The following is a 144,179-nucleotide window of genomic DNA, read 5'->3' as shown; positions in this document are numbered from 1 at the left end:
TGCAGTGCCAAATCTAGGTCAGGAACTTGCAGAGCTTACACCAGAGAGAGACAGCAATCATACTCCATCCTGGAGAAAACCCATGTTGGGAGCACTGAAAGCTTACAAGTCCCAAGCCTGTTCCCAAGATCTTGGAACAATTCAACACTCAATATCCCCCAAGAAAGCAGAAACAGAACCACCCTACACTTTTCCTCCATAAGTGTGACAGAGTCCAGCCCCAACCACAAGTCCAAAGTCAAGAAGCAGGCTGGAAGAATAAGTAAATTAAAAGAACCCCACTATAATGAGCCATAATGGCGGCAGGGATGCTTAAGACATAAATGCAGAGGAAGAAAATTACTCCAAAATATCTACAAACAAAGCCTCAGGGAAAAAACACAGCTTAGGCAAAAAGTTAATTAGAACTCTTGGAAGAGATGAAGCAAGGATTTTTAAAAGAGCTTTAAAATATTTTTTATAAATGCAATGAGAGCACTTGAAAAAAAAAGGAAAAGAAATGAGAGCTATGGAAGAAAAAAAATGGAAGAGGAATTAGCAATTTGGCACAAGAAATATAAAACCTTGTCCAAGCAACAAAATCCTTGAAAACTAGAAAGGACCCCAAATAGGGAAGGACAGTCAGAAAGGAATACAAGTCCTTCTGGTGCAGTGGATAGAGCACCAGTGTAGAAGTCAGGAGGACCTGAGTTCAAATCTCACCTCAGACACTTGACACTCACTAGCTGTGTGACCTTGGGCAAGTCACTGAACCCCAATTGTCTCATCCTGGGTCATCTCTAGTCATCCTGATGAATATCTGATCACTGGATGTAGATGGCTCTGGAGGAGAAGTGAGGCTGGTGACCTGCACAGCCCTCTCTCACTCAAAACAAAGTCAATTGCAAGTTATATCATTATTTCTCTGATGGCTTGGTCTTCTTCAGCAACAAAGGACAAACACACATGTGCTAAGCACTTTACAATATCATCTCATTTAATCCTCACAACAGCCCTGAGAGATGGGTAATATCCCCATTTCACAACTGAAGAAACTGAGCCAAACAGATGTTGTGACTTGCCCAAAATCACACAAATAGGAAGTGTACAAGATGGAATTTGAACTCAAGGTCTTCCTGACTCCAGTTCCGGTGCTCTATCCATTGTACCACCTGGCTACTCCAAAATAGAAGGCAATGATGTCATGAAGCAAGAAAAAATATTAAATAAAGACAAAAGACTGATAAAAATAGAAGATATAGCAAAAGTGGAGTAAAAACAATTGACCTTCAAAACAAATCAAAGACCAAAAAAAAAAAAAAACATTTAAGAATCATTGAACTGCCATGACTAAAACAAGAGCTAACACATTTTTTTCAAGAAATCTTAATTAAAAAAACATACCAGATCTCTAAGAGCCAGAAGACAAAGTGAAAATAGAAAGAATCCTCTGATCACCTCATGAAAGAATCTACAAGATGAAACTTCCCAAGAATAGTATACTCAACCCAGAGCTTTCCAGTCAAAGAAAAATATACTGCAAGCAGCAAGAAAGAATGAGTTCAAATACCAAGGAGCCAGCGTCAGGATCACACATGATTTAGCAGCTTCCACTATGAAGGAGTAGAGAACTTAAGTATATGATATTTCAGAAGGAAACGGATATGGGCTTACAACCAAGAATAACTTACCCAGAAAAAAATGAGTATAATGATACAGGGAGAAAAAAAGGAATTTTAATAAAATAAAGAATTTCTAAGTATTCCTGATGGAAAGACCACAGCTACAGCGAAACTCTGAAGTTCAAACACAGGAGCAAAGAGAAACAAAAAAGGTAAACATGAATGAATAATGATAAAGGACCAAAGATAAAGTGCTTACATTTTAAAATGGGGAGATTTTATATGTCCCCTCCAAATTCTATCATCATCAGGATTCATAGAGAGTCCAGTAAGACAAAGCCTAGGAGAAAATTATGTTGTATTATCAGGGGTACACAAGCTGACATAAAGGGTTGGGGAGAGGAAGACCCTTCAACCTCACTCTCATCTGAACTGAACAAAAGAAGGAATACCCATACACAGGAGGATAAGAAAAACATTTCATTTAACAGGGAGAAAGGAGGGGAAGGGAAGAAAGGGGGGAGGGATTAGGGGAAGGGTAGATTAAGGAAGGGATTAAACCTAAACAAAATAAAGTCTAAAGATATACAAAAACACATATAGCTCTTTTTGAGGTATTGAAGAATGGGAATCTGAAGAGGTGCCCATAAAATTAAGAAACTTGATGAACAAATTGTGGTACATAAATGTGATGGAATATAATGGTGCTCAACTTTTATCAGTATAATGACCAACCACAATTCCAGAGGACTAATGATAAAACATTCCATTCATGTCCTGATAGAGAAGTGAAGGACTCAGAATGTAGAAAGAGACAAATATTGGAGTAGGAAGGGGTGGCCAATGTAGAAATCTGTTTTGATTGAATATACATATTTGTAATGAGTTTTATTTTGTGTTCTCAATTGCGGGGTGGGGTGGGGTATGAGTGGAGAAGGCAGATCTTAGCTGAATAAAACAAAATTAAAAAAAAATTTTTGAACAAAGTGAATGGGTAGTGTAAATTTTGCCAAAAGAAAAAAAAAGGTGGAGTGATGATATAACAAAAAGTTTAATTCAAACCAGAAAGCATTAAGACACAAAAGACATTATATTATGCTGATACAGTCTATAAAATAAGAGTATAACAATTTTAGCTATATATATTCTAATAATTCTGTGGAAAATTTAATAAAGGAAAATCTGGAACAGAGGGAAAATGATTAGATTTGGAGTTAGAGGACCCAGTTTCAAATCCTGGCCTGGACCTGTAGGACAAGGTTCAGCCATTTAACTTCTCTGGGTCTCTGTTCCTCACCTATAAACAGAGAGAGGTCAACTAGGTGACGTCTAAGATCACATATCACTTTAAATCTATGATCCCATGACTCTGCAGTCTTGTAAGAAGCAATAGATTAAAACGACCAAAAAAATAACCATAAAATTGATCATTGGTGACACTCCAGGAAAATGAACACTCTAATATATTGCTGGTGGAATTTTAAATTATGAAAACATTTTGGAGAACAGTATGGTGAAAAACAATGAATAGTAAAACAGATCATACCTTTCAATCCAAAAACTCCTTTGCTACAAAAGGGCCTCTTTCAATTTACTGACCTTGCTTTACATGATGTCTCATACATATATGTGTGTATAATATGTGTGCGTGTGTATATATACACACACACGTATACATACAACAAAAATACATACATATGACAATATTTCTTTGTGTGCTTCATCAATAATTGTAGCCCTTCTCTACGTAACGTGGAAAAAATGGAAAAAACCTATATGTTCAATGATTGGCAAAGAGCTAAATAAATCATAGCATTATTTAATATACTTGAATACTACAGTGCCTTAAAATTATAAATATGAAATAGGACATATAAAAAGATATTCTATGACATTATGCAAAGTGAAATCAGACCAAACTGTATATAGTGCACATTGAGCACAACTGAAAATAAAACCAAGACCACAGCACTTCAGACAGACCTAGAGAAATGGACAGAGAAAAGACAGTCTTTGTTTTTTATTGTTTGCTAATTCGTTTGTTCCTACTTTGCTAAATGCCAAATAGTTTACCTACAAGTTTAGTCACTTTGCATGTTTATTTGATGAATTGTTTTTGTTAACAAACTATTTTATTTCAGATTTTCAAAATCCTTACAAACAGGGTTTGTGTCATGTTTTGTCTTTGCATCCCCAGTATCCAACAAAATGCTTGGCAGAGAATAATCTATAATCTTATTAAATATTTGTTGAATTGTTGAATATCAGACCAGTTTTGACACTTGTTATCTTTGGCAAAACTTCTCGTTCATAGCATCCCCTAGAGCTCCAACCTTCTGCATCATAATAGAGATATTTATGAAAAGACAATTAGTTACTAATGAGATTCTGCCTGTCCCGGTAATTGTCAACCAAACCCTTAAATTTCAACTTAGATTGATGAGTAGCACCTGGACCCAAAAAAGTCCTTGAATTCAGAATCAGCCACATGTGTGTGATGCATCTGATAACACAATATACAGATGTCACTCACCTTCATATTTAAAAAGTCAAAAATTCATTTTAAACCATTGATTTCCCACCGTGCTCTTAAAGGAAAAGTTTATATGTGTGCAAACAGAAATTAAATGTACAGTTTTATGCGACTGAAGAGAAAGTAGACATTAGGGAATGTTCCTCCTGATGTACATAAATAGTGTTTATTTAAGCAAAATTCTTAGTAGAGTCTGATTGATTGTGAGGTCAGCATTCAGACCAAAAAGCATGCATGGGAAATCTCCCTCTTCTTCTCAAGATTATAAAAGCAGGCTCCCTCTACATCTCTGGGATGGCTAGGGTTGACCTCATTTACAAATCCCAAGAAGAATATACTAGACAAGCTGTGAACAGTTTAATTACCAGATGAGTAACTCTAGGAAATGTTTAATGACCAGGCCAGGAGATATTTCAATTAAAGTTTCTTGTTGGGGTGGTTTCCTGTCCTGCACTAGAACACTACTTTAACGACAGTCTTTTTGTTTTGTTTTTTAATGAAAATATTGACTGGATTAAAGTACAGTTGTCAACCATGTTACCAGTCCACAAGGAGCTCACAATATTCCCAAGTGAGGCTAAATCAGATTAAAATATAGTTCCTATCAGATTTTAATGTGTAGTCATATTCATTTTTTTAAGTCAATATGCAGTCCACAGGGATCTTTAGTAAAGTTTGGTCACCTCTGCATCTTTTCTATCTGAGCTTGACATCAATGCTTTAGAGTCAGGTAATGGAAACACAAAACGTTGGTTTGGTCAGTCAAAATCTGCCCTGCAGGTCAGGGGACCAACATGGTAGCCCAAGCTCTGGAACCAATCAAGGACAAGGTTGTATACATCGTTATTTGGAAAACACTTCATCTTGATAAGGTCTCCCATCTCCATAAAGCATGTAGAATCAAACTTCATTTCAAGACCCACTAATTTGTATTTGGGAATTCTTAGCTCTCCTTTCCCCAGACAAACATGCCATAATCCTGGCCCTAGAGTAACCAGTGTAAGCTGGATACTTTCTCAGGTAAGCATTTTGCACAATTCAATTCACATCCAAGTTACATACACACTCTCTCTCTCTTCTCTCTCTCTCTCTCTCTCTCTCTCTCTCTCTCTCTTCTCCTCCTCCTCTGTTTTCTGCATTGTTCTCTTTTTCTCACCTCCCAGTCCAATATAATTCTCCTCCCAGGAATCTTAGGCTCAAATTTCTTAGCAAAGGTACAGTTTTCAGTAGATCTGTGAATATCATTTATCTATGGAAGGAGTTCTCAAAATAGAGTCCATGCACTTTTTTTTTGATAACTGCATTTCAACATAATTGTTTTCCCTTATAATCCTACATATTTCATTTCATGCATTTAAAAACATAACTGAGAAATGGTCTATAGGAATCACCAGACTGCAAAAGATCTCTATGAAACAACAAACTTCAGAACTATTGATCTCCGGGAACAAGCACTGTATCAGTAATTTCATTGGTATTGGGAATTCCAATGTGAGGAAATTCCCTGTTCCAATTCTAGTCAAGATCTCTGCAATTTATAGACTTGGAAAGCTGCCAAGAGCATAAAGAGACAAAATGACTCCCTTGGGTGACAGTGGATATCTGTCTCAGGCAGGACTCAAACCCAAATCTTCTTGGCTTTGAAGACAACCTTCTAGCCATTATGACAGTGCTTCTGTTTACTTAAATGATTTTTGATATTAAGTTTCCCTGCCTACAGGAAGTTCTTAGGCATAGGTTTATAGGTGTAGAGATAGAAGAGACCTAATTGAAACCTCTTAATTTTATAGATGAACCACTTAAATCCCAAAGAGATGAAGGTCATAAAGACAGAATATGAAAATCCCAAGAAAATCCTTTCTACCGTATCATATGGCCTTTGAACTGCAATGTACCCTTTACTGTTAGCATATTTGATAAATATAAATATCCCCATTGAAAACCTTCTGTATTCCCTTGGAAACCTGAGTTCTTAACCCTAATCTTTAATGTAATTTTCTGCCACATTTTATTCAATTTATTCAAATAATAGGTTTTTAAATCCCCCCCACTTCTTTCTGGATCCTTACTTTCCATTATATCCTGAGTAACTACTATTCACTTTGCCAAATCCTCTTTTCTTTAACACCTGCTTCTTTTTCTCCTCCTTCTCCACTCTCCCAGTTACAGGTAAATTCCAAAATGTTGCCATATGTTCTATCTAGCATAAATTGGGAAGGGAAGATGAGGAGAAAAGGCTGTCTTAAATTATCAGGTATATTATCATCCCTTACGTGCTTGGATCTTAGCTGGTTCTTGCCCAAGGCCTATCTCACTCCCTTTAGCCTTCAAAAGAGTTTAACTCTTTAGAGCCAATTTAACAATCCCAAGCCAGTAAGACCCCTGCAGGTTGGATTACCCATGTGAAGCTACTATACCAAGTCTCCACTCACTCAGACCAGACATGTATCTAGGGCATAATTACTACTTCCCTGCCAACCCTCCCCTCCCACCAGCTTTAGGGTTGGTACTGGATGGTAGCTCTTTAGTGCCCATTGGTGCATCAAAAGCTCATTTGTGATAGAAGCCTGGAGATTTCTATGGGTGGGAGTTCCTGCCTCTCTACTCCCAAGTCTACTTTTCTAATCTCATGGCTTCTTTTTCAACAGCACCCCAAACCATGCTGGGACAGAGCCTAGGGTGGATTCCTGGCTGGGGACCCTCAGTCCTCACCTGCAAGAGGGGAGATCTCTTGAGTCACCTGGCCACCAGCTCCACCAGCTACCCCTCGGCTTTCACCTTCTCTCTTACTGTGCTGGGAGCCCAACTTAAGCCTCTCAGTCAATACTATCCAGGGAATGCCAAACTTAGAGCTTGCTTTCTTTAAACTCTCAAAAGTGTCCTTCAGCCTTCTCAAGCAAATCCCTCGGTCTTCGTACCAGTCCCACAAAGAGGACTCTCCATGCACAGCCAGAAAGGCGATGGACAGTGAAGGGAGCAAGACGGTGTCTGATCAGGGTTCCCTCCTCCTCTGTATTTGTAGGGATCTTCTCCTTAACCCAACCCATGATGTGAGCCACAACGCCAAAGCTGAGTTACCAAACGTTTGGGCACGGATCGATTGCCTTGAATGATTCAAGCTCTTTGTTGGGATGAAATAAGGCACTCTCCAGTCACTGATCATTTAACAAAGGTGCTCCATCCAACACAGCAAGAACATACAAGGAAACAATGGTACCTAACTTGTCTGGTCGTGGCAACTCTCATCTCCATCTCAAAGCCCATCTGCTCCATGAGTCATCAGGGTATGCTGACTTACGTGCTCTTAGGCACCTACCAAGCCTGGGAGATGCAGACCACACACAGCTGGGCCTTTTTAAGCCCCTAAATGACCAGAAAGTGGTCTCAGGGAAGCCAAGACCTATCAATTCTTCAGGGCAGCGTTCAGGTAAATCTTTCAGGGCTGTGGGGGTGTGGAGGTAAAAAGTTGGGTTAGGGAAATGCTAGCCCTCTCCGCAGTTGTTACTGTGGGTAGAACCAAATAGTTACTCGAACTATCCCATGTAATTATCATGCTACAACATCAGGTGTTAGAAACATTCTTGACACTAATAAGGTATCAAGTAAAATTTATTGCAGCAGAGTTCAAAGGAATTGAACACTTTAGCCACAGCTGGCCCCTACCCTCTTTTCAGGAGGAGGGAGCACTGAATACAGAAGCGAGATGAGCTATATACCATTATTCCAAGACAGATCCTCCCAACAGGAAGACAGATTGGTCCATCCTCCATTAAGTCACCACCATCTCTACATGCTCATTATGTAACCCTCCTTAGTGTGATACCCCTCCCAAACATGCTTTAACAAAGGACCCATGATCAGAAAATGGAGGGATAATTTTTTGTGGGGTGCATCTGCTTATAGACATGAGGTTCATTAAGCAAACGCAGTGAAGAAAGCTCTCTCTAGGTTATTCTAGCTCATTTTTCTTGGCTAGTTCCAGCTAGCTGTAGATTGATTCCTTTATCAAAAATGTTGTAATTTTCTGAAGGCCACTGTCTGTCTTTTGATTGGCTGAGTCTACCTGCAGGCTGCTGGCCTTCTTATTATCTAACTTATTCTCAGTGACTTCATCAACTGACAATAATTTATTGTGGAAACTTAACTTTTGCTGTCTCTCACATCAGGTTCCTAGAAAAATGAAAGATATTTGTTTTCTAGTGAAGGAGGTGAAGAAAGATTATATATTCATATATACACATATTTATATCTGATCCCCTTACAGCAAACTTCTGTTACCTATGAAAGCAGGTGGTACCTGGCAGTTTATAGTGGACAACAGAGAGGTGAACAAAGACCTTATGCCTGCCTCTATAGCTGATCTTGATCTCATCAATGTTGTAGACCCAGGAGCTCAAACCCAGGGCAAGTAGGATGGGGCTGTCAACCTTACTATCCTTTTCCCCTTTATGCCTGTGGCTTTCTGTTCCAGAAAAGTTTACTTTCACCTGGAAAGGATTCCAATTTACCTTCACAGTTCTTCCACAGGACTCTCTGAACGCTCTTTCATACTATCACATCATGGTGGGCAGAGATCTGAAAAAGGCCTCCCTTTCTGAAGGCACAGGATTACATTGATAACGTAATGTTAACTGAGCCAGATAAGGCCATAGAAGCAGAGGCCCCATGTCAAATAATGGCCCACATGAGGGACAAAGGGTGGGAAAACAATTCCAAAAAACTCCAGAGTCCAGCCTGCTCAGTCAAATTTGGGGGAATAGAGTAGATGGGGAAAACCCAGAGGATTGAAGGCACAGTCTGGAATAAACTACTGACACTCACTACCCCACAATCTAAGAAGAAAGCTCAGACTCCTCAGATTTTGGAGAAGTCACATTCTCCACACAAAAAAAAATAAGGAAAAATCCACATTTATTTAAATAGATGCAGAAAAGGACTTGGACAAAATATAATATTCATTTGTATTTTAAAAAAAAATCTAAAAATCACAGGTGTGTAAGTACCTTTCTTTAATAAGATCAAAACTAAGATTTAGCATTATTTGCCATGAAGAAAGTCTACAAGTTTTCCCAGTACAATCAAGATTGAAGCAGCACTATCATTTGACATATCACTAGAAATGTTAATTAATGAAATAAGTCAATAGAACAAAATTAAAAGCCTTAAGCATTGCTGGAATAGGAGACAAAACCATCCCTATTTATAAAAGGCATTTTGGTGTGCCTAAAAAAAACAATCTGTGAATTAATGAAGATTATAAGTAACTTCCTTAATGGAACAAGATACGAAATTCCCATATACTCAAATCACATGTACTCGGAATTTCTCTCCAATGATGCAGGTCACAATCTATTCATTTCACCTCATCTTTCTGGACTCTTGTCCATGACTTTCTACAAGTTCTCCACAGGGTGTTCACTCCACCCCGTAAGGGCATTCCCCATAATTTTCTGATATCACAAGGATTCTGATGGAACACTCAAGCTGTCTATTATTGTTCCTGACACATAAACATTCCATCTACTTTTTCACTTACACGTTTCCTGGATAATATTATTTGTAATTCCCAGTCCTTCTAGTAAGTTTCTTATGTGTTATCATATATTCCAAATTGCTCATCCCCTCAACTTCGTTATACTCATATATATATATATATATTTAATTCTTCCAAGATCATAGTGTTTCATAACATAGAGTCATACAACATTAATAGAATATCCATATAAAAAGACAGACTGGTTCTGGGAGAAGTTTGAAGGGTCTTTAGAGAAGCTTTGCCATTTTCTCAGGGCAAGGTAGCCTATCCTTTTCCTCCTGTTTAATCCTGGGCCCAACTCATTGTTGATTTGACCTGTCTGACCAAGATAGTTCACTAAAGGAAAGTCAGCATAGATTGTCCATCTAACCACATGCCATCAGCTGAACAATAGCTATTCTTCCTCCACGTTTTTTTTCTGTGAATTAATTTGCTAAGACCAAATTATTCTTGAATGGTTACCAGTCTTTTTTTCAGGAGGCTCAGCAATGTTCTTGTGTTTGATACACCAACAACAACAAAAAAAAATGTGATCCATAAATAGGAGATCAGAAGCCCTTCTTTAATAGAAGGAGCATCAGCGGCAAATAGGATACAGTTAGTCATTAAAATATCAGCATTTTTATACAGCCCCTCCATTCCTACTTCCCCCCCCAAAAAAAATAGGAAAAAGCAATAATGAGAGAAATTCCATTCAAAATTACTATAAAATGCACCAAATGTCTACATGTTAATCTATCAAACAGAAAAAAATCTGTATAAATACAATTTAAAACCACTCTTTACAGAAATAGAGAAAGACAAATAATTGGAAAGTTACTTATTGCTTATAGTTGGAGCCTATTAATACTTTTAAATTATGATACTACTTACATTAATTTAGAGATTTTGTGCCAGACCAAAACAATTACCAGTAGAAAAACAACAGCAATATTCATTTAGATGACTAAATAAATAAATGGTCTACATCCTCAAGGGAAATAATGGGGGAAAAGTACAAAAAACAGGTCATGACATTACCACACCTCAAAATGTATTGTAATACAGTAGTCCTCAAAAAGATATGATACCAAATTTAAAAAAATCAGTAAAACAGCCTGGATAAATAGGAAACATAAAAAAAAACAGTACTCCAATGTCTAATAAATCCAATAGCATAAATTAGTGAAGGAAATACTTCAATTTTCACAAGAATTTCTGGGAAAACTAGAAAGAAGTTTGGCAGAAACTAGGTTTATAGCAGTGTTTATGCCATATACCAAAATATGCTGAAAACTGACTCAAAACAGAATACAAAGGATTGTAACATACACACACACACACACACACACACACACAGGAGGAGATAACTTTTGTAACTCTAGCTAAGAAGAAAATCTTTACCAAGCAATGGGTAAAAGAGCTTCGAAAAAATAAAACAGATCATTTCAATTGCATGAAATTAAAAGACTTGTATGAATAAAATCCATGAATATAGCATAAAAAGAGAAACTTTAGAGCAGAAAAAATATTGCATCAAATATCACTGATAAAAGTCTGTTATTTAAAATATATAAGGAATTGAAGCAAATACTAAACACCAAAACTCTTTCACAGAGAATATGAATACTTAAAAAATGAATTGAAAACTATAAATGGTCATTTGAAGACATATTCTAAATCACTAATAGTAAGGGAAATGCAAATTAGAATAAATTTGAAATTATACTCACCTGCAAATTAGCAATAATTAAAAAAAAACTAGGAACAATGTTGAATGGGGCTATGAGACTAGAGTTATACTAGTACACTGCTGATGAAAGTACTAATTTGTCCAAATGCTTTGGATGTCAACTTAGAATTATGAAAGAAAAGTGATTAAACTATCTATACCCTTTGACTCTTTGATTCCACTGCTGGGTTATATCCCTTCAAAGAGGTCAAAGACAAAAACATAGATATAGTACATACCACACTATTCCTAACTGCATTTTTTATGTTGGCAAAGAACTAGAAATGAAGGGTGTGTCTATTAATTGAGGAAAGTCTGAGGGAAAAAAAACTGTAGTATATAAAGAGAATAGGATATGTAAATAGAGATTTCCTCATTTCCCACCTTGCTTCACCCTTTGGTGTCTCCACCATAACCTCATACTGGGTACTTGCCACTCCACTCTCCCACCGTTTTCAGCTTTCTTTTTCTTTTCTTTCCCCTTTAGATTGCGAGTTCTTTGAGGACGGGGACTAACTCTCTTCTCCATATTTGTATCTAGGTGTCTGGAGGTATTTAGTAAATGTTTCTTGACTAGATGGTGTATGACTAGATAGGTTGTGGAGAATCCTCTAATCTGTTGTCAACTGAATATAGTGACTTATGTCAGTTTGTACACATTCAATAATCCATCAGGACAGTTTGGACAGGAAACTAAGAACCTAAAGAAAAATATGTGTAACTACAATAGATCACTAAAAAGAAGCTAAACTGAAAAACTGACAAAACAGTAATGGCCCCAGAGAAGAGAAATGAAACGTGTCTCCACCTCATAGCAAAGAATTGGATACAGTCAATCAAAAAGCATTTATTAGGCACCAATTAGGTGTCCGTCACTGGAAATAAAAACAACACTAAAAGAAGAAACAGCCCCTAATCTCAAGGAGTTTATGTTTTAATGGGGAAGGCTTCTAGAATATAGAGAATAAGTATTGAAGAGAATGAATATTAACAAATTCAAAATAGCTACAAAAATACAAAGTAGTGTGAGGGGAGTCACTAGCAGTCAGGAAGATCAGGAAAGACTTCATGTAGAAAAAGGGTTTTTAACCTTCTTTGGGTGGTGGATCAACAGAAGTCAGATGGACTCAGAAGACCATTTTTAAATGAATAAAAATAAAACAGAATTACAGAGGAAACCAATTATATTTTCTCAATCTTCAGTCCTTTTCACCTCTCTGAAACCTTTAATGATGACCCTCTTCTCCCTAAGTTTCTGTGACACTGTTCCGTACTTATTCCCCTACCTTACTAAGATTCCTTCTTAGGTTCTTTTAGTGGATCTTTATTTAAGTGATGCCCACTAATGGTGAGTGTCCCATGGAGCTCTGTCCTGGACCCTCTTTTCTTCTCCATCTTTACTATTTCACTTGTTGATTTCATCAGCTCCTATGAATTCAATGATCATCTTTGTCCTAATGATTCTGATGTCTACTTATCCATCCCTAATCTCTCTCCCAACTACTTGTCATCTTGAACTGGATATCCTCTTAAATTTAACTTCTGCTGCCTCAGTTTCCTCATCTGTCAAATGAGGTAATAATAACACCTATGCCCTAAAGTTGTGTGAATAAAGTGAAACGTTGGTAAAGTACTTTGTAAAACTCAAAGTGCTATATAAATGATAGTTATTATCATTATTAATCTTAAATTCCAGAATGGAACTCACTCATTATTTTCCCTTCTAAATTCTCCTCTCTTCTAAACTTCCCAGTTACTGCCAAGGGTACTACCATCTTCACAGTCACCAAGCTAATTACCTAGATATCATTTTCTACTCCTCACTCCTTCTCATCCTCCCCATATTCAATCAATCATCTAGTCCTATAATTTCTCCTATACATAATAACATCTCTCTTATATGCCCCCTTCCCTCCTTTGATACTGCCACAACTGCAGAGACAAACAACGGTGGACAGATACATGAAATAGACAGATAGATCATGAGATAGGTAGATGGATAGATAGATAATACAGAGATAGGCAAGCAGAGACAGAAAGATAGACCTATAAATAACATGTATGTCTGTACATATATGTGATATGTATATATATATATGTATTTGGAATAGGCATTACAAAGGACAATGAACTTGGGGATCAGAATGGATCACCTTTAAGAAACTTCTTGATGTTTTCAATGATCCCCAAGCTGTTGACTAAAGCTAAAGTCTATTTATTTAATTCCAAAGTTCTCCTACTGACAATATATGACTACAAATCATGAAAACCACAATATCAGAAGAAACAAATTAATAAATAACCCAAAGGCTATTTAAAAAACAGCATGGTAGGAATAAGAAGGTTTTTTCATATTGTTGATGTTGACTTTTTTGCAAAAAGTGTCCCAAAAGCATCACAATGGAAACATGCACCTGGTAAGTGAGTTGAACTACTCACAAGAGAGGATAACAGAGAGATGATCTGAAATGGATATAGAGATACTAAAACAGCAGAGGGTCATTGGTTAGATCTTGTATATAGGATTTATGAAAAGACATGGATAAGAATTGGACACAGGATGAAGTGTAGACCTTCTGTGTTCTGCATTAGTGGAGGGAAAAGATATATCAATGAAATTTTGAATTCATCTAAGTATAAAATCTTTTAACACTACAATGTACCTTGTCCCTGGGACCATGGAGGTATATGAGGATATGTGAAGCAACACTAAGTGGTTCTAGACTTCTGTGTTTTTAGCTTATCATGTATACTTTTTGTCATTCTCCATTTCCTCCTTCACCCTCTGATTGGTAATTATCACTATTTTGCTGATTTCAGGATACCTAATTCAGCCTTCACTCTTCCAGTTTGTTGTTTCTAGCATGTTGAGAAATATATGGCAAACCAGTTACCCAAGTTTGTTAGAAATGTCTCTCAGATAAGAAAGAGTAAATAAGAATGAGGGTCTATGATTCTCTTATGGAAATGAACTTTCATGCATGGATTCTGTGACATCACCTTCAACTCTCAGAAGTTTTAGAGCTGGTTTCTTGCTTCTTCTGCTATATTCTGGACAATGGAGGTTTCCACAAAAGTGATCTCTAATAAATAAAATGTCATTCTACTTTGCTAGTATTGTCAGGCATTGCAAGGTGACAGGAAGCACCTGTTTAGCAGAAGTAGGTAGCTAAGTGTGTAGTGGATAGAGGACTGGACTTGGAGTCAGGAAGACTTGAGTTCAAATCCTGCCTCAGATACTATCTAGCTATATTGTCAGTTGTTAAGTTGTTTCAGTCATGTCTGACTCTTTGTGACCCCATTTTAGGGTTTTCTTGGAAGAGATACTAGAGTGACTTGCCATTTCCTTCTCCAGCTCATTTTACAGATGAGGACACTAAGGCAAACAGAGTTAAGTAACTTGCCCAGGGTCACCCAGCTAGTGGCTGAGGCTTGTTTTGACACTCATGAAGATGAGTTTTCCCAGTTCCAAGCCCAGTGCTCTAGAGATCCACTGCTCCACCTCATAGCCCATGATCTATCTGTGTGACCGTGGGCAAACCTCTCTGAGTCTCAATTCCTTCATCTGTAAAATTAGGATAATACCCACCTCACAGGGTAATGAAGAAAACATTTTGCAAACATTGTATAGTGCTATAAGCAGTAGATGGGGGGTTCAGAAAAACAGGGTGAGGAGAACACATTCCAAAAAAAAACCAATTTCTCAGTTTATAAGTCATCTGTTGGCACAGAAGTCAAATTTCAATCATTTTTAAAGCATTTTTGTTCTCCTATAACTCTCAAGTAGCTGTTTTCCTTTTTAAAGGGTATTTGTAGGCTTGCCTGTTTTATTATTCCATGACATGAAATGGCTTGGGGAGTGGGGCAGAGGGAGGAGGTTCCCTTCATGTTGAAAGACCAACTTTGGCCCTGATTAGGCAGGCAGGCTGTCTGGTTTCTAGGTTGTAAAACACTGAGAAAATCAGTGCCATCTGTTCACTCCTCACACTGGAGTGGAAACTTAGGATCAGGCTGCTTTTCTCAGGAGCACTTAGAGCCCTTGCTTGTGACCCATGGCCAGAAGTCTCTGGATTTCACATGCTAATGTCCCACCACGGCACTGCAGGCCATTAGGCCCCAGAACAGCAAGGAATCTGTTTGCAGCCCTCAGTCTGCCTCATCTCTATTTTCAGATGTTTAACTCAGACTAAAAGGGTATTAAATGAAGACGCTCTAAATAGAGGAACTCCCCTAGACCACAATAGAGCCCAAGCAGGTATGGGCTATAATGTACATTCATCTGCTGTATTTTCTCATTACAATCTCCAGCTCTATGGAGGAATGTCACACCTGCTCCCTACTGCTGGGTAAACCTTGCTTCTACCCATGCCAAAGAAAACTCTATCCCTAGCCCCACTCTGATCCCTGTGGTTCCACCTTTTTGTAGAAAAGAGCTTCTAACTTTCCCTACAGGGCACAAATGAATCATTTGTTCATTGACATAAATGAACAAATAGCACACTGAGAAATCTCAAGAACCTTGGGTCTGTGAAGCCATAGTCTGGCTGAATCTCCTTCTGTTCATGAGCACCTGCACAATGGAAACAAACCTTTATATAGCATGAACTATCTAGTTTAGCTACATTCTTCACTGACAAAATCTCAAAAATATGTGAGTCATTTGGGGAAAATTTTAATTATAATGCCTCCTCTATATACCTATAAAATAAATTAAAAAATCAAATGAGATATTTGTAAAGCACTTAGCACCAGGCCTGGCACATATAGGCACTTAATAAATGTTTATTACCTTCCCCTTCCCTAGAACTAAGTTATTTCTGTACCATTTCAATTTTATTCACCAAACATTTATCAAGCACCTACTATGTGCCTGGAACTCTCTTCATAACACATAAAAGAGTTCAATGAATCATAAGGCTGAAAAGGTAAGTTGGGGCTATAATCGTGAATGGCTTGGAATTCCCAACTTAAGACTTTGTATTTCATCCAAGAATCAAAAGGAAATCAATAGAGTTTATCATATAAGGGCATAACATGGGCAGACCTTTCTAGATGAAAATGGCAGAGAATACCTATTCAAAGACCACTACAATAGCCCAGGTGAGAGATGGTAATGGTCTGAGTTAGGGTATTTGCTCTGTGAATGGAGAGTGGGGGATGGCTGCAAGAGACGTTATGGAAACATACCTTATTATTGTATAAGAATGTTGAAGAGTGAGGGGCAGAACCATGATGGGTAGAGCAACAGCACTGATTTGCTTGGACTCTTCCCTCAACCCCAGCCAAATACCTGTAAAAAATGACTCTAAACAAATTCTGGAGCTGCACAACCCACAGAACGAAGGAGTGAAGCAAATCTCCAGCCCAAGACAGCCTGCAAGGTCACTGGGAAGTGTCTATCTTGTCACACTGGGAGCAGAGCGCAGTGCAGTGTGGTCTATGCCAGCACAGATGGGACCTAAGCAGGTCTTGGGGGGACTGAATCTCTGGCACCTGTGCTGCCAGACTTCACAACCCTAAAACAAGTTCTAAGTGAAAACTGGAAAGTCAGTGGAAAAAACTTGTGGAACCTGTGTGAGAGAGTAGAGAGGTCGAGCCACAGCACAAGGGTAGTGGAGGGGGTGGAGGAGCCCAAGGAGCAGGAGCCCATGGCAGCAGTGGCAGCAGCAGGGGCAGTGACTGTTTCTAGAGCTCTAGGCCCACATATAGTGGGGGGATGGAGTGGCTAATAGTACACCTCCCAGCCCCACTAGAAACAGAGAACTACCTTGAAAAAGAGTTCAAAAGTCAAATAAACAGCTGGGGAAATGAGCAAAAACCAGAAAAAGAATCAGACTATAGAATCTTATTCTGGTGAAAAGGAAGACCAAAATATATAAACAGAAGACAACAAAGTCAAAGCTCCTATATCCAAAGCCTCCAAGAAAAATATGAATTGGTCTCAGGGCACAAAAGAGCTTGAAAAGGATTTTGAAAATCAAGTAAGTGAAGTAGAGCAAAAATTGGGAAGAGAAATTAATATGATGCAAGAAAGCCATGGAAAAACAAGTCAACTGCTTGTTAAAGGAGACCCCAAAAAATGCTGAAGAAAATAATGCTTTAAAAAGTAGACTAACCCAAATGGCAAAAGAGATCCAAAAAACCAATAAGGAGAAGAATGCCCTAAAAAGTAGAACTGGCCAGATGGAAAAGGAGGTCCAAAAGCTCACTGAAGAAAATGATTTCTTAAAGATTAGAATGGAGCAGAAGAAACTAATGACTGTATGAAAAATCTGTATTGTAAAACATAGCCTAAGGAATGAAAAAAATAGCAGACAATGTTAAATCTCTCATTGGGAAAACAACTGACCTGGAAAATAGATCCAGGAGAGACAATTAAAAAATTATGGGACTACCTGAAAGTCATTATCAACAGAAGAACTTAGACACCATCTTTCAAGAAATTAGCAAGGAAAACTTCCCTGATATTGGAGAATCAGAGGGTAAAATGGATATTAAAAGAATTCATTAATCACCTCCTGAAAGAGATCCCAAAAGGAAAACTAGGAATATTGTAGTTAAATTCCAGAGCTCCCAAGTCAAGAAGAAAATATCACAAGCAGCCAGAAAGAAACAATTAAAGTATTGTGGAAACATAATCAGGATAGCACAAAATCCAGTAGCTTCTACATTAAGGGATCACAGGCCTGGGAATATGATATTCCAGAGGTCAAAGGAGCTAGGATTAAAACCAAGAATCACCTACCAAGCAAAACTGAGTGTAATAATTCAGGGAAAAAATAGTCATTCAATGAAATAGATGACTTTTGAGCATTCTTATTGAAATAACCAGAGCTGAATAAAAAATTTGACTTTCAAACTAAGAATCAAGAAAAGGATGAAAAGGTAAACAGGAAAGAGAAATCATAATGGACTTACTAAAGTTGAACTGTTTACATACCTACATGGAAAGATCATATTTGTAACTCTTGAGACTTTTCTCAGTATTAGGGCAGTTGGATATATACATACACATACACAGAGGGCACAGGGTAAGTTGAATAGGTAGAGATAACATCTAAAAACAATAAAATTAAGAGGTGAGAAAGGAATATATTGGAAGGGGAAAGGAAGAAATAGAATGAGGCAAATTATCTTACATAAAAGAGTCAAGAAAAAGAGGAGAAGAGGGAAGAGGTGAGAGGAAAAGAGTGAACCTTATTCTCATCTCATTTGCCTTAAGGAAGGAATAACATGCACACTCAATTTGGAATGAAAATCTATCTTACACTACAGGAAAGTAGGGGGGGGAAGGGGATAAGTGAGATTGGGAGAGAAAATAGAAAGGAAGTCTAATGGGAAGAGGGGATAATTAGAAGTAAACACTTGAGGTGGGATAGGGTCAAAAGAGAAAATAGAATAAATAGGGGGCAGATTAGGATGAAGGGAAATATAGTTAGTCTTTCACAATATGACTGTTATGGAAGTGTTTTGCATAACTACACATGTATAACGTATGTTGACTTGCTTGCCTTCTCAGTGGACATGGGTGGGGAGGGAGGAAGGGAGAGTAGTTGAAACTCAAGGTTTTAAAAACAAATGTTAAAAATTCTTTTTACATGCAACTGGGAAATAAGATATACAGGCAATCGGGTATAGAAATCTACCTTGCCCTACAAGAAAATAGAGGGGATTGGGATAAGAGAAGGGAGGGGTGTGATAGAAGAGAGGGAAGATTGGGGGAAGTGGTAATCAGAATGTATGCTGTTTTGGGGTAGGCATAGGGGAGAATTGGGGAGAAAATTTGGAACTCAAAATCTTATGGAAGTGCCTGTTGAAAAGGAAAAATAATTTTTTTTTAAAAAAAAAGAGAGGAGCCAAGATGGTGGAGTAGAAAAATGCATATATTCTAGTGCTTCCCCCACAGCCCACAAAATACCTGTAAAAAATGACTCTCAACAAATTCTAGGGCAGCAGAAGCCACAGAACAACAGAGGGCAAAAGATTTCCAGCCAAAGGTAAACTGGAAGGCCAACAGGAAAGGTCTATCCCACAGGACACTGAGCACAGCAGAGTCCAGCCCTGGCTCCATGACCAGGGCAGAATCCCCAGCAGGTAGGGTCCCAGATCCTTCAACCCACAAGTGACTAAGAAAGCTTCAAAGGTCGGGGGGGGGGGGGTGTGGGGAGGGGACCTTTTCCACCTGGGCAAGAGCACTGGCCCCAGGTGGCGGCAGAGGTGGCAGCAACTGCAGCAGCAGAGGGTAGCAGATGGCTGGCTGCAGAAGCAGCCTGGGTCCATTGTCCAAGCAGCTCAGCTTAAAGCCCCTGGAGGAATTGAGTAACTGATCTGAACTTCAGCCCTGAGTGGCGGCCCTGCACCCACCCAAAGCCCCTGGGGGAATTGAGCAGCTGGGGGAAGGAGAAGCACTAAGACCCTCCTCTTGACAAAGGATTTAGAAGTCAAGTAACTGACTGGGGAAATGCCCAAAAAAAGGGGAAACAATAAGACCATAGAAGGTTACTTTCTTGTTACTATTCAAAAGGTTATCCTTTTGGATAAGGAAGAACAATGCATACAGTCAGAGGAAGTCAAGGCTTCTGCCTTCAGTACCTCCAAAATGAATATGAAATAGTCTCAGGCCATAGAAGAGCTTGAAAAGTGAGTCAGTAGCTTGCTAAAGGAGAACCAAAAAAATGCTGAGGATAATGACACCTTTAAAAATAGGCTAACTCAACTGGAAAAAGAGGTCCAAAAAACCAATGAGGAGAAGAATGCTTTAAAAAGCAAAATTAACCAAATGGAAAAGGAGGTTAAAAAGCTCACTGAACAAAATAGTTGTTTAACAATGAGAGTGGAGTTCAGGGAAGCAAATGACTATATGATAAACCAAAAAGTTACAAAACAAAATCAAAAGGCTGAAAAAATAGATGATAATGTGAAACATCTCATTAGGAAAACAGATCTAGGAGTGACAATTTAAAAATTATGGGACTACCTGAAAGCCATGATCAAAAAAAGAGCCTAGGCATTATCTTTCATGAAATTATCAAGGAAAATTGCCCTGATATTCTAGAAGCAGAGGGCAATGTAAATATTCAAAGAATTCACCAATCACCTCCTGAAAGAGACCCGGAAAGAGAAACTCCTAGGAATATTGTGGCCAAATTTCAGAGTTCCCAGGTCAAGGTGAAAATATTGCCAGCAGATAGAAAGAAACAATTCGAGTATTGTGGAAAGACAATCAGGATAACACAGGATCTGGCAGTTTCTACACTAAGGGATCAAAGGGCTTAGAATAGGATATTCCAGGAGTCAAAGGAACTGGGATTAAAACCAAGAATCACCTACCCAGCAAAACTGAGTATAACACTTCATGGGAAAAAAATGATCATTTCAATTATATAGAGGACTTTCAAGCATTCATGATGAAAAGACCAGAAATGAATAGAAAATTTGACTTTCAAACACAAGAATCAAGAGATGTATGAAAAGGTAAACAGGAAATAGAAATCATAAAGGACTTTCTAAAGCTGAACTGTTTACATTCCTACATGGAAAGATAATATTTGTAACTCTTGAGATTTTTCTCAGTATTTGGGTAGGTGGAGGGATTATACACACACACACATACACACACACACACACACACACACACACATCTAGACAGAGAGTACAAGTTGAGTTGAATCAGAAGAGATGATATCCATAAAAAAATTAAATTAAATTAAGGGGTGAGAGAGGAAAATATTGGGAGGAGAAAGGGAAAAATGGAATGGGGCAGACTATCACTCATAAGAGAGACAAGAAAAATCTTTTTCAATGGAGGAGAAAAGGCAGGAGGTGAGAGGGGAAAAGTGAAGCTTAATCTCTTCACATATGGCTTAAGGAGGGAATAACATGCTCACTAAATTTGTTTTGAAAATCTATCTTATGCTACAGGAAAGTAGGGGAGAAGGGGACAAGTGGGGTAAGGGGTATGATAGAAGGGAGGGCTAATGGGAGAAGGGAGCAACTAGAAGTAAACACTTTTGGGAAGGAATAAGGTCAAATAAGAGAATAGATAAAAAGGGGGGGACAGGGTAGGATGGAGGGCAATATAGTCTTATACAACATGACTATTATGGAAGTCCTTTGCAAAATGACACATATATAGCCTATATTGAAATGCATGCCTTCTCAGTGGCGATGGGTGGGGAGGGAGGGAGGGAGAGAAGTTGGAATTCAAAGTATTAGAAACAAATGTTGAGAATTGTTATTGCATATAACTGGGAAATAAGAAATACAGGTAATGGGGTACAGAAATTTATCTTGCCCTACAAGACAAGAGAGAAGATGGGTATAAGGGAAGGGTGGAGTATGATAGAAGGGAGGGAACATTGAGAGAAGGGGTAATCAGAATACAAGGTATTATGGGGTGGGGGAGGGGAGAGATGAGGAGAAATATTGGAACTCAAAATTTTGTGGAAAAGAATGTTGAAATCTAAAAATAAATAAGTAAAACTATTTTAAAAATAAAAATAAAATTTACAAAAAGCGAATGTTGAAGAGTCTGAACTGACAGGATGAGGACAGAGAGAGAGAGAGAGAAAGGAGAGTCTAGGATGATCCCAAAATTACCAACCTGGATAACTAGTCAGATTGTGATGTCTTTAACAAAAAAATAGGGAAGTAGGGAAGATCAGGAGTTCCATGTTAAACATACTGAAATTCTGAGAGATCATCTTTGATAGGGAGTCAGAAAATAGCTGAGAATTGAATGTCCTAAAATTAGGTCTGGATATCCTACATAGCGATGATAGTTGAATACATAGGAGGAAGAAAAAGAGGATAAAAAAATAAGAGAGAAAGGAAGAAGAGGGGAGTGAAACAAAAGAATGAGGAAGGGAAAAGAGAGGATAAATACCAACATGTTTGGAAGTGGGAGATGAATAATGATCCATCAAAGGAATGGTCAGAAAGGTAAGAAAGAACAAGGAAAGAGGAATATCACAGAAGCCAGAGAAGAGGTGAATACCTAGGAAGAACGAGTGGTAAATAATATAAAAAGCTATAAATAAAGTCAAGGAGGACAAAGACTGAGAAAAACAAGGTCATTGAACTTAACAGTTAGTATATCATTGGCAAACTTTGAGAAAGCAGTTTCAGTAGTGTTGGAGTTGAAAGCCAAGCTGCAAGGAGTTGAGAAGTGAATGTGGTTAGGATTTAGTGAGAGCTGCAAGAATAGATAACTCTAGGAGCTTGGCAATGAAAAGGAGAAAATATATAGGAAGATAGTTTGAGTGGATAGTGAAAACAAGTAAAAGTTTTTAAGAATAAAAGGAGAAATCAAAGGATGTTAATAGGTAGAGAAGGAAGAAAGGTAATAGATAAACAGAAACTGAAGATAGGGGACTGAAACTGCCAATAAGGAAAAAATGCCCTAACTTCCTTTCATGCTTCTGGACATGACAGCCAGTGTATTACTTGCCATTCATTGAACTTCACATCCAGCCTCTCATCTCTGTGCATTAATGCACACCATTCCCAACAACTGGAATCTCCTGACTCCATCTTTACCTTTCAGAATCTTTCTCTTCCTTCCAGGGTCAACTCAGTGCCACAACCTTCAGAAAGCCAAATGAAAGCATTTTCTCCCACATTAAATTTTCCTAGAGAACTCTGTCTGGATATCTGTGCCTCTATCAGTCCATGGCATATGCTCTGCAATACAATGTCATCCTCTCAAGAGCAGGGAGTATGTCATTCCTTATCTTTCTATCTTTAACCCAAGGTCTTGCATATTTTTTTAAACTGGATCTGGGATTTCATTACTATACTCCCAGAAGGTGTATTGATAATGCATTTTTGCTTATTGTTACTATAATTTTGCTTCTTAATGAGATTAAAGATCTTCCCCACCCATTAATGGGTCTTCCCATTAAGAGAAGTTTGATTACGGGAGGCCCACAGTCATGACACAGGCAATACATATATCAACAGACTGATCCAAGTGTCTGACCATTACATACATATGTAATTACCAAAGAGAGATGCACCACCATCTGGGTTTCCAAAGCCAGGGGGCTCCTTAGCAGCTGCCCAGAGTCTTGTCTGGCCAAACAAACACTTCCCAAGAGTAAACCCCAAAGCAAAACCTCACCTCAGAGTCTTTACACACTTTTCAGAGCCTGAGGGCATCATAACCCTTGAGAACCAGTGCTTCATTAAAATTAACAAAAGGTGTGGGCCTCCCCTAATCAAACTTCTCTTAATGGGCAAACATTCTACTGAGAGGATATACCATATTCATAGATATATAAATACAAGATAGGCAGCTAGGTGGCACAGTAGATAGATCACTGGTCTAGAGCCAGAAGACCTGAATTCAAATCTGGCCTCGGACGCTCACTAACTGTGTGATCCTGGGCAACTCACTTAACCTCTGTTTGCCTTCATCCACTGAAGAAGGAAATGGTGCACCAAGAAAACCCTGCACTGGCTCACAAAGAGTTGGACGTGATTGGACAATTGACCAACAAGAACAAATACAAGATATACACAAACATCTGGTGACTGATCATAGGGACTATCAATCAGTAAAATCAGTAACATACACAAAGTACAGATTAGTTTATGTGTGCTTTGCAATCAGTACATAAAAGGGCAATTGTGTGTCTATAAGCACCATAAATCTCTATGAAATTAGAAGAAATGGAAGAAAGGTATTTTTCACATAAGTGTTCTGCTTTTGCTGAAAGCAGAATACTTCCTTAATAAATTATCTTATCCATTAAAAGAGAATTACTTAAATAAGTTCACCTATTACCACAAAATATGTGGATCTAGCCAAGATAACCCTGGTGGAAAGGTTTATACAAAGAGATTCTCCCTTTGGAATAAGCAGTCCCCAGAACAATCCAATGATAGGGTGTTTGTCCTTCATTAACCTTTAATGTGAAAGGAATCTATTACTCACACCACATCCATATTGGCCCCCTCAGTTTCCTCAACTGTAAAATAAAAGGACTAAACTCAATGATCACTAAAGTCCCTTTCAACTGTAAATCTATGATCCTCTTATCCACACTGACCAACATCACATAGAATCACACAATCATTAAATCTCAAGAGTCAGGAAGAGACTCAAATGTTTTCTGGTCTATCCCATACCTAAAAAAGAATCCCCACCACACCCATATAACATTCCCAACAACTGGGTATTCTGCCTCTGCTTATAGACCTCCATTGATGGAGAACCCATTACCTCCTGAAAGTAGCCAATTCTATTTTTGGACAGCTCTACTTATGGATAAGTTATTATTTATATCTAACCAAATTCTTCCACCTTAAAACTTCTACTCAGTGGTCTAAGTTTGACCTTCTAATAGCCAAAGTAGCCCTACCTTTATGCATTCTACATTCTAGCCAATCTTATTCTGTCCTGTTCTTATTCCATGTATTTATGCAGATCATACCCAACAAATGGAATGGAATCCCTTTATATATGCAACTATTTCTTTTATATCTTAAAAACCTGACATAGGTACAACCCCTTGGATGAAGTCTAACCCAATATCCCTTCCCTTTCCCCAAATCTCTCATCTTTTGCTCCTTTCTACTAGGTACTTATCGCATTCATACTTGTATCATAGGGATTTAAGTATTTGTCCTATCCCCCTACTAGAGTCAAAGCTTCTCTAGACCAAAGACTATTCCTCAGTTATCTCTTTTGCACCCCTAGTGCCTAGCACAGTGACTTATATTAGAATGTGAGCACCTTGAGAGCAGGAACTGTCTTTTACTTTTTTTTATAATCCCAGCACTTAGCATAGTGCTTGGCACATAGTAGGAACTTTGTATATGTTTACTGAAAAGTAGAAATTTAACATTTTTTTTAAAATATGAAATTCACTGGGCAGTCACATCTCATTACTCATTCATATTGAGCTTAGAAGTTCACTAACACTTCTCAAATTTCTTTTTCACATGAACACTATAGAGTCATGACACCTCCAACTATATTTGGGGAGTTGATTTTTTGAACCCAGATATATAACTTTACATTTATTCCAGCAAAACTTTACCTTATTAGATTTATCACAGTTTTCCAACCTGCCTAAATATTTATGGGTCCTGGATTGGGATCTCAAATATTCTGCCTCACACTTTGTGCATAGATAGTACCTTTGTTTTGTTTTGTGTTAGGTTTTTTGGCTTGTTTGGCTTTTTTTTTTACTACTTACGGATGATAGTAAGGATCCAATGTCAGAGTACTGAAGCTAAACTAAAATGACCCAGAGTCAGTATGCTTTAAATAAAAAGAACTGCTGTACTTCAGAAATTGTAAAGGGATACTCACTAACATTATGGGAAGTAACAGGGAAAAGATAATGCTTTGGGGCTTTGAAATGGCTCCATCTAGCCCACAGTTTCCCAAAGTGGTCAGTGGGATGCTGGAATGATCCATGGGGGTGGTAGTAACCTTAGATGCAATCAGGGTGGGGAGGAGGGGCATGAAAAAAATAAAGAGGTAGTGAAAGCTAAGGAAAGAAGAGAAGAAAATATTGAAAAATTGTTCATACACGTTTCATCTGTTATGTAACAGAGTTAAAGTAGTAGTTATTACATTGTTTTCCAAATAAACACACAAAAGGTATAACCAATCAGTGATCAAGTCTGCTGACAGGCTTAACAAGCAAGTGTTGGCAGGCAAGCATGTCACATGTTGTCAGGAAGTCCAGTGTGAATCAGCAGGAATATGTGTATGTAATGACTTGTTTACAATATGATACTATACAGTTACATGACATAATACTGCATCATCAAAATTTCAATACAGGAAAAAACCACAAATTTACAATAAATAATTAAATTTAAGATGCCTCATTATTTATTTATTTATTTTTGAGGTTCATTAACTGGTTAAAGAAAGTAGATTTCCAAGGAGTAGGGGTGCTCTGAATTTTTTCTTTTAAAAGGGGAATGGCAGGCCAAGTAAGTTTGGGAACCTCTGCTCTAGCCTGATATACAACTGCAGCCACTTCCAAAATAAGATGGTTCCCACAACTTATCACTGAAATGTAACAAATAATAGGCCCAACACAGATGACTCTGTGTAGCTTAAAAGGGACTGATCAATGAAACCTATTGGTTTCTTGCCTCAAGTGTACTCCTCCTCCCATTTTTTAAAAAGATTAATTAGAAAGAAAATTACTCCAGGTGATAATCTATTTCCTTTCCCTATATTCCCAGACTGTTCATTTGGACAGCCTATAAATGATAAAAAAAAAAAAAAAAAAAACCACACACCTCACATTTTTAATAGCACTTTAGGCTTTAAAGGCACTTTCATCACAATCCTATGGAAGTAGATAGTGCAAGTAATGTTATCCCCAATTTTGGGGAAAAGGAATTGACACTGACAGAGGCAAATTGACCTGCCCCTGGGTCCACTGTTATTTAGTACAAGAGCAAGGATTTGACCTCTACTCTCAACTCAAAATATTATCCTATATGTTTCTCAGTTTTTGAATAACTTCTTTCTTGAGTTCTTTTTGCAAGAGTCTCAAGATTTCCTTGACAAAGGGATGCCCATCAATTGGGGAATGACTGAACAAGCTGTGGCATATGAATGTAATGGAATGCTACTGTGCTATTAAGAAATGATGAACAGGAAAGACTTCAGAGAGTTCTTATCTGAACTGGTGCTGAGTGAAGGGAGCAGAACCAGGAGAACTTTGTACACAGCAACAACCACAGTGTGCGAGGAATTTTTCTGGTAGACTTAGTCCTCCATAGCAAAGCAAGAACCTAAAAAATTCCCAATGGACTTTTGAGGCAAAATGCCTTCCACATCCAGAGAAAGAACTATGGAATTGGATTGTAGAATGAAGCAGACCATTTTCTTTTGTATTATGTTTTGTTTTGTTTTGTTTGATGGTTTCTCCCATTCATTTTAATTCTTCTATTCAACATGACTAAGGTGAAAATGTATTTAATAGGAACATATGTGTAGAACCTATATCAGATGGCATACTATCTCGGGGAGGGAGTAGAGAGGGAGAAAGGAAAGAGGGACAGGGAGAGGAAAAAATCTAAGATATATGGAAGTGATTGTAGAACACTGAAAACAAATAAAATAATTTTAAAAAAGATTTCCTTGACAATGGTGTTACTACTGTATTAAATTTAAAATACTGTCAAAAAAGATATTAAATGTAACAAGTTTACACTTTCATAAACAATCATCAATCAACATTGACCATAAACAAAAGATGATACTTGTTGACAGATTTTTTGTATACTAAAACACTTGTGTTTGTTGACGTTTAAGTTCATAATAAAACTGTAGTTTTTTCTTTAATTTTTAAAAGAAAAACTCAATAATAGCTAGCATTTACATAACACTTACTATGTGTCAAGCACTGTGCTACATGCTTTATATTATCATCTTGTTTGATCCTCCAAATCAATCTGGGAGGTGGCTGCTATTATTATCCCCATTCAGCAGAAGAGGAATCTAAGACAAACAGAGATTATAAGTGACTTGCCCAGGGTTACACAGCTAGTAAGTGTCTGAGGCCAAATTTGAACTCAAGTTCTCCTGACTCCAGGCCCCATGCTCTATCCACTGAGCCACCAGCTGTCTAATTAATTAGCCTCATGTAATCTCTGAGCCCAAGTAGAAAGTTAAGGCTGTCATTTCTGCTGCTGCTTGCCCTTTGTTTTCAAAGAGGACCATGACATATGCAAGTGAATTGGATTTAAGTGAGGGAAGGCTGTGCAAAGTCACCAGCCTCACTTTCTCCTCTGGAGTCGTCTGGATCCAGTGACCAGATATAGATCAGGACAACTGGAAATGGCCGGTCATTACTTCTCCTTCAAGACAGACCACCGCATGTTGAACATCATACAGCTCTCATCCACTTTCCAAAGTAGGTATATCAGAGTAAGCTGACAGCTTTCTAGAGTTAGACAGCAGAGCACCAAGTTTCCAAATCATCCCCCTCCTAGCTCCAAATCTATGGTTCTATGACCTATGCAAGGAAAAAGGTAGTAAAACTCAAGCTATGACGTTCATAAGCCAACCCACAAGTTTTTTAGTTTCAAAGAGTACCGATTGTCCCCCCATATTCTACTAGCTGTACAACATACATAGTGTGAAGAGATACATCACTTAAAAAAGCCAATTCCCCAAAATATGTTTTATTCATCAACCTTGTCAGGATTCAAGTCTAATTTCATTATTAATACAATAACTGAATCACCATGATAGATCCAAATTAAGAAATTAGTTTCTGAAAGAACCCACTTCATCCATCTTTAAGAAACATAAGAAAGCATGGGGTTTAGGAAGTGTGGCTGCTGGGGAAAAGGATCAAGAGAGGAAATTAGCCAGTCATCAGTGATTAACCGTCATTTTCCTAAAGTAAACTTGTTCTCATTTATTCAGATTTTCCAGCAGGAACAAAACCCCAGGAATGATCGAGGTCAAAGTTTTTCAAGGAATAAATCTCAGCAGACTGTGTAATAAGTACTGTGAATTTTAGAAATTTTGTGAGAAAATTTTCAAAAAACAAAAAGGCTCAAGCTGTCACTGCTAGCTCCCTTTGGTTGGGACCATCTGGTCTGTCTGTAGAAAGGCAACTATTCTTCCTCAAGCCAAGTTGGTTCAAGTGGGACACAGGACGATATACCCTGTGGCCAAATGCATCCACTTCATCGAAAGTGTAGCCTGGTGGCTCAGGATATGAAGCAAGGCACTTCACTGGTTCCTTAGGAGTATAGCTAACGTTGTAAGTTGTTTCAGCTGTCAGAGGGGCCTGACATCGGGCAGGGGGAATATAAGGTTTACAGCTCTTTGTGTTAATGGGTGGATGAGGCACAAAGTAGGTCTTGGTAGTGGTGAGGCAGTCCATGGGATCCTTGGGCAAGCTGAGCTGAGCAATGGGTTTAATGGGCTCTGGTTTGGCAGCAGGCCACTGCTTGAAGTCATCCCTGTTGGTGGTGGCGCCTTCAAAACGCCCTGGTTTCTTAGCGTGTATCACAGGGCGGCAGCTTTGGGCAGGGCCCCCTTTCTGATAAGTGTAGTGAGCCTGCGCTGTTGTCAAAAAGTCCATCTTCTCATCTGGGGGGATGTAGACTAAAGGTGGCCGAGAGTACATTTGGGGTATTGGCCATATTTGGTACTTTTCCCGAAACTCAGTTGTATTGGCAAAGGGGCTTTCACAAGTACTAGCCTTGAGGTTAGGTTTCAGGGACTTGGCAGGCTCCCCAAGCAATCCCCTGAAGGCCTCCTTGTGGGTAGTGAGGCCATCAAAGGGGATGTCACAGGGCTTGAACTTTGTAGGCTCTATTGGAATTCGTTTCTCTAATGGATGTGGCACATAATTCAGCCTGTAGTTGGTCAAGTCTTCCAGGGGTAGGGAGCAAATCTTTTGCTGATAATTGGGCTTGCAACTCACTGTGGTGACAAGGCCCTTGAAGGGGAAATCGTCCTGGTGAGTGGTTCTGTAATCAAACTTTGCAGTTACCGGGTGATAGGTTTGATCTGGTTTTATGAGCTCACGTTTTGGTTGGTTCCAGGGCAAATAATCAGCTGAAATGAAAACAGATCAATATGGTCATACCTCCTGACATGCACAGTATGTATGTGTGTACATGCACATACCTATATATGGCTGAAAATCAATAATTTATTCCTACATATATTTTTGTTTTATAAAATACAAAGGCTACCTAGCTCCTAGTTGAATTAGGGACTGACCCTGTGTTTCAGCTATGTACCATTTCTAAAAAGGAAAGCTTTATTTTACACACTGCTGCATACCCCTTGCACCTCCCATGTTGATGATGGTGGTGACGATCCTAACACTAATAGCCACCCAATGATAATAATAGTCTTGAAAAAGCAGCTTGGTGAACTGGAATAAACAACAGATTTAGAGTCAGAACATTTGGGTTCTTATCTTGCCTCAGCTTCATCATGGCTCTGTGTGGCCTTAAGCAAGCTTTATTGGTGTTTACTATGCATAAATCATTATGTTTAGCACTAGGATCGCTATGACCCAGACCTTGCTCTCAAGGACCATATTATAAATTATATTATAAATAATAAATATTATAGTCTAATGGGGGCAGGGAATAGCATGTGCCAAATAATTATAACACAAAAGGTGAGTTGGACAATTCAGTTAAATTTAACTAGCATTTATGAAGGGCCTATTATACATAAGGCACTCTGCCAGACAGAAACGGCCAGGCAAAATGAGAAATTTAAAGAGGAAAAGCTCATTTCTACACAGGGGAAGGGGTGGGGGCAGAGAAGGCTTCCTGGGGGAAAAAGGATGTGGGATATTAGTTGAACCTTTAAGGTATGGCTGGATAAATTATAGTGGTCCTTAAATTCTAGGAACAGGAATTTCTACTTTATTCAAGATGCATTGGGGAACCACTTAAGGTTCTTTTGAGTAGAGGAATGACTTGATTATAGCAGTGCTTCAGTTTCCACATCTATAAAATTAACTAAGGCCTCGGTTTCCACATCTGTAAAATGAGGATAAACATTTGTCTTTGCCTTAAATACCTCATTTGGTAAAGATCAAATGAATGAATGATATGCTTGTATTGCAAAGTGTTACCTGCCTTCTATCTAACAGTATTGTTGAATTATGGCTTAATAGGTAGACAACAGAAACATTTTTCAATATTATCACATAAATTTTAAGTAAACTACAGATGTGAGCTTCACATTTAGGTCATCAATATCCCAAGAATCACTAAGTGTCCCATTATTGCATGTGCTTTGCTAGACAAATGGGGAACAAAAAGGGAAGACAGGAAGGGAATGAGCATTTATTAAGTTGTGTGCCTGGCCCTGCTCTAAACACTTTATAAAAACCATCTCATTTCATCTGTACAACTGCTCTATGAGGTAGGTGCAACTATGATCCCCACTTTGCAGCTATGGAAAATGAGGCAGACAAAGACTAAATGATTTGCCCAGTCACACAGCTAGAAAGTGGATAGATTTGAACTTGGGTCTTCTCAACTCTAGGCCTAAAGCTCTTATACACTGCACCACCTAAGAGTTACAGAGTCCCTTACCCCAAAGAACTTATAGTTGAAGCCTGTTAACATTATAAACTAGCCTTCTAAAAAAGGCAAATGACTAAAAAGATAAAATATTGAATAAGTATGTTGCCAGGAGAAATAAGCGGTATTTGGTTGAGTGGCAAGTGAACATCACTACCACATTTCATAGAGAATGCAGACCAGAAGAAAATTACTACCACCTCTTCCAAGTAGATAGGAATGACTTTCTGGAGAAGGCTGGGAGAGCTAGGCATGCAGCCACAAGGGAAGAGACTCTGACGTGAGAGTCTCCTGTTCTATCACAATAAAAATACCAGCAGCTGACATTCATACAGTATTTCATAATTTACAAAGCATTTTTACCAATACCTTGTTTAATCCCCACAACATTGTAAGAGGATACAGAAATGATCGTCCCCATCTCACAATGAAGAAACAGGCTCAGACACATTTAAGAAGCTTTCATGTAGTCTAAGCAGCTAGTATTTAGACAAGCTAGAATTTGAGCTCAGTTCCTCTGACTCCAAGTCCAGTGCTCTTTCTGAAGACAATCAGAGCACATGGCTATTGGACTTCATACGCAACTGTCACTGACTAGCTCATCCAGTCATCCATTGGTCCCTCAATTCCCAAGGTACAAGGCCGGTAGGTATGTGCTTCCTCTGAGAAGCATATACAAGGACATATATCATTTCACAGGTTCTCAAGGTGACCAAGAAATGGTAGTTAATATGAAGAAAAAATGACAATGAGTATTTAAACAACTTAACTTTATCACTACCATCCTATGTGTGACAAAAAAAAATCCAACCTAGACCTTCATTTATAAACAAAGTTTCCAGGGCATCCCACTAAGTTGTAAATCAAAAGGTCATAAGACTCCTGAAAGTCCAAAGTTTGAAAAATCATAGAATTATAGATCGTGAGAACTGAAGAGACCTTATGTACCATCTAGGTAACCCCATTGTACAGATAAGGAAACACAGACAAAGGAAGGTCTGATGACTTACCCAAGGTCAGGGGTGGGGAACCTGCAGCCTCAAGGTCACATGTGGCCCTTTAGGTTCTCAAGTATGGCCCCTTGACTGAAGCCAAAGTTTTACAGAACAAATCTTTTTATTGAGGGGATTTGTTCTGTAAAGTTTGGATTCAGTCACGGAGTCATAATTGCGAACCTGCAGCCTCAAGGTCACATGTGGCCCTCTAGGTCCTCAAGTTCTATAAAACTTGGAGTCAGTCAAAAGGTCACACCCAAGGACCTAGAGGGCCACATGTGACCTTGAGGTCACAGCCCCCCCACCCTGCCCAAGGTCATATTTTAAGACATCCTACTAGGGAAGTTTCCTAATGCACACAAGAGTTCAACTGGCTATATAGAGAAGGTTTTTTTTTAGGCCCTCACACAGACTTTCCAATAAAAGAGCCATAAAAGGAGGAAATTTGTTTGGAAGAGCTAGACATAAGTCTACAAGGAAATGTGAAGGAGAAAGGACAGTGGATCCCTAAGGTTTCTGAATGAGTGCAGGGCTACAGAGAGCCACAAGGCTGTATTAGGTGTCAGAATTTCTGATAAACTTCTCATAAATTATCAGGCTTTAAATAACTGATCTGAACCCAAGTGAACTCCCTGAAACTCCAAGGTTCTGACATCACTGTATGTGACTGTACTGGGAATTTACGAAGCTTACTGCCTTACTTAAGAGGAGAGGAAAAGCATGGGATGGGAAACTTCAGTTTTATCCAGCTGCACGTGTGCAGGCCCCCTCGATACACTGTAAGTTTATTTTAGGCCAATGAGACTACCATGTATTCAAAATATGCTACATTTTAATTGAAAGCCTAATCCTTTTCCCAGAGAAATTAATGGTTACATCAGCATCTTGAAAGCATTAGGATGAATTGAGAGGGGACCTTCTCTGAAATCCAAACCACATGTTCCACAGGCAGACTTCAACACGGTCAACTAAGATGACAGTCAAATGGGGTGCCGTACCTATGGATCCCTACATGCTCCCTAGATGTAACAGGAAGGAGATTGGGAACTTTACAGGCCTCCCCACATGATAGATGGTGTGTTAAGAAGTCAAGTTCCTAAACTTTGAGCCATCTCTTGTACTGTTCTCCTCTCTACCATTTCATATGTAAACCATTTGTGATGGACCCTTGCACTGAGATCCTGAAAGATGACACACTTTCATAATATAAACAATTCATCCAAAGGAGTTTCGCAAAACCAGGGCACTGAACAGGTATTCAGAAAAACCATCCTTTCCAAAGTGATAGGCAGTTGGGGCACAGAGGAGGGACTTTGTTTTCTACACTATAGATTTTTTTAAAAGAAAGTAGCTCAATGCAGAGGTAGCTAGGTGGTACAGTGGATAGGGAACTGCATCTCAGGAAAATCTGAGTTCAAGTCCAGTCTCAAACATTTACTAGCTGTGTGACACTGGGCAAGTCACTTAACCCTGTTTGCCTCCGTTTCTTCACCTGTAAAACAAGCTGGAGAAGAAGTAGCAAACCACTCCAGTATCTTTGCCAAGAATACCGCCACATAGGGGGTCAAGCCAGACACCAATGAAAAATGACTAAAAGAAAAGCTCCATACAGACCCAGGGCACTGAATAATTATACTCTACATCCTTCCAATCACACATTGTTTTGAAAATACCACAAATTACAACCAAATGCTGCTCCAGTGTATTTGCTGCAGGAAAGGTGCTGACCCCTAAGAGTGATAAAGGGAAAGATTTACATATGGTTCCTATGGAGTAAATGTAAGGGGAGTGAATATGTAGGCAGAACTTCCGTACATACTGCTCATAAGAAACGAGGCCTTTAATGATCTTTCTCCCTCCCCACCTTTTTTATCCCCACATTTGGAAGGAGGAAGAAATTGTGTCAAAAATAATGAAGTTACAAGGGAAATTACTAATGCAGGAAATGAATTGTAACAGAAAAAAGTCACTTGACTGGGTGATAAAATGGTAAGATACGGTAAGAATGATCCCTGAACACCTTCTAAAAATTTCTATTACAGTTCTGACCACATGTGAGCCCTCACATAAAGGAGAAAACTAACCCTGAACATCAGCCTGAACACCTCCCCAGCCTTGCATGCTCAGTAGGCTTACAGTGTAACTTTGATTTCATCTACCTCTGTCACCTGAACCTCTGGGAAGCACCGGGGTTTGGAAGATCATAGTGAGGAGCTTCTCTCTGTGCTAACCTACTGGCACATACATGCAAGAGTACTGTTTAAAGTATATCACATTCTTCCAAAACGAGCTAAACTAGACTGAAGAGAAAACATTAGGAAAAGAAAACTCTCCAAGATGGGAGGGAGAGAGAAGGGGAAAGAAAGTAATATACGGTTAAGTTATACAACTATGATTTTTAAATGATCACCCTACCCCACCCCTTGCAAATTTTCCAAGTTAGGGATCCCACAGCAACTTTTCATACAGGTTATCTGAAACACAGCTTGGCTCCCTCAACTATTTGTATATCTGCCTTGAAAGTATCTTCATGTATTGTGTATTTTTTAGAAAGTGTTAATGTGCATTTTAAAAAAGATTTTAGGGGCAGCTAGGTGGCACAGAGGATAGAGCACCAGTCCTGGAGTCAGGAGGACCTGAATTAAATCAACCTCAGATACTCAGTAGCTATATGACCCTGAGTAAGTCACTGAACCCAGATTGCTTAAAATAGAAAAAAGAGAATTGGAATGTTCTGCCATTTGGGGCATTAAAAAATTAATAAAATAAATAAGATTTTATAGATTTTCCTTAACAAACAAGGAGCTGAACTTTAGGGACATAACAGGTGCTTTCCACCTACTACATGAAAAAGATTCCCTAAGATAGCCCTGAGGTTCAGGAAACAGAAAAGAGCATTGGATTTTTAGATCATATGATTTATAGATAAAAGGGACCTTATGGAACATTTAAAGCTAACCCCTTGGGTTTAGAGATGAGGAAATTGAAGTGCAAAGAGACTTAGAAAATAAATGACTTGCCCAAGGTCACATAGCAAGGAAATAAGAAGAGCAAGGATTTGAACTCTACTAGTGCTCAAGGATGAGTCTTGTTAGACACATAAGTATCTGCAAGGCAGAGGACATGAGGTGAGACTCCAGGCAGATCCATATTTCCTTTTTTAATTTAGTCTTCTTTGAGCTCTAGGGACTGAAAAGGAGAAAGACATGAGAATTTTTCCCTTTGAGTTAGAGTTGGAGAGGAACAGGCATAGTAGAGACATGGAGGCTCATTGACCTTACAGGTCATTGAGTTAGACTATTCATTTTACAGATGAGATGAACTGGTCCCAGGAAGATTAAAAAGAGTTTCCCAGGATCACAAAGCTAGTAAGTATGTGAGGCTGGGTGGGGTTCAAACCCAGATGTTCCTGATTTTGACTCCAGTACTGTATCCATTCTACCACATTGCCTCTAAATCCAAGAAATATTTCTGCTCCCAGTGTTGAGGTGTAATGAAACAAGACTTGACTCCATCCTACTCTCCAAACTCAAGCAGGCTTAGTTTGATCATTTTTTTGAAATGACTAATTACAGACATTACCAAGCTGCTTCTCATTTGTGCCCATTTACTTACATAACACAATAATGATCATTCACATCATGACATACATGTTAGGGTAACATGGCTATAACATTTGTGTAATAACAATAATACGTCCTGTTCACGGGCGCATCTGTTGTTCTCATGGTACGCTTGTTTGCTCCAAACTTAAACCCGATAGAAGTAACAATGATAAAAAGCTAGAAGCCATTACTTAATGTTACCTTGAACCTTAAGATGAAATAAATTAAGGACAACCTCTTTTTGGTCTGGGTCTGTATAATATTGATGTAAAAAACTCCTTTTAAGGAAATTCCTTCCCCTCTTTCAATGAAGAACACTAGTTTCTCTGCATGCCAATAACTTTTTTTTTTCTGATCTAAGTAGAATGGTCTGATGAGAGAATGTCCCAAAGAAAATAAGGAGGGTGTGATCATACCTTTATACGTGGCCAGAGATTCCATCTTCTCTTTACATGAACGCTTGTTTTCACGTGGTCTGATAGGATCTACTCGACAAACAGGGTAGGGATTGAAATCCTGTTTATATGTTGTGACCAAATCCATATTCTCCTCATTTGGAATGTACTGTTCGGGTGGCCTTAACTTCACCGGAAATACTCTGTGAGGGCCATAATCTCTCCTAGAAATATAATCAGCATGTTACTTTAATGGTTGGCTTAAAACTAAATCTAAGTGCTTTCTACCATGTCAAATTCAACAAATTTTTATTCAATTCAATTCATCATGTATTTTTAAGTGCCTATCATGTGCACTGTGCTAGGAATAGGGGATAAAAAAGTTAGCGTTTCCTGCCCTCAACAGGCTAATGCTCTACAAGGATGCTTACTGTCTATACAGCATTATGCTAGTCACTACAGGAATACCAAAGAACAAGAAGGGTATAATGTTTGCCCTTAAGAAAGTCAAAATTTAATTGAGAAGACCTGTTTTCCCAATTTAAAAAAATGTTGATATTACATGACTTTTCCATGTATGTAACATGCAGAAAAACAAAAACAAATGTAAATGTAGTATGTGAGAGCCAAGTACTTGATGTTTGTACAATATTCCTTATCTGGTTTCAGTCCAACATGTGGAGGTTTGGTGAGACTTGTTGGCCATGAAAATAACTTCAAAACTGTAGTGATGAAGAGTCTTCTCATTGACTAGAAATAAGGGCGCATGTAAAAAGTTCCAGCAAATGACCTTTCACTCTCTTTCTAGGTGGCTTTCTGGTGAGGAGGATCTTGCTATGAGCCATTGGTAGATTAGAGCCTGTCTTATCTCCTACCTAATGAGCACATGTCCCTCAGTAACTCCATTTCTCTGGTTTCCTTTGTATTTATCCTTTCCTGATCATAAATATAGGGATATGTGGAGAGAGAATCTAGCCAGGCTATGAATCAGAAGAGCCATCAGAGTTTCCCTCAGTAACCACTGGAGCCAGTAGCAACAATAGCTGAATGTGGTAAAGAATCAGCCCTGAAGAGTAACCTGTTTAACCCAGTTCAGCTGACAAGTCATTGCTGCACTGGATTATGCAGGCCACTCTTCAAGACTGGCTCCTCACTACACTCAGCTACTGCTGCAAAGATGAAAACTCAGAGAAAGTAGAAAAGGATTACCAAGGCCAGGAGACCTAAGGTACCCCACTCCCTCACCACAACATATTCCCTACATGTACCTCAATAACTTTGTGCTTCAAGTGTGAGCCCATTTCACCCCCCTGACTTGGGGTGGGGGGATATTTTTGGACTTCAGTCCTTGCTGTGCCTTCTCAATAAATATCCCTTTGGAATGGTAATGGATGTTAACTGGTTAATGGAAAGCATCATGGTTACCCCTAGAATCCTGAAGGAAGAAATAGCAAGCACTCTCTGGGGACCCATCTTGCCAGTGAGAGTGGGAATTCATAGATGGTAGACAAGGCAATACATGACCAAAACCCCAATTGAGGGTAGAGGCAGTAAGTGCTGCAGGAGTTCTGAGAAGGAAGAGCTCAAGGCGGATTGAAGTAGCCAAGGAGGGTCTTTATGGAAGCAGTGGGCCTGAAACTGCATCCTGAAGGACAGGTGGCTAGGTGAGGAGGAAGAGAAATAGGTCATTCCAAAGACAGGAAAGAGCACATGTGTTTCCAGTATCCATATACTCAGCAAGTTGACATTTCCTCTTTTCTTTCCTTTTCCCAAATCAGGATGAAATTAGTGATGCAATAAATCAAGGAACTAAGCCTTCATTTCTATAGCTGTAGTCTCAAGGATTATCCACATTTTAGGGCACAAGGGATCGTAAGAGCATAAGATTTAGAGCTGGAAGGAATCTTCAAGGTCATCTAGTACAAATCTTTCATTTTGGGGATGGAAAAAGTGAAGTACAGAGAACTTTTGACTTCGCACAACCAACATCTATGAGAACCCAGGTCTTCTGACTCTAAATCAATTCTTATTTCAGGGAGATCAATGGAGCGGAAAATATGTGCCATTGTCATCTAAACAATGTCCATTTCCCTGCCCCCTTCACTAAAAACTATCACAAAATTTAAAAGAATAAAATAAGTTTTGTTGCAATTCAGGAATTATCCTGACAACCTGAGAGGACAGGAATATATTATCCACCAGCACCCAAACGTACCTGGTCTGTCTCAAGCGGGAGCCATCAAACCCTCCCTCCTTCTAAATTTAAATTTTACAAAACACCACCACGAGTGTGCATGTGCACACTCAATCACACACAAATTCTACCTTGCTTTAGAGCATATATCAACAGGAGTACATATATCCAACTGGGTCAGGGGCAAGCAGATTCCCCTTGACAGTGCATTCCACAGCAGCTCAGCCAAAGGGGAAGGTTTCCGGACAGGAAAACATTAGAACCAAACACCAATAAAATGTATTTCCTGGCCAAAATCTGGAGCAGCATTCCCCTAAACCATGCTTGACTAGCAAAGTTAACATGCTCCACTGTAATCTGTCTTGCACAGATTTATACACACTTGTCAATAAACCAAAACCAAATCCAAATCCTGTAAATACAGGAGGGTGGGAAAAGGGGAAGATGAGGCAGTGGGAAAATTAATCTCTCCAGGGACTGAGCAAACTACAGAGAGAGTCATTAGACATTTTCATTGAACTCCTTGTGAAGTCCCAAGCTAAAGTTTAAATCTGATACTAAGACCATCAAAAATGCCTCCAACCCATACAGTACGAGGCCAGGTGCTTCTGCAGTGTCAGTGAAATGCAAAATGGGCAGCTACATGACTTAGCATCTGGAAAATGATTTTCTGTACAAAACACTGAGGGCGGCAAATAGGTTCCCAAATGGGCAGAATGACCCATACAGCACTACTTTGTGTACAAGTATCTTCCACTGGTATCAATTCAACACTGTAATTAGATCCAGCAGTGCAAATATCAATGATATGGCCTTGAGGCCACTACCTAGGCAAATGCCAAGTAGTGAAACTTCCTATAATATAGTTCTGTTTGGAGAACACATAAATAAAACTGCATTTCAGTTTAAATTAGAGAGGAAAAACTGTTGTCTGTCAAAAATGTCAGCAACTAGAAGGGGGAGGAATGAGGAGGAAGTGGAATCTCCATTTTACGTAGCCACTGGGTTGAGTTTGGAGGCAGCACTGGACCACACATCCCTGTATAAACATATCATTCAATTAAGTCAGAGTAACTGCTCTGTTCCATTTCACATTCAAAGAGGGAAATATCAGAGGATCCTAAGGGCAAGAAATGAAGGGGGAAAAAACAATTTCATTGTATTGTTCATTCCCCAGATAGCACAGGGATACTCTCTGTTATACATTTCCTAGATATGTGGGGCCTCAAATACATAATGGCTCTGTGGTGTAGAAAATAGGATTAGGAGTTGATGCATTCATTCTAATCCAGAATTATCCAACAACTGGTTTAAAGAGTGCTGACAACTATAAAATCCTCTGTGATGTATCTTCTCTTATAAAGCTTACTGCAAAATTATAGAATTAGTTTATTCCACAGATATCCCAGGGATATTTTCTGTTATATTTTTCTAAGCATTTTTGTTGTTCAGTCATTTCTGACTCTTCATGAGCCCATTTGAGGTTTCTTGACAAAGATACTAGAGTAGTTGCTGCTATTTCCTTCTCCAGCTCATTTTACAGGTAAGGAAACTGAGGCAAACAGGGTTTAAGTGACTTGCCAGAGTCACACACCTAGTAAGTGTCTGAGGCTGGATTTTAACTCACAAAGACGAGTCCTCCTGACTACAGAGCCAGCATTCTATCTACTGTACCACCTAGCTGCAGTAGTTAGGGATGACTTCAAATACACACTACCCTATGATACAGAGCAAAGGACTCAGAGTCAAAGCATTCATTCCAACCCAAATGGTAAAGCATGACAAGTATCAAATTCTTCAGTACTTATGTTTCTTGCCTATTAAGTAGTTAACAATTATAACTGAACATAGAGAATTGGTTAATCATTGAAACAAAGAAGAACAATTAATAAATTTGAGGACTGTGCTTTAAGTACTTTCCAAAGGTTAAGTATTTGTCCAAAAAAGTTCTTTTGCCCTTAGTAAAAGGAAGTTTTAATCAAACCTTGTTTCCTGAAGTAAAAACCAAGAAGTATGAGACTCCAGTATCTTCACTAAAATACATTTTTAATTTACCCAAGCAAAAAAGTTTCCCTTCTTTAACAAAAACAAAATACCTCTTAATAGTATCAGGTTAAGTATACAATCCCTTTTGAAGACATTAACTGTAATATATTGAGTTATAACATAACTATATATCCCCATTATCATGTAAAATATTATATCTTATAGATCACATAAAATAAAAAATGTTTCCATTTTCTTAGTTGTCACTCAGACCTTTAGTTCATGAGGTCAGAGATTTATAGGTAAAGGGAATTTTAGATACTATTTAACCTCATCCCTTCATGTTACAAATGAGCAAACTGAGGTCTGGACTTGCCCAAAATAACATAGGTAGCGAGTAGCCACAGAATTAAGATTGGAACTACCTTTGATTCCAATGTTCTTTCCATTATACAAGGTTCTGGCCCACTTGGAGTGGTTGTACCATCTACCATACAATCTTCAGCCATTCCTTCTCAAGTACCCACTATGAGTCATGACCTAACAAAGAAGGAAATGATCTAAGATACGATGTAGCAGAAAGAACATTGGCCTTGGAGTCAGAAAGACTGGGTTCACAATCTATCTCTGCCACTTACTAGCTACATGGCCAAAGGAAAGTCACTCAGCCTCTCAATCTCAATTTCCTCATCTGTGAAATGAAGATAATAGTATTAGTACTTTTTATTTTCATAGAATTTGGGAGAGGATCCAATGAGATGATATAAGGAATGTATTTCCTAAAGTGCTAAATAAAGCTCAGCTATTATTAAGTTTTTATTCAACACACTATTTTTAAGCAGCTACAAAAGTTACCCAGTATAGGAGGTCAAAAGTTACGACTAAAAATTAAACAAAGATTAAAGGAGGCTTGATAAGGAGGAAAATTATAAAGTTTAGCCAGGCAGTATACAGATTGCTGGTGTGTGGAGTCGGGAAGACGTGGGTCAAGCCCTAACTTGGATGACTATAAGCTGTGTGATCTTGGGCAAGGCATTTAAGCTCTCTGTACCAAGCTCAGTTTCCTCAACTGTTAAATGAGGAGGGGTAGACCTATGGCCTCAAAGGTTATCCAGTTCTAAATCAATGATCCTATATTTCTATTGTTTACAAGGATGGATGGAAAAAAAGGTTTTAGAAAAGGAACATACTGCAAAAAGGAGTAAAGTCAACTACAGATACACTGGAGATGATGAGTAAGTGTCTTCAAAGTGGCCAAGAAATCTTTTTCCACCTTAGTTTAGCTGCCCAAGAATCTTCTCCTGGCCCAGTGATGTTCCTCTTCTGGTAATTCAAGTAATTTTCAGGATACGTATGTTAGTGACCAAAGGAGGAAAGAATGCGTTTGTTCATTTGTTATGCTCAAATAAATGAAATTAATAAACTCTCTGTAATTACACCCATTAAAAGCATGGCGTGAGGGGAAGAAAGGAGAGGGATTTAGAATTTGGCAACATTAGGAGATGGTTAAATTTATATATCTTAAATTATATTTTGTATCTGAAAAAAAAACAAAGATACCAAGCCTTGGCAAAGAAAAAGAAAGAAATGACTATCTTGACTCCAATAAGAATGAGAATTATTGGATGGGTTTTGATCCATATAATAATGCAGGTCACGTAAGGAGGGACCACTCAAATCAATGATTTACTGGCCCATCTGACTACTTGCAAATACACATGATTTAACCCTTAAAATCAAGCACTCTTGTATAGAGAGACAGCGGGGTATGCAGGATTTGGAAGCAGAAAACCCAGGTTCAAACATCAGTGCTGCTATTTACAATACATAGAACACCTTCGGCAAATCACCTTACTGTCTGGACTTCAGTTTCCTTTTCTGTGTAATTAAAGTGGCTGGATTACATTAGTTCAGAAGGCTATAATATAAATCTATGATTTTAAAATCTAATAGAAACCTTTATGAAATTTCCCTTCTTAAAAAACTGCTAAAAGGACCCCCAATATCCTCCATTAAAATCCTACTCCAATGTCTCAATATGGTGTAGAAGTGCCTCTGGATATCTGAAGGCTATGGACTGCAGAGTGTAAAGTCGAATCATTCCTACAGCTATGGGAAGTCTTCACATATAAGACTAGTGAAAAACCCCGTGTCTCCCATCCAATAAGCACCATTGCTAAGTCTGGAGAGAAAGGCCTGTCCTGTCACTAGAACTACCTAGAATAGTTGTGATCTACATGACAAGAAGGAGTACACTGATGAAGTCACAGCTTCTTGACTTGATTAACCATAGAAGACATTCCTAAAGCTCATCCAACCAGGTGATTAATAAGTAAGGTTCTTAGAAATATATAAACACAGTAAGTGAAGAGTAAAAGGACTTCCCTGGGTCATACCTTCCCAGTGATTGGATTACTAGGAGATACTCTTTTTTTTTAATGTGTAAGACCATGGAAAGGCCTCAATTAGATGTCAGATGCATGTCTCCTCTCTTTTCTTCTCCCTTCAGCTCATCAAGCGTAAGGAAAGGTAAATCAGAAAGATTATATTATGAACCCACTTCTCTAAAGTTGTACGACCCTGGGTAAGTCACTTAACCTCTGTTTCCTCCTCGCAAAATGGGAATACTAATAACACCTACTTGACAGGATTGTAGTAAGGTTCAAAAGAGAATAGTTATAAAGTGCTAAGAACGGGGCATGGTACACAGCAAGCACTAATATAAATGTTAGTAATTATTCTAATAGCCAAACAAGTTATTACCTACCCTGGATCTTTTTGTTTAGCTAGTGGGGAAAAACTCTGGGTTCCAGGGTAGAAAGAGACACGTATCTCTTTTCTAATTTCCCTACTGCTTCCTTAATGAAGGGGGTAAGAACCAGACTAGGTCAGAAAGGAGACAGAAGGACCACAGCCTTCTACTGACTGATGACTTCTTTCCTTTCTCCAGCAAAACTAAGACCTGTACATATAAAAACATTTTTAGCAACACTTTTTGTACTGGCAAAGGTCTTGGAAACTAAGGTGATGCACATCAACTGGGGAAATGGCTAAACAGATTATGGTATATGATTGTAACGGAATACTATTGTGTTATGTTAAAAAATGATGAGTGAGGATAGTTTCAGGAAAACCTGGAGAGACTTGTATGAAATAAGCAGAAACAGGAGAACAATTTATGCAATTATACATTTTAGACAAACAATTTTGAAAGCTTTAGAAACTCTGACCAACACAATGACTGACCACAATTCCAGAGGACTTATGATAAAACATGCTACCTGCCTGATGGTGGAAGGATGATGGACTTAGAATTCAGACTGAGACAAATATTTGGGGGATATGGCCAATGCAGGCATTTTTTTTTATTTGACTATGTATATTTGTTGAATGGGTTTTATTTTCCTTTCTTTTTCAATGTGAGGGGGAAGCAAGGAGGGCAAGAAGATAGAATCTTGTTCATTGATAAAAAATGAAATTTAATCTATAAAAAAGATCAGGGGTGATAAGCCTTCTAGTCATATTTCTGGCAAGATCTTTTTTTTCCTTCTAATTTTACCCTACCTGTTGTCAAATTCATTTTAGAGCGGCAATAGAAAAGAAGTACAGAACCTCACCTTTCCAACATGGGCTAGGTTCTTCTCCAAAGTAATTAACTTTTCCCCATCTGTGGAATTAATCCATAACTATTAGAAACATGATTACCAAATCAATCAACAAATATTAATTAAGCGCCTACATATGCCAGGCACTCTACTAGGTACTGGGGATACAAATGCAAAACAAATGAAATAATCCCCCCTAGCAAAGTACAATCTAATGGGGAAACACCAAGGACATATGTAAGTATAAACAAATATTAAGATTATAAGGAGAAGGTAGTTAATTATAAGGAAGATAACGATGGCACTAGTAGTAGGGAGATCATGTAGAAGAAGGAGGTGCTTTAATAGGGTCTTGAAGGAAAAAGAAACAAGGGAGTTCCTATGAAGTAGAGATGAGAAGGAATCATAGTCTAGGTATAGATGAGAAAAACAGACCAGAGTAATATCTCTGGACATTTGTATCTTAGTCCCATCTAATCGTGGAATATCAAATCTGAAAATGACCCTAGAAAATATCTACTACAATCTGTCATTTTACAGATGGGAAAACTGAGTTGAAATTCAGAGGCTATTCACTTCCAAGAGAAGTGAATTGTTCAAGGTCGTATGGCTCACTAGAGTGAAAATTAGGATTAGAAATCTCAGTCCAGTGCCCCTTCCACTACATCAAAACTGCTGCACATAAATGCTATTTTCACATGACAGAATTTCACTAATGAAAAAGGAACATGCAGTATAACTCTCTTACTCATACCTACAAATGTAGTTTGTCAACCTAGCTGAAGGCAGATTGATCCTTTATAAGACAGCATCCAAAGGTTGGAAGAAATTCACATTAAGAAATGACTGAAAATAGCAACCATTTTCCTTCATGTGGCATGTACTGTAAATTGCAAGCTTTTTAAGATTTATGAGCAGTAAGAGTCATGCGCTATTCTAATGGTATCCCATGCTGTGATGATAACCTTTCCAGAAGCCAGGTGTTTTTTGTGTTTGGGTTCACCATCAAGCCAAGCAACCAACCACTGCATTATACTACTGCCCCAAAAGCAAGATGCCAAGCTGCCTTGGCACCAACCTCAAACAATTAAGCCAGGCCAATCTTTGGTAGTAAGAGTTCTTACTTATACATTCACCATCCTAGAGTTGATGGTGAACAGTCACCAAACAAGACATAGGAGACAATGTTTTAAGGCCACAAGGGTTGGATGTACCTAGGTATATCCTTCTTTCATGACACATAATGCTCCATATTATCTGGCTATTAGTAATCACTCACATCACTGCGCTTTCAAGATCCACAAACCAGGGCTCTACTGTAGAAGGAAAGGGCTAGCGATATGATTCAGGATTGACTCAGATAAATTCAGGTTTTGATACTCAATACCTCCTCCTCACCCTCTGTTGCCTCTCCCCTTTGATTAGAAAGCTGAAGGCAGGAGGGTAGAACATTAAAGTCTTCCCAAAACATTCCTTTATAAAAGGCTGCCAGGGAATTCCAAATTACTTGCTGGGGAATTCCAATGTTCATCAGCAGCTCTGTTTGGCTTCAACCTCACATGCTCATAAGTACCCCTAGATGCCTGCCACCAGTTCCCCCCCTTTTGTGTACTGTCTTCCCCTATTAGATTATAAGTTCTCTGAAGGCAGAGATTCTCTTTTTCTTATTTGTACCCCTGCACTTAGCATGATGCCTGGCACATAGTAGGCACTTAATAAATGTTTATGAATTGAATTGATTGGTAATTTCATTCTGTCTAGTGCCTAAGTGGTATTCCATGACTTCTAAGGATATAATAAAAATCATTGTGAGATTCCTTTGACTTATTTTCCCTTTATATGTCTTTCAGAGATCACAGGAAGAGAGAGCTATTTTGCTTCTCTCCCTCCTTTTTGCGCCCTACTCTAAGGAGCTGGGTGTAGATGTCATGCTCCTACCACCTCTTCGGAATGAAGGATATATGTGTGTGTATACATGTATATCATATTGTGTTTATGTATTTACATATACATATTACATGTAAACTAAGTGAAATAATTTGGAAAGGGTAAGCACTAGGAACTACTTGGAAACGCTTCATGTAGAAAGTGGTGCTTGACCTGAATTTTGAAGGAAACAAAGGAGAACAACTTCCTATTGGTCTCCTTTCCTCAAGGGTCTTTCAATTCCAAATCCCCCTCCATACAACTGCCAAAGTGATTTTCCTTTTAAAGTTCAGTCATACCATATTACTTCCCTACTCTGTAAACTCCAGTTGCTTCCTTATCTCGAGGATAAAATATAAATTCTGTTTATATTATATTAATTATAATATAGTATGTTATGTTGTTTTATGTTATGTTGTGCTGTTAGGTTGGGTTATGTTGTTACATTATGTTATATTATATTATATTACATTACATCATATTATAATTTATATCATATCATATCATATTATATTATATTTCAACCTGGCCTCACCCAATATACATTTTCAATCTTAATTACTCCCATTTTATTTATTTTATCTTTGAGATAAAAGGCTTTCTTATTGTTCTTCATACACAAGCACTCTAGTTTCCTCTCTTTGCTTTTGCACTAGCTGTCCTCCATGCTGGAATTCATTCTCTCCTCACCTCTATCTCTTAGCCTCTGTTCAAGATTCAGCTGACATGTCACCTTGTCCATTAAGCCTTGATCTCCCTCTCTCCCCACCCCATCAGGTTGTACAGTCCCCACAAAATCATCAGGTATCTATTTTGTGGGGCCTTTGGAAAATGCCTAGTTCCCCCAACATGAAGGCATCCTCATGAGGTCTTGCCTGGGTATACCCTAGATCTCCCAAGCTGGAGGCACTTTGTCTTATATCAAGTGGGTGGAGGTAGCCTCCTTTGCTTTGCTGCATATATAGGATAGTCAGAGTCTTTAAAACTGATAAGACTGAGACAATCTCTTTTTGTCATTTTTCTGCCTCACACTTGCCTGTGGGCTCCTTTCCTTCTTCATCCAGAGGGTGAAAAGCAGGGATACCAGGAACTGAGCCAGTAAGAAGGGATGGATTTCCTTCCCCTGTTCCCTCTTTTACCATGGCTCAGAGAAATGTGCCAGGGAGTATTTGGTTCTGTTGTATTTTCGATATCCTTCTCAAGTTTTGAGGGGAGGTAGTGATTCCTACCAAATCTAGGAGTTCAAGTCATGGCAATCTTGAAGCCAGGATTGGGGGTGGGTTGGTGCAGTCAGTCAACCTGGCAAAGAAGCCCAGGGAAGCCAATGTGCCTGAGACATGACCCCAGTAGGAATTTTGGACTTGGAACTGAGACTGTATAGGAATGATGCTAAACTCCAAACCTGATCCTCTTCCCCTCCCCAGAGAATGAACTGGTACAAAGGAGGAGGAGAATTATGCCTCCCATATACAGGAAGAGTAAGTTTGTATGTCTGTGACTTTAACTTTTAAAGTAAATATTTCTTGGTAAAAGTTAATACAACTGTTAGTGGCTAAATGGAACTGTGGTTCAGGGGACCACCCCCATAACACTTAGGGGAACACCACGGGAAAGAGCTAGAGACATTTGCAGAGAACCATAAACAACCCCAATCCCTTTAAGAGTAACAGAGAACACTGGGGGAGAGGAAATACGTAACCTATGCGATGAGGGCCATGGTAATCAAATGTTATACCTGTATATGAAAAGTATCATGACATGGTAGATGGAGAGTGGGCTATGGATCCTAGAAGACCTGAGTTCAGGTTTCACCTCTGAAAGATACTGGTGATGTGACTCCTTGGGTAAATCAACTAATCTCTAAGATTTAGATAACCCTCTAATAGTATAAATTGCCAACTTGTGCTGAAAAGTTTCCTCCCTGATGAATTCCCTCTATCACTTCTCTTATCCTCTAGTGTTATTTCTCTAGTAAGTTCCCTGAGGGCAGGGACAGTCCTATTTTTGTCTTTGCATCCCCAGCACCTAAAGCAATGCCCAACACATAAGGTTGGCATTCACTTTTCCTTTTGCCTTCAATCTTTCTCAACATCAGTGTCTTTCCCAGTGAGTCCAGTCTTTTCATTATGTGACCAAAGTATTTAAGCTTCAGTATTTGACCTTCCAGTGAATGGTCATTTGCTTTATGTGGGACTCTCATCAGTCTTCTCTAGCACCACAATTTGAAAGCATATATTTCCTTATAATCCAATTCTCACAACCTCACAATGCTACTAGAAAAACCATAACTTTGACTATAAGGACCTTTGTCAGCAAGGTGGTGCTTAATTAATGCTAAATAACTGATTGATTCAGAAAGTAATTTATCCAAGGTCCTATAGCAAGTAAACAGCTAATTCAGGATTAGAATAGTTCCTTAGACACCAAATCTATTGGCTTTCCTACTCTATACAGCCCTTATATCATCATATACAGCCTCATGATCATCTAACATTCAGTTTTGAAAATGCTTCAACATCTCTGTCCCTTCCTTTTGACCAAATGTTGAGTTGGGCGATATTTTTACATCTATGGAAATTTTTTAGGCTTTGTTTTGATCCATGATTAGACTAGATGTTTATTGTCATAAATAACATGGATAATTAGTAATTTAAGATCATCCCCTGGGCAAATTTCATTTTACAGATACTCAGGACAGTTCCATTGAGGGCCCACAGAGTGAGGCAGGTTGAGCCTGTCTTCTTCTCTAAATATAGGGAATCTAAATATATAAACATTTCTGTTTATAGACCACTAAAAAAGACCTCTCAGAATTTTTTTTCTGAATTTCCAGGGCAGGAATTATGGAATTCTGGTTTGCATGCTTCCAATTGATACTTACACAGTTCATCTTTTAGCTGAAATTTTAAATACAATCAGAACTCTCATTTTTAGTGACCTCTGAGATGCCACATGATTGATAACATCTGCCTCCTCTAACATTCCAAGGAAAAGATTCCCCTCCGTCTCCTCACCACCAACACCCCCAGGACTCCCTAGACTATTTAGAGTGACTTCTGTTCAAATATTAAATTCCAGTACATGTCCCAGTGGCTATCTCTGGGAAAGGACTGTTTTTCCCCCACTTTTATTAGTCCATATAACTTGGTTTGGCTGGCTTGAAGAAACTGCTTCATCTGGGGGATAAGAGAAGGAAGATGCTAAGCAGACAAAGAAAGTCTTTACAAGAACAAGAAGAAAAAGACTGAAGAAGCACGCTGAGTTACCGCTTCCAACCAACACAAAACTTTCTTTTCTTTTCCTCTCTCTCACAAACCCCTTTTGTTTGAGGGTAAGGGACTGGGTTTAAGGGACCCCCATGGTTTCAGGCCTGAGGACTAGGTTTGATTTGAGGAATGCTAACACCTAGATGACAGAGGCACATGATTGGCTCACAATTTGGTAGTCTCCTCAATAGCTGACATCCCACCACAGAGAAACTTTGACCCTGAAGCCCTGCTCTCCTCATTGGTGACTGCTTTTCTGAAAGGGCTACCATTTCAGGATGTGCTCCAGCCATACTTCACCTTATTTACATCTCAGCTCAGTCTCAGGACCTTCCCCTCCTCCTCAAGAGCCTCCTTGCTATCCCCTAGGTACCCTTTCCCATCCCCTTTCTAGTTCCTCTTTGTATGTCATCTTTTACCATTAGACTAGAATCTCCTTCAGCATAAGGGACCATCTTGTTTGCTTGTATTGGAAGCCCAGGAGGTAGCACAGTGCTTCTTAGCACGTACTAAGTGCTTAATAAATGCTCTATAAATAGGATTTAGAATAGAAAGGGTCTTTAGAAATTATCTAATTCAACTTTCTCATTTTAGAGATAAGGAAAATGAGACCCAAAAGGATTAAGTGACACAGACAGTAAGTACTTGTGTGTGTTGGAGTGGAGGGCAAATAAGGCAGTGGACAGAAACTCTTGCAGGATCTCCAGTCTCCCCCAACCCTTGATTAGATGCCAGATTCCTTGAAAGATAAATCTTTTCCTAAAGAAGTTCAAGGCTAAATCATGCTACTCCATCTCCTGACATAGATGCAAAATAAAACAGGCATTTTTTCATATGGCTGGCCAATATGGAGATGTTTTGTTTAACTACAAATGCATATTTGCTTTATAAGGGTTTTGTTTTCTTTTTTCCCAATGGAGAGGGGGAGGTGGGAGGAAGAGAAAATAAATGCTCATTAATTGAAGATATACATATTTTTTTTTATTTTAATTAGCAAACCTAGATCTGCCTTAATTTCCCATTTCCCTGATTGGAACAATTACTCCACTGCATGGTGGATACAGCCTGGCCCTGAAGATCAATAATTCTCATCCCAGCTTTGCCCTGACTACATGGTACATACTCAGTCACCAAAGATAGTATTTTTCCATGTGAAGAGACTGTGAACTGCTTCTGGGAGAATTATGAGGACTAGAGCATGCATGGTCACTCTGGGTTGACCTACCAAGTAGTTGGAAAGAGACTTTCCACTGGCTTCATAGCCAGAACTTTTGGAGTCTTCAAAATAGCCTGATTCAGCACGAGCTGCAGTTTTGCTGCATTTATGTCTAGGGGAGTAAGGTGACTCATATTAACATTTCCTTTGCCACTGCAGCCTAAGGACCATGGGATCTCTCCATCTGAACTGTGGCTGAAGAGTTTCATATGTGTTGTCAGCCCAACAGAACGTGGGGTCCTTTAAAGCAGGGACTCTCTTGCTTTTCTCCTTGTATTCCCAGCATTTAGCATAGTGCTTTGCACATAGTAAGCACTGAATAAATGCTTTATTCATTCATTCACTGGTTGCTAGTAAGACCATGTGGTAGGATAAGGAGGGAGAGCTGCCCCAGTCTGAGACCAGGTGGCCCCAGATAAATGGACCTGGATCTTTTATCTTTTTATTCTTTCTCTTCCCTTCTAGGAACAGAGAGAGGAGTTTCTAGTCTTGACTAGGATCCAAAGCATCTGGAATCCCAAACCCAAGGAGGCTGTTGGAGCCAGACAAACAGCAGTGTCTTGAGGACCAAGGGTTGGGGACACTATTCTAATAGAAGCCAGCACCTATGACAAATGTTCATTGTTAACTGGCTGTGTGTTGACTCATACCCTACTCTACTTGCACATGGCCACCATCCTACATTAGGTGCTCATCATCTCATCTGAACTACTGCAAATAGTCTCCAAACTGGTCTTTTCCCCAAAATGAAATGGGCTGTTTTCAAGACTCTTCCTCACCAAAGGTCTTCCAGGTAAAGACTAGATGACCACTTGTCTATAATATTGTAGAACCCTTTCTAACCATGGGTTGGACTGAGGTCCCTTTTCAGCCCTTAAATTCTATAATTCTATGGACCTATGATCCTATGAGTCATAAACTTGGAGCAAGGGAAATCTGGATTCAAGTCTTGCCTCCGATATTTAATAGTTATATGAATACGGGGACAAATCACTTAAGCTCTCTCTACACAGCAATAAATTCCATTTCCAGATGGTTCTTATTGTTAAGAAGTCTTTCTTTATGTCAAGACTAAATTTACCTTTTTGCAACTTCTACTTACCATTCCTGGTTCTTCCCTCTTAAGCCAAGCCAAGTAAATCTAATCCCACTTTCAGGTGACAGTCCTTCAAATACATATCTCGCCTGAGTCTTATCTTCTTTGGGCTCAGCATTCCCAGAGCTTCATGTGACATGTTCTAAAGACTGTTCACCATTCTAGTGGCTGGTCCTCTGAATGCTGTCTAGTTTAATCAGTATTCTCCCTAAATGCAGATCCCATAACTGAACACAGTTGTAGATGTGATCTGACCACTCTGCCAACTAAAATATAATGTCTCTCAAGAAGCTTCTGTGGCTGTTTGAATGCTCCAAGACAAAATACAAATTCCTCAGCTTGACACTTGAAGTCCTACACAATCGGATTCCAGCCTACCTTTCAAGATTTAGTCCATACTATATCCCCAACATGTACCATATGTTCTAACCAAACTGGTCTACTTGCTGGTCTTCCCATTCAGGATTCCATCTCCTACCTTTTATAAACTATTGCCCCTCCCTAAAATGTTCTCTCTCCTCCCTTTCACTTCTTAAAATGCTTATCTTCAAAGTTCAAGTGCTCACTTCTAAGAATGCCTTTCCTGATTCCTCCAGAAATAACATTGTTAGTAATCTCTCCCCCGTCCAAATATCAGCTGTTAATTGTTGTTACTGTGTGGTCGTTTCAGTCATGTCTAACTCTTCATGATCCCATTTGGGGTTTTCTTGGTAAGGACACTGACAGAGTTGGCCATTTCCTTCCCCAGCTCTTTTTAAAGATGAGGAAACCGAGACAAACAGGGTTAAGTGACTTGCACAGGATTACACAGCTAGTAAGTGACTGAAGCCAGATTTTAACACAGGTCCTCCTGACTCCAGACCTGGCACTCCATCCAGTGAGTCATCTAGCTGTCCATAGATATCAATGACTTAGCTGCTTACATGTAATATCCTTTAATGGAATATAATCTTCCTAAAAACACTTTTACCAATCTCCCATGCCTTGTGCTTATTCAGTATTTTTTGGACTGAATGCATTATGGTAGCCTTGAAAAATAAGAGTTCTGCCTCTGTTAATTATTCTATCAACTGATCTAAGGTCAAAAGAGGAGCCACTAAAATTAGTTGTCACTAAATGTTTCCAAACACAGAACTGAACATTCTCAATCCAATCCTCAAACAATTTATGAGAACAAATTAAAAGTAATCAAATTCAAAATTATCTTAAGCAGGCTGAGCCCCCTTCATTTCCTTGCTAACCCTTGGAGCTGCCCTAATTTGGGTGCTCTTCTCTCCCCATCCCCAAAATATCTTACGGTTTTAATGTCTTTCTCCCACTCCAGAATTATCATAATAATGCACACACAGCACTTTAAATTTTACAATGTACTTTCCTCATAACAACTCTGTGAACCAGAGAATAGCAATACCATCCTTACTTTACAGAGGAAGAAACTGAGATGCAGAAAACTGAACAGAATCTTACAGCTACTTAAGAATCAGAGCCAAGAGTCTAGAACCCAGGTCTTTCAACTCTCAATGGAATGGCTCAACCACATCACACTGCATAGCTCCAGCAGGCTCATGTTTCCTCCTTCCTCATTTGTCTGACTTTCCATTTTTGAATCTACACAGGGAAAATATGTTGCAAAAGCAACAGTTTTTTAGCCAGAATTCTCTTAGGAACTTTGCTACTATTTCCAACCTATAAAATACACGGACTTTGATGCAGGACATCTTCAGGATACTCCTCCAAATAGAAACAGAAAATCCAGCTCAGCACTGTTCGACCTAAGCCAGAAACCTGGTCCTTTGCTACCCGGACCACATGAAAATTTTAAATGCCCTATTAGGCATTTTTATTAGTAGATTATTATTAGAACCTCTACAAACCCATCCTTCAAAGCATATTCTTCATTTTTTGAGCAGACTTCTCTCAGGAGCTATTACTATAGCTTGTGAAGTGGTTTGTCCTTCATTCTCAAAGAGGACCATGACATCAGGGAGATGTCATGACTTACAAGTGACTTTGATTTGAGTGAGGGAAGGCTGTGAAAAGTCACCAGCCTCACTTGCTCCTACAGAGCCATCTGGGTCCTGTGGCCAGATATCAATCAGAAAGACTGGAGATGGCCCAGGATACAGTGGGAACAAGGTCTCCCACTACCATCCTGTACTATAGCTAAAGACAACCAGGAGGTCTGACCAACCTCCAACTCATTTTAAAAGATTAAGGATGGTAGAGGTGAGGGTTTCCTAGTAAGAGGCAGAATCCCATAAAGACATTTCATAAGCATAATCCTAGTATTAATTATTTCTTCCCCTACAAAAAAAAAGACATTTATATTATCTTACTTTGATGTAGAGATGCCCTCCATTGGTATAGACCCTTTGTGATATTCTAACTTGGGCTTGAAGGATTCTCTTGGTTGGTAACACTGATATGTACCATAATTCTCTGTGTACTCTGAATGAAGGGGTCTGTTCTCTGATTGTTCGTAAATCTTGGTAGGCATATGTGGACAACGATGACGCCTAAAAAGAAAAGCAGAGAAATTAATTAATCCATTAACATTCTCCTCAGGTGCCCAACTGAGGATGCTTGAAAGCTTTAAGGCCTGGAAAGTCCTACCAGGCTAGAAAGATTAATTTTTGGAAGAGAGGATCAGACTCTTTATTGGCAATCCATAACCCAACCTAACTTAATTCAGAGAGAGTCATTACCAGCAGAGCAGACCCTTTATTGGCAATCTTTTATTGGCAACCTAACTCAGTTCAGGGACAGTCATCACCAGCAGAAGGTTAATTAAAGGGTACAGAATTTTTTTAGCTGTGGCAATTAATTTACTGAGAAGACATAAAAACAGGACCTTAAGAGTCACCTAATGAGTTGTCCTCATTTTATGGATGAAAAGACTATGGCATAGAAAAAATACATAGCTTGCCTAGGATAACAAAGCTAGTGACTTAGGTCTTCCCCACTCTGTGTCTAGTGGCCTATCCACAAAGTATTAAAGCAGTTACTAGTTAGAGGAAAAGGTTTCATAGTAGGTACTAATGAAATTAAATTCATTCACACTGTTACTGAAGGCTGCGAATTCAAGTACACCATTCCAAAGTGTGACTTTCAGAAAGAGATTACACAGCGTCTAGATTGGGGGTCTAGACTCAGACATATAGTTATAGCTTGTTCATCACACATGCAAATTAGGGAATGGATCATGTTATTCTATTCCAATGATATTCAAACATAATAAAAGTGGACTTTTATTATGTTTGAATATAGCTTGGCAGTTATGAAACTCAGATTCATAAAATGAAAATCTGTATATCTTTGTGAAACTAATTGCTAAGATAATAACTGATGTATAAAATAGTAGTTTCAAGTTTACAGAGAATTTTTCTTACAACAATCCTGTGAAATAGGAAGAATTATTAGCCCCATTTTACAGATGAGGAAATTGAGGCTGTGAGACCTTAGTTTACGACTTCCCTGGTGTCACAAAGCCAGCAAGTATCAGAGTCAGAAGTCAAACATGCATCTTCTGGTTCTGTGACCAGGGCTCTTTCCCCCATATCAAACTGTGTAACTCTAAGATATTTGTTATTGAGTATGTATGACAACAGCAATAGAGGAGTATCTATGACAACAGGAATAGAACGAAAGGACTAGTTTCTTGTCTTTAGAGGTGATCCAGCCCAGGAACAGATTATTGCCATACAAAGAAAATTTCCATAATAATTAATCCTTAAGGTATTTAAAAAGAGGTTGACAACTTCCTCTCCTTAGCAGGACTATGTTGAACCAGATGCCCTACTACTACTGGCAACACAGCTTAGTGCAACTGTTCCCAGCCTTTTCAAATCTTTTTATTTTTTTAATAAATTTTTAGATTTTAAATTTAAATACAAAACTAGAAAGCAAATAAACACTGCCATGTATACAGCTGAACATAAGAGAGGATTCAATATAGAACAATAAATCTCCATTTCAAAAAAATCTACATAATAAATACTACACATTGTTTTCAGTTGTCCAGCTTTTCTTTGTTTCCTTGTAGGTTTTCTTTTTTTTTCTGCTGTAAACTTTTTACTTTATTTTTTTCCCCTCAACCCCCTTTCCCCCCTAAGGAAGGCTACAATTAAGCATACACACACACGTACGTACATGTATTTACTCACACATATTTGTAAGTGCGTTATGCTTATTTCTTCCTATCGTCTGTTTCTCTGAAAGTGGATAGCATCTTCCTTCATAAGTCTAAGTCTTTCCATGTTTTTTTTTAAATCAACCAGCTCATCACTTCCTACACCACAGAAATATTCCAATCCAATCACATCCTACCTGAAAGATTTTCTATGAAAATTTTCCCCAATTTTCTTCATTCCTTCTATTCTTGATTACATAGGTTTCAAATCCTTTTTAGTGTAACAAGCTTTTACAGACTCCCATATCACTGTAAAACAACTGCACTATTAGTATTTGTTGGGGAAAATACAACACGTCAAAAAAAATTACTATGAATATGGTAATACTCATAAATTAATTTGTATTTTATTAATCATAACTGCATCTATGTCCATTGGGACAAAAGGGAATATATATATATATAAATGGCAATACTTAGCATAAAAATGGATTTGTGTACCTACTAGGTCCACTAATTTATTCATCTCCATCGCAAAATCTTTTCTTCTAAAGGCTCGATGGGTCCTTAACAATAACTATTGACAAGGTGGAAAGAGCTCTTGGCCTGGGGTCAAGAAACCTAGGTTCAGGTCCCAGCTCTGACACTTGCTACTTGCGTGATCCTAGGCAAGTCATATAATCTCTCTGAGCCTCAGTTCCCCAGATGTAAAATGGGGATAACAGTATTTGTACTATTTATCTCACAGGGTTTTACAGAAAACTCTTTGAAAACCCCTAAAAATGCCAAATCAGTCTGAGTTCTTGTTATCATGCATTTCAAGATTGTTTCTAGCTTTCTGTCTCTACTATTATCATTTCCCCTTTGTCTTGAATATGGATCATATGAGCAACCAAAGTATTTCTTGACACTGCTAATAATATTGATAATGATAGGGACTTACAGAGAAGTCCCAAAACTTTGAGGACTCCGTGACTCAAAGCAAACTAAAGGACCTAAAAAAAGAAAAACAATGCCTCATGGGAGGAACACTGGATTAACTGTTTTGAATTTTTCCCCTTTAAACCTATCAAGCAGAGAGAAAAGAAAACTGTCTGGAGTAATAGGAAAAGGAGGTGTAGAGAATGACATCTTAAAAAATTCAATAGTACTCAAATCTAAAAACTGTATTCTAGAATCTGAGCATGTTACAGCTGGAAAGCACCTCGGAGGTCCAACTTCCTCATTTTACAGATAAGGAAATGAGTCCCAGAAGTGACTTGACCAACCTAAATCACAGCAGAGCCAAAGCAGGGACCAAGCATCCCAAACCCTAGGCCAGGGCTCTTTCTTCTAAACTATTTGGACAGAAAACAACTAATTCCAAAACAACTTCTCTACCTGAATCATAATACCCATGACTTCCAAAAACACGGAGGAAAAGAAAGTTATGCCAGTAATTCCAGAAGATCACAGTGCAAGTTGGCAAAAGGAAGGGTACCTTATGGCCTTCAAGTGCAAGGAATATAGTAGCTTCACCAACCCCTTTCACCCCAGAGAAGCTCACAGATTCCTGTTGGGGAAACTGAGTCTCCCGGTTAGAGTAAGGTCAGCAATAATAGATCCAATTCCCTTTTCTCACCAGTATGGAGGAGTTTGAATATCAACTAGCCCCCAGGAGTCTTTTCTCCTTCCAACTGGCATGAATCAGAATCAGTCCCCAACTTCTTTGCCCTCTGTACCCAGTGCCTGGTCCTGCTGGATCCAGATAAGAATACCATAAAATCCCATGAGACCTAACTGGTTGAGGAGACAGTGTCCCATTCCTCTGGGACCTCACTTCCCTCTGGATCTGTTTCCACTGTTCTTCTGATGGCAATTTGTTTCAAATTTTCTATCAACTGACTAACTTTACTGTCTTTTTTATGAGTTCCAAGTTTCCTTGTACAGGACCATTTGTATTCTGAACCTCCCTCGGAATTTGTTTTAAGTCACCAGGCCCTGAGAATGATATTACAAAAGAGACAGATGAAGCACTGGTGCCTGACACTGTTTTTACTTACTGTTATTAAACATCGTGCCTGCCTCATTTGGTAGAATGAGAAAGCCTCATTAAAGATGCTGAAAGCAGAATTTTAATAAGTTTTTCAGGATCCATAGCAACCCAAAGAGCTGCATTTCATAGGGTCCTCTACTTACAAATCAATGAGGACAATGTTACTAGGACATCCATCGTTATATCGGAGGGTTTTCTGGGGGCCCAGAAAGCCATACATAGGCAGGCCTTTGACGTTTACATCTTAGCATCCCTATAATCTACATTTAGCAACAACACTGAAGACAGGACACCAGCTCACTGCCTTCATTTGTTTCAATCTTGTCTTCTCCTCCAAACCATGCTTATACCTACCAATAATCTATCCCCAAAACCATACTAGTAAATTTTTTTTAACTAACAAATATTTTAATATGCCATCTAAATAAAACCATTTATTTCACAGAAATTTCTTTTCTGGCAAAGTATTTCCAGTCAAGACAGGAAAAAATACTTCTGGATATTCATGTCTCTATTACGAGAAGTTAATATCACTAGCAGCTGAATCAATGCACTGTATAATTGACTTATGTTTTCAATGTAATTGTAATATAAAACCACCAGGCTCATTCATTTAAGGACTATTTTTTTTCTTGTGACTAGGAATTTGTGCCAGCTACTGTAAAAGAAGGAAAAACACATGCAATACTCTCAGTCAGTCAACATGTATTTAAGTGTACACCATTAGACTGAATGGTGAAGGCTATATCAGTAAGTGCCCAGACGTACACAGGAAGGCTGCTATCACAGGTTCTTAGATCTGCATTTCTAAAAGGAAAGCAACTTTCAAGGGGTCAACAATCACTTTAATCAGGCACATATATCATTCACTTAGTTCAGGGGAAAAAGTCAGCACCCTGAACTTCAGGGAAAATACAGAGAGATCTAAATAAACAGATAACACTTCCAAACTGTCTGACAGCAAGCAAAACATACATCACAAATCAACAGACAGACACAACTGCCTGACCATCCATACATAGTTGTGGTTACCAGAGAGTGAAGCACCAACATCTGGGTTTTCAAAGTGGGGGTGACTGCTTCCCAGAGTCAAATCTGGCACACAAAGCTTTTTTCAAAAACTAAGCCCCAAAGTAAACCTCACCTCAGGACATTTATACATTTTTCAGAGCCAGAGGGCATCCCAACTCTTGAGAACCAGTGCCTTATTAACAAAAGGTATGGTCCTTCCAACAAATCTTCCCAGGTCCCTTAGTGAGTGGGGAAAATCTTCTTTAATCACATTTTTCAATCAGAGGAACTTGATTACACTAAAACAAAAGCAGCAGAAGATCCTACTTTGCTTGCCATTATAAAGGTACAAAGAAAGGCAAAAATCGTCTTGTCCTGAAGGCCTTTACATTATAACAGGGAGACAACCTGCGAATAATTAGGTACCTACATATAGAAGAGGCAGAAGGTAATTTGAAAAGCAGAGGCACTAGGGCAGAGGAGGGAAGTGGAGATGGAAAAGGACTCCTGCAGAAGATGAGATGAATTTTGGAGAAAGTCAGGGAAATAAAGAGATAGAGGTAGTCAAAGAGAGAGGAAGAGGACAAGGATAAGGGCTCTGGTAAGAGAGGACAAGCCCTGTAAGATATTAATGGTTTCTAGACCTCCCTTCGATGCAGATCCCATAAAGGATACTAAGAAGGAGTCAGTAGGGAGGAGGAGAACCAGGAGAAAGTTGTGTCCCAAAAACCTAGAGAGAAGAGAATATCAAGAAGAAAGTGATCAATAGTGGCTAAGGCTTCTGAGAAGTCAAATAGTTTGATTGGGAAAAGGCCATTGGATTTAGTGATTAGGAGATCACTGAGAACTTTAGGGAAACCATTTCAGTGTAAGGATGTGGTAACCGTAGAAAGTTAAGAAACGAATGAGAAAAGAGGAAGCAGAAGCACCTGATTGGTTTTATGATATATATATATATAATATAATAAAACCTATAATACGCTTATAATAATATAATACCTTATAATACAGAAATATTATTTTAAATGATGATTAAAATCTATCAACATCAAATATTTTGGAAGTTACCAAATTATATATAAGATCTATATAAAGATATCCATAAAAACAACTTTAAGTGAAATAAAAACACTCTCCTACCTCTGTACCTTTGCCCAGCTATCTCCCATGCCTGGCATATATACCTCCTCTCCTTTCCCTCACACCATCCATCTCTTCCTTCAAGATGATTCTCAAATAGCACCTTCTACATGAAGCCTTTCCTGATCCCCTTCACTAATAGCACCCTCCCTTTCAAACTATTTTGTATTTAACAATTTTGTTTAGTTTGTACTTATTCTTTTTATATCTGTTATCTTTCCCATTTTATATGTGCCCCATATGCATATTTGTTTATACTTATATGCATACAACTATTGCCTCTTCCATTGTACTATAACCTCCATGTAATGATTACATTCATAAAACAAGGAGGAAGGTAAATATTAATCCATACAGATAGGAAAATTGCATCTTAGTATGGCAAAAAAATGAGTTAGAACCATAACTTATACCATATACTATAATGAACTCAAAATGGATGAATAACCACACGTTTTTAAAATAATAAAAACAGGAAAAATTCAATCATATCTGTTGCATTTATGGAAAAGTAGACAAAAAAGAAAAAATTGTGAGAAACAAAATAGATTTTGTTGTGCAAAAATAACACTCCTCAACAACAAAAAAACACATCCAGAATAAATGCAAAAAACAACCAACAAAACTTACCAACTTCAAACTAAAACTCTGCTATCCAGGATCTGTAAAGGAATCACTACAGCTTTACAAATAAGTGAGCTTTATGCCCTAGAGGACAAGTGATCAAAGAAAATAAATAAGCAGTTTTCAAAAAAAAGCAGCAGAATCTATCAATAACTACCTAAAAGCCTTAAAATATCTCAACTGGCGAAATATGAATTCAGAATTCTAAAATATCACTTTACATGCAATTTAATAACAAAGAGAGTTTTTAAATGGTAAAATTCAATGTTGGCAGCGGCAGTACGGTGGAAAAACTAGTACGCTATCACCCTGCTGTCTGAAGTATGCATTGGTATTTTTATAACCTTAAAAAGGATCCATTACTAGGTCTATATCTTAAGGATGTTATTGAAGGGAGGGGAAAAAAGACCTATTTGTAAAAAATATATATATTCATAGTACCCCTTTTCATAATGGCAAAAGTCAGGAAAGCCCACATGTCCAACACTTGGGAGCTTGCTAAACAAAATGCGATACATGAATACAACAGAATATTACTGTACCATCATTAACTGAATATGAAGAAAACAAGAAAGTATAGGAAGGCATATGACGTGATGCAGAGTGAGGAAAATGTAACAGGACAAAAATATACACCCTGACTACACCTACGAGACACTAATGGTAACAGCTACACATTCAGGAGAGGGGGATGCACAGAAGAAAAGGAGCTTAGAAGGACAGAGGAAGTGAGCAGGACCTTTCCTAATCTTGGTAAGGCTCCAAAAAACTCGCAGCAAGTTCCACTGTGGCTGTCTGCATTTTCTCCTTTTAGTGGAATGAGATTTCTAGCAAATGTTCAAAGAGTTGAGATCTCCCTATCACTACTGTAGTTTGCCTCCATGCCAGTTTTGTGACCCGAATCAGGAATCCATTATCCACTTGGTTTTCCTCCTCTATAAAATGTTTCTAAACTTCCTTCTAGTTTAAATCTCATGATCCAAGTCCTGTCATGGTCTATTATGGAGACTGTTATCATCGGGGCATCTTCCCCAAGGATAGGGGATAAGCTTAATTGTGAAAGATGTGTCACAATCACTCAGGTCCCTTCTTGGATGTACAGATTTTTCAGATAAATCTGAGATGACAGAATTGCCATCACGGTAATATCAACTCCACATTCCCTGTGATTTCCTCCTTCCCAGATCAGGAGATGAGGAGCTTCCTCACCTACCGGCAGGAGGCAAGTCTTACCAGTAACAGTGATCCCCAGCCACAGTCTGTGGAAAGAGCGCTCAGTCAACCCCTAACACAGAGATTCTTAACCTAGGGTCCATGTACTTTTTTTTAATGTATTTTCATAATTGCCTTTCATTTTAATTGATTTCTCTTCTTTTTATTTTCTTTCATTCAGTTAAAAAATTACTCTAAAAAGGTATGCACAGACTTGATCAGACCTGCAAAAGGGGTCCATGACACATAAAGAGGTTAAGAAATCCTGCCTTAAAGTCTCCATGGCTTGTGAGAAAGAAACTTTAACATCAGTTGACTCTGGTCAAGGAGGGAAACAATTGAAATAATCAAACCTTGTATTTTAAGAGAGAAGATTTCAAAAGTTAAATGATAGATTTTAATGAAAACAGTATTTTTTTCTTTTTTTTAGTATTATTAGACTGATAAATTAGAAGAATGCTGAAGATTCATTTTAATCCAAGAAAGTGTATCACATGTTCAAATGTTAAATAAATGTTCACTAGATATAGGAATAAATGAAAAACTAAACACATTACATGCAGTACCCCTAGTGACAGGTAATGGTTACACAAAGATAAAATCAATGAACGGTCCCTGCCCTCCAGTTGCTTAGATTCTTCGAGAGAGAAGAAAAATGATGACTTGAGAGGGTAAATGCTTAGTACAGCCAAGGAGCGGGCAGCTGCCACACCACAAGTCCCTTTGTAGAGAGAAGTTAACCCCATAAGTCGAAAGCTTTCCAGTCCTCTGTTGTCTGCTCTCTTGATTTTTTTTAACCTTCTCATCTCCCTACCACCAAAGGAGCTAGAAAAAAAACTGCGGGACATATCCCTTCAGGAGGCAAGAATGAGCAGCCTGCCTAAAAATAACAGTTCACTATGGCTTCCATGTCAAAGAAACTAGACAGCCTCCAGACTGTGGCTCTCCCATTTACAAGCTCTGTGATAGGAAGCATGGAGAAGACAAATTGACTTGTGCGCTTGATTTTATTTTTCCCTCCCTTTCTTTAATCTGCTATGAAATTACCAGTTATTTGAATTACCTTGCCCTTTTGGTCTGAATACAGGTCCCACTACTAAAATGAAAACTCCTTTAAAAGAAAAAAAGACCCAGTTATACACTGAAAAATGACAATAAATATAGGTTACATTGAGGTTTTATGAAAATCAGATTTGCAGGGAAAGGATGACCTATGTTTGCACCAGGAGAGTAGAATCAGAGGTTTAAAGTTTAAAGGAACCTTGGAAATTGTTGATTCCAACTCCCTCATTTTATACATGAGGAAATTGCCCCGACTTCCCCCTCTATTTCACTCATTCTTTAACCCACTTCCTCCCCATTTCACTCATTCTTTAACCCTTTGCAATCTGGCTTCTGACCTCATCACTCAACTGAAACCATTCTGTCCAGTGTTCCCAATGATCTGATTGTGCAATCTGGAGATAGAGTCTCAGTCTTCATCCATCTCAATATGTCTTGTATTTGCCACTGCTCATTAGCCTCCTCCTGGAAGCCTCCTAAGTGGACTCCCTGACTCAAATCCCTCACCACTCCAGTCCATACTACATAGTTACCAAAATAATTTTTAAGGTAGCACTGGCCATGTGACTTCCCTACCTACTCAAGCAACAACAGTGGTTTCTTATTGCCTCTAGAATCAACTCCTCTGTTTATTTTGAAAACCCTATAAAACCTGGCCTCAACCTAACTTTCAAGTCTTATTGGACATTACTCTCCCTTATGTAGGATGTGATCTAGCCAAACTGACCTGGTCTATGTTCCTCACATACAACACTCCATTCTCCTGTCTCCCTGTATTTGCACTGGTCACACCTGGAGTTCATTCTCTCCTTACTTCTGCCTCATCCAGTGGCTCTTCCTTCAAAATGAAGTTGAGATACCATCTTCTGCATGAAGCTTTTTCTGATCTCCCTCCCCAACTGCTAGAGTCCTCCCTCCCAAATTAGCTCATATTTAGCTAATATGTATTTTTTTAATGATTAACTTTGTATTTGTGGTGGGTTTTTATTTCTGCTTGTAGAATGTAAGCTCATTGCAAGAACGGACCTTCTTGCTAGGTGGCACAGTTTAGGTCTAGAACACTAGACCTAAAGTCAGGAAGGTCTAAGTTCAAATCTACCCACGGACATTTACGAGCTATGACCCTGGGCAAATCACTTAACCTCTCTGTACCTCAGTTAACTCATCTCACCTACCTCCCAGAGTAGTTGCAAGGATAAAATACCAGATTTGTAAAGTGCTTCGTAAACCTTTAAGCACTATGTAAATTCTAGTTAGTATTACTATTACTTGTTACCTCTGGAGTCTAGCACAATGCCTGACCCATAGTAGACCCTCTTAAGACTTTTTTTCTGATTACTAATTGAGTCCCTTTGTACCAAAATCTGATGATATTCTAGTCATAACTATTCCATTTTCAGAGGCATTGATAGGCTTGTCAATAAATGCCTAAGACTGTGGGCTTGTTGACCAAGAATGTCTTTGTTGCAGAGAATAAGACTATTTTTATTTATGTCAGCAAATACTTCTATCATCCTGATAATGAGTATCTTAAGGTTGCCACTGGGCAAACTGGACATCATTTTAAAGGCACTGATTGTCTACCTTGGGTTTTCTACCTTAAAGGTTACCCTGAGAAGCAACTATCCCAATGGGATCTGAGGGCTGACTACTCTTATGAGACGGTGCATGAGAAATGGTAAGAACTGCTCTTAGAAAATCATCTCTATCTTTGATTACATGTGGCTTCTTGGTTGGTGTTGTCCACACGGGAACGATGCTGAGGCAATTCACATGTACTCCATATAGTCATTGTTCCCTTGTTCTGTCCCTTATTGTACATCCGTAATTAGGCAAAGAAATTAACAAAATATCTCCTAATATCTGTGAAAGAGAGGGGAAAATGTGGAATAGATTTGTGAGTGAATTCAACAAAAAGTCCCCAAACCATTTCATTCATCTATATATCAATATGGAGAAAAACCTTGTCGGTATAATTTTGATCAAGGTATTCTTGCTGAATTGAATTAAAATGTAAATGATGTTTTTTTCAGATCTGTGGGTGATAGAAAGCTAGAAAGAATAGCTAACTGGTTGGATGACAGAATCATTATCCAAAAAGTTCTTGACAAACTAGACAAACTTGACAATTGATATGAAACTTAATAGAGATACATGTAAAATTCTGCTCTTAAAAATCATCAAAACAACTTTTCACATTTAAAAAAACAGATTTGCATGAAATATTAGTTCAACCTGAGACAATAGTATGACTTGTCTATCAGCAAACCGATGAAATCTTAGGTTGCATTAACAGAAGGAGAGTGTCCAGAACAAGGGAGCAGTAAATCCATGCTACTCTGGGCTGATCAGAACATACCTAGAGTTCCATCTTGGAGACCACATTTTACATTAACAAACAAATGCTTCTAGAGGAAGGCAACAAGAATGACAGAGGGACTTGAAACTATGTCATGTGACAAATAGTTTAAATAACTAGGGAACCTAAAGAAGACTTGGGGGATAGTGGAGAGGGCTAGAGGGCAAAAGGTGTTGAGAAGATATGACTTCTGACTTCTTCAAGTTTTTGAAAGACTTGCAGGGGTCCACGAAAATGATCCTTGGGTATATGAAGGGCTATCTTGTGAAAGACGGGTTAGGCATCCTGTCCTAGCAGGACTAGGTTCAATGGGTAGAAGTTATAAGGAAGTAACTTTATTCAAGTAACTATTGGGATTCCCAAAATTGAAGCAGTAAATACATCATCAAAAGTCTTCAAGCAGTCACTGCATGTCCACTTATACTTCATTAGGGATTCATCCCGTTCTTCTCATTTTTTCAACAAACATGTAATGAATACTATGCCTAAAATAATGTGCTGTCTCAGCATCTGGCAGAGGATATTCATCCATCAAGGATGACGTTGACCTAGATGACTTACTGAGTCTCTTCCAGCTCTGGGATACCTTGATTAGATTAATATGGCAGTGATATTTGGGATGCATTGAAGGGGGGAGATACAGTAAACAGAGATATTAATAATAATAGCTAGTATTTGTATGGTACTTTTTGGTTTACTAAGCACTTTACAAATATTTTCTCATGCTACTCTCAAAATAACCCTTGGAAGTAAGTGTTATCTCCATTTAAAAAAAAAGAAACTGAAGCACAGAGAGGTAAATTGACTTGATCAGGTTCACACAGCCCATAAGTGTGAAAGAGTAGATTTGAACTCAGGACCTCTTCACTCCAATATTCTATCCACTGAGCCACTTGAAATATACAGAAATCACAGAAATGTAATTTCAATTATCTCAAATTATTGACTGCTGAAAAATCTCTTTTTAACATCCATGCCTCCTCATTGTTACATAGCTGTCTTAAAGTAGCTAATAATTAAATGTTGAATTATACCGAATTAATAATGCTTTAGTTTAATCATTCTGTGCTCTGATGCCTCATCTTGGCATTGAGGTAACTCACGGTCCTCTAAGATTATGTCTGTGGAACACTAGATAAAGCAAGTTCTACCAAGCTGGTTTAATGCTTGGTAGAACTGTGAAGTCACTATGAATTGGATGAGCTCTCCAATCAACTTGATGAGCTTACAGAGACATCTAAAAATGGACAGAATGCTAGAACTGAGAATCATGAAAAGCTGCAGTTTGCATCGTGTTTCAAACACTTACTAGGTACGTAAACCTGGGCAAGTCACTTAACCTCTCTCAGTCTAAGTTTCCTCATCTGTACAATGGGGATAATAATAGCACCTACTTTCTAGGGTTGTTAGGAGGATCAAATGAGATAAGCTTAAAGAGCTACATAAACGCTAGCTATAATTATTATTGCTATATTTATTATCTGAAGGGTCCCTCCCCATGCAATATGAACATGCCCATGTCAAGTCCGCAGGAACTCAAGATGACTCAACTAACAGAGACTCAAGGGGATAGATGGATTTTGAAAGATGGCCTTCACCTGACTGGAGAAGCCATCCCTTTAGTATAAAAATGAGGTATGGAAGAAGCAGCATTCATGGAAATTTGAGGCAGAAGCAAAGGAAAGAGGGTAGACGTGTTTACATGAAAAGTTCATTCATAGACAATGTTCGTGAAACATAACTCCTTTGGAGAAGAGAGGAATGTTCAATTTCCTGGGCAGTATAATACTGGAATCTAGCTTCCTATCCAGAAGAATTTTCTGAGCAACACCAGTTTTGTGAGCTGCCTTCTAGGTAAGCTCCATTTTAAAGAGTTCTCAAATTCAAGAATGTGAGAATCAAACTTCTAGAGCAGGGGTTCTCAGCTTGGGGTCAGTGAGCTTGTTTTTTTTAATATTTTCATAATTATATTTCAATATAATTAGTTTCTTTTGTAACTATGTATTTTACTCATGCATTTTTTAAAAATTACTCTAAGAAGACGCTCCCAGGCTTTCCATACTACATCAAAAGGCATATGCGACACAAAAATTTAAGAACCCGTTCCAAAGAGAAAATAAAAATTCCTGGTGCAACATGTTCCTTGGAGAAAAAAGATAACAATCCACATGGTTCCTGCACAGCCTTCTAATTGGAGCACAAAGTCAATGAATCATTTAGACAATGCATAATGGGAACTGAGGGTACCATGGATAAGAGTCAGGAAGACATCTTCCTGATCTCAGATCTGGCCTCAGATGTTTATTACATGACCTCTTATGACTTGACCCTGTGCAAATCATTTAACCCTGTTCGCCTCAATTCCTCACCTGTAGAATGATCTAGAGAAGGAAATGGCAAACCATTCCAGTATCTTTGCCAAGAAAGCCCCAAATAGGATCACGAAGAGTCAGACAAGACTGAAAAAGTCTGAACAACAAAATAAAATAGGAATCTCCTAATGGGAAGGAGAGTGTTTGCTGAGAAATCTCAAAGAATATTTGCCTTGTAGGGGGAATCTGAACCCCTTGGTGACACTGGAAGTCTTGGAAAGTGTATCTTTTTTCTGGTTTCCTAACACTTCTTTTCATCTTTTGCATTTTCAGTGGGATAGAATAAAAAATGGCCCTGTATTTAGTACACTGAGTGCCTTTGTAGGAGTCACAATTGGGGAAAACCAAACATGGGTTCTACCCAATTTATATTTTGAAATTTTTCTGAGAAAAAAAACCCTAGATGAGGCTCCACAGAAAAAGAGATAAGGACCTTTTGGGGATCGGCCAAATCCAGGATCAAACCTAATCCATGTAAGCCCAGAATCTTGGGGAACGAGTCGGGAGTATCAACTGGGCTTCAAAGTATGCCATGATGTAATCTGTGTTTCTTGTGCAGGTATGTTTATTGTACTCTGAACTAAGTAAGTTAAGAACGACTCATCACCAGGTTGCTGACAGAATGAGGGTTTTTGTTTTCTGGTTTTGGGGTTGTTGGGGGATTTTTGGCCACTCTCAAAAACCATTTACTCAAGAGTGGAGAGAGTTTCAATCTGAGTCAGTGAAGGGAATAGCCACACAGATGAAATTACATATCCTTGAAGTACTGAACCACTAGGGATAGAACATGATCACAATCTATGTTGACACCATGTGTAGAAGGAATAACAGCAGGAATTTTCCTTTCTTGCATTCTGAAGTTTGTGTCAACTATAATATGCTTGATCTAACCATGACCTTTTAGTATCCTCCAGAAGCCAGGGATCTCATGAACTTATTCTACTCTTAAGAAATCTGGTACGCTGAATTTCAAATGAAATCAGACAACAATGCTTCATAAATCCCTCCAAGTCTATCTTCTGTTTGGTAATAAAAACCCATGTCTAAACTTACTCAGAAGAAGTGTTGTTATTTACATTGGACGACCCACATAAACAAGGCATGCCAAATGTCATAACGATGATGATAAAAATAATAACTCAGATTTATAGAGTGCTTTGAGGTTTGTAGAGTGCTTTTCTCACAATTCTAAGGAGTAAGAAGTATGTGTATTATTATTCCCATAATAATGGGGCTCACAGAAGCTAAATGGCTTGTTCAAGGTCACACAATTAGTAAGTCAGAGACAGAATTCGAGCTGAAGTCACAACTCCACATTTGGTACTCTTTCATTATATAATGATGACATCTATTCTCTATGAAAGAAAGACCTCTGGACCTCGGGCTCCTCAGTTATTGTTCACAGGGACAATGGGACACAGTGAGAACAAAATCTTACATGTGGGAAATAGGAAAAGAAAATGACCATCTTTCACATAGAAATCCATATCCTATTGAAAAAACCTCCACATCTATCTCTCACATCTGTAAACTCCTGCCATAGAGTAAAAACTCCAGGAGAGCAAGGACTGTTTTCATTTTTGCTTTAGTATCTCCAGCATCTAGCACAGTGTTTGGCATACAATAGGTGCTTAATAAATGCTTGTTGATTAATTTTTTTAAATTTCCCTACCCAAGAATTCATTGCCATGTCTCGAATATTGCCATTGGCTAATAATATGCCTTTCTGCCTCTCTTCTCAGCCCTCTCCAAACTGTCCTTCAAACCATTTCCAGGATAATTAATTTTGTGCACAGAATTTGTCATGATAGTCCTGTCCTCAAAAACTAATTCTTCCACAAAGTGTACTTAATAAACATTTACTGACTGACATCATATAGACCTTTCCTCTTGGAACCTTGACCTTCCCCCTTCAAAGCTCAAGTAAAGCTCCACAATGGAAGAGGATTTCATTTGCTGTGCATGTGGATGAAGTCAGGAATGTGGCGGCAGAGGCACAGATAAATAATGACCCTCTGTGTGCAAAGAGAGATCAATCAGAATGGTCCAGACCTGGCATTTCTGGGGTCAAGTTATCCCTAACATGGGAGCATAAAAGACTCTTCATACCCACTTGGCTCCAAGCTTAGCTGGCAAATTAAGTTTGGGTTGAGTCCAGAAAGAGAAAAATACCATATATCATCCGCTAACTCGGGTAACACATGCTCCTGCTTCTTTGCCCCTGTAATCATCCTGAAAATTGTATATGTAATTCCTTGTCTGACCTGCAGAAGATTTCTTAATAAGATCTAGGAAGTCTAAGGATCAAAAAACAGGACATTACTGCCACCTACCTCCTTTCAAATGGATGACCATCAGAGACCTCTTAAATTGTTTTTTCAGAGACTCTTTCATGTGTCATGCAAGAATGAAGCCTTGTCTTCATGATAAGCCATGAGCTGTTTTGCTAACTAATTATCACAGCTAAGTTGCATATTAATGTATATATAGACATATATACTAGTTGAACAAGGGAAGTTATTCATTTATTCATTCAACAAACATGTATTAATCACTTTCTGCATGAAAGGCACAAGCTGGGATTTAGAAGTTTGCTCTGCTGTTATGCAGGAGAAACTTGGAGGCTGCCCAAGGAAAGACACTTTCCAGTTTCAGGCTTGCTGCCAAATAACATTCCTTGCCTAAGTCCCCCTAAGTAAAGTTTCCCCAAGGCTCTTGCCCTACCACCGTAGCCTGGGGCCCTGTCTCAGAGTCAGTTCTCATCTCCTTCTCTATCCCATCCACCTGTGGTCCTGCCTCTAAGTTCAGCCCTATTCCTCTAGGAAATATGGTCATTTTTCTCTCACAAGACTCGGCTGCTGTCAAAGAGACCAGTGAGATTCCCTGACAAGAAGTTGTAGGAATTCAGGAGGCAAGGGTTGATGATCTGGTTCCTAATTCAAATAGGAGGACCCCCTTTCCTTTTTTTGTATCATTTACTTTACTATTAGAAATTCTACTTGGTATCTCATCTCTGCATGTTTTACCTTGATGCCTTAACAATTTCAAATTGTTCCAAAAGTCTAGCACCTGCTACATCACCCACAGAATAATATCTGCTGATAGAAACCCACAAATAATGATTTGTGGTACTCTCTTTGATAAATCAAGGATTTTCCCTCTGTCTTCAGGAAGTTTCCCCCACCCCACCCCCAAAACCATGCTTATTACACTGTCCTTCAAAATGAAAAATTCTGTAAAACACTGAAACAACATTAGAGCAAAAATTTTATTTCACTCAGCTTTATTCCTCCAAGTACCATAAATTGCTTTAAATAAGTGCTTGATTCTTAGATACTGATGTCACTGTTATGAGACACCTCCCCCCCCCCGCATAAAAAGGCAGAAGGCTGGTTTCTGAGTTTAACAGTCACTACAGCTGAAGAGAAAAAAATGACATTACCTCATCGCTTTGTTGTGTGCAACATGTCAAATTGTACTTCAGTCTCCTCGATGATTTTCTAGATTTTTCCTTAGACGTTGGCCACATTTGCCATTCAATCTTACTGGAATTTTCAAATAAGTTTTATAAGTGCCTTCTGTTTCACCAGTCATTCTCCATATATGCCCTACCATTAAATCCTCCCTTGTTACAAAAGAAAGGTACAAAATGACAATAACTGGTGGCCTATACTGTCCCCAACCTTTAATCAAGAGGTGAGAAGTGTGTTTCAATATCTCTTTTCAAGGACAAAGTTTGGAAAATGCAATTAATCTGTGCTCAGCTTTCTTAAAAGGAAAGAAGTTTAAAATAACTCCTTCTCAACTGTATACTTTTCCTTTTTTTTACTTTTTGCCTAGCACCATCTTTTACAGATACCACTAAACTAACTCCATAAAATATAACATTAGAAGACAGTTAAGACATCCTTAAATATTATACACTAACTTGTTTCCTGGAAAAGATGTTGAGGTCTTTTAATTGTCAATTAACTAAAAAATAAATTACAGATTTAATTTCACTGCTTGAAAAACACATTAAGAATGTTTTTTTCAAAGTATAGTATTCTACATGAAGATTACCCGTGTAGAAATTGTGCTGATTTGGAGGGTAGGGAGAGGGTGGCAAGGGAGGATTTTTCAGTTGAAATCAGTACTTGTTAAACCCTTTGGGTTTCTGGAAGAATGCATAGAATTTAAAGAGTTTCTTATTAGACCTCCCAGATGCTGGCAAAAGCACTAGGGCTCAAAGAGGTGTTAGGGGAGAACAGACAGGCACTGGTATGAATTCACATTTTGATTTTCACATCATGTAGGAGAGAAAAGTAAACTTTCCTTTGTGAAAAGAAAGATTCACTAAAATAATATTCTGCTTTCTTTCTCCCAGTCTAACTCTGGGATTTTGTTTGTTTATTTCTCACTTCAAATCTTCTACTGTTCCCATGAATAGTGGAAAATTGTTCTCAGATGCTGATGAACTTGATAATGGACATCTCAGTGGAGATGCTTTTAAGTTTCATTGATGGTTTGCTGGATTCTTCCACTAAGAAAAATACAATTTGTTTTGTTACAAATAAAGGAAGAAAAAGATATTCCGGAAACTGGGAAGTCTAAATATGTAAATCAAAAATGAGTGTGGTCTCTTCTCTCCTCCATCCTAATCCCATGCCAAAAGTCGGGGATTTGAAGAATCATTTAAACGTCCAAGTGGAGCTCTCAAGTGCTAGGAGCACAAGGATGTAGAGTGGGTGAGTGATGGCCATTGCTTTTGCATTCACTACAATAAGCACATTCTTGAGCACTTACAACAGTGGTCTAAGGACAGTACTGAGTGCTGGCAGAGATCTATGATCCAGTCTTTGCCCTCGTAGACCTTATAGTCTGTAACCTTCTTAAGTGAAGCACTCTTGGTCCTGCCTCTTCTGAACTTGCAGCTAATACATCAGAAGACTAGGGCACCAACAAAGAAGTGAGTGACAAGTAATATGACAGATCATAAATCAGGCAGGCATGTGAGAAATCGGGGACAAGAAAAGAATTAGGGAGGGAGGTGGTGCTGTTACTGAGTAGCCCCTTAGGCATCTGTTTTCTAGGTATACCCTCTTTCCTTTCTTCTAGTTTTTTTATATTCTTTCATTCCTTCTGTAAAATGAGGGGACCAGACAAGACAACCTCTGAGGTCTTTTCTAACACTCAATCTATGATCTTATGGTGAGGAAATTTCCTCTTCCTTCCACTGGCACTGACCCTCTGACCTCATAGGCATTTATAGGCTAGGGCTGATTTTTCTCTCCTGAACTACTAGTTCAGGCCTTTACCACCTGTCACCTGAACCACTGCAAAAGCCTGGTCTCTCTGCTTCAAGTCTCTCCTTACTGCAATCTATCCTCCATATAGCTGCTAAAGTGTTTTTCCTAAAGCACAGACCTGACCATGTCACCCCCATACAATAAACTCCAATGGTTCTCTATTACCTCTAGTATCAAATTTGCATGCCCCTTAAAACCCTTTACCATGTGGCTCCTTCTTATCTTTCCAGTCTTCTCATGTTTCTCCCCATCCACACACATTATGTCCAGCCACACTGGCCAGTTCTTCATACATGATCCTGTCTCACTCACTCATCATCTCAATGCCTTTTCGTTGGTTTTCCTCCATTCCTAGAATGTTCTCTCTCCTGACCACTGGGGATTCTTAGAATCCCTGGAATCTAAGTAGTGCAAATATAATTATCTCTATTTTTATAGTATGAGAAAATTGAGGCTCATGAGGTTAAAGTAACTTGCCCAAGGCCATACAGCAAGTGGTAAAACCAGTAATCAAACCCAGTGCATTTAACCCAAAGTCAAGTGCTTTTTCCATTTGACCACTGTCTCCCCCTGCCTATTTCCTCCTACACAAAGAAAAATAGTAGAAAAAAAAGAAACTTAAATTGAAACAAGGTTTAAAGTGTGCTTACATTTGCTTTCATAATTTAAATACTTCAATATTTGAGAGTTATCATGGATTTAGAGATGGAAGACGTCTATCTAATGGAACCCAATTATTTTACAGATAGAGAACTGAGGTCCCAAAAAGTTACATGACCTTGCCTAAGATCACCGAGGCACAAAGTAAATTCTGAAGCAGGATATATGAAGCAAGGTTGTCTGATTCACAATTGAGTGCTTCTCCACCATGGAGCCATGAATTCATATATGTAGGCATACCTCACAATGGGGCATATCACAACACATCTACACCATCATATTCTACACCATGTTCTCCCTCTCTTCCATCCTATAGACAACATCTACTCAGAGCTATAGATTCCTTCTTCTAGCTCATTTAACATTCCATAGTACCAGTGAAGTACTTGGACTCTCCATTTGCTACCTTTCCCTATCATTCCATGATCAGCTCATCTCCTTTTATGACCCTACATTTCCTGGAAAATATCCCATATGCCACTTTCTTCGATACAAGTCATCATTGGTAATGTACCTTCATGACCAACATCATATGATAGGGCAGCTAGGTGTCACAGTGGATGGATCACCATGCTCCAAGTCAGGAAGATCTAAATTCAAACTGGGCCTCAGGCATTTACAAGCTGTGTGACCCCTAGGCAAGTCATTTAACCTCTGTTTGCCTCATTTTCCTCGTATGTAAAATAGGGATAATAGCACCTACCTCCCCAGGTTGTTGTGAGGATCAAATGAGACACTAATGGGAAAGTGTTTAGCACAGTGCCTGGCACATATCAGGCACCATATAAACATTAGCTATTATAGTATTTCCATTATATTTTGGGTCACCCAAGTTTTAAGAGATTATATTATTCCATAATTCACAGCTATATAACATCAACAATCTTTTGATCCTCTGATTACCATTACCAAGGGAAGTATAAGACAGATATATCTTGACCAAAGTTATTCCCTACTCTCATGAAGCACAAGCTGCTCAGAACCCTAATAGAAAAGACATAGATGTTTAGAAAGAATAGTATTCAAAGTAAATCAGTATTTTACTTTGAGTTATTGGCAAAGGATATTATGGGGGAGAGAGAATTTTTAAAATTCTTTGAATATGGGAATTAAGAGAATGTGGAAATGTGGAAGTGCCTGGACAAGAGTGTGGTATCAGAGACAACTCGGGGGCAAGAGTGGGATCCATGGACAAAGGCAGCAGTGAACAAATGCACAAAGCTTTCTCTGACCTCACAAATTCTAGCAAAAGCATTTGGCAAGTTTCAGCAATGACACTGTAATAATGCTTTCACATTCACTGAAGCTTTTGAATCTTCCGTGGAGATCTTCTGCCTAAATATTAATCAGGCAGAGTTTCCGTATATCAGAAAAATGGACATAATCACTAATAAGATACCCCCAAATAGCATCTAGTAAAATAATGACAATCAGGGATTGTTCAAATAATAGAAATTTGAAAAAAATATCTTTGCAGAGGCAATAGGGTAATATGGAAGAAAATAGGGCTGGTGTGGTCAGTTTATTGAGGTTTCAGATCCAGCTCTGCTCCTAATGGTGGCTAAGGTCTTCCCCTCTCTAATTTTCAATTGTCTAACATGGACAGATGGGACTAAATATTTCCTAAGATCTATTCTAGCTCAGACATTCTGCTGTCCCTTCCAGGTTTTATTTCTAGGTTCTAAAGGGCTTTTCATCTTCTGATATTTTATGCTGTGTGTTCTAAGATCGCCACACCACTTCTGGCATTTTCTGCCTGTGTTCTCGAGTCCTTGTCAACTCTTTGACATTCTGCATTCTATGTTCTAAAATCCCCACCATCTCTGACATTCTAAGATTCTAAATCTTCCTCCCTCCCCACTCAGAAACCAGGGTACAATCATGGATCACAGAAAATGATAGGGAGAGATCTGAGAGAGCTGCTGTACATTTTGAGCAGTCAGAGTGGGATAAAAACTTCCATATGCAGTGTATCGACATGTATCATATCCAGAAATTTGGCAATAAGATTGAGAAAAACGAAAACACATTGTAGGTGAAGGTTGGTGGAATGTACAACATTTTGTTTTAAGATATTGGATATTTTTTAAGTAAAGCTTTAAAATGTGCCATAAAAGCAACTATTCCTCTGGGGAAAGAGAGGTATAAATGCGTTTGATTGTAGCTACACAAAAAGACTTTCATGTGCAATTTTTACAAGGTTAGTTGTAACTCTTATCAAGTTCAAGAGTCCCCTTCTGAATGTCATGGTTATAATCTTCACTTTGTGTGATAAATTTTCCTTCTTCAACATGCATGTTCCAAAATGTTAAAAATGTATGGTTCTAAAATCACATTTAAATAGAAGCTGGTAAAGACAGAGTTTCTCTGATAGCCAATGAGCTTGCTTGTACACACACACACAGACACATCCCTCTACTTCTGGCCCCTGATGGAAAAAAAAGCAGTCAATATTTGTGAATTTTCATTTTTTCTAAATATCCTGGCTCAATTAGGAAAGTTAATAAGTCTGGACCATTTACTGCCTTGCATTTTCTCCAGTCCTCCAAATTGCTGTGTATCTGTGAGTCTGTCAACAATTAGAAACATTTATTCACTCAGAATCAGGTTCAGGTTTACATCCTCATAGAACTGATGTGTATACTGGAAGACCGCTCTATGTTTCATCCTTTTACCAACCACAAAGAGATAAAGTAATAATTTTATTTTCCAGGAATCTCCAGCCATAGAGAAAGTGAGTACTTTCCCACTCAACCTTTGGTTCTTTTTTTTTTTTTTTTTGAGTGTATACTTAGTAGTCACTACAAAAAAAAACACGTTCTTCAAACCGTTAAAACCATTCTTATTTTGAAGTTGCACTAGTTCATTCCAGTTTCTTAATGGTCAATGTAAACTTTGCTTTCTAGATTCCAACATGGTTTCTATCACAAAGGACATATGCTTCCTTAGACTTATTTTTAAGTCAAATTATTAAGAAAGTTGCTATATAAGACTAAGCTCAGAAATGAACAAATGATTTTCAAGTTAAAACTAAACTTCTAGGCCAAAGGACTAAAATTATTACCTTTCTTTCTAAAGAGGGTTTCAGGTTCATAGTTTTTTAACAGAGACATTGTCAAGATTCAGAAGCCTACAGAATTCAAACGAAATGCCATTCATTTTAATTAACTGTAACGGGGTGATCCCTAGAGTGAAGCATGCATGCTAAATCTGGTTGAGCAGCATTGTCCCTTGCTGAAACGGCACAGCAACATGTGATTGGTCACAACTGATGGAGATTACATTTTTTTAAAAAGTGACTAGCCACAGAATCAGGAGAAGCTGCCAACCCAGGGGTCTATAAGAGATGCTGAGATGAACCAGCCCCACCACTTTCTCCTTTGGGACTCCTTCCAGTATTTCCTCTCCTTCAGACTTTGATCAAGGAGGAGAAAGAGGTTTCTTTTCCCTTCGCACCCCCAGTGGTAATGTCAGCTCCAAGCACATGGCAGGCAAAAAACTTATATTTGCATGGCTATCAATCAATAAGCACTGTGCTAAGATACGAGGGACAGAAAGACCAAAAAAAAGGAACAATCCTTGCTCCTAGGAAGCATCCATTCAATTGGAGGAGACAACATGAAATTATATATCTGTATATGAATATATTAAAAAAATAAGGGCCAGCACTGGCATTTCGTGAGGAATCAGGAAAGGGATTGTGTAGAATGTGATGACTGAGCTGTGTTTTGAAGGAGAAAAGGGATTCTATGAGGAAAAAAGGAAGATTGCCAGAGAAAAGGCACAGAGATGAGAAATAGAGGACCAGGTGAGAGGAATCTGCATTCCTTACAGAAGGTTTTGGCTGGACCACAAAGTGCAAGAAAAGAAGTAATGCATAATTAAGCTCAAACATGGGTTGAGATTCTAAAAAGGGCTTTAAAAAAAGAGTTTCTACTTGATCATAGAAGCAATGGGGAGCCACTGGAGTTTGATGAGTCTGCTCTTAAGGAAAATCTCTTTGATATGTGTGGATGACTGATTGGATTGGGAAGAGACCTAAGGCAAGAAGACCCAACAGAAGGCCATTCCAATAATCCAGGCAAAAGAGATCTGAGCTAAAGTGGTGACTTTGTGAGCAGAGAGAAGAGGGCAAATGCAAGAGAGATTGTGGAGGAAGAAACAAGATTTGGCAACTGATCAGATCCATGGAAGGAAGAAGAGGGAGGACCTGAGGGTAATGACAAGGTTATGAACTTGGAAGATTAGAATAATGGTGGTGTCCGCAATAGAGAAGTTCAGCCGGGGAGTAGGTTGGTAATGATGGGGAAAATAAAGAGTTCATTTTTTTTTTAATAATGAGTATGCGATACCTCCTGGACACATCCACTTTGAAATATCCAGTAGGTAGTTAGTGATAGCGGACAAGAACTCAGGAGACAGACTCCTGTAGAAATATAGATACACACACACACACACACACACACACACACACACACACGCATGCATGCATGCATGCATGCACCTGGGAATTATCTGCATTAAGACAAAAAATTAACTTATGAAAGATGATATCACTGAAAATGGAGAGAGAGGAGAGACAAGGGTATACCTCAAGGTCCAGGACAGAACCTTAGGATACAACCAATCTGTTAGTAAGTGTGAAATGAATGATGAGCCAGTAAGAGAGAATGAAAAGGAAATGTTAGGGAGATAGGAAGAAAACCAAGAGATAGTAGTGTTATGAAAAATTAGAAAGGAGATTTCATGCAAGAGGAGAAGATGATCCAAGTGTCAAATGCAGTAAAAAGGAAGTAGAGAAGGAAAATGCCTTTTTAAAAGATCATCAGATTTAGCAATTAAGATATCATTAATAGCTTCAGAGAGAACATTTTCATTTGATGGATGAGGACATCAAACAGATTGTAAAACACTGAGGAGAAAGTGGGAAATCAAGGAAACAAGTCAATATAGATTTTTTCTGGGCATTTGGTTCAGAAAGGGAGGGAGATAGAGGACGATACCTTGATTAGATGGCAGGGTCTAGTGAAGGTGTTTTTTAATGATGGGACATATTTGTTCCTATTTGAACGGAGCAGGGAAGGAACCAGTAGAGACTGAAGATTGGGGAGAGTGGATGACTGAAGTGATAACCAGCTGGAGAAGATGGAAAGAGATGGAATCAAGGCACATGATCAAGGCTGGCCTCTGCAAGGTGAGGGGACACCTTACTATCTAAGAGTGGAAGAAAAGAGAAGAGCGTGGAGGTAAAGAGAAAGCGAGAAAAAAAGAACTCAGTGAACAGCCTCAAATTTTGCAGTAAAGTAAAAGATGAGTTCCTCAGTTGAGAGTGGGGAAGACATAGTTATGAGCCTAGAAAACAGAAGTCACTTCCTTCCTTCTGTCTTTTTCTTCTCTGTGCATACATCTGTAATGAGCAACCAACATATTTTAAGAAATGGTTGTTTCCAGCCTTAGCAATTGTCTCATGAATTCAGGTTCCTGAGTCTATGAATCAGTGCCAACTGTCCAGTGGAAGAAATTCCTGAGGTTACAATTATTCTTTGAGATGACCACCAAAAGATCATCCTGAACATGAAAAGACTAAAGATCCATGCCTGGCTGTCCAAGAGACCTAGACTTTGTGAGTTACTCTATAACAAATCACTCTAGATCTGAGATGAAAATGAGTCCCCACAAAATGACTTTATCTTTCAAGGAGAGTATGATGGTGATGGGTTATTGTTTTATGGTTGTGTATTTGTTAATGTAATCATCTTATGAGTCTTTTGTGTTTTAAGCATTTTTATAATGGAAAAAATAAATATTTTTCCTATAATTAATGTCTATTTTGGACATTGAGCATCTTTTTTTCCCTACAAGAGAGGCTATTAATCCTTTTTTAGAAAACCTTAGACATGAGCCATACCTAAGATTAACTTAAAAGATTTTCCCTGGAACTCTGGGATAGTGACAACGAGACAAGACAGACAGAGAGAGAAGCCTCACCCCACTCTGCTAGGGATCAGACTCACTTAGGATGGTACCAGAGCTCTTTGTGGGAGGGGCCACCCCTAAGTCATGAGTCACACTATTAAGTAACTCTTCATAGGTACTGGTAAAACCTTCTATAGATGAAGATATAAGAGAGATATCACTAATACTTCTGATACTTTCAAAATACATGCTTCATTAAAATCAATCAATAGCAGACATTTATGGAGAACTGGATTTGGATCTAACACTGTCAGTCACTACGGGGTACACAAAAGAAGTGGAAGGCACGTCTCTTCCCTCCAGGACTTTGTAACCTCAGTAAGGAGAACAAGCTCATATGTCTGAAACAATTAAGAGAAAATTAAACGCTAATCATTGACTGTAAGTACAGTACATAAGGACACTGGGAAGCAAGGAAAGAGACTCATAAAACCTTGTTCTATATTTCCGCTTTCATCTCCAACATCCCACCCCAACCCTGTGCCAGTCCTCTGTGATCCAGCCAAATGGGCCCTCTCTCTGTTCCTCACACCCTCCACCTGTGATCTGCATGCCTTTGTATTAGCTATCCTCCAGGGATGAATGGACTCCCTCCTTACTCCTCCTTCAAAGAATTCCTTTCTTCAAGATGAAGCACAAAGTCCATGACAAACTTTCTGATTCCTACAACTGTTAGTGACTTTTTCCTAAAATATCTTGTATTTTACTACTTTATATTTTTTCTGCATGTGCAGGTATGTATGTAAATGTATATATCACCTTATTGTCTCCCCCATTGGAACATAAGCTCCTTGCAAATTGTGGTTATTTCATTCAAAGTATCTGTGCCTTAGAACTGTGTTCAGTGCCTCGTGTATAGAAGATGCTTATAAATACTTGTTGAATGATTGATAGACTGATCACTACTGTTCTATTGTTGGATACCTTTGTTTTCTTTTCTTTGTACTTATGAACTTCATCTTTATATTAAAAATTAGAAGAGGTGGAATTTGTGATGGACCTTGAATGATAAAGCAGATTTAGGTTTGTTTGAGGAAAGAACACTATTCCAGTCAGAGAAAACATTAATACTGTCATGGAACAAAAATGGGGAGGGAGTATACAAGGAGGTCATGAGAATACTCCAGCTCGACTGAGTAGAGGAGGCACATTTAGAAGTAGCGAGAAATAACGGTAAGATTATTTAAGTGAAGATGATGCCGGATTGTAGAGAGCCTTGAAAGAAAGGAAGAAAGAAGAAGTCTTTATATGTGATAGGTACATCAAAGGGCAGCTAGGTGGCATAGAATGTAATAGCACAGGCCTGGAGTCAAGAGGACCTGAGTTCAAATCCAGCCTCAGAGACACTTACTACTTGTGTGACCTTGGGCAAGTCACTTAACTACGTTTGCCTCAGTTTTCTCATCTGTATTTAAATGAGCTAGAAAAGGCAACGGCAAACCACTCTGGTATCTCCAAATGGGGTTACAGAGAGTCAAACACAACTGAAACAACTCAACAACAACAAAGAACATGCAGTTAAACAAGGAATAGGTGCCAAAAAAATGGCATGGTGGGGGATCTAGTGGAAATGGTAATGGATTTGATGTCAGAAGACCTGCATTCAAATCTGTTCTCTGCTGCTTAGTAACTGTGCACAAGTCACTTTTCTCTGGGTCTCACTTTCCTCATTTGCAAAAATTAAAATGAATGAATTGAATTAGATGATCTCCAAAAGTCCCTCCCAGATTAAAATTCTTTTATCCTCAGATCCTATGGGAAAAGTAGTATTTGGGGACAATTATCTTGATGGCAAACTATTTTTTCAAAAAATTTAAAGGAGGCAAGCTTGGAGACAGGTTAGCTAGGAGATTGTTACAATAACTTAGGAGAAGAGATAAGAGTCTGAACTAGAATGACAGAGAATGGGTATAGAAAGGGAGGGATCACTGTAAGACACTTTTGGAACAAAATAACAAAAGAAATTAAAGACAGACTGCATACATTCAGACATGAAGAAGCAGTAAGTCAAAAATAGTGTAAAAGTTTCTAAACCAAAGGAACTAGGAAAATAAATGATAGGTGTCCCTAGAATAAAAAGGGTAGCCATTGGAAAGGAGAATTGTTTTGAGGAGAGAAAATAATGAATTCATCTTGGAATATTTTAAGCATCTTAAATTTTTATAGTTGAATATTAGAAAATTAGAATCATTAACTTGGGTTTAATTGGGCTGTTGGCCTGACAGGTGGATCATTCTAAATGACATGTTCACGCTGGGAGGTTGTTGAACTGATCCATCAAAATGTCTTTCTGGCATCTTTTGGCTTAAATTCTGTTGGAATAACAGTAGGAAGTATGGAACTTCTAGGGAGTGTTGTGTTTAAGCCTAGAGATCAAAAATAAAGTGGGGTGTGGGAAAATAGCTGTGGTAGGTCATATTTTTCAATCTGTAGCTTACAAAAGAGCTTCAAAAGATTAAAAAGTAGAGTTTTAGCAGCTCATTAATCCTACAAACCCATGAAACCCACCTGTGATGCTCACTAAAAATTGAGCATGAGAAAGGTCTGACAGGCAGGAAAGAATTAGCCGATGCAAACCCTTCTGAATGTTATGCAAGTGGAATCTAAATGAGGAGCAACCATTTGTTTAGTGACCTAATAAAAATTCCACACAATGGTGTGTCTGTCCTGGAAGTGCTAGCATTTACCTCTACATTAATAATGTTCAGTTTTGGAAAATAAAGTTTATAAAGTTTCTATAACTCCATTTTATAGATGAGGAAACAGGTTCTGAAAGACTGGTTTTTCTAAGGTTGTAGGACTTAGAGGTGGGTAAGGCATCTATCTTCACCACTGGGGGAAAAAACAAAAAATAAAATAAAACCTTGGTGCTGTATTTATTTTTTAATTTTTAAAAATTATTTAACATTCCTGTCTTTTTTAGTCCAACCCTTTCATTTTAGAGATGAGGAAACTGAGTCCTAGAAAGGTTAAGTAACTTCCTCAAAGTCAAACAGGAAATAAATAGCTAAGCTGGAATTTAAACCCAAGTCCTTTGACCCCTACCTGAAATTGATGATGCCATGACTCCAATAACTTCAAGACCCAGCAATCTTTCCACTGTACCATCAAATCCATTTAATTTACTGAAGAGATATAACCTTTTTATTATTCTTGTTTTGAAATTATACCCATTTTTTACATGATTGCACATGTATAACATCTCAGGAAGCAGGGAGGAGAAGAAGGGGTAGAATTTGGAACTCAAAATTTAAAAAAAAAACAAATGTTAAAAAACTTTTAACATATAATGGGAAAAATTAAATATTATTAAAAATAAGAAATCATAACCATTATAATGCAAGTTCCTTGAGGGTAAGGACTGTATTCATTTTGTGTTTGTATTCCTTGCCCCAAACAAAATGCCCAGCATGTAGTAGGCACTTAGTAAATGCTTATTGCTTTCAGGTAGGCTTCCCTTGAGTTTGCTTTTTAAAAGTAAACAGAATCACAAGAACAAGCTACAATATAAGGAAAACAACATTGAAGGACCTCAGGATGCTGATCAACACAGGGACCAATCTTGATTCATAAAGGATTCCCTTTTCTTGTCAGAAAGGTGATGAACCATTGTGGAGATAGGAGATACACTAAAGAGTTAGGCAGCCAGCATGTTAGTTTGCTTATCTGCACTCCTTTGTTACAAAAGAGGTCTCTAACAGGAAGGCCAGAGAGCTGGTGGCAAGAGACAATGGCGTTAGAAAGAGTATCAATAAAACATTTTGTTGTGTTTTTTTAAAAAAGAAACTGAGTCAACGAGATGAAATTAGTTGTGCAAAGTTGTGGCAGTCAAGATTTGAAACCCAGCTGCTGTGAATCCAAGGCTGTAAGAATCAAAAAGACAGCCAAAATCCAGGTCCAACTGAAAGATACCAGACTATTTAAGGTCACTTTTCACAGTAATATCCAGAGGATTCCATTAGATCAAAGTGATCCTTGGTATGTCAGTGATTCCATTAACTTAATGTTCAAAAACAAAAAACCATCCCCACCTTGTTCTGTCTTGTATACTTCAGCTAGCAAAACCTAGGTAAGTCTTAAAAACTTCAGTATCCAGTAATTCAGTTGTTTTGATAAAGAGTTCTAACACATCCTAGCTTCCAGGAATTAAGAGGTCATAGAGCCACTGCACTCCACTTGGTCAAACTACATCTCAAGTCAAATCAATAAGCATGTATGAAAAGCTCCTACTGTGTGCCAGGCACTGAGCTAAGTACAAGGGATAAAAGAAAGGAAAAAAGAGGGAAAAAAGTTACGAGAGATCATCTCAGGGAAAAGGCACCAGACCAAGAATTAAGGGAAACTGGAAAAGGTTTGTTACAGAAGGTAGGATATTAAGTGAGACTTTACAGAAGAAGTCAGGGAAATAAAAAGCCACAGAAGAGAGGCAGATTTCTAGGCGTGGGATGCAGCAAGTAGAACATGAACAGTCTGGAGATGAAATGTTTTCTGCAAGGAACAACAAAGAATGCCACTGCACTCTGGAGCAAGTATCATTGTCAAAACAGTGTCATTGTATTATAGGCTGTAGAGGGGACTCTAAGAAGACTGATAAGGCAGGAAGGGGCCAAGTTATGAAAAGTTTTCATGCCAAACAATTTTATTTTGGATCCTAGAGATATCAGAGAGCCTCTAGAGTTTACTGAATAGGAGAGGGTGACATGACATGGTCAGACTTACTCTTAAGGAGGATTGCTGAGTGGAGAGTGGACTGGAGTAGACAACCAATAGGCTACTAACAAAAATCTGAGGCACCATAGTTGAGGAAGAAAATTGATAAGTTGGAGGATATCCTGAATAGAACAAATGAGATGACCACAAATTTGTGTCAGGACTACTCTAAAAGGAATGGGGGAAATGTGGCCCAGACAAGACTCAGGACATGATAGCTTGTCTTCAAGTACCTGAAAGACTTTCAGGTAGATAAGGGATTCAATGGGTTCTGTCTGGCCCCACAGTATAGAAATAGATGTAATGTTTGGAAGAAGCTGCAAAATATCAAATTTAGGCTTATTGAAAGAAAAAAGGTGGTTTTTTTTTAACAATTAGAGCTGTCCAAAAGTAGAGAATGGGAAGGAGGGAAAGTTGAAAAGGAGTGAATTTAGGCTTAATTTCAGGAAAAACTTCTTACTAGAGCTGTCTGAAAGTGGAACACTCGAGGAGTTAATGGATTTCCCCTGTTGAAGTCTTCAAGCAAAGGCTAGATGAACACTTACTGGAGTTGATACTGGGGGTATGATTTGGATCAGATGGCTAGAGACAGCCCTTCCAACTCTGAACTTTTGTGACTGTGCGATATGGGGGTGGGGGGAATCCTCATTTGGAGAAAACTTTACTGTGAAGAAAGTACTTTGTAAGCCTCAGAATGCTGTAGAAATGTAAGCTAAAAACAAGTTGAGTTTTACTTTATCATATATTTCAAACAGAAAATGAAGTCCTGAAAAAGTGATTGCTTCCCAAACAACAGTGTATGGTACCCATGATCAGCTAGGTGGTATGCAGATATGACAGTCCATTATTTACCTTTCAGTTAAGCTGACTGATGGGCTTGTGCCTACAAAGTCCATCAACTCCATGCAGCCCACATAGGGGCCATTATGACAAGGCTAAGACCCCAGAACTCAAGCAGGAACCATCATATGTCCTGATGGGAAGTAGTAAGATTATTAAACAACAGCTACTGCTGTCTATACCACCCTCCCTGCTCTTGGCAGCGGTTGGGTTCCAAGGGCTAATGAGAACAAGGTGCAATATGGTTTAACAATTTAAGCAAATTCCTTAGCAAAACAAAATTTCTTTAAAAACATATAGACTGTACCATGGTGACTACATCAGGCAAGGCACATGTCAAAAAAGTATGCTAAAATCTGGCAGGTATGTCTAAAGTGTCAATAAATTAAATGGGGTTTATTTTCACAGGGCCAAATGGTCAGACTTACTCATGGTTTCCTACTGAGGAATAAGAATTACCCCCTAGAGACAGTAATCAAAGTGCAATTAGCCCTTTCTGGAGTTTTTTTTAATACTATCCTTATTTCATGCTTCATTGATCCCTCCATCTTAGCACACATAGTTTTGCACCACTTTTTTACAAAAGCACATAGTTCAGTCTTGCCCTCCTTCTCCCCCATAACTTCTATACAGGTTACGCTACAAAAACTCATGTATAGTCAGCATGGTCCAGTGGATAAAAGCACTAAAACAGTAGCCAAGAGACTTAAGCACTAGACCTGCCTGTGACAATACTAGCCATGTGACTTTCAGCAATTTAACAGCAGCAGCAGCAGCAGTAGTAGTACTACTACTTTAAGGTTCTTCATATATGTTACATATGTTAACATGTAGAATTCTATTATCCTGGATCTACTCATTATTCTCTGGACTTCCCCTCTATTCCCCAATAGGCTTCTTACAGTGGAAGATGTTTCCACCCTTTTAGACCCACTGCCCGTCCTCCAGTTGGCAAATTTCTCCTGAACCTCTATTTTAAAGTGGTGTGAGTCATGTTCACCACCTTTTACCATTCTCCCATTCTTGATCCTTACTTACCATATGTGTCCTTCATGACCCACAAGGGTACCTACCTTTCTTTCCTTCCCTTTCCTTTTCAGCTCCCTTTATGTGTTATTTTCCTTCATTAGAATGTAAGCTCTTTTGAGGACAGGGGCCATCCTTCTTTTAGCTTGCATTTGTATCCCCACTGTTTAGAATAGGTCGTGCCTACCTATAAGGTACTATGTTTATTTAGCACTGAAGAGACAAAGATAAAAAAACAAAATGATACCTGTCCCAGCAAAAAGGTTATTTCCTAATATGGAGACATATCATGTACACAATTCAAGGAGAGTATAATAGGGACAGAAATATTATTCATATCACGGAGGAGTGGAGGAGAAAAGGAGCAGGAGGAGGAAGCTGAATAGAGATGAGAGCAACTGAACTGGGTCTGGAATGAAAACAAAGATTTTTAACAAATATGAGATCATCGTGCATTTCATGCAAAGCAGATGGCTTATATGAACATGAAGATGGGAGTGAAGTGGTCAAGATCAGGGAACAGACTAGTAGTCCAGTTTGCTTAGAACATAGTGTGTGAAGAGCCACGATGCTGAATAGGCAGTGTGGTGCAGTGGAGGGGGAACTGGACTGAAGACAACCGAATTCAGAGAACAATTTCTACAACAACAACAATGAAAAGAAAAACACCTTTGAAAGACTTGAGAACTCTGATCAATGTAATGACCCATCACTATGAAGGCTCACTGATGAAGCATGCTACCCAGCTCCCAATTGGGTATCAATGAATTCAAGATGCTCTGCCTTTTTAGATATGGTCAATGTGGGAATTTGTTTTGTTTGACTATGGATACTTTTTACTGTTCATCTATAAAATGAATGTGTTAGAAGAGATTACTGGTCAATTGTCCATTTCCAGATCTAAATCCTATGATCTCTCATCACTCTGATAAAAAACAGTGTACTTTGCAATATTCTACACTGATTCTTCCATTGGAACTTCCAGAATATCATACCATAGCAGTTGTGCTGTCCATGAGGCAAGCCAGTTTAGCTGAAGAAGAAAGGCCCTTCCTCAGGAAGGGACAGGAGGCACCATAGACTAAGTTCCTGCTTGACCTGACCATAGACATCTTCCCCAACTCAGATGCTGATGGAGACAACCTAGGACCCTGTACCCAAAATACCTTAGAACAGCAGTAACCCTCAGACCATTGACCTTACTTCTGTCTTGGTCCCTAGATCCATCCCAAAGAAGAGCAACCCTTGTGAAGTTGTGACCTGGCAAGAGCTACTGCCAATGCTACACCAACACCCTACCCCACTTCTCAGCAGCTACAACTATGGAAGATCAGAAAGCAAAATTCTCACCAAAGTCCTTAACATTCTCAAATTGTTTAACGTTGGAAATAGACATGATTTTATCAAGGGAAATGACATTAAAGAAGGTATATTATCATCTATTTTTCCAATGTACCATAAGAATCTTAGTATCTTTCCAAACCATTTGTAGAGCTCATATATAGATATAAAGATAGATTTATATGTCTTATCTCCTCTTATTAAAATGTGAGCCCCTTGAAAGCAGGGACTGTTCTTGCTTTTCTATTTATATCATCAATATTAAGCAAAGTGTATATAGTAAGGGTTGAATAAATATTTTTTATTCATTCATCATAGCATTGATTCTGAATATTGACAAATCATAAAAGGATAAAAGTAAGAGAAAGCCACCACATTTGATCACAGCAGCTCCAATCTGACCTCTCTAAACAAGCCATCAACACCAAAAAAAAATTAAAATGAACAAAAGATAAAAAAGGTATTCATTACCATCTCCTAAGAAGTCTAACAAATGTAGAACAGTGAAAAAGAATGATTTCAAACATACCTTCTTAAGCTTTCTGTACTCTCAATTGTGGTACTTGAAGGGAGTCCCTCACATTTTCCTTGAAGTAGAATTTTTATCCTAACATATGCCTTTGAAAGTATCAGAAAGATTCAGTGTAGAGGCAATAAGAAAATAAAGAATATAAATAGTGGATGAAACACAATTCAAAATATTTTCTGAAAGAAAAAGTCCTTATATTCACATTGATTCAATTCAATTAAACAGACATCTATTAAGTGATTTTTATAAGCAAGGTACTGCACTCCACACCAGAGATAGAAAGACACAACACAAAGCCTGTTCTCAAGGAGTTTATAATCTAATAAAGAGAAGGTTAAGTACACAAATAACTATGCTGAGCAAGAGTGAGCTAGGAGGAAAGGAGAATTCCAAGATATTTCTACCTGGAAGTGAAGAGGAAGATAGGATAACTGAGCTGGAGATAGGATAGAGGGGAAGGACTTTAAAATATATGGACAGAAGAAAAGGTAAATTTGTTCCAAGCACATAAAAGAATGTTGCGAGCAAAGTCACAGAGACAAGATAAACCAGGAGGAGAATGCGGCACAAAGAGCAGGCCACAGAATCACAGAATTTGAGAGCTGGAAAGGACCTCAGCACTCATTGACTTCAGCAACCCAGACATGAAAAGTCATTCTCACTGCAATATATTTTAAAAGTAGTCATATGGACTATGTATGAAAAACTTTAAGGAAGGGGACCTTCACCAACTCTCAAGACATCCCATTCCACTTCTGGACACTCTAATGGTTAAGAAGTTTTGGGGGTTTGTTTTGTTTTTGTTTTTGTTTTTTTCCTGACATTAAGCCTTAATTCACATCTTTTCAACTTCCACCCAGCTTCTTCCCTCTGGGGCCAAACAAAGCAAATCTAATACCTCCTTCCACTGACAGCTATAATGTCAACTTTTTGTCTTCTCTTCTCCCTGTTAAATATCCCCAGTTCCTTCAACCAATCCTCATACGCTAAGGACTCAGAGCCTTTCATCATCCTGGATGCTTTCCTCTGGACACACTCCAGCTTGTCAACATTCTTCTTAAACCATGACTAAGTAGTTTCAGTGAGGGGATAGAGCAGAATTTATTATGTTTCAGGTGAATCTAAAGGAGCAAGAGTAGGAATCGTGGTCTCAGACATGATGAAAAGGGGAAAATAGGTAAACTGAATTATGCTTAAAGACATGACATAGCTTCAGTACTGAAGATATATGTACCAAATGACAAAGCATGTAAGTACTAAAAAGAAAATCTAAACACACTAGAAGAAAGAGTAAAACTATAATAGGAGTTTCAATACGCTCCCTTTCAGACTAAGATAAATCCACCAAAATGATAAATGGCAAAAAAGATAAGGACCTAAATAAATTTTTAGAAAAGCTAGGGATAATCGATGAATAAGAAATAAAAATCAGTATACAAATTTCTCCTCTTTGCATGCTACTTTTAAACCTTACCATGTGCTAGAACATAAAAACCTCATAAACAAATACAGTAAAGCAAAAGTATTAAGCATATCTTTTATTGTATGCAATAAATATTAAAAAGCAAAAAAGGTATTTGAGGAAAGAATTCAAACATAAATGAAGATTAAAAATATCATCTGAATAAATGTCTTTGCCAAAGAACAAATCAAAGGAATAACAAAGAAAAAGACAATAAGACAATATGCCAAAACTGCAAGAAGCACCCGGAGCAGTCATTAGTGGAGAATTTCTATCTCTAAAACACTTTTATCAACAGAAAGAAAGAAAAAGGAAGGAAGGAAGAAGGAAGGAAGGAGGGAAGGAAGGAAGGAAGGAAGGAACAGATCAATGAATTGAACCTGCAACTAAAAAAAAAAAAACCTCCAAAAATAAATTTTAAAACTCTAAACACGAAAATGAACTTTTTAAAATAAGACATAAAATTAAAACCAAAAAATACTACTGAATTGACAGATTATTAAAAATGTACCTATTTGGGGGAAGAACTAAAAAACAGACAAACTACTGGCTCATTTTTATTTGATCAAAAAAGAAAGAAAAACTAAATTATCACAATAAAAATCTTTAAAGAAAAATTCATACCAATTAAAGATAAATAAAGAGAATTATGAGGAACTATTTTGCCTTGTTATATGACAGCAAAAGTGACAGTGTAAATTAAAGCTGAATATTCACAAAAACGTAATTTATCCAGATTAGCTAGACAAAAATTAGAGAATTTAAATAACTCAGTAATTGAAAAGGACATTGAGCAAGTCATAAAAGAAATCTCAAAGGAAAAAAAAAAACAAGACCAGATGTGTTTATAAGTTGGCTCTATCAAAATTCAAAGAAAAATTTACTCTAATACTACATAGTTTGCAAAAATAGATAATGAACCCTTTCTATGAGATGAATATGGTCCTGATACCCAAACCAGAGGGAAATTAAGCAAAGAATTCAAACCTTAAGCCAATATCTCTAATGAATATCTATACAAAAATATTGAATATAATATTAACAAAGGGGCTATAGCAACAACGTAAAACAATTATCCTCTGTGACTAGGTTGGATTTATACCAAGAATGCAGAGTTAGTTAAACATTAGGAAAACCATAAACATAAGAGATCGCATTAACAACAAAAGCAATAAAAATCACATGATTCTGTCAATTAGATACAGAAAAAGCTTTTCAAAAATACAGTATGGATTTATGTTTAAAGAAACACTAACAAGTTTAAGAATAAATGGATAAATGGATAAGAATAAATCTGTAATGGAGAAATGCCAAAATCATTCCGTCATTCCAATAAGTTCCAGGGTAAAGTTGTCATTTGTCATTACTATTATTTGATATAATTCTAGAAATATTTGCTATTATAATAAGGTAAGATAAAGAAATTTAGGGAATAATCAAAGGTAAAAAGAAAAAAGTTATTGTTTTTACAGATATGACGGTTTACTAGTAACTCAACTAAAATGAATGAAAACAATTAACCTCCATGAAGTAGCAGAATAGAAAATAAACTCACAGAAATTATAATTGGGGCAATTAATTACTTTAGCAAAGTATGGATCAGGATAAGAATTTTTAAAAATCACTTGTGTTTTTAAATAACATTAACAAAAATTAATCAATAAACATTTATTAAGCACCTACCATGTGCCAGGCACGGTGCTAAACAGTGGGTTACAAAAAGAGGGCAAAAGACAGTCCCTGCCCTGAAGAAGCTTACAATCTAATGGAGGAGATTACACACAAACAAATTTATACAGATCAAGCTATACACAGGATTAGGAGGAAATAATTAAAAGGGGGAAAACACTGAAATGAAGAGGGATTAGGGAGCTTCCTGTGAAGGTGGAATTTTACTTGAGACTTAAAGGAAGTCAGAGAGGTCAGTGGGGAGTAGAAGAGGACAGCAGTGAAAATACAGAGAGATAGAGTATCTTGTTCCCAGAACAAGCAGGAGGTTAGTGTCACTATGTCAGAGAGTACATGCTGGGGAGTAAGATGTAGGAAGACTGAAAAGGTAGGAGGAAGCTAGGTTATGAAGGGCTTTGAATGTCAAATACAGCACTTGGAGGCAACAGGAAGTCACTGAGTTTACTGAGTAAGGGGGATTGGGTGAGGAGGGGCTGGTGGCTGACATGATCAGACCTGCACTTCATGAAAATAATTTTTACAGCTAAATGGAGAATGATGTGGAGTAGGGAGAGACTTGAGGCAAGCAGACCCACCAGCCAGCTATTACAATAATCCAGATGTGAGGTGATAAGAGCCTGCACTAGAGTGGTAGCAGTATCAGAGGAGAGGAGAGGGCATATTGGAGAGACGGTACAAAGGTAAACTCAGAAGACCTTGTCAACAACTTGTATAAAAATCAAAGGAAAAAGAGTAAGACAATAAATTTAACATATTTGACCGCAGGACTTTCAATAATTACATTAAGGGAACTATAAAATTGTTTTAATAGAAGTAAAGAAAAAAATGAAAACTTAGATGACTGTCCATGCATAGAATTAGGTTAATCCAATATAACAACAATATTAATGCTTCCCAAAATTAACTTATAAATTCAGTTTAATAACAATCAAATGCAATTCACTGCTTTAAAGAATCAGATAAAACAATAAATTACGGGAAAACAGTCAAGGATGCTAAGAGAAATTCTATCTAAAAATGATAGGAATTTGTCCTGCTGGATTTCAAAATATATTCCAAAACAGTAATCATCAAACTATCTGTTACTATTATATTTCTTATCATCTCAATGAGTGTGCAAGGGAGGGGAGAGAATTTATAAAATAAAAATGTCAAAAAATGGAAAAAATGAAAAAGAAAAACATAGTTTAGTTTTCTCCATGCTTCTACTACATAATTTTCATAAAATTAAGAACACTAAAGGACTTTAGGGATCCTCAATCAATCAAAAGTAATTTATTCAACACTATGTGTCAGGCACTAAGCTAAGGGAAAAGAATATAAAGGAAAATAAAAATGCTCCTTGACCTCAAGAAGTTCACATTTTAATGTGGGATATAACTAACCCCTTGATATGATGTATGAGGAAAATGAAACATAACAGCAACTAGACTTTCATTGAGAAAATGAATAACTCAGGGTATGGTGGAAACAGGACAGAGAGTAAAATTATAATCGCTGGAAGAGCAGCCACTGGGATTCCATCGCCAAGGATATGTGGTGTTGGAAGACTTTCCCTGTAGGGACAACCAGGTGTTACCATCTTGAAGTAGCTGTGGTCCATAAAATAAAAGAATATTTGCATCAAAAAAAGAAAAGCCTGTTACTAGGGGAAAAAATTAAAAATAGAAATAAATGGAATATAAGAACCCAGAATAGAACCAAATATATAAAAGAGATTAATATTTGTTAAACCCAAAATTATAAAACTTTGGGGGGAAAAACCTCACAGAGGAGATAAAAGGAAGGACTGCCAATTGAGTCGAGAAGAAATCCATTCCATTCCAGGCATGGGAGAATGATATGATCAAAGTACAGAGAAAAGAAAGGACAAGATGAAAATGAGAAACATAAAGTAGGACAGTTTGACTAGAACATAAAGCATGTGAAGAAAAGTAATATAAGGTAAGAGAGTTAGGGAGGCCTTCAATACCAGGGTGAGATTGCATTTTACTTGGCAAGAAAAAGAAAAAGTAAGAAAAGAAAAACTTGGTAAGGAAAAAAAAAGAAAGATGTTCTGAGTAGAGAAGTGAAATTATCAACGTGGTCCTTGAGCGGATATGTATATACAGTATCTGACATACGCTAGGTGCTGCTTAATGGGACTAAGTGGCACAATGGATAGAGCATTGGGTTTGGAATCAGGAAAACTAATTTTCCTAAGTTCAAATCTGACATCAGACTCTGAATAGCTGTGTTACCCTGGGCAAGTCACTTAACCCTGTTTGCCTCAGTTTCCTCATCTGTAAAATGAGCTCAAGAAGGAAATGGCAAACCACTTCAGTATCCTTGCCAAGCAAACCCCAAAGGGTGTCCCATATGGTCAATCATGACTGAAACAGCTCATTAATAATAAGAAGGTGCTTAATAAAAGCTTATTGATTTAGATTGGCAATGAACTCAAAAAGGGATACATTAGTTTCAGGAATACAGTAAAAAGCTTCTTTCAGTAGGTAAGAAGCAATGAGGACATGAACAAGGTTGACTGCCATGGGAGTAAAGGGGGACATCAGTCAATGAACAAGCATTTATCAAGTGCCTGCCATCTTTATGGCCAATCAGAAGCCACTGAATGTTTCTGAGTAAACACGGTCAGATTTGTATATTAGGAAGATTATGAGAGTAAAGAAGAATGATGTGGAGAGGGCAAAAATAAGGAGAACAATTAAGCAACTCTTACAATGCACACAGAGAAAAAGATGGCTAACAACGTGTGACAATATATGGATAACAGCATCTTGTTATACATAAAACAAATAAGAAAAGTTCAAGTGGCCATAAGAAGCTTATGACTTAGGGGACAGAAAAAGGGCTGGGGAAGGAAATGGAGGCGGGAGAAGGAGCAAGAGAAGAAGGAATGGTCTAGGATTTCCCCAACAACTATTTTCCCTTCTCTCACTTACTAGAGATTATTTCCTGGCTGTCTAATCTAGGGCCTGACCTGGCAGAGTACACAACCTTTACAGTACAGCAGCTTGCCCTTTCTCATGAGCTCTATCCTTAGTTTCTTGCTTTTTCTGGAAAGAGAACCTGGGATGTTGTTTTTTTTCCCCTTAATACATTGGGTGGTCTATCAATAAACATTCAAGTATAAATAACAACTAATAAATAATTTTACAACAAAAGTTTTAAATCATTCCAGATAATGCACTGGTTCATGAATGTCAAAATCCAGACAGATCCTAAGAAAACAGTAACATTAGTCCACCAAACCCTAATTTACATGGCATATTTTCATCATGAATGTTTTTCTAATGTTCCAAGAACATATGACAACACACACAGAGACACACACACATACACACACACACACACACACAATCCATCTATGGAGTGACTTCTGTTTTGCAAAACTACCAACTTTACATCATTGTAGTTTTTTTCTCTATTGTGGCTGCAGCAAGATGTCTCATTTTATTGTGGCTATTTTGAACAGGGTACATATTTCCTTGAACAAATCTTTCCCACACCCAATCCCAAACAACACTTTTACGACCATTTTGGCTTAGGGTCAGTGAGATGATTCGGTTTCACTTTATAGATCTTTCTAGTTGAGATGTACCTTAGTATATGTTGCCTTCCTTAAAAACGCTCCTTGGGGGAGGAGCCAAGATGGCCAAGTAGAAAGATATACATATGCTAGCTCCTAACCCACAGCCCATAAAATACCTATAAAGAAGAACTCCCGACAAATTCTGGAGCAGCAGAACCCACAGAACAACAAAGTGGAGGAGATTTCTGTTCCAGAAAGACCTGAAAAACCCACACGAAAGGTCTGTCGTGCCCTGGACCCGGAGCAGAGCCCAGCCTTGGCCACATGGCACCAAGAGGAGCAGATCCAAGCAGGCTTAAGGGACAGAATCTCCAGCAGCAGCGCAGGTCCCTCCACCCACAGGTGCCAAAGGTCAGTGAAAGGGTCTTTTCAGCTTGCTGAGAGGGGAGCAGGGTGTCGCCATAACCCAGGCCCCCTAGGGAGGCAGCAGCAGAGGCAGCAGCAGACAGGGGCTCCCAAAGCAGGCAGGAGCCTGGATTCCCATTGTTGAAGGTCTCCACATAAACCCCATGAGGGAACAGAGCCCCATGTGATGGCCCTGCCCCCATCCTAGCACCTGAACTTAATCTCACACTGAATAGCAGCCCCACCCCCACCCAAAGCCCTGAGGCTGGGAAGCAGCATTTGAATCTCAGACTCTAAGCGCTAGCTGGGCAGATCTGGAGGTGAGGTGGGTGTGGAGAGAAAACTCAGAAGTCAAGTAACTGGTTGGGAAAATGCCCAGAAAAGAGGGGAAAAAAAATAAGACCATAGAAGGATACTTTCTTGGTGAACAGATATCTCCTCCCATCCTTTCAGATGAGGAAGAACAATGCTTACCATCAGAGAAAGACACAGAAATCAAGGCTTCTGTATTCCAAACATCCAAAATAAATATTCAATGGCCTCAGGCCATGGAAGAGCTCAAAAGGGATTTTGAAAATCAAGTAAGAGAGGTGGAGTAAAAATTGGGAAGAGAAATGAGAGAGATGCAAGAAAAGCATGAAAAGCAGGTCAACATCTTGCTAAAGGAGACCCAAAAAAAATGCTAAAGAAAATAACACCTTGAAAAATAGGCTAACTCAATTGGCAAAAGAGGGTCAAAAAGCCAGTGAGGAGAAGAATGCTTTCAAAAGCAGAATTAGCCAAATGGAAAAGGAGGTTCAAAAGCTCACTGAAGAAAATAGTTCTTTCAAAATTAGAATGGAACAGATGGAGGCTAATGACTTTATGAGAAACCAAGAAATCACAAAACAAAACCAAAAGAATGAAGAAATGGAAGATAATGTGAAATATCTCATTGGAAAAACAACTGACCTGGAAAATAGATCCAGAAGAGACAATTTAAAAATTATGGGACTACCTGAAAGCCATGATCAAAAAAAGAGCCTAGACATCATCTTTCATGAAATTATCAAGGAAAACTGCCCTGAGATTCTAGAACCAGAGGGCAAAATAAGTATTCAAGGAATCCACCAATCACCGCCTGAAAGAGATCCAAAAAGAGAAACTCCTAGGAACATTGTGGCCAAATTCCAGAGTTCCCTGGTCAAGGAGAAAATATTGCAAGCAGCTAGAAAGAAACAATTCAAGTATTGTGAAAATACAATCAGGATAACACAAGATCTAGCAGCTTCTACATTAAGGGATTGAAGGGCGTGGAATATCATATTCCAGAAGTCAAAGGAACTAGGACTAAAACTAAGAATCACCTATCCATCAAAACTGAGTATAATACTTCAGGGGAAAATATGGTCTTTCAATGAAATAGAGGACTTTCAAGCATTCTTGATGAAAAGACCAGAGCTGAAAAGAAAATTTGACCTTCAAACACAAGAATGAAGAGAAGCATGAAAAGGTAAACAGCAAAGAGAAGTCATAAGGCACTTACTAAAGTTGAACTGTTTACATTCCTATGTGGAAAGTCAATATTTGTAACTCTTGAAACTTTTCAGTATCTGGGTAGTTGGTGGGATTACACACACACATACACACACACACACACAGCACAGAGTGAATTGAAAAGGATGGGATCATATCTTTAAAAAAATTAAATTAAGGGGTGAGAGAGAAATATATTGGGAGGAGAAAGGGAGAAATGGAATGGGGCAAATTATCTCTCATAAAAGAGGCAAGCAAAAGACTTTGCAGTGGAGGGAAAAAGAGGGGAGGTGAGAGAAAAATATGAAGTTTACTCTCATCACATTCGACTAAAGGAAGGAATAAAATGCACACTCATTTTGGTATGAAAACCTATCTTACAATACAGGAAAGTGGGGGAGAAGGGGATAAGCAGGGTGGGGGGAATGATGGAAGGGAGGGCAATGGGAGGAGGGAGCAATTTGAAGTCAACACTTTTGGGGAGGGACAGGATCAAAAGAGAGAATAGAAGCAATGGGGGGCAGGATAGGATGGAGGGAAATGTAGTTAGTCTTACACAACATGACTATTATGGAAGTCATTTGCAAAACTACACAGATATGGCCTATATTGAATTGCTTGCCTTCCCAAGGGAAATGGGTGGGGAGGGAAGGATGAAGAGAAGTTGGAACTCAAAGTTTTAGGAGCAACTGTCAAGTACTGTTCTTGCTACTAGGAAATAAGAAATACAGGCAATGGAGTATAGAAAGTTATCTGGCCCTACAGGACAAAAGAGAAGATGGGGACAAGGGAAGGGAGGGATGATAGAAGAGAGGGCAGATTGGTGATAGGGGAAATTAGAATGCTCTGTGTTTTGGGGTGGGGGAGGGGACAAATGGGGAGAAAATCTGGAACCCAAAATTTTGTGAATATGAATGTTAAACGTTACATAAATAAATTTAAAAAATAAAAAAAATACAAAATAAAACTCTACTAATCCTGGCATTCTGGAAATCTAAATTTCACTGTGTCACTGAAAATGTCACTGTTCTTTTTAGATCTCATTTTTTCATGCAAAAAAATGAGCATATTGGATGAAATGATCTCCAGGTTCTCTTCTCTCTCTAACGTCTTACATTCACGCTGTCTACCTTCAGGTCTTGCTACTAGCAAGTAGCCCTGTAAAGTGTTTGATTTTATTAAATCTGACAATTCAGTGGGCATACCTATAGCAGAAGATATAATACCAATAATACTAATAATAATTTATATATATTTGTATATATGTGTATATATTTATATATACATTTATATACATATATATTTATATAGAGAGAATTTTAAGTTTTTGCAAAGTGTTCTGTACAGGTTATCTCAGTTGGATCAGTCAATGCCAGAAGTTGTACTCTTCTAAACTATACCATGTATCTAGTTTTAATTTTTACCACTTACAAATTCACAATGTAAGTGTAAAATTCAATATTTTCATTCTTTACATAAATATATGACGATTTTCTTCTAGAAAGTAGTTAGAAAATAAGGAGGTTTAAGTGACCAACAACATAAAGAACATAAAGATCATAGGATATAGAGCTAGAAGGAAGGAAAGGACAACATCCCTTAGAGACCCTGAAGTCATCCAGGGGAGTTTAAAATGGGTTCTGTGAACTTAGATTCCTTTTTTAATATGTTGGTAGTTTTATTTTAATGTAATTGTTTTCCTTTGTAATCCACAAGAATTTTATGCATTTAAAGCATTATTTTAAGAAGGGGTCTATAAGGCTTTACCAGATGCCAAAGGGATCCATGGCACAGAAAAGTCTGAGGGCTCCTGATCTAGTCCAACTCTTTCCTTTTAGAGATAAGAGAATGGAGACCAGAGAAGAATAATGACATTGCCAAGGTCAGATAATGAGGTAATGACCAAGAAGAGCCAAGAACTTAGCAAACCAAAATGGCTTAAAAGTCCTATCTAAGACTGAATGTGGGAAAGATTTCTTCAAAGAGCTATGTAACCTGGTCAACACAGAGTTATAAGACAATCAGATAACTTAATTTTAATAGTAAACTTAATAAAATAATAACTTAATAAGTTATTACAGCCTAAGTAAGAAAAAAGCCAAAAAAATGAAAAGTTGTTCATTTCACACAGACGCACACACACACAAAGTTGTTACACAGTTTGATTCTGTGTGTGTGTGTATGGTGCATACTGACAGCAGAGAAATTTATGACCAAAATATGTCATTTAATTAGGGTCTGATGGAATAAACTATTATGTAGTTTAGTTTACAATTAAAGCCTCAGATAAGTGAAATGATTTGCCTGAAGTCATTCAAATATACCTAATTCAGGCACATTAATGGCCCTTTGTCTAGTAGAATTAAGCATCAATAAAGATGGATTTGTTCTGCATGGATCCATAAGAGAACTAGGACCATAGGACAGAAACTGAAAATTCCTGGAAAGCAGATTTCAGCTTATATGGAGTTCCCTGTCATCATAGATACTAGAACACTCAGGTACAATGTAGAGGAGACTAACACACTGGGTAAGGAGCTGGACTTGATGACTCATAAAGCCTCTTTCAACTCATAGGAGCAGACTCAATCCTTCTTCCTAAATACCCATTACCACACCAACCCTCCACTTGATACAATCAACTCTTCACTATAAACCTTAAGACTCCAGGGCTCAAGGTGATGGCCCCATTTTTCTTGCTAATTTCAGGCAATGGACTAGGATACTTCTCTACCTCCCTTTCTCCCTTGCCCATGGTTAATCTTAATACCCCAAAGTTTATCAAATAAAAGTCGAGCATATCCCTTTCTTATAGGGAGTCCTAGATTATAAAAATAACAAATATAAAGCTGGATGGGACATCAAAGGTCTTCAAGGGCAATCCCGTCATTTTATAGATGAGGAAACTGAGCCTCTGAAAGGTGATCTGTCACACAAATACTAAGAATATAAGAAAGCAATGGAATCTAGGTCTTCCTGACTCCAAGTACAACATACAATCCCCTACACCAAACTGTTTCTCAACATGGACAATTTAATTATTATAATAATGATTAATAATAATAATAATAGCAACTAATAGTAGTAGTTATATTTATATAGGATTTTAACTTTAACAAAGAACTGTTTTCACAAGACCTTGTGGTGTGTGTGGTGAAAATATTAATAACCCCACTTTCCAGATAAGGAAAATGGAATTGTGTTTTTCCCATAATCACACAGTAACTGTCAGAGCCAGTATTCACCCCAACTTTTCAGTCTCTAGGGTCAACATTCTTTCCACTACAGCATGTTGCAATTAATTACTAACAGAATAAAATGCAAGTAAATATATTCATCCATCCCTGGAGAAATATGCAAAAATAAAATACACAAAGCAAAAGATCAAAATACTCATAATTTTCCCCTATAGTAGAGAACATGAATGAAAATAATTCTGAATCTTAGACTTTCAGAGTTGGAAGAGAACTCAGAGATCTAACCCCTATGGAACACTTTAAATTTAAATGTACTATATAATTTTTTTTAAATAATAAAGTACCCTAGACATAAACAGAACACTGATCCTCTAGATAGTCTTAAAATATTTCAATTTTTCTTCCTCTTAGTCCCTTTCCCTCAGCAGCAGAGCTGGGACTAGGTCCTAGGTCCACTAGATCTCTCTCCAGTTTTCTGGCCTCACCACTATGAAACACAGAATTGATCTGACACCCCCTCCAAAGCACCCCAGTTCAGGAACCTCAGGGACAAAATAAAGAGGGGACAGAGTAGGGGGAAGAAAAGTTCATTATCCCTATCTATTCTCCCCTATCAAAGAGAGTTAGTTGTCAGATTGCCATATAGAGCCCTAATTCTGATCTTTTCTCCAGTCTTTCAATGAAAGCTGAGATGCCTTCTGCGGCAAAGGAGAAGATGCTTTAAATCAACCCAGCCAAAACCTGAGTATATGGCCAGTGGCTACTGCTATTACTTGTGAATTAGGGATAACCCCCCTTCCAGAGAAGAGAAACTGGGGTCAGCTGTGTGTGAAACCAAATGAGAACATGGCCTCTAGAGTCATGTCTGTAATGGGCAACTGGCTGATGAGAGCCCAGTCTTAGAAGCTTGTGGGTTAACAACAGTCAGAACCTATCCCACACACTTCCAGGACTGGGCAATCATTATCTCTAGTTATTATACATCATCAGATTTAGGGCCCTAGAGATGTGGTAGAACAGCTCAAAACCAGCTCAAGAGAGCTGATTTTTAAACTTACTGTGGGAGCTCAGGAATTGGCTAATGCTAGAAATGAGGGTTTGGTTTATTATTTTGTTGATTGTGTAGACTTCAGAAAGTAATGGCGAAAATGTTCATAAATTTTAAGGTACAATTTTTCTCCAAAGTGCTAGTTCTTAAACATTTACCAGCACACCACTGGCCAGAAGAAACTAGCAATTGGGCAGCTGAGTCACTTCACAGAGCAGGAAACCAAAAACTGAAGACTTAGTGATTTGCCCAGGGTCATCATATGAGTAGCACAGCCAGGATAGCCCAACCTAAATGTTCAGACCTCAAATTTTATGTCTTTCTATTACACTAAATCACTCTCAGTTCTCTCATCCTTTGAGCCTAATCTAACTGAATTTGTTTCAGAGGTAAACCAACCAGGATAGAAAGGAAAATTCAAGGACAAAGGCATTCTAGGGATTGGAACCACTGAATGAAGGAAAGAGAAAGCATAGCAAGGGTAATGGTTATCATCATTTGCATTACATTTACCACTTATAAAGTACTTTCCTCACATACCCCATTTCATAGATGAGGAAACAGGATGAGTGATCAGGAGGATAGTGTTAGCAATTTAGGGACATTTGGGGGCCAAAAAGGGAAAGACTCTTGTGTAGCTGATACTGTAAAGGAAGAAGGTATCTACAATTCCAGGGCCAGTTTAATACTTCAAGACATATTTCAGGGATGATGTCTGATGGAGTAAGTGGTTAGAGACTTGGGAGAGGAACTGTGGTAAAGTAGAAAAGTCACTGAGATTTGGAGTCCAGACCTGAATACACATTCCTGCTTTGCCACTTACTTCATATGTCACTTATATGACCTTGAACAAGGCATATAATCTCTTTGGGGCCTCAGTTTCCTCATATGAAAAATGAGAGAGACTTGGGACGAGATGACCCCCGAGTTCCCTATCAGTTCTATATCTACAATCCTCTGAGTAGTAATGACAGGAAAGTGGAAGAGCTAGAGTTTGTGGTAAGAGATTAGGACAGAGTTACAAGGGAGACAGGGTGCTTAGAATATCTGACAGTAATACTTTGGGGGAAGGAACTTGGATATGTGATTGAGTGCCAAGGCAAATGTGGAGGAGGAAACCTCCAGATGTGCACTGAGTACCTAACTGGGAGATTACTTATGGGAATGGGGAGATGATCTCTGGGTCCTAGTGCCTTCCTTGATTTCCTTTCTCAAACACTTCCCTAACCCCAACATTAACTATTCCAGCAAGGAGAGAATAAGGATAAAGTCCACCAGATCTGACTTTATAACCAGCAACATATCAGAATCTTACCTTTCTGAAGTCTTACTACATCTTTTTGGGAAAGAGATAAGGAAATATGAGCATAAATTAAAATGCCAGGATAACTTCAAAATATTGTTGAATGCAGACAGTTAGGATTAGAGTCAGAAATCGAACTTCTGACCCTAAAGCAGTGTTCGCCAATGAAGGACGAACACACTTTCTTATCACTACCTCTCCAGGAACAACTGCCAGGCAAGTACCTGAAGCCTGAAACCCAAGGAAGGAATCTTTAGCAGGAACACGGGGGAGGAAAGTCCTTTCTCACCCTGGGAGTGAGGTGAGAAAGAAAGAAATTCAATAAATCTTTGGACTCAAGACGATGAGACCAACTGTAAGATCATTGGGGCTCTAAGGAGCTGGTTCTGTGAAGAAAGACATGTATAAACAACTTCAGACTATTTCTCAGAGATGAGCCTAGAGTAACAAAAGTTGCAGACACCTGTTATGTCTGTGATGTTCATTTACCAACAATTAATTTGACAAGCACTAATGTTTGCCCAGTTGTATGACAGATACTGTGTTAGGCACTAGGGGCATACAAAAATAAGAAATGCCTAGACTTTGTCCTCAGAAACTTACTATCATGTGTAGCCTAATGAGAATTTCGATGGTCATCAGGGGTTCTGTTAAAAAAAAAGTTTAACCCAAAGTAGTTAATTGAACCATCAATTTAATCCAAACTGGTCAAGCTGGTTTGCATACAGTACTAGCAAAGTTTTTGACATTCCCACAATATAACACCCTCCAACCTTTTTTTTTTTTTCAAATATAGACCCTTGAATGTGCCTTTGGTTTCTCTCTGTTTTCTTCTATACATTCACTGGGAATATAAAAGACATTGATAAAGCGGAGCCAAAATAAAAATCCTCCTCAGGTGCTTCCAGAAAACATCCTTTAAAAAAATAAAGTCAATACTTGGCCAATTGAAAAAACCAACAAACAAACATGAAAGCCAAGAGACAAAAAAAGTGTGAGGTAGGAGATTCGGAGAAAAGTCATCCATTGAAAACCTCTACAATGCACAAATCCTGCAAGAAAACTCTGGCTTTTAGCCCTGGGGAGCCAACACCACTTTTTAAGCTACAGTTTGAATTAAATGGGAAAACGTAGCCAGGAACACACAGAGATATGGTAAGGTGGTGATGACATAAACAGCATGAAAAGAAGACATGCCTTATAAGATGTGGCAACAGGGAGAGAACCACAGATGCTTTCCTGGCGGTGTGCAAACGCACCGAACCCCAGGTGGGAACTATGAAGTAACCAAGACAATTTGGTATTTAAATCTCATGGAGGGAAAATCCATATATTATAAAAATGGGACAAACATGAGGAAAAATTAAAATTTCTGGGGGTGCGATTCCCCAAATGGAAGAAAGCTACCTACTAAAACAGCTGTGAGAAATCCTGAAATTCTTACAATCTTGCATTTCACAAGTGAGTCAAACTTTCCTTTTATTTAACTCATACAAGTTCCGTTCATCTCTAAGAGCATGAGAGGCAGTCTGGCCCAGAGGAGAGAGGGCTAGCCTGGAAGTTTGGGAGAACTGGGTCCAAGTCCAGTCTCTAACACAGATGGACTGTGTGACCACTGGCAAGTCACTTAACCTCAGTGCCCTCAAACAGCTAAGATTTGATGTTAAAATGAGTGGCCTCTGTACAAGGGGAAGGAATTTCTTCTCTAGATTGAATAAATCAAAGTCTGGATGCCATCCACAATGCTTCAGTTCCACTCACTATGAGATTATTCAGTCTTCTAAGGTAAAGCTGTCTATGGAAAAGGAAGTAAGTCAGGTATCCAATGAGTCTAGATTTGCCATGCATATTTTTTTACTCAAAAGATATCACATAAAGTATGATGAGAGGCAAGGTAATGCTGTACAAGAGTTTTCAAAGTGTAGTTCAAGGACTCTCCTGGGAGCTCCCAAAGGGGTCTGCCAGGTCAAAACTTTTTTCACAATACTAAGACATTTTAATTTCTGGGGCAGTAAATATGAATAGATATAACCTACATAAACAAAAACTCTTGGAGGGAAGAGTGCTCAATAAATTTGAGTGTAAAGGGCTCCTGAGACCAGAAAGTTTGAGAATAATTGTTCTAATGGACTGAGAGACTGCCTCAGAGTAAGGAAGAGCTGAGCTCACATCCTGGCTCTGAAACACACTGGTTGTGCTATCCTGAGCAAGTAACTTAGCCTCTCACTGCCCCCTCCCCCAATCCCCACCAACTCTCTAGGAAGCCAAATTCCAGTGGCACTGGCACAGTCTAAAGATCACTTGCTCTGGAATCAGAAGACCTGAGTTCAAATCTTACTATCTATATGCCCTTTGGCAAGTGACTTAAACTCCTTGGCTCTCAGTGTCTTCAGCTGTAAAATGAGGGAGGAATGAGACTAGATGGCCTCTGATTTCTAAATCTGGGATCCTATGGTCCCTTCCCTTCAATCAGCATCAATCCAAGGAATTTTCCTAAGCCAGTGAAATTGGAGGTCTAGTCCCAAGTCCCAAGGTAAAACACAATATTTTTCATCAGTGTTGAAGAATTTCTGCATAAAGAGTCCTGAGCATTTTAGTAACAGTTGTCTCCAGTCATAACCACGGCATCTTAATGTAGGGAGGAGTCAATAACATTGTTTTTACACATAAATTCATAGACAGAGACGTTAAGCATGCAGTTAAGTTTAACAACCAGCTTTTAGCCACATTAGGAAAAGAATCCACATTTCCTGCCTAAACAAAAAAAATCTCTCCATCATGCCATCCTCTTGTAGAAAAGAAGGATTCAGTTGGATATTCTGATTTTCTTTTCAATTCCTAATCATATTACACTAAGTTATCACTTATCTGGAGGGTTAGGTTTCCAGAAAACACCCCTCTAGAACAGACTTACAATGCTGGATGTAAAGAACAAAAGATGTTTTTGAGCACCCAAAGTAGCTGTTATAAAGCCCCAAACGAAGGCCAGGCTTTATTCACAGGTCCTTCAACTCTTACTTAGTGTCTCTTATTTTACATTTATTTATTACCAGCTCAGTGGTCAACGAAGTGGAGTGATGCCTTCAGACACTTATTAGTTGTGTGACCCCTGGCAAATCATTTAACACTGTTTACCGCAGTTTTTCTCATCTGTAAAATGAGCTGGAGAAGGAAATAGCAAACCACTCCAATATCTTTGCCAAGAAAACCCCAAATGGGGTCACAGAGAGTCAGACCTGACTGAAACGACTCAACAACTACTAACCAGCTCAAATAGCTTAATCAGCCAGTCCAGAATACTAGGATCACAGATTGAGAGTGTAAGAGGTATTAAAGTTCATCTAGGGCAATGATTCTCAAAACTTTTTGATGCCAGAACCCCTTTACACTCTTAAAAATGCTGGAAGGTCCCAAAGAGTTTTTGCTTATTTGAATTAAATCTAATCGATCAATATTTATCGTATTAGAAATTAAAACATCCTAGTATTATTATGAAAATTGTTTTGATTTCTCAGACCCCCCTGAAAAAGTCTTGGGTAACACCCTCCAGTCTCCAGACCATAGTTTGAGAACCACTAATCTGGTAAAAATTTCTCATTCTACAAAGAAAAAAACTGAGGCTCAAAAAAGCTAATTGTGTTGCCCTGGGTCACATATGTAGTAGACAGAGCTGGGATTTAAACCTAATTCTTCTGACTCCAAATGCAGTGTTCTCCCAAAACAACAGGCTAGAAAATGGGGAAGGGAACACACAGCACAAGAATTAACAGTCTGGCAGCAAGGATAAAAACAACAGAAAAAGTATACACAAATTGTATGATCACAGGACAGTACAAAAATGAATTACTTAATAACAATACAAGTCGATTTGTGTTATCATTAGTAATAGCATTTATAGAGTACCTTAAGGCAATTTACAAATATTTCATTTGAGTTTTTAGGAAAACTCTATGAAGCGGGTGCTATTATCTCTATTTTACAGATGAGGAAAGTGAGGCTCAGTTAGGTGGCCTGCCCAAAGGTCACATAGCTAGTAAGTTGCTGAAGCAGCATTTGCACTCATGTCTTCCTAAATCCATATGCCACCTAGCTGTGTTCTATATTCTCTCTTTAAGACATCTCAGAAGTATGTAAAACACAGAAAAGTTTTCAATTAAAATTGTTTTAAAATTTTAAAGCATTTGTATTTGAGGCAATAAATTAAATTCAATTACCTGGATACTTTATGTAGAACACTTCAGTTTCCAGCAACACAGAATAAATGAGACATGAGTGGACCTAACTGTATACTCACTTGTATTATTCTATAGGGTGCTAGGTGGTATAGTAGATAGAGTGCCAGACCTGGAGCTGATCATTCTGAGTCCAAATATGACCGCAAACATTTACTAGCTATGTGACCCTGGGCAAGTAATTTAATCCTGTTTGCCTCAGTTTCCTCATCTGTAAAATAAGCTGGAGAAGGAAAGGGCAAACCACTCCAGTATCTTTGGCAAGAAAACCCCAAAATGGGGTCACGAAGAGGGAGAGATGACTGAAAAAACAACATTACTCTGTAGCGTCTTCATGCTTTGAACTTGTCTCTTCAACAAGCTTTTAAGCTCCTCACGGGCAAGAATTTAGTATATTTCTTTTTAATAATGACAGCTGACATTTACATAGCACCTTCACGTTTACCTAGAACCTAGCGTACACCACTGTCTCTGAACCCTGGCAGGAACCGCCAAACATGGGCACTCGTAACTCAACCTTCCCCTTCCCATCAGCAGCCCTGCTTGGGGAACATCACCCCGGGGCACCCAGCGCCTCCTGGGGACACAACTGTTTTCAGCTTCCTTTGGTGTTGTCTTCTCCAATTAGATGCAAACTCCTTAAGAGCAGGGAGCTGCCTTTGTCTTCAGCGCACAGTAGGTACTTCATAAATATTAGTTGAATCGCATTGAATTATTATTGAATCGCTTATTATCATGGGATTTTCCCTATTTTTTTACCTTATTTTATTAGTGTATTGCATATTGATTTATTCCTATTATTTATAATTTGTTGTTTATATTGTTAATGACGTATTGTTTATTATTTATATTTTGTTGATATATTTAGACTTTTAAGTCATTTAAATTATTTCATTTGTATTTTATTTGAATGCATTTATTCCCATTATTTGTATTATTTACATGTGTTATTTTTTTATTACTCATATATTGGTGTAGTTTTATTTATTTCTATTTCTATATTTTGTTATTTTTATATTGGTTTACATTATTTTCTATATTTTATTACTTATATTTTGTTTTTATATGTTTCTATCTTTTTATAAATGAATTTCCCTATTTTTCCAGATAAGAGACTTTGCCCAGGGTCACACAGGAGGGGTTGGCAGTGAACTGAAAGCACAGGTCTCTCCCTCCTCCTTCTAAGCACAGTGCACTTTCCACTCTGCCACACTGCCTCCCCAGCACCACACCAAGCACAAATCCAGGTGTGTAGGAAATGCTTCAATACTTAAATACTCTTGATGAGTCTTACTCTCTGGGGCCTCTTCTACCTCTAGAGCCTTTCATTCTACAATACCCAAGTACCTCCTTCTGTGACTACTATGTTTTTTCTAAATCTTGACTAACTACCTAATAATAAGGTGCACAAATGCCTCTTGTCTATGCACTTAGTGGAATACAGTCTATAACCAATCCTTTCAACACTTAAGGGCTTTATTTACTTTATGAACCACCTCCAAATTTGTGGAAACCAGGATGTAGTGCTAGCTGATCAATGGAAAGGTGTGATTCACAAGTTGATGGGTTTGCCATCTAAGTCAGCATTAACTCACCTTCTAAAAGTAAGCTGGCTGGTTCAGCTTAAATTGGGACAGTAATTGAAAAAAAACTACCAGCACATCAACTTCCCCTTCAATCCACTGAAGAGTTCATACAGTCAGTCAGCAAGTATTTATTAAGTACCTACTATGTGCATCCTTCCTTCTGTTGCTGCTCTCCTCCCTCTGCCAAATGTTTCTGAAACATTTCAGTACTTGTCAACACCAGAGGATAAATGTAAAAGAGGTAGCAAAGAGCAGCCAGAAGATCTGAGTTCAAATTCTGGTTCTGCTGTATACTACCTCTATGATATCTTGGACAAGTCCCTTAACTTCTCTCACCTTATCTTCTGTTTCTTCATCTGTAAAATCAATCAGAGGGTTGATAATAGATGCCTAAAGTATCTTCTGGGTCTAAATCCTATGATCAGTCAATAATAATCAATAAGCATTTATTAAGTATCTGCTTAAGATCCTATTAAATGTATTCAATATTGTTATCTGTCAGCCAGGCAGCTAGGTTTCCTGGAGTCAGGAAAACACCTCTTCCTCAGTTCAAATCTGGCTTCAGACACGTAACAGGTGTGGGACCCTGGGCAAGTCACTTAACCCTGTTTGCTTTGATTTCCTCATCTGTAAAATGAGCTGGAGAATGAACAACAATCTGTTAGCCACATAAACACAAGATAAGAAAGGAGAAAGAAAATTAGGTCTTACGCTTCAGGAAGTTGAATGTAAGCTTGAGAACAGAAATGGCTTCATTCTTTGTATTTGTATCCCCAGTGCCTAGCATAGTGTCGGTTCCACAGAAAGCACTTAAAATTGCTTACTGATTAATTTGTCTAGTTGGAGTGAATTTCCCGACATTAGCCCAGACAGATGGGGAACCTGACACCTCGAGGTCACACCTGGCCCTCTAGGTCCTCAAATGGGGTCCAAGTTAAGGCCCTAGAGGGCCACATGTGGCCTCAAGGCTGCAAGTTTCCCACCCCTGGCCCAGCATGTTAATCAACAAACATTTATTTAAGCACCTACTGCGTGGGGTGGTAGTAGGGACCTCTGGATAATGCACCATGATACAAATCAAAGTGCTTTAAGAGTTTGCAGATCTGCGTTCCAGGCTTGGTTCTGACACTACCTGGCTGCATGTCTGGGTCTCAAGGTTTTCCTCATCTGTAAGGATGAGACTAAACAGTCTCTAAGGTCCCTTCTAGCTCTCAAATTTTTTGGTTTATTTTTTTTCTCAGTCTATCAAAAACCCGAACCAGGCTGAGTGAAGTTCCCAACAAAGAATCTATGCAGTTTCTTGTTCTCACAGGTGCATATCACAAACATCCAGCTTTACCAGAAGAGAAAGATGGTGAAAGTGAATCTACAAGAATTAGAGAAAATTAGGCTTTAGGAAAGGACTTTGTGAAAGGAAAGGGGCACCCTGATTGCCTATCAACACCCATTGTTGGACAGAAAGGGCTTTCAGGTGAAATGCAGAGACAGAAGCTGGAAAAAGCAACTTCTTGTCTCCTTTTTCAGATCATGTGTTGCCCCCCTGTGGAGAACAAGTACAAAGAAAAGTTCATGGGAATTACAAAGATTCGCAGAATACAGTGAAGTTTTATGATATTTCTTAACCCTTCACACTTCTTTCACCAACCACTGAGGCAACTCCCTTGATAAAATTTTAAGAGACAAAAATTTTACTAGATGTGCTATAAGCCAATAGTCATCTAATAATATATTGTCATAATACATAAAGTATTTCAGGATACAAATTTCACATATGGGAACTATTTAACCCCACAGGAAAACAATCTGGAAAAATGTATAGTACTACAAAAAAATGTAAGCTCTTATCATTGAGGATCATTTTTCCATTATCAGTAATAATTTTGGTGATGTTTATATTTTAATGTCTCACAGTACTTTCGAGGTGACAAAACCTTTTCTTTACAATGTAGTAAAGTAATACTTACCTTCATTATTTGTAATTATGCTATTAACTGCAGCAGTCACTTATTTTGAGATACACTCATTCATACAAGCAACAATGTAAATGGATCAAGGAAGACACAGGAACTGCATGAGAAATTTACTGTTTAAACACAACGTATTATTTATGTTACATTCTAAGATACAAATAAGACACTACGAAAGATACAAGACGATTCGTGATTATGATGGTGTCTGCCTCTTTTGGGGTGATAACCCAGTAATTGTTATTGTTCAGGTAAGTCTGATTCTTTGTGACCCCATGGACCATAGCACTTCAATTTTGGATTTTCTTGGCAAAGATACTGGAATGATTTGCCATATCCTTCTCCAATTCATTTTACAGAGGAGGAAACTGAGGCAAACAGAGTTACGTGACTTTTCCTGGGTCATACAGCTGACTAGTCAGTGTCTGAGGTCAGATTTGAACTCAGATTTTCCTGACCCCAGGTTCAGTGCTCCATCCACTGAGCCACCTTGATACGTTTCAATGTTTCCCTTTATTGGAGTGGGAAGGTCCATACCTGCGATTTGACTGATATAAGGAACTCAAAGAAAAATCAGCAACTTGTCTGTAGTTTACAGCCTTTAAGAGGTGGCCAGGAACACTGTAAGATTAAATGACTTTTCCCTGGCCACAGACAGTGAGCATGTGCCAAAGGCAGGACATGTACCCAGTGCCCCAAAGCTAACATCTCCGTTTCACCATGCTTCTTCACCAACTATGATTACAAAAACAGAATCATATCTATTTTGTGCCTTGAACCAACTGCGAAACAAAACCTAATTCTCAAAATGTGTCTTAGGAAAAGGGTAGATATGGTGAGGAAACCTGGTCACAGAAAAGCAAAGCCATCTTCCAGGGATCTTCTAGCAAGTCAGGGAGAAGGTAGGTAATACAGGTCACCAAGCCTTCTTGGCATGTGGTCCTGTATTCTCTGCACCTAATTACACCATCTCTCTGATTATGGGCTACAGACACCACGAATGTCCTGCATTCTCAAATGACATCTTACAACCAGTCACCTACCACCCTGATTGAATGACTACCGTACAGAACTAGCTGGGAACACACAACAGAAAAACAAGATTTGGACAATAAGAGTGGGAATGTAACAGACAGAAACAAGACTAACAATCACCAAGCATTTATTAAATGTTTGCCAGCAAGTGCAAAGGGTTGACCTACATGATAAGGGCAGTGGGGTGTACTCAGCGAGCAAAGGTTCTCTGGATAATATAAAGTTTGAGTAAAGATTTTTTAAATGGCAAAAATGAGGAAGACATTTCCAATTTAACCTGTATATAGCTTGTGTCTACATAGCTCTTTGCACATGGTCTCCCCCATTAGGATGTCAGCTCCTCTTTTGCTTTTCTGTGCATCCCCATTGCTTGTCACAGTGCCTAGAATATAGTAGGTACTTACTAAAGGTTTAGCAACTGATATGAAAAGGCATAGAGACAAGAAAGAGGAGGCTGTATATGAAAAATAGCGCGTGGACATCCTTGGCTTGTCTGAATAGTGATGGGCCACCTAAAGGACACGTTAGTCACTCATACAAACACAAAAGTGGATATAATTCATAAGCAGAAAGGGACCTCCAAGGTTCTTGAGCTTTTCTGCGTCTTTGCCAGACTGGTGACACCTATAGACCCTTCTCAGAATAAGTCAAGTCAACAAGCATTTATTAAGCACTAGTGCATCTATTTACATACCAGACACTATGCTAAATGCTCAAGATACAAAGAAACGCAAAAGACAGGACCTGCTCACAAGGAACTGAGACTCTGATGGGGGAGACAACATGCAAACAACCATGTACAGACTGTCTGAATTTATATTTATATATCTTATTTTTATCTATTTCCATATTGTGCAAATGTGGTAAATTGGGAGTGGTCTCAGAGGGAAGGCGCTAAGGTTAAGGAGAAATAAGACAGGTTTTTTGCAGAAAACAGTGCTTTAGCTGAAACTTGAAGGAAGCTGGGAGGCAGAGATGAGGAGGGAGAGAATTCCAGGCATACGGGACATGGAGTAAAAATGTTCCAAGTCAGGACAGAGAATGTCATGTGAGAAAAACAGCAAGGAAGCCAGTGTGACTAGATATCAGAGCACACGGAGAGGACTAAAGTGTAAGAAGACTGCCAAGGTATGAAGGGCTTTAAAAGTCAGAGAAGCTTTAATTTGTTAGGGAGCCTCTGGAACAACAGTTGTGTAACATGGTCAGATCAAACTGAGAGCTGAGTGAAGCATGGACTGGAGCAGGGAGAGACTTGTGGAAGGGGGACCCAACCAGCAAATTATCTCAACAGTCCAGGAGTGAGGCAATGAGAACAGACACCAGGGCAGGAAAAGTGTCATAGGACAGGAAGGGGCATACACAAGAGATGTTTCAAAAATAGAAACCAAAGGTTTTGACCATGCATTCGGATAAAAGGGAATAAGAAAGAGTAAAGAGTAGAGGACAACACCCAGGTTGTGAGTCTGAGGGACCTGGAGAGTGGTGCTCTTGACAGTAAGAGGGAAGTGAGGAAATGAAGAGGGTTTAGAGGGAAAGATAATGAGTTCAGTTTTAGACATGTTGAATTTAAGATATCTAGGGGATATCTAAATGTTTTTAAACGTATGAGATAAAATACCCAAGATTACAAGGAATAATTATATCAAAATACAATCTGTCAAAATATTTTTTAAGAAGCTCACAAACCCCAAGTTAAGAACCCCTTTTAATCCCCTCAGTTTTCAGATGAATAAATTGAACAGCTAAGTAAACTGAGACCCAGAGAGGTTATGTAAGTTGCTCAATGTGACAAAGGTAGACAGAATTCAAGCCCAAGTGTTCTATGTCCATTTCTGTTTCCACTGAATACTATAGCGCTTCCCCCTCATTAATCAACCCTCCTTTGTCCTTTGGCTGGTGTTCCTTGTTGACCTTCTGTTTTTTGGTTCTGCCTCCACTTCCCAGTCTGTCCTAGACCTTTGCTCAGTCAAAGCCTTAGGCTACGTCTGACCTGTATTCAAGTCAGGTAGTTCCTTTTGCTGCGGATCCAAATCACGAACAAAGAAAAACTGGGAATCAGAACGTGACCAGATTACTTAAGAAGGTGAATATAAACTCATTCTCCTTCAGAAATTCAGCCAATTTTCATCGTGCTCAGATTTATGGCTGCTGCTAAGGTAGGCCTACAGAGTAACAAGGGCCCTGGTTTCACCATGCACATTATCAAATCACTCCCCAGCCCTATGCCCAATTAAAGATGATGGACATCTCAGAACTGGCTCCACAGAGGAAATAAAACATCTCGCTGATGAGAGATAGAATGTTCTCTTGTATATACAGAAGAAAAGAAGCCAAATGAATAGGATGACTAAAATATACAGGCTCCAATATGGACCCTGGGTGAGCTGGAAAGCATTAAAATCTCCCTCAGAGGTTTAGCAAATATTTACGAGACGACAGAATGAAAAAGAAAAGGTCCTTTTTGAAAAGACCTCAGGAACAGTAGAGCTGTTTATGCTGGAAGAAGACACTTCTTGTTTATGGACAAGATGGAAAAGTGATGCACAGCCTGCTCAGATATCTGCATGAATTCCTACATTTGCCCCCAAAAAAGAGCCCAGTCAAAATGTCCTTTAGAATGGATAACATTTTCATTTGTTTATCTTTGAGAATGGAAGGATTTAAAGATCCTAAAAATACATTTTTGTTGTTTTATTGATAACTTTTACACCACCTTTAATTCTGAATGAGGCAGTTAGGCAGCACAGTGGATAGAGCCTGGATGTGGAGTCAGGAAGACCTGAGTTCAAATCCAGTCTCAGATACTTACTAGCTATGCGACCCCGGGCAAGTCATTTAACCTCTATTTGCCTCAGTTTCCTCAAGCATAAAATAATGATAATAATGACACCTACCTCACAAGTTTGTTGTGAGAAGCAAATGAAATGAAATATTTGTAAAGTAGTCAACACAGTGCATGGCATTAATTAATTATTTTACTTATTTTAATTGTTAAGTGCTATATTAATGCTTATTAGCATCCCTCTTCCTTTCTTCCCATTCCCCCTAAATATTCGTATCTCCTCCTACTTCCTTACTAAGTTGCTTTCCCTGTAAGATGTTATTTTAAAAAAAAAGGTTTGGCAAAACCAACCAACATACTAAGACTGAGAGGCATATACTATTCCACACCCATAGTCTCCCACCCCTTCAATAAAAGGCAGGAAATACATTTTCTCATTTCCTAAGCCAAAGGCCTTAAAACAGCCATTCTTCTCCTGGAGAAAACACTTACTTTTTTTTGGACATTCAATATTTTCTGAGCTTCATAGGAACTTAATAAATGCTTGTGGTTTGGTTGATTAATTCTTCACAATGAAAGAGTATTTCTGTCTTTTGCAGGTAATCAGACTCTCATATGGAAGAGAAAATAGCTCATTCATAAATCTATTATTCTAACATCTTTTTCTCTCATGGTCTCTTCTATAAAAATTACTATTATAATGATGCTTATTCAATTCCATACTTATTAAGTCATGATCTGTGGCCTGAGAAATTCTAGTGTAAGTTAAATATTTTCTTTTCACTAAACTCAATAAACTCTAATGTTTCTCTATCACCTCCAAAATCAAATATAAAATCCTCTAGCATTCAAAGCCCTCCAAAACCTCCTGCTATCTTTCCAGTCTTTCTATGCCTTATATACCCGCCACACACACACACATACACACACACACACACACACACACACACACACACACACACACACACACACACACACCTCTTGAACAAGACATACCTGACTCTGGAGGAATGATCGCTGGCCGTCCCCTCCTCCTTAGAATTCCTTCCCCTTCATCTCTGTTCTTGATATCCCTGGCTACCCTTTCAGGTCATAGTTAGAATCCCACCTTCTACAAGAAGCTTTTCCTTAATGCTAGTAGTGTCCATCTGTTGACCATGGCCAATTTACCTTGTAGATACTTGCTTGAATGTAGTTATTTTCATCTTGTCTCCTCCATTAAATTATGAGCTCTTTGTGAACAGGAACTGTCTTTTGCCTTTCCCTACCACTTTGCATGACGCTTGCCATGTAGTAGGTACTTAGCAAGTGTTTATTAACTGACAAACTCAACTAAGATAACCAACCGAAGAACTAGACCAAGAATTTTTTTCAAATACTAATAATTTTGATGATTTTGAGATATGAGGACAACAGAGTTGAAACAGTCAACCATATTCAGTGGTATAAATTATACGCTGATTTTGTATACATTTGTATTGACTTATTCATGTATCCCCAGTTCCTAGCACATAGAAGGCACTAAAAAATGCTCGTGGATTTGAAATGATATGAGAGTCTCACAGGGCTAAAGCAAAAAGACATAGCAGATAAATTCTTCAACAACAGTGAGCCCGGGTACTAAGGAAGTACTTTGTAAGCTTTTTCACTTTACCCATGAATACCTTAAGGAAACACTTAACCTACTTAGTTTTAGTCACATATGGATTATAGCTCTCCACTCACTTCTTCATATGATGTGAGCCCACTGTTCTCTGAATTAAGATCTGTAATAGCCTTTCCAGGTCAATTACTACATGAAAAACCAAATTCTCCTCTCTCTAGAATCACAAAATCTCAGAAGGCTAGGAAGGACCTCTGGAGCCATCTAGGTAGGGCAAAGGTTCATAACAAGGAGTCCTTGAACTTTTTTTGTAATATTTGGTAACTATTTCAATATAATTAGTTTTCTTCATAATCCTATCTACATATTTTATTTTATGCATTTGAAAACACGATTCTGAGGAAGGGATCCATAGGTTTCATCAGACTGACAAAGGGGATCCATGACACAGTAAGAACCCCCGAACTGAAGCAACTTCTTATGTAATACAGGAATATCTCCCTCCACCAGATCTCTGATAAATCTTATCCACCCTTTGCTTTTGCACGTGGTATACATCTATTTATTCTTTCTTTTATTCAAAAAAACATTTATTATCAACAGCTCCAGTTATTGTTTTTTAAAAAAATTCTTATGCTAAGGGAAAAAATAACCTGCTGCCTTCTAACACTGGTATCTGTCCTACTTTCTGAAACTATGTAGGGAATAAGTAGGCTGCTGCTTCTTCTATGGGATGACCCTTCAAATATCTGGGGAACATTTATCCTAGTCTTCTCTTCTAAAGACTAAAAAGATGGCAAAGTAGAAAGAGTTTTGACATGGAGTCAGAAGGTCTCAAACTGATTCCTAGCTCCAGCCCTTTCTGGCCCCATGATTGTGAGAAGTCAATTCCTTTGTGTGAGACGCATTTTCTTCATCTTTAAATGAGAATAATGACCATCTTTACACTACACTTCCTATGCATTTATTAAGCACCCACTATATGCCAGGCACTGTGCTAAGTTCTGGAGATACAAAGACAGACAAAAACAGTTATTATGAAGAGTTAACTTTAAAGTGATGTATAAATATGAACCATTACTATTAAATTTGCTTGAAAAGATCCATTGCTGTTTTCAAAATAACTGGTGACCTGGTGACCATCTTTCTGATCACTAAGGTCTTTGATTGAACCTCTCAGTGAACTGACTTATGCCTTACACGTTTGTGGAGAGGCAGCATGACAGAGCAGATAGATCGCTGGTCAGCAGATCTATCTTTGAATCCAATATTTATAAATCCAGTAATGAATCTCAGTATTTACAAATTATTTAGACAAGGCACTAAAGCTCTCAAAGCCTAAGCTTCCCTATCTTTAAATGAGAATAAGCACACTTGCACTCACAGGGTTCATTGTATGGAAAGTGTTTGCAAACTCTGAAGGGCTATATTATTGTGAGTCATCATTATGAGATCTTCCAGGGCACTTGCATTCCACTGGCAGAGCCGTCAAAATCCTATGGTCACCTCCCACCACAATGTGGCATCAGAGAAGAACTTTAAGACAAGATTAGAAAGAATAAAATAGGAACAATCACCCCGTTCCTATAACTGTTTACCATTAAAATGTGATTTTACCATCTCTTTGCCAATCCTGGGCACTGTCTTCTGATTATCTTATCAATGACCAAACAAAAAAAACATTCCAAATATTGTCTACCCAGTGCAGGTTACAGTGGAACAACTAGACACCCTATTTATATTTAGATAGCACAGGAATGTGTCAGTATTGTAAGAAATGATTAAGTGTTAAGAAGATAAGATATAGGAAATATCAAATGTGAAAAATTCAGAGAAACTTGAGAAGACCTATAAGAAACTGATACAGAGCAAAATGAGTTGAACCAGGAGAATAACTTATACACAGTCATGCAGAAATATATCTGAATTCTCATCAGCTCTGACTTAGGAGGACTTGGTGGTGAAGTAAACCTTCTATCTGTAGGCAAACAGGTAATGGACAAGAAGGGTAGTGAAGCACAATTTTCACAAACAGATTTGTTTTTCTTGACTATTCTTTTAACTATCAACTCTCCAGAAAGCCCAAGACATACATTTAAGTTTAATCTGCATGATTAACATTATCTCCATCACATTCTTAAGTCTAAACAATCAACAAAATCATAGCTCAAGTTCCTGATTTGCAGCATTTTACTGACTTCCAATATGTAAACGAACACAATGAAAATTTAAAAATCAGCTGAGCTGAATGAGCTGGCTGCTCTAGCACACCCTCAACTCCCTTCCTCTTAGTTTAAAGTTCTTCGTCACCACAAAAGGAGCTATTTTAAATGCTTTTGCTCATATGGACCCTTTTCCTCTCTTTAAATTATAATCTAGGGTTGATATCACTAGGTCAAAGTTGACCCCTTTCCCCATATATTTTTCACTATCCTCACATCCAGTCTCATCACCAAGCATCAAAGTATATGTTGACTTAATTTGGAGTTCTTTGTGGAACTTCTATACTTTTTCATCTTTTCCAGCTTTTCTTATTTTTTTTTTTTTTGGTATGCACACACTACAGTTATTTCCATTGAGGCCTTTTTGCAAATACTTATCATGAGCCCTACAACGTGAGAAGACCAAATATTCAATGAAATGATGCTTGTCTGTTGCCTTTGTATGCATGATAAAACCAGCTTCACCAACTCCTTCAGTCACCTCTCCAAAGACACTAGTTTGTGAGTCATTCTTCCATTTAGTTGCAACTTTCTTCTCTCCTCTGGTTTTGTTCATAAGAAACATGTGTCAAGATGGATGCCATTAAAGTTCTTTTAGTTGCAGTGACCATGTGGTAGTCATTGGACAAGTATCACATATTTAGAATACCTACAGCTAAGTTAATATTTGTAGGCAGTCTAAAAGCTATACAATCCTTAATATCCCCTGTCCCTTTTCTGCCACTCTACCTACATTACCATTATAGAAGTAGAAGAGTTGTCCCATGGGACAGAGGATCATTTTGTATTTTTCTTAGTTTCTCAAATTGCTATGGCCAAGGAATTCATTGTCAAGCAGTCAACTTACTGGTGAGGAGCCTCTCCATACTTAGCTGGACTGATCCTGGGAAAGCAAACTTAAGTTTCTTTTCAGAGCCACACTCAATGGTCATCTAAAACAGTAGAACTTGTCAGAGCTTAAGTTTCGCTGGTACAGCTTTGGAGGATCCGAATCATTTTAAAACAACAATGATGATTTAGAGGAGGATTTCATGATTTCTATTTGTAAAAGACATTGTATCAAGCCCAGTGAGGCAGCTAGGTGGCTCAGTGGATAGAGTACTGGGCTAGAGTCAGAAAGGCCTTATACTCTTCTAAACTATGTGACCCTGGGCAAGTCACTTAACCTCTGTTTGCCTTAATCCACTGGAGAAGGAAATGGCAAACCACTCCAGTATCTATCTCTGCCAATAAAACCCAGCATTGGTGTGCTATGGTCCATTGTATCACAAAGAGTTGGATACAACTGAACAACCACAACACTCAAGCATAGGAGCATTGCAGAACCTCCTGGAGGAGATTCACGACAAACCAAAAAAGTCTGACGTAAACATCTACACAGGAAACACCAAACAGATCTAGAATTCCCTTTGACTAGACAATGCATGCAGTGAGCTAGATAACGGTTCATCCATCTATACGTGAGCAGACACGGGCCCACAATTAAGCAGGAGGAATAAACGACTAGATTTTCTTTGAGAAATTACATAGTTTCCTTATAATCCCAAAGTTCTTCCTCAAATAAAAAAGAGGAAAGGGACCAGAGTCACACAACCTAACCAAGTATGGATCAGCCAGTTATTCATATTGTTGAAGGGAAAACTGACACCAGTGAGATCACAGATTCACTTAAGTATGTGAGTTTAACCTCTCCTGGTACCTGGCAATCATTATATTCTTTCTTAATAGCTCACAAATCACCTACTGAAACATTACAGAATTTTGTCAGGAAATCACATCCAGCTTACCATTTTTCCGTAGTGTCCAGAATTTGCCCCATGGTTGTCTCTAGTCGGCTACCAGCACTTCTCTCATTCTCTGTGATCTCTCAGAGATTATGCACAGTGGCTCTAAATTCCTTCACTGCTCTAGAATGTATTTTTATCAGAGTCTGGAGACACCAATTCACTTAAAGTACTGTCATACTCTCTTATTTACTATCTCTTTCCTTATCTTGAGTTCTAATTCCTTCTTTTTACACGGTTCTACTCTTTCCAATCTAAAAAATAAGTCTCCTTGCTAAAAAATCCTCCCACAGTCGGCTATGAATTCTTGGAGAACATGACTGTTTTTGTCATTCTTTGTATTTCCAAGGCTTAGCATGTCGCTTGGCAAACAGTGGGCACTTAACAAATGCTTCTTTTTTTCCCCGCTTAATAGTATTCAAATTACATGTAAAGATAGTTTTCAACATTCACTTTTAGAAGATTTTGAGTTTCATTTTTTCTTCTTCCTCCCTCCTTCCAATCCCCCCTCCCTAAAATGGCAAGTAATCTCATATAAGCTATACATGTACAACCCTATTAAACATATTTCCACATTAATCATGTTGTGAGAGAAGAATCAGGACAAAAGGGGGAAAACCACAAGAAAGAAAAGAAAGAAAAAAGAGTATGCTTCAATCTGTATTCACACTCCATGGTTCTTTCGCTGGATGTGGTTAGCATTTCCCATCATGAGTCTTTTGGAACTGTCTTAGGTCATTGTACGGCTGAGAAGAGCAAAGTCTATCCAACCTGATCATCGCACAATGTTGTGGCCACTTAACAAATGCTTCTTGTCTTGAAAAAGACAAAAACAACAACGAAAGATAACATAGGGTAGATAATGGCACAGAAGGGGAAAAACAGTTCTGACTCTTCTTCTGAGATGTTTTATAAATAAAAAAGAGAACATATTACTGCCCTCATGCCCCAATGTCACTCATGCATTATATTATAGCAATTGGCAAATGCTGTATCAGTGCAAATGGCTTTAAGAAAAGTCAGCTTCTCAAAACAGAGTGGAGTGGTATAGAAGTACAAAGAGCACTGAACTCTGACTCAGGATTCAGAAGACCGAGGTTCCAGTACCAGGTCTGCCACCTAATAACTCATTTCTTCTCCTCTCAGACGGTCCTCTCTTGCCTTCCACCCAACTAGCTGTGGGACCCTGGGAAAATCATTTAACTCTAAGCCTTGGTCCCACTTTCTCCATCTGTAAAATGGGAATAATAGCACCTACCTTACAAAGTTTGTTGTGAGGACCAAATGAGATAATATATGTAATACATTTTTCAGACCACAGAACCTATAGAAATGTTACCTGTTACCATTATTAACTGTAACCTCAACAATTTCCCATCTTCTAAATGCACTTTACATGTTTCTACCTACAAGTCTTTGATGACACCATTTCACACACACACACACACACACACACACACACAACTGAAATGCTCTACTTCCTTTCTATTAGTATAGGAAAATCTTACATCAGGTGCTTCTTAACTTTTTATGTGTCATGGACCCTTTTGGCAATCTGATAAAACTTACTGACCTTTTCTCTGAATGCTTTTAAATGTACAAAATTTTATACATATATATGTTTATATACACACACAAAAGAACCTAATTATATCAAAATTTATAAGTTATCAAAATATTTCATCATAGACCCTAGGTTAAGAATCTGTCTCAGACATTGTTCAAGGCTCAGCTCAAATATGACCTCTTCTGTGAAAACTTCCTAGTCTGTCTCCTTTCTTAACTCTTAAGGCATTCTTTTCTGTTCTAACCACTTAACACTCATCATTTAACATAAGACTGGGCATACAGGACAAAATTATTTGGAGGGGGGAGGGAAATAGTGGAACATATATTTACATACGCACACATATACACATATATACATATATAATGTATATATCTTACTTGTCAGAATAGATTAAAAGCTCCTCGAGGGGAGGAAGCATGTCTAATAGTACTCTTCAAGACATCTGGCATAATAATTTATAATCAGTATTTCTCTGCTAGACCCTTCCTTTGATGCTTCCTCATAATCTGAAGGTGTCCATGGGGTCTCAAAGGCTATGTCAGAACAATACAAACCTTGAGCAAATTCAGCTTTTTAAATAAATACCCAATGACTGACTACCTGTTGCCCTAGGATAGCCTGGCTACATTCAGGTTGGCCTCAAAACAATGAATTCTGGGACGACAACAACCCTCCAAGCCCATCAACTAAGTTGGAGGGGGGCTTGTATCTGCACTGGCAGAGGGTGTGCCCACACTGACAAAATCACAAATCCCTAAAGTAACATATATAATTGGTTTCATTCTTCTGTTGGCGTAATTTGATATTAAATTGGGATTTGGCAAATTACACAAACTGTCTTGTCTTATTCTCTTTCTGTAAGATGTAAGGTGTGTGAACAGATGGCTAAATTCTAAACATGAACACTTTGCCAACTCCAAAACATGTCATGGTTTAAATGCTTAAAAAAGACATGCACGCGTTGTTGCTTAACATAAAAATATTTCGATCAAGAACACAGAATGTCAGAAGAGAAAGTAGGTGGTAGGGGTTTTCTGTTTGTTTGTTCGGCTTCTAAAACTGTACTCTCCTAAGAATTAGCCAAGATAAAAAGATATTATAAAGTATTTCTCAAAGTTGTTCTGTGCCGTTTCTTTTCTCTGACAGGATTTTTAATGTACATTTTTAAAATTAAAAATGAGAATTCTACACAAAAACATGTTATATCAGACCAGAGCTGCTTTTTTCTCTGCCTCTTAATTTGTTACTAAGACTCTAAGAAAATAAAAATCTAAGGTTAAGGAAATTTCCATCAATGTGAAGAAAATATTTTCCAAAATTAAAATCACAAGGTTCTCCCTGGTTAACATAACTGATTTAAGTTGCAGATATATGGCTTGCCCGAGAGATCACCTTTCTCCCTGTGCACTGTTCAAGGGCCAAATCCACATCCTTTTCAACTCTGGGAGTCTTCTAAGGAACTCACTTTTTTATAAACTGCTGAGCATACTGCCAGTGCAATATAAACATTTAATGACACATTAATCAGCACTGGAATTTCCTGTATCACTTAAATAGAAAAAAATAATGTATGTTTTGCAAGCCACAAAAATGATCGGATGTAAAAGTTACTGCCATATCGATTACTTCATTAACTATAGAAACTTGAAGTTCAAATTTTTTAAGGGAGTCAGCATTGTTTGTGTAATTGGGATTTGGAGGGAAAAGAAATGAGTCCAAAGTACAGCTCCACTCTACACTGTGTGACCCTGATCAAGTCATTTAATCCCTCTGGGCTTCAGTTTTCCCATCTGTAAAATCTGTAGCATTTATGCTACCCACTTCACAGGGTTTTTGTGAGTAAATATTTTTAACTCTTAATAGTAATACGAATATGAGGAGTTATAATTTCAATAAATATTTACTAAATGCTAGTTAGTTTCATGACATGATGGAAGTCCCATATCCCCAGAGGCCCCCACTTCCAATAAGTCCCAGATCTTAAATAGCACTTACCTTGTATACCTCTCTAATGCACTTATCACATAATTATTTATTATAGTTATCTGAATTTGTATGTTATCACCTATATGACTATAAGTTCTTTGAATGTGGGGACTGGATCTTAGGTAAATATTATATTCCCCCCATGCCCCTCAATGCTCAGCAGTGCCTAAAAATAGCTTATGTTAAATATTTGTTGAATAACTGAATGAGATCCCAGCACTCATGGAGCTCACCATCTCATCAGAATATAGAACACATACACAAATAACAAAATGGCACCTAATAATAATGTCTCTCTTAATTGTACATAGATAATGACTCATGTCACTCTTGGGTTAAAAATCTTCCAAAGGCTCCATACTGCTTACTGAATAAAGTTCAAATTCCATGGTCAGACATTTGCATTCTGATATTACCCTACTTTTCAAGCCTTATATCATAATATACTCTCTTCTTCTTAACTCCTCTCCAGGTGCCACTCCTGACTCTCCAGACTTCTTCCTCCACCATGTCCCAGCAACCTTCTCAGCCTAGAAGATGCTTCCCCAAATGTAGACTCTTCCTCTGATTGGTCAGTTCCTCCCAGAACCTCCATGTTAAGGTCCCAATCCAGCCATACATATTCCCTTCTCCTTCACTTTTTTTGTGCCTTATTACTGACAGTCCAGACGTCTTTCTCCACCATGGCCCTCCCTTCTCTCTCTCTCCTCATCTACCCCCTCTTCTCTTTTAGATGTTGCCTTTCTCCATTAGACCATAAGCCCTTAAGGGCTAGCACTGTCATTCCTTTTGCTTCTATTTAGCATTCCCAGTGCTTAGCATGGTACCTGACTTATTTGTTGCTGTTCAGTCATTCAGACTAATGAAAACAGAGGTTAAGTGACTTGCCCAGGGACATACAACTAATATTTGTTTGAGGCCAAATCTGAACTCAGGTCTTCTTGATTCAGGGGATAGACCACTGAGCCATCTAGCTATCTCTACCTGACAAAGAGTAAACACTTAAATACTTTGACTTCCCTTGTACTGTATCAATACTAGAGCCAAACTGTGCTATTTGCCTCCCCATGTATACATTAATCAATTTGTCAAACAAAATCTTGTTCCTGCTCACAGTTCTTTATACCTTTGAGGCCCTTCCCCTCTTTCTTGGTCTTAAATTCCTATTCACCTTTTAAGGGAGAGCTCAAATGCTCTTCCTCCATGAAGCCTTCCTTGATTTTCCCCAGTCAGTAACGACTCTTCTCTCCAAAAAGCACTTGGTTTGCACTTCATATATGCACTCATGTTTCACTCTGAGAGCTGTTGAGAATGTGTTCTATTTTCTTATTTCTAGCACTGGCTACACAATTGCCAATCTCTACATCCCTCGGTCTACAATATCATAGAACTTTGATTTGTACTTCCCTAATACACTTACCATGTTCATAGCATAGATCTAGAACCCCAAGTCTACCTGGTACAACCTCTTCATTTTATAAGTAAGAAATCTGAGGCCCAGAAAGTCTATGTGACTTACCCAAAACAACACAGAAAGTTAACGTCAAAGGTAGGATTGTGAACTCAAGTCCTCTTACTCCACAGCCAGTGTGACCACCAAACCATACTTCCTCAAAAGATAGGAAAAGAATCAATATAATAATGTATATCACCATTAACTGTATTTTTCCTTTTTTTATTTTTTTCCTTAATTTTGAGTTCAAGGTTGCTGCCCTCCCTCCCTCCCAATCCCACATTAGAGAAGGCCAACGTCTGATGTGGAAATATATGTGGAACTATAAATATGTGTTTCCATGTATCATTTCTTTCTCTGGAGGTGGACAGCACTCTCCTTTACAAGTCCTTTGTAGTTGATTTGAATATTCACACAACTCAGAATAACTTAATCATTCACATTTACTCTTCAAACAGCATTGCTGTGACCACATACATGTTCCTTTTGTTCAGCTCATTTCACTCAGCATTATTTACGTCATGCAAGCCTTGCGATGCTTTTCTGGATCTATCCTGCTCATCGTTTCTTACAGCAAGTAGTATTCCATCACAGTCACATATCACCACTTGTTCAGCCATTCCCCAATGGATGGGCATCCCCTCAGTTTCCAGTTCTTTGCTACCACAAAGAGAGCTGCTATAAATGTTTTAAAACATATAGGTTCTTTTCCTTTCCACCTGATCACCTTGGGAAACATACCTAATAGTGATATTGCCGGGCTAAAGGGTATACATAATTTTATAACTCTTTGGGTAAAATTCCAAATTGCTCTCTAAAATGGCTGGATCCATTCACAATTCCAACAGCAAATTAGCATGCCAGTTTTTCTCCATCCCTTCCAACAGATCATTTTCCTCTTTTATGATTTTAGCCAATCTGATAGGTGTGAGAGGGTACTTTAGAGATATTTTGATTTGCATGTTTTTAGTCAAAAATGATACAGAGAATTTTTTTATATGACTATATAGCTTTGATTTTTTCCTTCCAAAACTGCCTGTTCATATCCTCTGACCATTTTATCCATTAGGAAAGATTCATATTCTTGTAAATTTGACTCAGTTCCCTATACATTTGAGATAGAAGACCTTTATCTGAGAAACTGTCTTTAAATTTTCCCCCCAATTTTCTGCTTTCCTTCTAACATTTGTTACATTGGTTTTATTTGAACAAACCCTTTTTAATGTAATGTAATCAAAGTTATCCATTTTATATCCTACAATGCTCTCTCTCTCTTTTCTGTTTATAAATTTTTCTCTTATCTTTAAATCTGCTAGGTAATATATTCCACGCTCCTGTGGTTTACTTACGATATCTCCCTTTATGTCGACGCCATATATCCATTTGGAACTTATCTTAGTAAATGGTGTGGGATATTGGTTTATACCTAGTTTCTTCCAACCGCTTTCCAGAATTAACTGTATCTCTAAGATTACCCAGAGAGAAGAATATGTAGAAAAAAGACCAAGGATAGAAATGACCTAAATTGTGTGTGTGTGTGTGTGTGTGTGTGTGTGTGTGTGTGTGCACTCTTCTTGGGGGGGGGCAGGGGGGAAGGGAGAAAAAAACAAAGTAAAAAGTGCATAGCAGAGAACAAAAGAAAACTTACAAAGAAACAAAGCAAAGTCAGACAGCTGTGAATACAACATATAGTATTTACTATACAGGCTTTCTTGAAATCAAAATTGATTGCTGTACATTTGGAATCCTCTCTTACATTCTGCTGTGCACATGACAATGCTTTTTTTTCTTTTCTAATTTTGTATTTATGTTTTAATACTTATGTTTATTTCTTTTCTTACTATGTATTTACATTTTAAAAATTAATTTTAAAAAATAAAATTTTAAAAAACAACTCAGGTAACCCACCTGTTAAACCTTCTCAGATTCCCACTTGTTACTATGCTCTCTCTCACTCTTTCTTTCCCTTCTTCCCTCCCTATGAACAAAAAGAAGGTGCTCAGCACCTGGTTGTAGGGACCCTTGGAAAAGTAAGTCTTAAAAAGACACGAATATCTCCCCTTTGTCAGGGCAGAAGCACTGCCACAAGAAGAAGTGACAAATCATGGGACACAAGAGGGAATTCATTTGAGAGAAGTTCCATAAGACATTTGGAGAAAGATCAGGGTAGACGAGAGACAGGCAGACAGACAGACAGACAGACAGACAGACAGACACGAGAACGTTAAGGTGGCTGCATTGCCAGGATTTGAATAACTACATTCACTACTACCCTTGGCCCCAGACTAACAACCCCAAGAAAGGGTGTGGCTCCATTGTACTAATTCTTACATGTGCTGAGTCAGTCTGAGTGACTCCATTTTAAAACCTTATTTAGACTTTAGAGGATATGGCAGCTAGTCTGCAGAAGAGGTCACTAATGCCATCTCCCCACAATATTGTAATGACAGAGGAGCTGAGGCTGCTCTAATCCCATCTCCTCATAATTCCATGTACCAACCAAAATACTTAGGGAGGAGCTAAAGCAGCACTCATCCCTTCTCCTCACAATTACATGTACTAATCAAAATACTTTTGCCCTTATATGGAAATTGCTTACTCATGTCTATAAAAAGCAGCCCACAGTTTGAATCAAGGCCAGCCACACTCCAACTGCAACTGCCTTGATGTGGTTAATTAGCTCCTTTGTCTTATTTCCCTGGGTTTCCCCTTATTTGACCAAGGCAAGACCCTAATCAAGTTTCTTCTAACTGCTTTTGATGTGTGTGCTTCATTACCAGTAAATAAGGAACTGCCAAGAGAGATGGGGCAGTGACAGTAAAGTATCCACAGAAAAGTGAAAGTAGAAGTGCCAAGAAGCAAGTATTTTCTCTCTAAATCATTCAGATTTTCTCTTTAGTACGGGATCCTAAGCTATAGAAGAACCTTTTGGATTATTGTTATATTTTATAAACACTGCAAAAGCAGAGAATGACCAAGTAATGTGGATCCAGTCATCCACCCTATTAGGCAAAAAAAAAGCCAGTTTAGTGGTCTGAAGGAGGCGAGAGGCTAAGCACTGTTGTGGTCCACTTTCCCAATGTTCCCTTCCACGTATGCTCCCAAGAACCCCTCTGCAGAGTGGAAGGCAGACAGTTATTAGAGAACAGGTCTTGCCCAGCAGGAGAAGGAGAGTGTCAATGACCACATTCCAAGGATGGGGTCTCAGAGAAAAGGGGGTGAAGACCCTTTGCCTCCTATTGCAGTTCAGTAAGTGAATATTTTTCTACCTTTAACCAAACAAAACCTCAGATATCTGGCTACATTGTATTTGATTCTAAAAAAAAAAACAAACCTTGTAATAAGACTGAGGATGAATTATTCTTCCCCCTACTCTACAGATGAGGACATAGAGGTGCAGAATGTTTCAGTGAATATTCCAAGGTCACACTGATAGTTAAGTGGGAGAGCTAGGAATGGACCCTCTGAGAAGCTGCTAATTGTACAGTCAAAAATCTGAGTTTGAATCTCGACTCCTCTACTTAACAATTGTGTGACTTTGGAAAAATCACAGCTTCCCCAGGTGTGTTTCTTCATCTGTGAAATGGGCAGATTGAACTAGATGATTTATATTAAGGTTTCTTTCTATTCTATCATCTATGATTAACAAATTTTGCATTGCTTACAACCTAGACAGGTGAGACTGAAACAGTAGATATAAAACATCTCATAGAATAGGGAAAAGGCTAAGATCAGGGAATTAAATTGTCAGAGTAGCAGGTGATGCTCCTTCCCCACTTAACAAAGAAAGTTCAGTTAGATGATATCTGTGAGTGTACTTGAAAAAGAAGAAACACTGTAAGAACAGAAGACTTTTTCCATATTTCTGTTAAGGATACCTCTATCCTCCCAGTTTCCCAAGGTTATATTCTGAACATTAGTCTTAAATCCTCACTTTCTCTTCTACGCCTTCCATTTCTATTTCCACAATATCTCTTGCAGTCATCTCCATGACTCACACAACCACACACTAGTTCACTCAGGCTCATAGCAACCATCACCTACACGACTGCCTCAAGTCTCTCCTCACTCCAATCCACCCTCCACTCAGCTGCCAAAGTTATTTTCCTATCCACATATTTCTCTATTGACATCCTTCATAATACCTCTTTTCTCCTTAACAATTCCTTTTTCCTCCAATTGATAAATGGTCAAAGGATATGAACAGGCAATTTTCAGAGGAAGAAATTAAAGATATCTATAATCATATGAAAAAATGCTCTAAATCACTTTTGATTAGAGAGATGCAAATCAAAACAGTTCTGAGGTACCACATCACACCTATTAGATTGGCAAACATGACAGAACAGGAAAATGATAAATGTTGGAGAGGATGTGGGAGAGTTGGAACACTAATTCATTGTTGGTGGAGCTGTGAGCTCATCCAGCCATTCTGGAGAGCAACTTGGAACTATGCCCAAAGGGCTACAAAAATGTGCATACCCTTTGACCCAGCAATATTGCTACTAGGACTGTATCCCCAAGAGATTATAAAAATGAGAAAGGGTCCCACATGTACAAAAATATTTATAGCAGCACTCTTTGTAGTTGCCAAAAAATGGAAATCAAGGAGATGCCCATCAATTGGGGAATGGCTGAATAAATTATGGTATATGAATGCAATGGAGTAATATTGCACCATAAGAAATGATGAACAGGAAGACTTCAGAGAGGCCTGGAAGGACTTACATGAACTGAGGCTGAGTGAAAGGAGCAGAACCAGGAGAACTCTGGGCACAGCAACGACCACAGTGTGAGTTTTTTCTGGTAGACTTGGAACTTTGTAACAATGCAAGAACTTAAAAAAAAAAAAAGTTCCCAATGGTCTTCCACGCTCAGAAAAAGAAATATGGAATTCATTCGCAGAATGTAGCAGATCATTTGTGTGTGTGTGTATTGTGTTTTGATTTGTTATATGATTTCTTCCATTTATTTTAGTTCATCTACACAGCATGACTATAATGAAAACGTATTCAATAGGAAAGTATGTGTAGATCCTGTATAGAATCGTATGCCATCTTGGGGAGGGAGGGGGGTGGTGAAGGGTAGGTGTGGGGGGGGGGTAAAAATCTAAGTTTTATGGTAGTAATTGTAGAACATTAAAAATAAAAATAAAAAATAAAAAAAAATAATTCCTCATTTGTAATGTGTTACATACAAACTATTCTCATCCACAGGGTACCTCTCTTTGTCCTTTGGGTGATCTTTAATCATTTGGAAATCATTGTGTTCCATGACTTGTCACTCTACAATATTGCCCAAAGAACACTGATGCTTTTAAGGGTCTTTTTTTCAGGGAGAAGCTTGAGGCCATTAAAAGAATTTTCCAATTACCCTTACCCCTCAAAAGTGATTTCCATTCATTGCAAATCCAGCCACGTCACTCTCCTACTCAATAAACTTCTGTGGCTCCCTATTCCCTCTAAGATACAATGTCAACTTCTGTTTCACAACCTGTATCCAACCTACCTTTTTCCAGACTCACATTTCCAAACTTCCTGTACTTTTTGTTACAGCCACATGGGCCTTTTTGCTATTTTCACAGACAGCATTCCATTTCCTGTCTCCATATTTTTGCACTGGTCAGCCCCAATGCCTGGAATGCCCTCCCTCCTCACTGACACCTTGTCAAATCCACTACTTACTAAAAGGTCTCAAGCACCATGCTCTATACAAAGCCTTTTCGTGATATCTCCACAACAACTAGTGGCCAGACTATCTTGTTTTTCATTTGTATAAGGTTATATGGGTTCATGGAGTCTCCCCCTCATAGAACCACCAGGATGTTCCATTCTTGTTTTTTTATATCCAGTTCTTAGCAGAGTCTGACACATAGTAGATATTTTTAATATATTCACTGACTGGCTGATTAGTAACAGTAACAGTACTATTATGAATATAATGTAAATGTAGATTCTGAGCTAGACCAGAAACTCACATATAGCTCAAAAAAAAAGTGGTCAAGGCAAAAAAATATACAAATATGTAATGGCTAAATTCAGTGTATTTTGATCTATGGAAGAAAAAAACAGAACTGGAGTCATAAGACCTAGCTAGGGAATCAAGTCCAAAATTACCCATTAACCCGCACGTTGTTGAAGTTTCAGTCATTTCAGTTGTGTCCAACTCTACATGAACCCATTTTTGGGGTTTCTTGGCAAAGATACTGGAGATGTTTGCCATTTCCTTCTCCACCTCATTTTACAGATGAGGAAACTGAGGCAAAGAATGTTAGGGGACTTGCCCAGGGTCACACAGCTAGTACATGTCTGAGGCCAAATTTGAACTCAGGTCTTCCTGACTCCAGGATGGTATACCACCTCGATGTCCTTAATCTGTATGACCCTGAGCAATTAAATTCATTTACCATCACTGAGACTCAGTTTCCTGAGCCTATTTCATGATGTTTTCTTGAATAATGAAATGAAATGACTACAAAAATGCAATGTAATTTTAAAATGGTATAAAATGTGTCACAAATCCTGTGATAATGTGCTTTATATCATCATTTGACATTAAGCGTTAGGCTTGGAGTCAGGAAGACTTGAGTTCCAATTTGTCCTTAGACACTTACTGGTTGTGTGAAACTGGGCAAGTCACTTAACTCTGCCTCAGTTTCCTCATCTGTAAAATAAGATGGAACAGAAAATGACAAACCACTCCAGTAACTTTTCCAAGAACACCCCAAACGGGGTCCAGAAGAGTCATACTCAACTGAAACAAGTCAATAACAATTAAAAGTTTGGAAAACTCTGTGTTTTATTGAATTCTTTAGAATCATTAGTATTTTGTGATTTACTCCACAAACTTCCCCACCTATTGAGCTTTACTTAGCATACAAGAGATGACAAGCAACTCCCTTCGCTGTGCCTAACAAGGTGAAGATGTGAGAAGAACATGACAGGGAACCATGTGACCTGCAGGGTTTTGTTCTCTGACATGAGCTTTACGCTTCTGACATGTAGCGCAGGGCAAATCACCGGTGGCATGCTGCCATCTTCTGGCCAAAGGAAGCAAAGTGTTTGTTTTAAAAATCTCTTTCTTTCTCTCTCTCTCTCCTCTCTCTCTCTCTCTCTCTCTCTCTCAGGTCTGGCATTTAATGTTATTAAATTCAACAACAAAAATGTATTAGATGCTTCCCATGTATCCATCACTGAGGTTACAGTTGGACAGTGAGATGAAAAACAGCATAGCCCCAGCATCTCACACACTGACTGATTCATCCAATCTTATATGTAGTACTATTTTGCCAACCCAATAATCCCTATAGAAGAAGCTTAGAATAATAAAATTCCAGAGGGAATTGAGAGGTAATTTCTGAGAAAGCTCAGAGGTTACTTATCCTAAACATCTCATTTTACAGAAGAAAATGATATCCAGAAAATAGATGAGCCTTTCTCAGATGTTAAATGACAGATCTAGAACCCAGGCCAAACAGGTCTAAAATTTAGTACTTCAGACTCAAGAGACCAGAGTTCTTTTTTCCAGTTCTTCTTCACACTTACAGTCCTTTAAGTATAACCTTTGCCAGCTGCCATCCCACCCAATCTTCTCTCAGGCCTAAGACTTCAGAATTACAGAATCCTAGATCTCAAGAGGCCTTCAAAGAAAATCCTAGAGTCCAGTTCCCTGACCTTCAATTAATCAATGTCTAAATTATACCAGGATCCCCTAGGTCTCTGGTTATGATCTCTAAGTTATCTTCAGAAATCAGTCCATCATTTTGCCACCCCAAAGTGTAAGAAATTCTCATTCAGTGATTCAGTCCCATTCTCCACTTGAAAAAGCTCATTTCACAGCAGATACTATGCCCTCCCTCCCTCTCTCCCTGAATAAGTTATTCCACCCAACTTGGAACTCTGTCCTGGAATGATGTTTGATTGGTTAGTGAGGGCAAACTCATCCAAAAGTCTACGTATCTGCTTCATATCCATCCACCTCAGATACTTTGGGATAGTTTGCCATCCCATCCAAGCTCCATGTACACACACCTCATTTCCTCTTGTTCTAGACAATCAACATTACCACTGCTTCAGAAAATGGCAGGACAGTAGACGATTATACGACACTACTCATGATTCCTGTGACTTTTTTGAAACAAAACTCCCTTTCTATATGTTTTACGTCTCTCTGTTAGAATATAAATGTCTTGGGGAAAGGTTTGCCTGGTGTGGGATATGTCAAGGTTACTGAAAGATCGCTAGATTAACCTTAAGAATCAAGAGAGATTCATCTTCCGCTTAAACAGGAGAAAAAAATGAAACGTAGGAGAAATAGACTATGTAGCAGCAGACAGAAAAGAAAAGAGATGCAGAAGGTCACACCTGATGGCCTTGGTTTTCTCTCTAAGTACAAAGAGAGGTGATCTGCCAAGAGGCAAGCAGTGATGGAGACAAAGGAGAATGTTCTTAATCAAGCAAACAGAAGAAATTGTCAGCAATGAAATCAATGAGTTTGTGTGCTAAAAATGTTTAAGTGTATATAAGCAAAAGCATTATCTTTAAAATGAAAAAAAGTTAACATGTTGGGGGGAAAGGGTTTAACAGTAAATATATCAGATAACAATAAAGACATATAAAATCTGTAAGATAAATATTATAGACTCCACAATGAAACAATGGTCAAAGAACATGAATAATTTCCAAAAAAAGAATGAATTTGTCAATATGAAATATTTCCAAAAAAAGAATGAATTTGTCTTTATGAAATTATGAAATGGGAGCTTCCATGTCCAGATCTTTGGGTACTCACTGGGAAAGACTATGATTGGTAGTGAGAAACAGGGCAGCAATTACACTTTAGGAACAGGGAAAAATGGTGAAAAGTGGGGAGGGATACAGAGGCAGAAATCATTGTGGGAACAGGGGATGGGATGGTAAAAATTGGAGAAGAGGGGGAGGAGAGGGAGAAGCAGGTTATATTATTCATATAACCATGGATTAGAGTTGGGAGGGATGAGCAGAATGGAAGAGTGGGCAGGATGGAAGAGTGCTGAAGCGGAAGGAGTTTGAGATCTCATTTTTATAAGGTTTTGGGGGGGTGTAATAGACCAACAAATCATCTGTGTTACCTTGTGGTAATGCCCAAATTATCTCAAAGTTACTGGTAAAATTTCAAAGTCAAAATCATCATTTCAAAGTTATCAGCACTCTTTTGATGGTCTGCTGGTCTGGAACTGTGGAGGTCTGGATTTTGTCTGGGATCAAAAACCTTAACAAGTAGCATCTATTGGTGGTGGGGAACCTGGGGCATCAAGGCCACATGTGGCCCCTCTAGGTCTTCAAATGTGGCCTTTTGACTTAATTCAAACTTTGCAGAACATTTGAAGTTGGGATTTGGTCAAAAGGCTGCACTTGAGGACCTAGAGTGCCACATGTAACCTTGATGCCCCAGATTCTCCACACCTGAAGATGAATTTGATCCCTTGATTTGACAGATATTACCAGGATGGGAATTTTAGTTAATAGATGATAGTAATTTAAGATCCTTTGATCTTTGGGATGGTTTTATGTAACTTTCAAGTTCCCCTTAGCAACCTCATTTCCTGCTATTGCCCCTTTATCCTGGCTACTTATAAACTTACTATACTGATTAGAAAGAGGTGGGGGCAGTTAGCCAGACAACAACAAATACAATTTTAACATGACAAAACACAAAATGCTAATGACCCAATGAAAAGATATTGCCTATAGAACATTTCTAATTGAATGTACTGCAGGCCTTTCAAACTCAGCAAATCCAAAACCGCACAATTCTAGCCCCCAACCCCTCCCCTCCTGGTTTCAGTAATTTCTGTTGAGGGCCCTGCCATCCTTCCAGACACAGCTCCAGAATCCAGAATTCTCTCTCATCTGCAATTTCCAACGGGTGGACTCAGTGACCTCTTAAAATTCCTTTTCAATTCTAAATCTAAGATTCTGGGATTATCTGTCTCCTTTTAACTCACACTGCTATCACGCTAGTCTAGAACATCATCACTACTCATCTGAACTACTACAATGACCTCCAAATTGGTCTTCCCGAATCCATTGTCTCTTTAATCCATCATCCACACAGCTGCAAAATTGGTATTTCTGAAACACAAGACTAACCATCTTACTCCCCAGTCCAAGAGACTCCAATACCTTTCTATTGCCCCTAGAACAGTGTTTCTTAAGCTATCTTAACCCTATACGGAGCGGTGAAAAAATTGGCAACAGCAAAATGTTTCTGAATGAGCAAGGACCAAAAATTAATTAAAAATAAAACAAATAATGAATCCAAGATGTTTCTGGCAGCACTTTCCTGTGTTGTATCATGCAACTTCACTGCAGCCTTGGTTCTGAATACAAAGCATGCGCACTTTGCACTGAGCATGCCCTCAAAATGCCAATGAATGCTGCAGAAACATGAAAAAGGGTCACAAGTAGAAAAAATTTAAGAAGTCCTGCTCTAGAATAAGATCCAACTTCTTCTGTTTAGCTTTTAAAGTGCTCTGCAATATGGCTCTTTCCAAGCTAACTGCTTCATAATGTTCTCTTTGTCTTACTCTATGTTCTAGCCAAACTGACCTATTTATCATTTTCATACATACAATATGACATTTCTCATCTCCATGATGCCTTTGCACAAGATATGCCCCATACCTGTAATGAATTTCCTCTTCACTTCTGTCTCTTAGAATCTCTAGCTCTCCTGAGGCTCATACTACCTCCTATAAGACATATGTCTTTCACTAAAATTGTTAGTGCCCTCCTCCATCTCATCAAAATTACTTTAAAAAAAAAAACCTATTGGGGGGTGGAGCCAAGATGGCGGAGTAGAAACACACAAATACGCTAGCTCCAAACCCACAGCCCATGAAATATCTGTAGTAAAGAGCAGCCAATAAATTCAGGAGCCGGAGAAGCCACATAATAGTGGAGCGGATAAGATTTCTGTTCCAGAGGGACCTGCAAACCTCTTGCAAAAGGTCCATCGCACTGCAGACACGGAGCCCAGCCCAGCCCTGCACCGACCCCGGCACCGAGAGGAACAGATCCGAGCGGACTTCAGGGACAGGATCTCCAGCGGCCGCTCGGGTCCCTCCACCCACAGGTGACAGGGGTCGGTGAGAAGGTCTCTTTGGTGGGTCGAGAAGGGAGTGGGGTGCCCCCATACTCAGGCCCCCTCGGAAGGCAACAGCGGAGGCGGGAGCAGACCGGGGCTCCCCAAGCAGGCAGGAGCCCGGATCCATTGTTGAAGGTCTCCGTATAAACCCCCTGAGGGAACTGAGCCCGTGAGGTGGCCCTGCCCCCACCTGAGCACCTAAACTTAATCTCACACTGAATAGCAGCCCTGCCCCCACCCAAAGCACTGAGGCTGGGAAGCAGCATTTGATTCTCAGACCCCAAGCGCAGGCTGGGAGGATCCGGAGGCGAGGTGGGTGTGAGGAGAATATTCAGAGCTCAAGTCACTGGCTGGGAAAATGCCCAGAAAAGGGAAAAAAACCAAGACTATTGAGGGTTACTTTCTTGGTGAGCAGGTTTCTCCTCCCCTCCCTTCTGATGAGGAAGAGCGGTGCTCACCATCAGGAGAAGACACGGAAGTCAGTGTTTCTACATCCCAGCCCACTCAATGGGATCAGTTCTGGGAAAAGGTCTTAAAGAGCCCAAACAATTTTCAAAATCATGATAGAGAGGTGGAGGAAAAACTGGGAAGAGTAATAAAAGACTTGCAAGCAAAGTATGAACAACAAATCAGCACCCTGCTAAAGGAGACCCAAAAAAATGCAGAAGAAAATAACACCCTGAAAAATAGGCTAACTCAATTGGCAAAGGAGGTTCAAGAAGCCAAGGAGGAGAAGAATGCTTTCAAAAGCAGAATTAGCCAAATGGAAAAGGAGATTCAAAAGCTCACTGAAGAAAATAGTTATTTCAAAATTAGAATGGAACAGATGGAGACTAACGACTTTATGAGAAACCAAGAAATCACAAAACAAAACCAAAAGAATGAAAAAATGGAAGATAATGTGAAATATCTCATTGGAAAAACAACTGACCTAGAAAATAGATCCAGGAGAGACAATTTAAAAATTATGGGACTACCTGAAAGCCATGATCAAAAAAAGAGCCTAGACATCATCTTTCATGAAATTATCAAGGAAAACTGCCCTGAGATTCTAGAACCAGAAGGCAAAATAAATATTGAAAGAATCCACCAATCACCACCTGAAAAAGATCCAATAAGAGAAACTCCTAGGAATATTGTGGCCAAATTCCAGAATTCCCAGGTCAAGGAGAAAATATTGCAAGCAGCTAGAAAGAAACAATTCAAGTATTATGGAAATACAATCAGGATAACACAAGATCTAACAGCTTCGACATTAAGGGATTGAAGGGCATGGAATAGGATATTCCAGAAGTCAAAGGAACTAGGACTAAAACCAAGAATCACCTACCCAGAAAAACTGAGTATAATACTTCAGGGGAAAAAATGGTCTTTCAATGAAATAGAGGACTTTCAAGCATTCTTGATGAAAAGACCAAAGCTGAAAAGAAAATTTGACTTTCAAACACAAGAATGAAGAGAAGCATGAAAAGGTAAACAGCAAAGAGAAGTCATAAGGGACTTATAAAAGTTGAACTGTTTACATCCCTACATGGAAAGACAATATTAGTAACTCTTGAAACTATTCAGTATCTGGGTACTTGGTGGGATTACACAGACACACATGCACACGCACACACTCATAGAGACAGAGTGCGCAGAGTGAATTGAATAGGATGGGATCATATCTTAAAAAAAAATGAAATCAAGCAGTGAGAGAGAAATATATGGGAGGAGAAAGGGAGAAATGGAATGGGGCAAATTATCTCTCATAAAAGAGGCAAGCAAAAGATTTTTTTTTAGTTTGGGGAAAAAGAGGGGAGGTGAGAGAAAAACATGAAGCTTACTCTCATCACATTCCACTAAAGGAAGGAATAAAATGCACACTCATTTTGTTATGAAAACCTATCTTACAATACAGGAAGGTGGGGGAGAAGGGGATAAACAGGGTGGGGGGGACAATGGAAGGGAGGGCATGGGGAGGAGGGTACAATTTGAAGTCAACACTTTTGGGGAGGGACAGGATCAAAAGAGAGAATAGAAGTAATTGGAAGCAGGGTAGGATGGAGGGAAATATAGTTAGTCTTATATAACACAACTATTATGGAAGTCATTTGCAAAACTACACAGATATGGCCTACATTGAATTGCTTGCCTTCCAAAGGGAGGGGGGGGGGGAGGGAGGGAGGAAAAGAAGTTGCAACTCAAAGTTTTAGGAATAACTGTCAAGTACTGTTCTTGCCGCTAGGAAATAAGAAATACAGGTAAAGGGGTATAGAAAGTTATTTGGCCCAACAGGACAGAGGAGAGGATGGAGACAAGGGCAGAGAGGAATGATGGAGAAGAGAGCGGAGTGGAGATGGGGGCAATTAGAATGCTCGGTGTTTTGGGGTGAGGGGAGGGGACAAGGGGGGAGAAAATTTGGAGCCCAAAAATTCTGTGAAAATGAATGTTAAAAGTGAAATAAAATAAAATAAATTTTTAAAAACCTATTTACTTGTGTAGTTCATATTGTATATGCAATATAAGCTCCTTAAGGGCAATAGCTACTTTCGTCATTCTATATCTAGCAACAAAGTGTGTTGCCTGACATATAGTAAGTACTTAAAAAAAGTCTATTGAACTAAATTGATGAATTCTCTAATAATCAAAAACAGGCAAAACAAAAGAACCTTTGGTTCCTCTTACTAGCTATAAAACTACAAATGATACAAGCTGCAAAAAAAGAAAAGAAAAATCAGCATTTTCAAAGCTGTGGATCAACAGGAACTCTAATAAATTACTGGACCAGTACAAGTATTTTGGAGAACAATATGACAACATTCAATGTGTTATTTAAAAAAAAAGTCACATCTTTTGATCTAGTGACTCCACTATAGCACTTTATCCTGAAAAAAATCATAAAAAGGAAAAAGAGACCTAACCATAAAATATATATTCATAAATACCCAATTTGTAATAGTAAAAAAAAATGTTTTTGAAAAAAAACCTGTCATCTATTGACAAAAATGGCTGAATATATTGTATACTAACATAATGAATATTATTTTTGTTACAGTGATAAATAGGAAGCATAGAAGGAAAAATAGAAAAAGCTCCATGAGAAGATGAAAAGCAAAATCAGCAGATTTAGAAACTGTATATGCATTGACTACTCTATATAAAACAACACAGAAAGAGATCTCTACTGGAAAAAAAAATGGCAAACAGTGCATTTCCCTGTTTAGGTCAATGCAACCCTTCCCTTTTCTCCTCCTTTTATCAATCCCCCATTACTCACCAGAAGAAAGATCTACAGTTCTCAGCTGCTCATGTTCAATTTCTAATTTTGCAGATGAAGAAATCTTAAAGCCCCACAGAGTAACTTGCCCAGGGCTATATAAAAGTAGCAAGTGAAAAAGTTGGGGTTTAAACCCAGGTGTCCTGACTCCAGGTGCAGTGGAGCTAATCAAAGGTAAGAATATTTAAGGCAGAAGGGTAATTGTGGGTTTGGAAAGGAAGGTAAAATGAGGACAGATAGGGCCCAAGATCTCTATGATGGATAGACTTGAAGGAACAATAACCACTAATCTATACTTGATATTGACATACTTACTCCTGGGGAGAGAATTGGGAAGGAGAGGAAAAAATAACTTTAAGTGAAGGAAATACATTGTAAACGAAGCAAACCTGAAAAATGCGCTTATCTACAGTGGGCAGTAAATTTTAGAATGAGTGAAAGCTTGGAAGCTAGGAAGAAGGAAGTTACATTATTACAGGACTAAAATAAGGAAAGTCTGTGCTATGGGACAGAATTTTCAAGTCACTTCAGCATGTCTTATTTACTGCATTTGAACCGAGTGAATTCTTTGAAATAGTTCACCTGACACTAACTTTTAAAAAAATGTTTCTGAGTTTTGGTTAAGTTGGTTTCTTTTATCTTTTCTTTCCTTTTTTTCTTTTTTGTGAAAAGGAGAGGGGTGGGAGTGTTGCTTTCAGTTAGTTTAATTATTCCTCCCAACTGAAAAGTCCTGTATTTCATCTGCTTGAGACAGAAAAACCTGGAAAGTAATTGGAAAGCTTTTTATTAACTTTCTAATAGACATATATAAACATCTTGGATCTTCTATCAAAGAATAAGCTGGCTCAAATGCCTAGAGCACCAATATATTGAAGGATTCAGGAGGAAAGATGATGACCAGAATTTTCTGAACTTTTTAATGCTCTTAAATGAATGGTGACATATAACTTTTTAATAGGCTATTATAGTACTATAAATACATAGGCTAACCTGAATAATTCTCAGACCATGCTATAGAGAAATGCAAATTGACCTACTTCACTGATTCTAGATATTGAAAAACAAAAGAAAAAAATTAAAGTCTCAACATTTGTGGTACTTCCTTATAGCCGTAAATGACATGACTGTGATTATTGTGCTTTCAAGTCTATCACCAGAGAGATTGCTGGCCCATATGCAGATATGATATCATAAGGCAACGTGCGTCAGTGGATATGGAATGGCGGATTTGGAGTCAGAAAATCTGGACTTGAATCCTGTCTCAGATATTAATGAACTCACCAATAGGCAATTAAGTTACCCTTCTCAGAGCCTCAGTTTCCTCATCCATTAATTGGGAGCATTAATACTTAATGATGCAGCATAACCTACTTCACAAGACTGTTGACAAAAGCGTCTTGCAAACTTTATGGTAATATATATGACATATGTGTATATTTCTATTCTGAACCTAGCAAACCCTAAAATGGCCATTTATATAGAAAAAATGATAGTAACCCTTGATATTTATTTAATGCTTACCACGTGGCAGGCACTATAGTAAGCATTTTACAATTATTATCTCATTTGATACTCAACAACTCTGGAAGGTAGGTGCTCTCCTTATCCCTTTTTTACAATTGAGGCAACTAAGCAAACAGAGGTCAAGCGACTTCCCCAGCTTATGTCTGAGGCCAAGTTTAAACTCAGGAGTTTCTGATTTCAGACCTGCAACTCTATCCACTGCACTTTTTCGCTAGAGCAGAAAAAAAATACATGAAACAGCTACTTTCTGTTACGTACAATTTGCTTTTTCTTAAAGTAGTGTACAAATGTGAATTATTACCATAATATCCAAGAACAGAAGCATTACTATTCTGGGTCACAGCTGTTCTAACTTTAATCGCCAGCAGGTTGGTGCCAAATTATAGCAAGAATGATGGAGATACATTTCTTTCATTCTTTAATTCAATAAATATTTAGTAAACACTTGAAAGAAAGCATGAAGTCATATAATTCATTAGTTAGAAACAGGATGTTGGGAATGCTAGATTCCTGAATGCAAGCTTCTAATTTATTCAATAGGGAATGGGGAGCCACAGGAGGTTTCTGAATAAGAGTGACACACCGTGGTGCTTTAGGAATATTCCTCAAGCAGCAAGAGAAGGATGGATTGGAGGGGAAAATGAAGATAAGAAGTTAGGAGGCTATCACAAAATCCAGGCAAGAAGAGATAAGAGTCTGAAAATAGCAATGAGAATAAAAGGGGGGCAAGGGGCATATATTCTATGATATCATGGAGGTAGTATAGTACAGTGAAACTCAACCCTGAACTCAACCCTAATGTTGCTACTTCCTATCTGTAGGTATGGTTGACCTTGGGCAAGTAACCTCATTCAGTCAGGCATATTATTCTTTCACCATAGGTTTGGTTACTAATTGAAGTGAAATTTTGAATCTCTCAAGATGGGAGATGTTGAAAGTTTAAATTGCAAATTTCGACTTCCAAAACAAGCATTTAAACTTATATCCCAGGTGCTATTATATTAAACTGCTATGCACATAAATAAACCAAGCCTCTGCCTACCCTGTCTGTCAAAAAGCTAGATGTCCTTTTGGAAAGACCGCAGGACCCAGGAAAACATTTTTCCCAAGGCTGTCTCCAATTATGCTGTTTTCTTGTGTGACTGAATCAGAGTGCAAGTTCATGAAAATCAGAGAGGTATTCCAAGAGAATTTATAAAAAGCTTTAAAATGACACCCTTACCCTTACTTTGGAAACCCTCAGAACCTCGGTTCTCACTAAATTTGAGTGGCAATGATGGTACTTTGCAGGTTGAGAATCATAAATGAACCCATCCTTCTGAGATATTCATTAGAAACAGATTTTAAATAACATGTGGTATATAATTCCCCAGAAAATCACTTCTGAATAGGACTAGGCTCCTAGAAGGTCTTCTCCATCACCACCATCCCTATGTCTGGTACTTATTGGTCCATTTTCAAACTAGGAAACTTGGGTGTGGGGGGAAGAGCCCTGGCTTTCAGAAGGCTCCAGTGCTTGGTCCTGCTGTTTCTGGGAAGCCTGACTCAGGGAGTCACTGACCTCTCTGAACCTACGCGTCCTCATCTGAACAGTGATGGAGCTGGACAGCGACCGTCAGTACCTATGGCAGCGCTTCCACAGACATCGGAGCGAATTTACCGGGGGTTCTTTGGCTTTGGCATGGCTATCGTACATATTTCTCGGGCACACTGGCGGCCTCCTCCGCTCCATCCCTTGCTTCCCGGCCGGCAGAGCCCCTCCACCCTCCACCCTCCACCCTGCAGCCCTCCAGCCCGCCCCGGGGCGGGCGCCGCTGCGCGGAACCTTACCCGCAGGAGCACAGGTCGCAAATGCATTTTTTCACGGGCTGAGGCATCTTTAGCTTCTGAGGCTGGTGCTCTGGATGCTGCTGGCTGGGCAGGGCATCCCCCGCACTTCTCGGCTTCCCGCCTCTCAGGGAGCCCCGGGTGGGCTTGGTTCACTCACAACCAACCTCAAAATTTTTTGAGGGGCTTTTTGGTAGCTTAATATTTTCCAAAAAAAAATTTTTTTCAAAAAACTTTTTATTTGCAGATCTTGGTCGGGCTCTCGTCAGTCGGGTAGATCTTTCCGTCTACACAGAGGCCGGATGGCTGAACCCAAGCAGGGTTCCCGAGCCCAATGACCGCTGCGCTTCCTTTCGTGCCCACGTCCACGTGCCCACCCCACGGGCCCACCCCGAGACGCCGAGGTGCCCCCGGCGCTCCTGCACGTGCCTGTTCCCCAAAGCACCCTGGCGGGGTTTTCCCGTGACGTCCCACGCAGGCTCTCCTGTGACGTCCCCACGCTCACGGGTGGACTCATGTCAGCTTTTGTGATGCCAGCGCTGGCCCTTGTGACGCCAGGGCCCCCCTCCCGTATCTACGTTACCGGCCGCGGACCTCTAAGACCGCGGCCGGCCAATTCTAGAGCGCGGAGCCCTTTGCAGTGGGAGGAAAGGGGAGGCAAATGAGGTGACTGAGGCCAGCAGTTAGTATGGAAATGTTTTGCATACTTTCCATGTATAATCAATATCAAATTGATTGCCTTCTCAAGAGGCAGGGAGGGACAGGGCTAAAGAAAACCACTTGGAACTCAAAAAAAAAAAATTAAATGAATGCCAAAACATTTTTACATGTAATTGGAAAATAACGAAATATTTTTTTAAAAGCCTAATCCCTTTTTGCGTTCTGTAGTCTATATGAGCAATCCATTTTCTCAGGAGCATCAAGAAATTCTTCCTAAGTGTCCACTCTGGCCTCCACACCTTAAATTATATTTATACAAATTAATAGGTTAAATAAACTGTTGTTATTGAACTGAGGGAAAGGGTTAAAGGACGATACAAATATGATTGATAGGGATTATGAGGAAGTAAAACTATGGCCCTTCTAAATTAGGTCTTTCCCAGGCTTCAGTTTGCCTGAGGCCAACGCCCATCCAGGGACTAAGGGCTAGGTAAGAACTGAGACAAAAGATGGCCAAATTTACCATCCCAAAACTATCAGTTTAGGGGAAGACACTTAGAACTTCTGGACAGAAAAGAAAACAATTGCTATTTATACTTATTCTAAGCAGACATCAAAATCTAAAAACAAAATGAGCCTTTTGGTTGGAGCCTTTACTGGCCATTCAATGAGAACCAGAGTGATTCAGGTTTAAAATCTTCAGGTAGCTCCATTTGAAAGACAATAAGCTTCTTTTAAAGCCTGTTTTTCCAGAGCTATATTTCAAGAAATCATAAATGAAAACTGCTCAGACAAAAAAATAGTCCCGGCTTTTTGAAAAAGAAAATAATAAAATGAATAGAAATTTAAAAATGTAGACCCCAAAATGTCTTACAAAACGTGACCAAAAATTCCATTCCTATGGACAGAGTAATCACACATAAGAAGGGGGAACCTCATTTGGTGAGGGAAGAATAAAGAGCAGAAAAGAGGGAAGGGGGAGAACAGCAGCATTCCTCAACCTCTGCTCAAATGGCTAGGTGGGGTCCAGAAGGGGTGCATGTAATGGAAAATGTTGGTGATATAAAAAAATCTTTTAAAATAAAAAAAAAAACACAACTCTTCAAGAACTGGGTTGTCACATCTAAATGCTAGCTATTATTAACAGGTTTCTGGATAGTTTTCTATAATGAGCTAAATTAAACTTCTATGATGAACTAAATTATCAAAATACATGTAACCTGGAATAGGAGATGCAGCAACCAACCCAAGAAGAGAGAGTTCCAAGTCCTGCCTATGTCACATACTGGCTGTGTAACTGGTCAAATCACTATCCTCTAAAACCCTTACCTCAGTAAGCTTACAAAGAAGAGTTGCTGGCCTGTACCAGGAATTCCC

At 38.5% G+C, this 144,179-nt stretch overlaps 1 protein-coding gene across 4 annotated transcripts; it reads right to left on the bottom strand.

The window, feature by feature from the left end:
* Positions 1 to 28,757: 28,757 nt before the first annotated feature.
* Positions 28,758 to 142,601, bottom strand: SAXO1 (stabilizer of axonemal microtubules 1). Of its 4 annotated transcripts, none has more exons than XM_072655559.1 (4): positions 142,146 to 142,601; positions 54,057 to 54,236; positions 36,453 to 36,655; positions 28,758 to 29,940 (listed from the first exon to the last, which is right to left on the bottom strand). In XM_072655559.1, exons 1-4 carry the CDS (start codon positions 142,190 to 142,192, stop codon positions 28,928 to 28,930), a joined length of 1,443 nt encoding a protein of 480 aa, XP_072511660.1. In that variant the 5' UTR covers positions 142,193 to 142,601; the 3' UTR covers positions 28,758 to 28,927. The 4 variants fall into 4 exon arrangements, with proteins under 4 accessions (XP_072511660.1, XP_072511673.1, XP_072511680.1 ...); XM_072655572.1 differs by lacking the exon at positions 142,146 to 142,601 and adding an exon at positions 126,314 to 126,372; XM_072655579.1 differs by lacking the exon at positions 142,146 to 142,601 and adding an exon at positions 124,472 to 124,546.
* Positions 142,602 to 144,179: the final 1,578 nt, after the last annotated feature.

This window comes from Notamacropus eugenii, chromosome 1 (genome assembly GCF_028372415.1).
Source record: "Notamacropus eugenii isolate mMacEug1 chromosome 1, mMacEug1.pri_v2, whole genome shotgun sequence".
NCBI lineage: Eukaryota > Metazoa > Chordata > Mammalia > Diprotodontia > Macropodidae > Notamacropus > Notamacropus eugenii.
The sequence above is the reverse complement of the archived record's forward strand: the minus strand, read 5'-3'. Positions and strand labels throughout refer to the sequence as shown.

Excerpts from the sequence above, each read along its gene's own strand:
- SAXO1 (XM_072655559.1), bottom strand. The coding sequence starts at position 142,192 with ATGCCTCAGCCCGTGAAAAAATGCATTTGCGACCTGTGCTCCTGCGG. Across the intron at positions 54,237-142,145 it reads TGCGACCTGTGCTCCTGCGG|GCGTCATCGTTGTCCACATA; the intron begins GTAAGGTTCCGC and ends TTTTCTTTTTAG. Across the intron at positions 29,941-36,452 it reads ATCTCTGGCCACGTATAAAG|CTGATTATTTGCCCTGGAAC; the intron begins GTATGATCACAC and ends TTTTCATTTCAG.